General features: G+C 42.3%; 1 protein-coding gene across 3 annotated transcripts; it reads left to right on the forward strand.

The window, feature by feature from the left end:
- The first annotated feature begins 51,157 nt into the window (after positions 1–51,157).
- On the forward strand, positions 51,158–107,179 carry MTDH (metadherin). 3 transcript variants are annotated; one of them, XM_055303320.1, is made up of 13 exons: positions 51,158–51,822; positions 63,358–63,459; positions 78,358–78,442; positions 79,162–79,338; positions 80,728–80,793; positions 82,170–82,400; positions 84,891–84,980; positions 87,156–87,254; positions 92,708–92,832; positions 98,451–98,558; positions 101,884–102,024; positions 104,663–104,819; positions 105,462–107,179. In XM_055303320.1, the coding sequence occupies exons 1-13, from the start codon at positions 51,436–51,438 to the stop codon at positions 105,530–105,532; spliced, it is 1,839 nt and encodes a 612-aa protein (XP_055159295.1). In that variant the 5' UTR covers positions 51,158–51,435; the 3' UTR covers positions 105,533–107,179. The 3 variants fall into 3 exon arrangements, with proteins under 3 accessions (XP_055159295.1, XP_055159297.1, XP_055159296.1); XM_055303321.1 differs by lacking the exon at positions 84,891–84,980 and having other exon boundaries at positions 51,160–51,822; XM_055303322.1 differs by lacking the exons at positions 84,891–84,980; positions 87,156–87,254.
- The last annotated feature ends 35,877 nt before the right edge of the window (positions 107,180–143,056 follow it).

Raw genomic sequence — 143,056 nt, forward strand, 5'->3', positions numbered from 1 at the left:
AATCCTGGCTGTTGGTTGCTTTGGGAACTTGGTGAAAGTGAGACAGACCTTTGAGACGAAGATTGGGCCTTACCAAAGAGCCAGCCACTCCCAGGAGACTGATCTGTGTGTCTCTCAAAGGGTGTGACCTCCTGGGGATTCTGCGAAGGGCAACAGAACCATTGTACCAATAGCCTGGTTCAGCACACACCAAGTACCCCAATTCAAGTCTACTAAGAGAAATTCATAAGTGAAATAACTACAACACGGCGCATCATTGGAATGCATTGTCACTTGCAATATAGAAGCTGCTTAGTAAATATTTAACAAGTCAAAAACTTGCCCCCGATGCAGAGAAATCACTTCTGCAAAAAATAAAACCAAGCTGAACCAATTCCATTGAACATCTTTCAAAGCTATTAAAGTTATTTTCTTTATTTGGGGAAGGATTATGACACACATACTTAGTTCCAAGTCACTGCTAATAACTTGCTAATGGTGTCAATGGAGTTCTTAATTATACAAGAAAGACCATGAATGACCTATTTTTCAAGTGTTCAAAAATGGAAACATACATTAAAAACCCATTGCATTTTTCTGTGTTTCTTTTCTGGGGTCGTCATGAACATTTACGGTTTCTATTTGTGAAAGGATTCCACGAGCACACCATTGGGTAAGGCACCCCGAGGCAGTTTTAAGGGTCCGCGTGATAAAATATCGATAGGTTTCCCGAAATGAGGCACGAATGAGGAACATACTTACTTTTTCAAGCCATTCTTCTGAGTAGTGGGGATACAGCAGTAAACAAAACGCACGATGTGTCTTGCCATTTTGGAGTTCAGGTGCTACTAGGGAAAAACAAGACATGGAAAAATAAAACAGCAATGCACACAGTAAGATAGAGGGTGATGCATGCCGTGGAGAAGGAGCGGGGAAGAGGGAATCCCAGGCGGGGATTGGGAAGGAGCTTGGGATTGCAAATAGGATGGTCGAGGATGGTCTCACCAGGTACAGGCTTTTAAGGACATGAAAGAGTCAATGATAAGGTATCTGGAGAGAGCACATTCTAGGAAAATAGCAAGGACAGCAGGCATCCAGAGGCAGCAGTGCAGCTGGTGTGTGTGAGGAGATAGTAAGAAAGTCCCTGGAGCCAATGGTATGAGTGAGGGAAAAGTTGTGAGGACTGGGATAGAGGGGGCGAGTAGATGGGGTTCAGTTTGGGGTAGAGGGCTGATCTGACCCCTGGGGGTCTTCCCAGGATCAGCTGGCCGCTGGATCAACAGGTTGAGAGGGGTCAGGGCAAAACACGAAGATGAGTTCCATCCCTGTGGCTGGAAACCGCTCTTCCCAACCTCCACCACCGCCAAAGGTCGGGCCACTTGAAAACGCGTCCAACCTGCTTTACTATGTCACCTTGTAGTGACCAGTTTTAATCCCTGCTCTGTGAGAACATCAAAAAGGAGAGATGGGAAAATGAAGCTGGACACGAGGGTTATAGTTTCCCAGGAAACAAGGAAAAAATAAAACTGCAATCTGCATTTTTTGACAGAGAAATCGAGTGGACTCAAGTCTCCTTAGGAAGGAAAAAAGCTAATGTTAGTGAGTTAAAAATAACAATGCAATACAGAGTGTGCTGGAATAATTAGCCTTGGAAAGGGTTTGCCCCAGTGATCTCATTACATTTCCTCAGATGACTTTCCCAAGCTGTGGCAGGTGAGTAATAGGAAGCTGCTGGATGGCCAGGCACAATGGTCTGGTTTTAAAAACCTGTAATTTAATATTGAAATAAACGGCAGAGCCCCAAAACATCAAGACCAATCAGATGATAGTTAAAGAAAGCGACATGCGCCCGTGTCCTGTAAATGGCTCTCCTGGGGTGCAGCATCACGCCAGCCTTCGCTGTGAGTCACGGCTGTGAGCCACAGCATCCGTGGACACCTGCCGGACGCATACGGAGGGAGTTTCCTACACGTTTAAATTGTATGACACTGTTCAGTTGTTTTGTGTTTTTTTTTTTCTCCACCGTTCACTTTAGATGCTGAAGGTTTGTAGAGTTGTTTTCTGAACCGCACTAGGGAAGCCGAGGCCCGCTGCTGGGAAGGTGGACGCTTTGCTGCAGGTCAGCGCTTTTCTCACCCTGCCTGCTGACTTGCATGAACTGAAACAGAAACCAATTACTCTAAGATCAAAATCTTCAGATGCCTCAAGAGCAGTTTTAATTTGGTTTTAGAGTTGTGGGCTGGCTTTCTCCCTCACTTGTTAGCGTCAGATAAGCCAAATTTAAAACATTGCCAAGTAATGGAAAGTTACTTGAATCCTCTCTTATGACTGTTGCCTGTTTATACAACCATTATGGTCATTTTATGGTTGCCCACAAACACGTTTCTTTTTAAATGGAATGTCCCGTGGCTCATTTTTTTTTTTGTCCCGTGGCTCATTTTGAGCTATTTTTCTCATCCCCTTTATAGACCTCTATCCCTTTCTCTCATTCTATTGGAAGCCTGAACCCCAGTTCTGTAAATACATTAAGAATAAAAACCGAAAAAAAAAAGAATAAAAACTGATCCCCTTTGGAATGAGATCATATTATGGAATTTATTCTCAGATTGCAGAGTAAACAATTCTTGTTTACTTTGATTATGATTAGAATTCATGTGTGGCCAAGCTTTAACTTCCTGGCATTCCTAGTGGTCAAGGAGGAGCACTCAAGTTGTACTATTCCTTCTTCATCCCAGCTGATTCGAGCTTTGGTCCTGCCTGTGCCTTAGGATAAACCATCTCTTAACAGGTGGGCTGAACCCACCCATTTAGTGGCCACGAGCAGTCACCAAATAGGATACTCCCCTCTGCCCATAATACCATCTAACTCAACATCTCAACCTCAACTGACACTTCAGTGCTACCCAAGAATCTTTCTAGTGTGTCCTTTCATTAATTCAATTTATTTTACTGAGCACCTACTATGTACAAAGCCTTGGTCCACACATGAGACTCAGTGTCTACCGACAGCTCCACCTTCTGTTCCTCCTACGGCTATTCCTAACCTACACTGTTCCCCTGGAGCCTCCAGCCCCAACACCTCTCTCACTCCTATTGGCAGTGATGTAGACAATTTTAGAGAAGGATTCCTTTAGCTTTCCCTGCCATCCTGACATCTATATGCACATCAGCCCCTTATCTAGCTTTCCTTCCTTCTTCCCACCTCAGTAGAAAAAGTATAACATGGTTCCATCAATTTCTACCTCCTTAGGGGTCTTACTTCATCAACTTTCCCCTCTCTCTTATCTTTATTCTCATCCTTGCTGGTCTCTCTGTAGCCACTTCTAGAAAGAGGAATCTCCACATTCTATTGCTACTTTGTCATCTCATCAGCATTAACATACTTGGTTACCAAATATGACTCTATGCCCTAGGTTCCTCCATATATGAGCAAAGCCCTACTGGATATATCACCAGACGGATGGCCCAAGATACCTTAAACCTCGTATGCCTGGAACTGAACCCATCAACTAGGCCACACTACAAGAGTTTGGGTCTCACTTCCACCACTTCCTGCCCAAGTGACTCTGGGCAAGTTATTGAACCATTTTGTCCTTCAGTTTACTTGAAAACTGTAAAAAGTCTGAGACGTTACCTACTAACTTGCAAATAAGCAAGTTTGTCTGCCATAGTTCCACAGACGTTGGTAGAAGATATGAAACCCTTGGGTCAGAGATGAAGGAGAGCTTGTTACTGACAACAGTCACAGTAGCCAGGGTATCAGCATATATTGCTCCGGTTCCTGGAATCCCATTCCCTACAGGGAGATGCAAAAAGGGCCAGATTATATCTGCACATGCAGTGTCGTTACAGGAAAGCAGCTCTGAGTTTAGGGAAACTGCTTTCTGCTCCGAAGGGAGATGGTGTGTCTCCCAAGGTTGTTTGCTTATATGTTCAATAAAATGGAAAATGTTATAATAGCTGACCCACCAGTTGTCATGGATATTAAATGTGTTTTAAAAATACTAAAGCCAAAAAAAAAAGCCAAAAAAAATCAATAAAAAATAAAAATAAAAATACTAAAGCTCTTAGTATCTAGTATCTCTTAGGCACAGAATAAGCACTAATATTGTATCATGGCCCTATTCTCCAATAGGTAAGTGGTTGAGGGTGTATCATTCACCTCTGTAAGCCCGTACCAAGCACAGTGTGCCTCATGCAGTAGTTTCAGGATGTCTGCTAATATTGGTTGTCAAATATCTGAAGGTCGTGCAATATCACATGTACTATTTTACATTTCAAGATAGACGAAATACTACGATGGTGGAAATCTTAAATACTGACTCATCTTAGGCTTAACAAGTAAATCATGGTGTTAATGCTAATTGTGGAAGCTGTCAAGTTAACCTGAGTTGTGTAGAAAAATATCACCTAATATGCTTCTCTTTAGAACGGATTTAATAATGTCTAAAGGCTTGTTTTATGTTCCATGGAAAGCATTGTTATTCCTTTAAATAAGTATTAGGTTAACAGGGGCAACTTTAGACACACACACACACACACACACACACAAAAGCCTTCGCCCTTATAATTAGTTTGACCTACAGCGCAGTAAATCTCCAATAATCCGAACACCCAAAGTTCAGTGGCTATTGTATTTTAACATGAAGCTTATCTAGTAAATAAGGATTTACTGAGTATATTCCCTGTGCGGCACCCTACCCTGCGTGGTCGGAATAGCATATGCAGAGGAGAGAGCCAACACTCTTCTGATCCTGGAGGACTCACATTCAGGAGGGAAGGAAAGCACCAAAAACTCAAATGCAGAAGTGTTGAAAGAGTTGAGGAGATCCCAATACGTAGCATTCTAAACCAATTAAGAAATAAGATTTAAAAAAATAAAAATAAAAAAATAAAAAATAAAAATAAATAAAATAAATAAAGAAATAAGATAAAAGAGAGGGACCTGGGTGACTCAGTGGCTGAGTATCTGCCTTTGGCTCAGGTCGTGATCCTGGGGTCCCAGGACCGAGTCCCCATCAGGCTCCCCATGGGGAACCTGCTTCTCCCTCTGCCTGTGTCTCTGCCTCTCTGTGTCTCTTATGAATAAATAAATCTTTAAAATAAAAAAAAGGAAAGAAAGATAAAAGAATCTGCATGTGGAGACCAAAATATCACTTTTAGTACAGAACCAGCTGACACAGAGCGCCTGGCATCAGATATAGGAGCCAAGTGAGCTTTCCACGTGCAGTGGCTCTGGAGACGTATCCGTGGAAGACAGGAGCACAAACTCACCACGGCAGCACCCCCCACACCACAGGCCCCACGGTTTCTATGGGACTGAGAATGACTAGGGACCCGCTGCCGTGAGGCAGACATCAACAAGACAGTAGGAGGTCTCTGCTGCCTGCCCAGTTGCTCCTTGGACTCACTCCTCAGCCCACTTCCCATTTGTAGGGTGGAGAAAGGAGTGAAGCCAAAGGCCAAGAGTGTTGGTGATAATGCCCTCCACTGAACATCAGAAGAGCAGAGAAAAATGTTCCCCTTAACAACGAAGCAGATGCTTTCGGGAAAAGTCAAAGTGAGGAGAACATCACATCAGGCATATCAGAAAGGGTAGGAGGGGAAGGACCTTCCCCGTCTGGGATGTTCGATGAAGGCCTCTCCAAGGAGTGGCAGTTGAGTTGAACTCAGCCCACTGGGAGGACAATCTAAGCAAGGCTCTGAGATGGGAATGAATTGGGTGGGATCAGGGACCAAAGGAAGGCCAGGGAGGGGCACCTGGGTGGTTCAGTCCGTTGAGCACCTGACTCTTGTTTTCAGCTCAGGTCATGATCTCAGGGTCCTGGGATTGAGCCCCACATGGAGCTCTGCACACAGCTCAGAGTCAGCTTGAGATTCCCTCTCTCCCCCTCTGTGCCTCCACCTGGTCACATTAGGAAAGAAAAAGGAAAGGGACAGGGAAAGAGAGGGGAGCGGAGGAGAGGAGAGGAGAGGAAGGGAGGGAGGGAGGGAGGGAGGGAGGGAAGGAAGGAAGGAAGGAAGGAAGGAAGGAAGGAAGGAAGGAAGGAAGGAAGGGAAGGGAAGGGAAGGGAAGGGAAGGGAAGGGAAGGGAAGGGAAGGGAAGGGAAGGGAAGGGAAGGGAAGGGAAGGGAAGACCAGGGAGACTAGGGCAGTGAGGTTAGCTCAATAATGAATAATGCCCCCCAACGCAGATGCCCATATCCTAATCCCTGGGACCTGTGAACACATCACCTTAATGAGAAAAGGGACTTTGCAAGTGTGATTAATCGAAGGCTCTTGAAATGGGGAGAGTGTCCTGAACGATCCAGCAGGGCCCACTGTAATCACAGGAGTTCCTATAAGAGGAGGCAGGAGTGTCAGAGAGACAGAGAATGAGATGCTCCACTGCTCACTTTGGAGATGGAATCATGAGCCAAGGAATACAGTGGCCTCTGAGAGCTAGAAGAGACACAGACGCAGATTCTTGGAGCTTCCAGCAAGAACACAGCCCTGCCGACACCTTGACTTCAGGGCCTCTGACCTCCAAAACCGTAGGAGAATAGATGTGGTGTTCAGGCCGCTAAAGCTCGTGGTCAGTTGCTCCAGCAGCGATAGGAAACTAATAGGAAACAAGAGGGGGTGAGGAGGTGAGGCCCAAGAGTGTGGTAAAGGCCCAATTCTGTGGGCCCCTATAGGTCATAGCAGAGCTTGGGTTTTATTCTGGTTGCTATGGGAAGCCATGGGAGTGGTAAATAGAGGAGCGATAATTTCTAGCTTCTGTTCCCGTCACTATGTAGACAAAGAGTGAAAGCCTGGAGACTAGCTGAGAGGCTTTTGCTATAGTCTAGGGGTCTTGAACCAGGGCTGCAACATTGGGGGGCATGAAAGGTGATCAGATTTAGGATCTATTTTTAGAGGCAAAGATGAGAATACTGGTGGGTTGACCGAATTGTGAGGGGAAAAAAAGGCAAATCAAGCTGGTCTGCCTCCCTGCATGTGCATCTGCCTTAACTCATTCAAGCTCTGACGCCCACTTCGGGTCACTGACCCCTCCTCCCACAAGGTCACTGACCTGCTCGACCCCACCTAATGGCTATTGTTCTGCTTCTGAAAATGCTAAATATTGTTTCAAAGCTGTTTTTAAAAATATCCCGTGAAAAGGTAGGTGTCCCTTTTAAGAAGAGCTATTTATAAACGTTGTAGATAAGAGGGGACCACTCTCCAACAACGAGTGGAATGCTCTCCTCTTAAAATTTAGCAACCTGTGAGAAGCTGGAGATGCAAGAATGGCTGAGAACAGAAATGTTTCCCTCTTTTTAGATAAAGTGGAAATTGAGTTCTTGTTGCTCAGGGAAACAAGCTTTTGTGTCCTCCTAGCGAGCATGAGCTTAGGACTGTCTACTGTCTCTTTTTCTGCCTTGAAGAGATGTAGGGGAATCAGGGGCCCAGCAACCTTCAAGGCAATAAGGAAGCTAGAAGGATGAACTGAGGCTTACCTTTCAGAACCTGGGTAATGTCACCTACAGATGAGAGCCCAGGGGACTGGAGGGAGCAGAGGAGCCCCAAACTCGCCTGAATCCCAGAACCTTTCTCAGGAGGCCCTGACTCCAGGATAAGCCTTCAGAGTGAATAATAAAGATAAAGACTGGCTATGTCACCAGGGTTACTTTTGGGGAGGAGGGATGCCCCTCCAAGGGGATATTGCATTTCATTTTATTTATTTTTACGTTTCATTTTATTTAAATTCAATTAATTAACATATAGTATATTATTAGTTTCAGGGTTACTTTAAATCAGAACTCACAGATATTAAAGACTGGATCCAACTATTAGGAAAGTTACCAAATTGTACATAGGCACCTTCTTTTTTATGATAGATATACGATGTGTGAACACGATATCAGTAAACATTTCTGCCTTCAGCCATGATGGACTAGGTTATACTCAACCAACTATCTCGCCAAGAACAACTAGAAAAGTGGGATAGAGTTCACCTTGCATCTGTTTGAAGGCATTCAAAAGCTAGCAAAAGGGTCAGGAATTGAGAGCCACAATCTTTAGTTTATGTTCCTTCCAGAAGCAGCTGCCAAGAGAATCATTTGAGTCTAAGGAAGTGATTAGAGGAAACATTAGTAGGGTAGGGGGGAACTGAGACAAGGAAGTGAAGGCAGCCCCAGAATGAGCAGTTGTCATGCACTGATTATCTAAAGCTTGAGTCCATAAGGGAAATGTGGAATACCTTACGTCTCCGAGCTCCCTCCCAAACAGCGAGACAGCTGGAGTATAGACACTCCAACTATACTTTATTGGACCTTCATGACCCCATAATACCAAAAATCGACAATGATATTACAAGAAAGAAAAATTGTAGACCGATCTCTCTTGTGAACATAGCTACCAAAATCCAAAACAAAATATTATCACCCAAATCTAACTATATATAAGAGGATAATATATCACATCCAAGTTGAGTTTATTCCAAGCAGATAAGACTGGTTTCCATATGAAAATCAATCAGTGTAATTCATCCCACGAACAGAATAAAGGAGAAGATATGACCATTCATTAAAAATGTTATTTAATATTCAGTTTGGATATTAATTAACCATATTTTTATTTTTAAAGGAGCAAAGAGCAAACAATACATGTTAATTTCCACTCAGCTAATTATGTGGCTCATTTTAAATCTTATAATTAGGTGAAGTGACCAGGGTAGAAGAGAGACTTACAGTAATTATAAGATCAAGGTTTAAGAGGCCTTGGGGCATCTGGGGGGCTCAGTGATTGGGCACCTGCCTTTGGCCCAGGGCGTGACCCCGGGTCCGAGGATCAAGTCCCGCGTCGGGCTCCCTGCATGGAGCCTGCTTCTCCTTCTGCCTGTGTCTCTGCCTCTCTCTGTGTCTCTCATGAATAAATAAATAAAATCTTTAAAGGGCCTGGAGGAACCTCTTGAATGGGCATATCTATACCAAAAGTAACAATGACGGTCATAAAAGAAAATGCATTTATCTCATAAACCAGTGAGGCAAAACCAATTCTTCAAAAAATGGCAGGTTGGAAAAGATTGAGAGGAGGCAAGACTCAGGCCAAATGTAGGTATACTTTTGATGTAGGTTAGAGTAGTGCCATGTGTATGTCCAGTCAGGGGCTGGAACCCAAGGGCCAGCATAGAAGCACGAATCAAAGGATAAGCCATCACATCAGCCCAGAGATGGAGAGATGCTACCTTAGCAACAGTCCAAGTGAAGCCTTAGAGGCTAATGTAGGTAGAGGCAGGGGAGTGGAAAGTGAGTTACTGTGCCAGGAGAGCCAACCACATCGGTAGGAATTCAACAGCAATAAAGTGAGGCTAGGAAAACACCAAATCTAGCTGGTAGCCTGCAGGTAGGCCCGTTCAGGCAGCTGAGCCTGCAGGGAGAGGTCCCAGAGGCAGGCCCTGGCGTTGGAAAGATCCAGCACTATTCACACGGTTGATGACTTTTATGGAGCATCTGCCACGGTGCAAGCACATTCCTTTCTCTCAACAAGGGCAGCATCTGGCGGAGAGAGGCAGGCAAAGAAAAACAACAAAGGCGACACACTAAGGTACATGCAAAACTAGAGCAACTCAAAAAAAAAAAAAAAACTAGAGCAACTCAAAATGTATTTCATGAACATGAAGAGGCACCCACGTCTATACAGAGCTGCACTCCCCCATATGTTAGCCATTAACCACATGTGGCTACTTAAATTTAAATTAATTAAAATTAACTAAAATTGAAAATTCAGTTCCTTAGTCACACTAGCCACATTTCAAATGCTCAAAAGCCACATGTGGCCAATGGCTACCATATGAGACAGTGAAAATATAGAATATTGCCACGGTGGCAGAATGCTCTCCTGGACAGCACTAAATCCTAAAGAATTCAGAGAAGGTTTCTTGATGTCTAAGTTAAGTCTTTAAAAATGCATAAAAGTCAGGTAGGCAAAAAAAAATGCACAGAGCAAAAAATAAGAAATCAATCTGTGGCTAAAATTAACAACACCTGTTGGTGAGGATGCTGAGAAAGGAAAATCCTTTTGCACTGCTGGTGGGAACGCAGGCTGGTGCAGCCACTCTGGGAAACAGTGTGGAGGTTCCTCAAAAAGTTCAAAATAGAGCTGCCCCACGACCCAGCAATTGCACTACTGGGGATTTACCCAAAGGATACAAAAATTAAGGATGCAGATTCAAAGGAATGCGTGCAAACAGTAGCCAAACTATGGAGAGAGCCCAAGTGTCCATCACCTGATGAATGGATAAAAAAGATATGGGATAGATGTATATCTACATATATCTATATATCGATAGATGATAGATAGATAGATAGATAGATAGATAGATAGATAGATAGATAGATAGATAGATTCCATGATCTGGGCTATTACTCAGCCATCCTAAAGAATGAAATCTTGCCATTTGTCATGTCATGAATGGAGCTAGAGTGTATTAACACCAGGCAAAATAAGTCTGTTGAAGACAAATACCATATAATCTCGCTTATGTGAAATGTAAGAAAGAACAGATGAGCATATGGGAAGAGGGAAAAGAAAAAAAAAAGGAGAGAGGAAACAAACCATAAGAGATTCCTAAGGATAGGGAACAAACTGAAGGTTGATGAAGGGGGCGGGGGGGGGAGGGCCTAGCTGGGTGATGGATACTGAGGAGGGCACTTGTGCCGAGCACTGGGTGTGGTAGACAAGTGATGAATCACTGAATTCTACTCCATAACTAGTATTGCACTGTATGTTCAGGAACTAAAATGTAAGTTAAAAAAAATTTAAAAAAAGGAAATGAAATGAATCTGTAAATAGGCAGGAGCAGATCGTTTAGCCCCAAATGCCGCATAAATGAGCTTAGATTTTACCCCACGTGTAGGATGGCTCCAAGTCTACCTAGTTCAACTCAGTCAGACATGCAGAGACAATGTGGGCTTTGGAACTACAGCTAAGGCAGCCTCACGAGCAGGTAAGAGGGTGCAGGCACGGGCTCTGGAGGGGGCCCTCGTCCCTCGGGTCACTGCCTGTGCTAAAGGGAAGGGTGTGCTGGAGCCAGCTTGTAGGGGCTGCCAGGAACAGAGCAGACACCCCTTTCGTCACTCTGTGTTCAGTAAGAGCATGTAGATAACTTACAATCAGTCCTAGCAGACGTATTTATAGCTCAGAAATCAGCAAATACTATGAATTGGACTTTTTTTTACCAGCTGGTCACTGCTTCCTATTCCTGCAAGTAGGCTGGTCCCTAGGCTGGCCCCTCCTTCCGTGAGGGCCATGTGAGACTCCTCCCTGGCACCTGAGGTTGGGGGAGGCCCTGGAGAGGGGTGGGCCCCCCCTGGAGAGGGGTGCCCCCCCCCCACCGTCTACCCAGGATCCAGGCCCTGGGGGGCAGAGCTTGGAGGTGAGGGTGTGTTGCTGGGGCCGCCCGGACAGTAGAAGGGGTGGCCGTGAGGGCCTCTGTGCGAATCGTCAAGACCCCGCAGCCGAGGCAGAGACCTTCTTATCTATACACCCAGGACAGGCCGGTTGGTCCGTCCTTTCACCTACCTGGTGTGGTCGGCCTCGTTCCTCGCTCTCGCCCTGCATCCCAGGCGCTGGTCCGACACAGGTGGCCAGCTAACACCTGGAGATGCCCCGACTCTCCGCTGCACCTTCCAAGTGATTTTCCACTGGACTCGGGGGCCCCTTGCCTTTGCAATGGTGGGCGCGGGGCCACCCCCCGGCTCTCAGCTCAGTGCACGATGTGAAGGTGGGGGCCACCGCAGGAGACACGGGGAGGCCTTACACCAGCCCCGTGGCTTCCGGGGCACAGATCTGTCGGTAGTTCTTTCCAGCTTGGCCTGTTTTTCCTTTAGATGTCAGTTTTGTGGTAGTAATTCATGCCTTAAGGGTGTCTAACATTCTCTTTAGCCCAAAACATGTCCTAGTGTCCTTTTAATTGACATACACTTGGGTATATTCCCATGTGAGAGGTTTAAGATTTATGGATTTTTGGATTTATTGAACTTAAAGATTTATAAGGTTCAAAGTGATCCATGATCCCAAGATCCATCTGAGGAATTTTGTCCATGCTAAATCCCACAGAATATAGAGAACTCTGAAGAAAAGGAGGCCACCCCCGGACCACCGAGGACGAGGCCTTGCAAACAGTGGCAAAGGTACGAGTTACAAACTCTCTGAGTCTACTTGGACGCTCCTCGCCCCCCACCCCCACCCCCACCCCTGTGACTGGGGCCATGAGTCTGCTCTGGGGAGGGGGTTCCAGCTGAGGAGAAAGCTCACGTTGGAGCAAGAGGCTGCAACACCGTGTGGCTTTCTCCAACAATTCCCAACCCAACGTCTACAGGAAGAGAGGAGACGAATGAGCTTAGGGTTTGAATTCTATGGGTAAACGATGGAGGGGGTCAGTGGGCAGAGGAATGGGTGGAGCAGTTCAGGTGAAGATGCACAACCTGGCCAATACGGGGGGGGGGGGAGTGGAAAGGGTTGAAAGGCTGAGAGAGGGTGACCAGGGTCAGAAAAGAGCAGAGGACATAGAGAAGGAGGCCAAGCAGGAGGGAGGCCACGGGAAAGAAAAAACAACAGATGTTTGGGGTAAAAGGGTAGAAAATTAAGGCTAAATGTGGGAGCTGTTTCCAGCGACAAACAATGGAAGATGTGACCCAGATGTAAAGAGGCCTGTAAAGCGGACAGCTTTAGAGAACTAGAAGTGAAAGTCCGGGGAAGTTCAGGAGCAAGGCCAAATTTGGGACAGGAAAGCTACAGGACCTCAAACATCCCGGGTTGTGGTGGGCTTCGTCTTTAGCACGATGACTAAGCTGCATTTTGGTTTTTAGCGAGGAAGGCCGGTGGGCTCCCGTACCAGTGGGTCTCTCTGGGGCGGAGGGGGGCGTCCATCTGGATACCTGAGTCTCAAAGGAAAATGTCCTTTTACGTGACAAGAAGGATCTGGCAACCAAGGACCGGCCGAGGGGAGTCGGGAGGAAGCCAGTCGTCCTCCCGCCCCTCCTCCACCAGCGGTCCTTGGGCGGGGGAGGGGGGGGACTGCAGAAGTGGCATCCGTGGGCCTTGAGCCAGTTTCATGAGGACCAGGACTCGGAAAAGCAAGTCTGGAAACATAGGAGATGTTGAGGAATTTGCAGACAAGGCCCGAACACGATGAAGAGTGTGCCGGGAAGGAGGATGGATGCGGACGACCCGGGGCTGAGTAGCTACAGAACAAGGAGGGAGGACAGAGACTGAGAAATCACGAGAGGAGGTGCGCAGCACGGGAGGAGATGGGTTGACTGTTATGGTGATAAAGGACCACCGAGAAGGGAGGCCCGGCTGCAAGGGACGGGCAGGGCTGGGGGCCGTACAGAGCAACCGAGGCACTTGCCTGGAGCACACAATTTTAGGGGGTGCCCAAAAACCCTCATTATCCAAAAATAAAATTGTATTGCAAATTTTCAAAAATCAAAATGAATGTCAAAAATCCACAGGGAGCAAAATAGCAACATTTTTAAATGAAGACAGGCTCAGGATCCCTGGGTGGCGCAGCGGTTTGGCACCTGCCTTTGGCCCAGGGCGTGATCCTGGAGACCCGGGATCGAATCCCACGTCGGGCTCCCGGTGCATGGAGCCTGCTTCTCCCTCTGCCTGTGTCTCTGCCTCTCTCTCTCTCTCTCTGTGTGTGACTATCATAAATAAATAAAAATTAAAAAAAAAAATGAAGACAGGCTCTACGTGGTGCAGTAATGACTGTCATTTCCAGGCAGCCCACTGTTCCCAGGCCCTGCCTGTTGAGCCCACCACTGGGCGGGTTTATGAAGGTTGACAACGGGATGCAGTGGTGGGCGACACTTTTAGTACCGCGGGGCTTTACATAGAGTCAGGGGCACTGGGGCGCTGGGGGCTGACAGGTGCTGTGGGTGGGGAGGGGCCATGGGTTCATTTCATTTATTCAGCATCGAAACCCACGAAACGTGCTACTATGACCTAGATGAGGACAAGAGTTGCGGGGTATCCAGTAACTTAGGGAGATGGTACGGGGAGTCCCCTCCAGGCTCCGGTGGTGTCCGATGGCCGCTGCGTTTCTGCCTTCGCCTGCCCCTCGTCACCCTGTCCCCTGGACTCTAAGCCACTCAAAGGCAGGGGCTGTGTTCCCCTCACTGTTGTCCCTTGAAGTTTAACCCTCACCTGCCATACGCTGGACACCCACCAAATAAGTCCGTCTTTCACGTTGCTCAGGCCAAAACCTTGGAATCATCCTTTGTTCCGCTCATCCCATCTAACATCAGCAAATCCCACCCTTAAACATACGCAGGATCTGACCACTTCATGCCGCATCCGCCATCCCCATCCTGATCTGAGCCACCGTCCATGCTCCTGAATTGTTGCAACAGCCTCTACCGGCCTCTGCACTTTCAGACCTTGTCCTCCCATTGATCTTGTAAAAACGTAAAGCAGATGGTTTGTCAGCTACTGAGAACGCTCCAATAGCTCCCTGCCTTTCTCAGAGTAAAAGCCCACCGCCCTGGAGGAGCCTCCAGGATCCTATAACCAGGGTATCCTCTCCACCGCACACCTCGGCTCCAGCCACAGTGACCTCGGTGTTTCTTAAGTGTGCCGTGTGTGCTCCTGCCTCAGGACCTTTGCACAGGTCCCTTTGCCTGGCATCTCTAGCTTCAAATGTCTTGGTGGGTGAGACGTACCCTCCAGGTAATGGGGTCCACCTGGAGAGCACTGCAGGAGAAGCAGGTCGCCTAAAAAAAAAAAAAGTTGGGTTGGCTTAGAATCATATAATCATGGAATGTTAAAGGAGAAAGACCTTATAAGTGAAGGCATCTTAATCTTTATGTGTCTCAGAGCCCTCGACGAGTCCGATGAAGCATGGAACCTCTCCTGAGACTAATGCTTCCAAACGTATAATCTAAACAAGCACAATCACGGGGAAACCGATTACATCAAATACAGCCATCAAGATGTTTTTAACTCTTGGTGATGCTTGCGCGGCCTCACCCCCTGGGCAAAGGCCGAGGCGCCACAGACCTGTAAAAGACGGGTCCCGGGTGGCTCCGCTGGGACAGTGTTGGGCTCTTTCTATTTCTTTGTAAAGATGTTATTCATTTAGTCACGAGAGACACAGGCAGAGGGAGAAGCAGGCTCCCTGCGGGGACCCGACCTGGGAGCCCCAGGGTCCTGCGAGCCACCAGGCGCCCCAGCCCTGGGCCCTTGATGTCAGCTGGGGTCATGATCTCCGGGGTGGGACTGAGCCTAACATCCAGCTCCCCACTGAGCCGTCTACTGCCCTCCCTCCCTCCCTCACTCATGTGCAAGCTCTCTCTCTCCAAAATAAATAAATCTTTAAAAGAAAAAAAAAAGAACGCCTTTGGATTCTCACGGCTTTTTTGCATCTGGGAAGACACAGGAACACCCAGGTTGGGCAGAGGGGAGCCACTCACCACCGTCACCCAAGGCGCACGCCCGCCGGAGGAGCCCCCCATCCTCTCTTGCTCTGCAGGCCTATGCGTCAGCGCAGGCAAGTGAGACGTGAGCCAGACTTGGAAATCCTCAGGGTGTTAAGGGGAAACTTCAGCTGAATTCACAGAAGAAACAGACAAACCCAACTAAGCCTCAAAAAGTTTCCCAACACTGTAATTACCTGCGAAGGAGGAGAGCAGTAGATCCGGGAAGTGTGTCTACTTCGGGCCCGTGGACTACGTGAAGGAGGCAGAGGGGATCCCCAGGATTCAGGCAGTGGGCTTGGGGCACCCCAGCAGCACTGGCTGGGAGGGAGACGGAGCCCCCCCTTCACACCCCGCTCTTTCTTGCACCTGCAGCACTCCTTTCCCTCACACCTCCCTTCTGTTCTCCACCCCAGGACCACCTAATAATGTGTGGGACGCAGAGCAAAGTGAAGACTGGAGATCTCTTGTTCAGAGGTCACCAAAAATCGTTAAGATGGCCAAGGCAGAACAGCAAGCGGGGCCAGGGCCGCTGCGTGGGTCCGCATCCCTGCAGCAGGCCCTGCCCGCCCGCCTCCCCTGCGCCCCGTTTCCAGGCATCCAAGTCTCTCTTCCAGATGACATCCCCCTGCCCCCCGACCCCCCCCCATGCAGACATTTGGATTCCAGAACCCAGGATGATCAGAGCTACGGAAAACCCTGAGGCCAGCCACTCTGCTCTCCACGCTTGGCCAAGGGAGGACCACGGGGGCACACGGATGGCTCCTTGTCTTCCTGCCCACCGGCCCGCGGCTCCCCCACACGGAATCACCGCCCGTTCCCTCCTCAGTTCCACAACTTTGCTAATTAAACCCATCTGAGGAGGGGTTCCTTCGGTCTCCCACTCCACCTGACTGCAGAAAACACTAAGGGAAAAGAAGACAAAGCCCAGAGATAGAAATAGTCTTAAATAAGCCAATTGCGATATTGAATCTTGTTTCCCCGTAAGGTAGGGCCAGGAGTTGCACAGCCCAGGGGACACCGCCTTGTAGAAATGGAGGAAGAACGGTGGTAAGAAAAAAAACACGCAGATTTTAGCTCTTGCGAAATTTTGCTTGCTAAACCGGTATTTGCCAGACACCGTTGCGGATATTAATGATACAACAGTAAGTAAGGCGAAGTTCCTGATCTTAAGGGCCCCTTGAGGAAGTTAGAGTATAAAGTATAACAAAAAAAGCATTTTTTTTAAAAAAAAAAAGGCAGGCTATTAAATTGGGTATACCTGTAACCTTAATTTTGTCTCTAAAAATAGTGCAATGAAATTTACCTAAGTCAGCCCTAAAAAGTGACTTCGCTGGCTCATGAAATAGCAGGTCATTTTATGTTTCTTATCTTTTAATGTAATTTTCATTCTTTATTACACTTGTAATACATACATACATTTATGAGACCGAAAAATTTTTGTTTTAAACTGTTTATTTTCATCACTAACAAGCTGTGTTTTCTGATTTTTTTGACACACCTTTATTTATTATTTATGTGAGCCACAGACATTATTATTTTCAGGTGTACACCCTGGTGACTCAACCGCTGTACGCATTGCAAAATGATCACCCCAGTGAGTCTCGTTGCAATCCACCCCCATGCAAAGCTAAGGCAGTATTATTGACTCTACATTACCTCCCTGTGACTTATTTTAAAACTGAAAGTTTGTATTTCTTGATTCCCTTCACCATTTTGCCCACCGCCCCCAAAACCTCCCATTTCTGGCAACCACCATTCTATTTCCTGTATTGACGAGCCTGGGTTTCGTTCTATTTGTTTTGTCTTTTTTTTAGGCTCCACATATAAGTGAAATTGTAGGCTAGTGAGACAAAATAATTAGTGTTTATACCTTTTGACAATGTATAGAACTTTTATGAAAATTCCCTATTCCTATTCCCTAAAGAAATGACCTTAACTATGAATAAATTTGAGAATTACAGATTTATCATAGTGAAGAATGGACAGCATTTTGCTCAACATCCTTCCTAGATGCTGCTACTGGGATTTAGAGATCGCACCACCAGGTGGCACTAGGGAATCCCCGACTGGTGAGTCCGGCTCCACGCCGACCCCAGCCCAGGGCTGTGGAACTGGCCACCGAGAATCTTCCTCACGCTCAATTCACCATGTTACCCCTCCCCAGTCACGCCAAAACACATCCCACTTTTAGAAATAAATGATTTTAAAACGTAAATGAACAAAGGTGAATGTACACCGTAGCAAAACCCGTGAGACAACCCCAATGCCCATCGGAAGAGGGTTGAGGCCAAACATTTGGTATTTAAGGTGAGGATCTACATTGACATGGAAAGATGTCCGTTATATGTTACTTTATGTGGAAAGAACGAGCACTGATATGAACGATAATTTGTTATAAAAGCACATCCGGAGTCAGCTGGTCTGGGGTCAAGTCCCTATTAGCTGTGGGATCTTGAGCAAGCGTCTTAACCTCTCTGGGCTTCGTGCATAAGGTGGGGATGACAGTGCGGCCTCACTGAGTTTCTGTCAGGTGTTACGGGGAAAGCCCTGAGAACAGGGCCCGGCATATATTAAGCTCCTAGCAGGTGTCGGCAACCCTTATCACGTACAGTTGACCCCACTGCCTCTACGTGTCCCTTAGTTCCATAGCGGACACTTGCACTTGCCAGAGGCCAAGGATCAGAGTGTTACAAGGCTCTGATATCTGCGAGGTGAGATCACAGCTGGTATTTTCGTTAAAGCGCTTAATAGTTTGAGGAGACAATTCTGTTGGCGGCCCTATAGGCCCCAATGTAGGAGATCTCTAGTGAGAGCCTCCCAAACTGTATTTCTAAGACAAACTGAAAGATTTTTAGAATTTTTTATGAAGGAACAAGTAAATCATTGTTTTAAAATAGATTCTACACTGTAACCCTAATAATTTCCCTGTTCCCTCTTCTCGATTCCATCGCTCCCCTTGCCAGAGCTGCTCCAGGCAGCATGTCTGTGCCCCGTAGGCCAGCGGGTCCCCCGTGGGCCCCGGCCGCCCCAGCCCGGCCCCACTCCTTGCACGGCCCCAAAGCCCTCCCCAAAGTCCTCCCGGCTCTGAAGGCCCCCACGAGGCTCCCCAGCCCAACACCTCTCCCGCTTCCCACCCCACTTCCCTCCGGCTCCTCCTGGACCAAGGAACAGCCTCTTCAAGTGCCTTCCTCTTACTTTTTCATCAGCCTGTGTCCTTGTCACAGGGACCCCCACTCCTCCCCCCACTCCTTACGTCTTCTCTTTGCAACCTTGCTGATTCCTTTGAAACCCACAATGTAAATGTCAAAACCCTGACGTAGAGCAGAGCATTTTGTTTGGAGAATTAGCAGCAAATTGTGCATTTATGACCGCAACCCCGGGACCAAGGCAACTGCACCCCGCCCGCTCTCAACACAAAACCTGACCGGGTTACTGAGCTCCTGGCCCGTAGCTGCAGCCCGCGCCCCAACACTGGGGCCCAGTAAGCGCCCCAGGAGCAGCCTCAGCACTTGGGCCTTGGAGGCAGCGACTCGCAGCTGCAGCAGAAGCCCCACAGCGGGCCCCCTCTGCCCGTGCAAAGGCCCGAGTTCTGCCCTCAGGCTGTGGCACCTGCGGTGGCTTCCTCGTTAGAGCCATTGGAAGCAACTACTGCTACACTTCTTTTCTTTAAAAAAATATTTATTTATTATTTATTCATTCATTCATGAAAGACACAGAGAGAGGCAGAGACCCAGGCAGAGGGAGAAGCAGGCTCCGTGCAGGGAGCCTGACGTGGAACTCGATCCCAGGACCCCGGGGTCACGCCCTGGGCCAGAGGCAGATGCTCCACTGCTGAGCCACCTGGGTGTCCCATAATTTTTTTCTAAGTGAAGTAAGAAGCAGCCACAAAATTTAACTAATAAAAATGTATATTGCAGCTAAGATAATGGAACAATTTCGTAAGGAGAAAATACAATAATAACTTCTGATTGTACTCTAATCAGCCTTAGTGATTAAGGTTGGTTTATAAAATAACTTAAAAATAAGCTTTATTGGGGCACCTGGGTGGCTCAGTGGTTGAGCATCTATCTGCCTTTGGCTCAGGGTGTGACCCCGGGGTCCTGGGATCGAGTCCCACATCGGGCTCCCTGCATGGAGGCTGCTTCTCCCTCTGCCTGTCTCTCTCTCTCTCTCTCTCTCTCTCTCTCTGTCTCTATGAATAAATAAAATAAAATCTTTTTAAAAATCTGAATTCCTGTACCTATCTGCTCATTTCTAAAAATCTATTATAAGCTCCAGAATATATGGTTAAGTGAAGAAAACAAGATCTATGCTACAGCTTACATGAAAACAGAGGACACAAATATATTTGCTTCTATTTAATAAATATGTATGTTTTTTAAACAACAGAAGGACAACCACAAAGTAAGAATAGTAATACCTACCTGGGGAAGTGGGGGAAGAAATAAGGTAGAGAAGAAACAGACAGTAACTAGACTTCCTAAGAAGGGTCTTGTTTGGTAGATTTGACTTCAGGATCATGTGAATGTTTAAATAATTCATAAGGAAAAGCAATAATCAAAATAAAAAAAATGAAAGTAAACAAATGAGTGTAAATGTGTATCCAGTTGGTGGCCAAACCACCAAAGAGAAACCATTCTAAGTGACTTAAAAACAGTAATTTCAGTGGCGTTCTCTGTGAGATACAGCCTACAGATGTGAGAAGCTATTGAAAAAAAAACTAATAAGGAAGTCTTGGAAATTTTGAGTTTATTCTGTTCATATCTGACATTATCACTTGGGATAAAACAAATGAGTAACAATGTGATGTTCCAATTCCCTCATTCCCAATGTTACTGAGAAATGGGATTCTTGGTATGGAAAGAAGGAAGAAAATACAAAATCTGAGATTTGTTTCAAATGAATATGGGGGAGAGGTGTAAGAAATAAGATGAAAACAGAATGACCATAAAGTGATCATCATTGAAGCTGGGAAATGAGTACATGGGGGCAAGGGGGTCATTGTACTTTCCTCTCTACATTTATACATGTTTGAAATTTTCTTTAATAAAAAGTTTTTGAAATCTATATTGCCCACTAATAAACAGCTGCAATGTATTGAACACTTAATATGAATTTTTTTATTTGACCCAGACAACAAATGTGTGGAGTGGGCACTATTACTATCATGTCCATTTTAGAGCTAAAGAAACTGAGGCAGAGAGGTTAATGAAGGTATTGAAGATTCCACAGCTGAGACAAAAAGATTCAAATTCACCATATTAACCACCATCCTGTAAGTGGGTTTTCTGGAGACTTCATAATGGTGCTGAGTTCCGGGTCTAGGTTTTCACCGAAAACAGAAGCTGTCCTTGGGGACAGTTGGTATCTGGGTTTCAGTCATTTAAAAACTGTTAAATCTCCAAAATACATAACAAAAGTCATTAGGGATAAAAGCAGCTAGTCTAAGCCACGTCAAGGAAAAAGTGGATCTCGACTTCTATTCATAATAAAAAGCCATTTAAACCAGCACATTGGGATGCTGGATGGCTCAGCGGTTGAGCGTCTGCCTATGCCTCAGGGCGTGACCCCGGGGTCCTGGGATCGAGTCCCTGCATGGAGCCCGCTTCTCCCTCTGCCTGGGTCTCTGTCTCTCTTGCTGTGTCTCTCATGAATAAATAAAATCTTTAAAGATAAATAAAAATAAAAAAAATAAGTAAACCAACACATTATCCCCCAAAAGTATTTACTGAGCTTCCAAGGAATGAAAAAGCAAACATGATACTTAGACACAGGCAAGAAGACAACTGGTCCTTAGGGGGGTACGAATTCGAATATAAAAATCTGAACAATGGCGAGCAGTCTGCTTCTTAGATCCCCCGACTGTGAGGTCGGGTCCGTTTCCAGGAGTGAGCAGAGCTGCGGCCACCTGTGGGGCCACCTGCGGGGCCACCTGGTGGCTTTGCTGGCCCTTAGGGGACCTGGGCGACCAGGAGGGGAGCTGAAGAGGAGCGGCACCACCTCCAACCATCCACAGCTGCAAAGAGATTAAATGTCTCCGTGAGACCGTAAAGGGGACTTTTCAGCAACAGAATGAGTCAGACTTAGAATGACTTATTACCAAGTTTTTTAAAAATTCGCCTGGAGAGCATCCCGGGTCTAATTTAAGGGCAGTGTTACGTGCCCCCGGACGCAACCATGACAGCCATCCTTACTGCTCCACTGGTATCTGAGAACCCAGACGTGACAGCTCCGACGTGGATATACAGCTTTGAGGGTGAAAACCGTTATCTCCTCTAAACATTCTGTTCTGGGAGGAAATCGCTTTTTATACAGCAAGAGACCAGCCTAATGCTTTCCTCTTTTCTCAGAAACAATGATCCAGTATTTACAAGGATCCTTCAGACACCAGAGATAAAATACGTGATCATAAAAAAAGGAGAGTTTTAAATCTTACTAGATTCATGGGGGAAGTGAGTGTGGAATGGATTTTCAGTAGCCCTTTCCCCATCTTGAAAGATATACAACCAGAGTTGTCTTATCACAATGGTATTTCAAGCCTGTCACATGGTAATAAGAGGTTAAAAGAGAGAGAGAGAGAGTACAGAAAATTCAGAATCAATTGCTGTTTAATGCAAATGCTCTGGTAAAAAATGAAAACCTTAGGGGGGCGAAAAAACCCACATAGATTCTCTTCTAATACCCAAAGGGGTTTTAAAAAGAGAGAACAATAAAATTTGAGAAAATCCATGGTAATATAAATGTAGGTAAATTAGGAAATCTGAAATTATTGTCCTAGATTTTCTGTTTTAATCATTTTCTTCCACTAAAGAGAAGGTGCCAATACCCTGTACGCGGTCTGAGGAACAAGAGCTGTTGAAACGCCCAAAGGAGAAAACCAACCTCACAGAGGCAGAGAAGGGCTTGGAGGTTGTCAGAGTGGGCGGTGGGGATGGGCAAAATGGGTGAAGAAGGTCAAAAGGTACAAATTTCCGGGTATAAAATACGTCAGTCATGGGGATGTGATAATACACAGCGGAGTGACTGCAGTTCATGATACTGGCTGGCAGGTGTGGAAGTTTCTAAGAGACCAAACCTTGAAAGTTCTCGTCACAAGAGAAAGAATTGTAAGGGCGTTGTGTCCGATGTTAACTTACCGTGGTGATCAAAAAAAATAAAAAATAAATAAAATAAATAAAATAAATAAAATAAATAAAAACTTACCGTGGTGATCATGTTGCAACATGCACAAACACAGAATCGCTGTGTTGTCACCTGGGGCTAATACCACGTCACGGCAATTATATCTCATGAAAGAAAAGATGAAAAATGCGTTCAAGTGACACAGCGTTGGGCACAGTCCGCGTGTATAAGCACGTGGGGCATCAATAAACAGGAAGTGACAGAGGGACTTAAAGCCCCAGATCTTTCCTCTCTGGCCACCCAAAGAGAACCCTGGGACACACGAAGGCTACTGAAAAGGGGCAGACAGTCAAACTCCAAGAGCTAAAGTTGGCCCCCCGTACCAACCGACCTGGACAACGGATGCTATTAGGGTGCCTTTCCCCACTGTAGTGGCGCACGTTTACCCCATGGCTTCTGTAACGACAATGATGGTGTGCACCCTGAGACTTTCTTTATTAACTTAATCCATCGTAATAAAAGAGTTTTCCCCTCAGAAGATCCAGGAAGCGCCAAAAGGGTTATTTGCCATAGTTACAGCAAATTGCCGCCTCACTACGAATGTATATGCTCAGATTTTTATTACTTTTTCCCCTCATTCCATTGTTGATTGTGTATGTGTGCTTCACCAACAGAAAGGATTCTATTTTATTTCCGTGTCTCTATGTGACAGAAGTAGCCACACAGAAAAGGGACTTAAGAAAATAATGGGAAAATGTACATTATTTCCTTCTTGTGAGGTCCTCAGACCCTCACTGCAGCTTGACCCCCCTTTCGAGAGCCCCGGGGGTCGGTCCTTCTATTGTGCCTGGCAAACAACGCAAGATGAACGTCCGAGGGTTTTCCCCGCCGTCATTTCCTCAATACCTTTTAATATCTGCCATGCACCTGACCCGTAGCTTTTCTAAGGCGGCTCTCTTCCATCCAGGGGTGTGCCGGTAAATGTTTGACAACCAGTTATCAGGGCAGGAAAGCAGGGAGGGAGACCTGCTGTGTAGCACTTGCCAATTTCTGTGGTGTAAATACTCTCAGTGCAGCTGATTCCAAGCTGCCGATGCAACACCGCTGAGCTCAGGATTGAGGAGAGATGCACATAATCGGCTCTCATGACCAACTCCAGCTCACTTTGGTTTACGTCTCATCAATAGGCCAGTCATCAGCATGATCTTGGAGTTGGACAGAGCTAGAATGTCTCCTAACTCTAGCGCTGGGTGACTTTGGGCAGCATATTTAACCTCTCTAAGCTCCCATTCTTTATCCATAAGCTGGAAGTAATAACAGTAGCTACTTCCTGGTTCTTGAGTGTTGGAAAGAAGATAATGTGTATGAAGCGCTCATCATAGTGACTAGCACATAGGTAGGGCTTGTATATCATAGATAGCATATTAGCCCCTGGGGCTCCTGGGCGGCTCAGTCAGCTACGCATCAGACTCTTGATTTGGGCCTAGGTCATGATCTCACATCGGGCTCTGTGCTGGATGTGGAGCCTGCTTGCCACTCTCCCTCTCTCCCCCTGCCTCTCTGTTGCACACTCACACCCACTCTCTCTTTCTTTCTAAAAAAAGAAAAAGAAAGAAAGAAATATCAGCCACTATCATCATCACCATCATCTTTGTTAATCACTTCAGGGGTCACCATTCAGTGCTTTGGTAGATGATCAGCCACCACCTTTCCCACCTGCACAGCCTGCCACAGGCAACCTTACCTTACCTGGCTTATTGTACGCTTATCTGCCCAAGCATTACATACGACAATCCTGGTATATCTTTGTTATTCAACTTCAGACTAGCGGGAGATAGATTTGGAGTATTTGCCATTGAGAAGGAACAGAACTAATTTTCTTCTGTAACAGGAAAAGAGAAAAGGAACCTGCATTTGTTGAGTATTTACTTTGACTCACGTGGCATATTGTGTTGGGTGTTTTGTCTGTTACCTCTTTTAATCCTCGCAATAACCTGGACACATTAAATATTAGTCTCAGTTCAATGGATAAGAAAACTAAAGCTCAAAGAGATTAAGGAACTTGCCCAAGGCCATATAGCTCACCGTACAAGGCCAGGGTTGTTTGCACTCACCGAGATGTTAACCTCGGCAAGCAGGCCCAGGTGGTAAGATGACCGGCTAAGGCACTGGCTGCCACAACTAACCAGGAATGAATGCATTGGATAACCACGATCAAATTTAGCCTGCTGTAATGGAAACCCAATTACGGTGTCTAACAGAAAGATTCTTTTTTGCTCGTGTATCAAGAAATCCAGAAGGAGAACAATCAGACAGGACACCATACCTGAGGAAGTTCTCAAGGTCTCAGCCTCCTTCAGCCTTCTGCTCCTCAGTCTTCAGCACGTGACTTTCTTCTTGACAGGCATACGAGGGCCACCCCACCTCCAGGTGTTGCATCTGTGTTCCAGAGAGATAGAAGTAAGAAGACGCTTATCTTCTAAGTGTGCTCCTTTCTGATAAGAGAAATAATCATTGTCCCAGAACCATCATCCTGTGGACTTCTGCTTACATTTCATTCTGGATTCTCTGGATCGTTTGCAACTAGGGGTCGCCGGAACTAGGTCATGAGGCCATCCCTCGTTGCAAAGAATCCACAGAATTATGACTTTTCAACTGGGAGCAGTAATGCTCTAACGCCACTGAGTTTCCGCAATGCAGGAGAAAGGAGAGACTGAACATGAAAAAAGCCAGCAGAGGTTCTCCAGGGATCCTCAGAGCGGCCCATAGTTTTCTCAGGATTGCAAGAAGAATACAGAAATAGCACAGAATCGTCAAGTGGAAAGAACTTCGAGATCATTAATCTAGTCTGATTTCCTGCGTAACGAAGGAACCCCTTCTACAGATTCTCTAACAAATGGTCATCCAGCTTCTGTGAAAACAAACAACGTAAGCAGCATCCGGATGCTTAACTGTGACAGGAACAAAAACTAGGCTAAGCACCCTAGCAACAAATTGCCTAGAGAACTGTGGTCAAGAGCCAGAAAAGAAAAATAGAAGAAACAATGTACAGTCCAACTAGACAATGAAGGGGAGTTCTACAGTCCAGGGGAGGCAGTGCAATGTTCAGCGAGTCCCAATCATGCAATATAAAGATTCCCACCCAGTCAAAGTGTGTTCCAGGGACTCCTGGGGGTGTCTCAGACACTTTCAAGGGGCTCCATCAGGTCAACCTATTTTCATAATAATACTAACAAATTATTGGCCTTTTTCCTCTCCCATTCTGTTACTAGTATACTGTAGAATTTGCCAGGAAGAGATTTGCAAAATTGTAAAATAATGGCACTTTATTTTTTTTAATTCCTTTGGCATTAGAAAAAATAGGGTTTTTCTCCCCATAAAATCATATTATTTATGTTAAACTGGAATGGGTTTAATGGAATGGGTTTAAAGGAATCAATGAAAATTTTTTTAGATTTCTCAGATTTAACTTCTATTACAGTAAATATCAGTAGTTATAACCACATAAGCAAAAGCTTTCTGCAGTTCTCCATAATTTCTAGACGTATTAAAGGATTCTGACACCAAAACGTTTGAGAACCACTGCTCTAATTCATAACCCAATTGCAGAGGAGGTGTTGAGGACCAGTAACCCCAGCCCAGCTGAGATGGTAAATCTGCTCATGGGATAAGTGACTCTTGTAATACTTAGAAGTCACTGAAATAAGAACAAGGATGATAAAGGGACCAAATATATTATTAATTCTTTTATGTTAAGTTTGGGAATAAGTTTTATAAACATCGAGAAAATCTCTGTGTGTTTGAATTTAAAGTGAAATGCTTAAGAGGATCTGACATATTACGGAAATTGACACACTAACCCTGTGATTTATTGAAACTCTCCTTTTTTCTCCTGATTTTAGAATATGTAACTGAATTTGATTACATTTATAAATAGTACTGAAACACTTAAGATATACTACTTTTAGAAATCTGTATTGTCTTGGTTCATTCAGCCTGCTAAGACAAAAATACCATACACTGGATAGCTTATAAACAGCAGAAATTTATTTCTCCTAGTTCTAGAGGCTGAGAAGTCCAGAATCGAGTCACTAACAAACTCAGCGTCTATGAGAGCCGGCTTCCTGGTTCACAGAGAGCCATCGTTTGCTGTGTCCTCGCACGGTGGAGGGGGTAGGAGTCTTTCTCTCTAGCCTCTTTTATAAAAGCGCCAATCCCATTCATTCAATCCCATTCGCCTCATCAGCTACCAGAGTCCCACCTGATATCATCACCTTGGGATTGAGGATTTCAACATGGTGAATTATGGGGGAATACGTATAATCATTCCATAGCATGTGTATTAATTTAAATGTATTTAGATTTATAAGAGTTGCTTAAATGCTTAGATTTTGTTTGATTCAAACCTAACAAAGCAAAATGCCCTGCATTTGCATTGCTTGAAATAGTCACATGTATATACAGTAGTTTATCAATGCCAAGATGCACACTTTTTTTTCTCATTTTAACAAACCTACAACCTGAGAGTCTTACAATCAATGTGATAAAATAGCGTTGGCAGTGTTTTCCCTTCCTTGGCAGTACAGAAATTAGTGGTGCCTCTTACAACTGCTGGCATCTTAGATTGGACACTATGACATCACACTTGTAATATTGGTTTAAAATGTTTAAGGAAACACAGTAAACTAGTTTTATTTAGGAGATTTTAATCTGTTGAATTTACAAATCAATGGAACATTGATTTTAAAAGCAAGTGAAACCAATTTTCCTCCATTTTTACAAAAATTCACAAGATATATTAAAAAATAACAAGTTTCCCTCCATTTTTACAAAAATTCACAAGATATATTTAAAAATAACAAGGCTTAAAAAAAACAAATACTTCCAGTTTTTTAAAGATATTTATTCATTTATTTGCTTATTTATTTATTTATTTATTTATTTATTTATTTATTTATTTATTTATTTCAGACACCAAGAGAAAGACCATGAGCAGGAAGAAGGGGCAGCAGAGAAGGAGAAGCAGACTCCTTGCTGAGCAGAGAGCCCGGCTCCGAGCTCCATCCCAGGATCTGAGATCATGACTTGAGCCGAAGGTGGACACTTAACCCACTGAGCCATCCAGGTGCCCCATCCAGTTTATAATCCTAATAAATTAGACATTAATTCGATGCAACAAATCTGGGCAGTCCTTCCCATGCACAGTATAATGTTAGATAATAAAAAATACATATAGTGGCCTCTGCCCCAGTTCCTGGCAAAGGGCTCCTGAACGCCTTGTAAATTCCTAAGCCATAAGAGCACTAGGAGCATCTTTTGTTCTAATGAGGTGACTCTGGGGCTCCTGATAGGGGCTGGTCACCAGACAGACCAAGCCATGATTAGAAGCTTGAAGTGTTCAGGGATCCCTGGGTGGCTCAGTGGTTTGGCGCCTGCCTTTGGCCCAGGGCGTGATCCTGGGGTCCCGGGATCGAGTCCCGCATCGGGCTCCCAGCATGGAGCCTGCTTCTTCCTCTGCCTGTGTCTCTGCCTCTCTCTCTGTATGTGTGTGTGTGTGTATATCATGAATAAATAAATAAATCTTTAAAAAAAAGAAGAAGAAGCTTGAAATGTTCAATTCTACTCCCCTACACACACTTGTCTAGAGGGGAGAAGGGCTGGAAATGGGATTAATGATTGACCATGCTTAAGTGATGAAGTCTCTATAAATCCCCCAAAATATGAGATTCAGTGAGCGTCTAGATTGGTGGACAAATCCATGTACCAGGAGGGTGACACTAACTCCATAAGGACAGAAGCTCCTGTCCTCGGGATCCTCCCAGACTTCACCTGGCGTATCTCTGCATCTGGCTGTTCTTCTCTATCCTTGATCACATTTGTTAATAAACTGGTAAATGGTAAGTGAAGTGTTTCCCTGAACTCTGAAAGCCGCTCTAGCAAATAGCCAAACCCAAGGAGGAGGACTTCATGGAAACCTCAAACTTGTAGCCATATCTGACAGAAGTTATGCGTGACCTAGGGACCTTCTACCTCTGATTGGCATCTGAGGCCCCTAACCTGTGGGAGCTGATGCTATTTCCAGGAAGATAGTGCCAGAATTAGATTCATTTGTGGGACACCTAGCTGATGTCACAGAGAATTGCTTGGTGGGAGAAAGCCTCCACACGTTGGTGACCGGAAGTGTCAGAAGCCAAGAGTTCTGTGTAAGTAGTAAATGGAACACAGAGGAAAAGGAACTGGTTGTTTTTTGTTTTTTGTTTTTTGTTTTTTTTCTAATACAACCACCGCCCGGGACAATCACACTCAACAAAATGCAACCAAACTCAAAGGACATCACAAAAGGCATGCAGAATGAGAATAACAATCTCCATCCAAAGGGTTAAAAATATATATATCGTTGGCTGTATATACCTGAAATATCTTAGTAGTGACCAATTATCGTTCTCAGTGCTGGACTTTGAAGTCAATCAACGGGGGGGGGGGGGGGGGGGGCACCTGGGTGGCTCAGTCGGTTGGGCATCTGCCTTCGGCTCAGGTCATGATCCCAGGGTCCTGGGATCAAGCCCCACGTCAGGCTCCCTGCTTGGTGGGGAGTCTGCTTCTCCCTCCTCCTCCCCTCACTCGTTCTCTTTCTCTCACTCTCTCTCAAATGAATAAATAAAATCCTTGAAAAAAAATGTTTGAAGTCAACCAATAGGTTAATGTGATCAGCTTTATACAAACTCAGGAACTTTTCTCCATAACAAAAATATTCTGTGCAAGGAGTCCATCTGCACTAAGTCGTGGTGCTTTCAGAGGTTACCCCAAGAGCGTTGTCACTGTGAGCACCGCTAAGATGGAGGGACGTCATCTCACTAGAGGCGACGCTCTGACTGTAATGATAGTATCTACCAAAGCAGTAAGGGTGCGAGTGACAGCGCCTTGTGTAAAGTGTGTAAAGGCCTCCACTTGTCCATCGTTCGTGTTACCTGCCATTCGAGTTCTAGAGCCTAACTAACCCCTTCCCTGTTCCCATATCCGATCAGGATCAAACACTGCTCATGCCTTCCTGTGGTCTGACTGTAGGATGCTGGCAATGATGTGGGAGGGGGAGGGTGGGAGCGGCCCTCCCGCCGGCCACCCTCTACTCTCACGGCCACCACCACACAGTCCAGCCTTTGCTCTCTCTATGGCACGTCTTCTAACTGGGGAAATACTTACAAATTCAAACCCTAAGTGCGAGAGGCATCTCTCTCTTGATTATTGCGGGATTTAATTGAAACAAAAGGCTGGTTTGGCCCAAGGTAGGTCCTTTGTTATCATAAATCGTTGAAGGATGATTGCAGTGGGGTATGCGGAAGTGCTAATTAAAGAGTCCTGCAGTTCTCGTTGCAGTGCCCCGTCACTGGGCTCCTGCCGGTGCCCCGGGTGCCCCTCCTGAAGGCAGCAGGGTAGGCCCCGGGGTGGCCCACGCAGTCTTTCTTAGCATGACCAGCTCAGCCTCAAGGCCTGTGTCAGAACCGCCCACAGGGCATTCTTTGGGCTCCGTTTGGGTCCCCACCTGCACTCTAGTTAAGGGGCTGAAGGTTAAAGCTGACCCAGAGAAATAGCAGGTGACAGCAGCTAAGCCCTTGAGGCTTTAAATAGAATAAGACACCAACTGCCCAAGGAGCCGCGGGGAGTGTTCCCATGCGGAGGGAAGGATCTTTCAGGAAAGTCCCTCTGTCACCACTTGGGCTGCACCGGACTCCGGGCCCCATGGCAGGTGGCAGCCGAGTTAAGCCAACGGTGGGCAGCGGGGCCTCCCCCGCCCAGGCCGCGCCCCTGGCATTACAGCAGGAAAATGCCATTCGTTAGGCTGGAGAAAAACACGTCGCTTTATAAAACAGGGAGAGGGATGTCCCCAGTGATGGATTATTACTTCATCTGATGCTAGGGACCCGGAGCTTGGGACACGGGACCCTTCACACAGCAGACCTTAGACCCCAAGGAGCCCTCCGAAGGCCGGCCACGCGCGGGAGGGGGTGACTGCCAAGTTCACCCCCACCTCGAAGCATTCACATTGTAAAAGATCATAAAACCCTGAACTGGCCCTACAAAACCCAAACACAGCTGCAAGCCAATCTGGCACCCACGCTGCCCTCCCCGCCCGCTCTTCAGTTAAGCAGAGATTATAAAGATCATCAAAGCCTTGGAAATCCTGCTGCTGGTTTGTTTGTTTTTTGTTTTTTTTTTCCCTAACTACATAGCTTAATTTTAGGTAGCATGAACTGACTCTCCGCTCCCAAGATGAAGGGACACAATTTTGTTATTCCTCCCACCTACGCTTTGCCCGGTTCCATTTTTCATTGCTCATATTTTCACTTTGCCAGGTTATAAAGCATCACGCTGTGTTCCGTAATTGGGATTCTCAGAGTTATTTAATCTTTGTTCTTTTTAAAAATGGATTCAGTGCTCATTTTTCCCTCACCACTCCTAAATTCTTGATCTTCATTCGTTTCTTTGGCAGAATTTCACTGTTAAATGTGTTTTTGTTTTTTGGGGGGTTTGTTCTTGTTTTTCAGAAAGACTCTCAGGTTTTGTATCTCTTATACACCAGATTCTAAATATGACTTTTCCTGTGTTTTTTTTTTTTTTTCAGGTTTGAAAAACCCTGCCTGCTGACTTTATGACTAAATAATTTCTGACTGGGTCAAAATGACACTTTCTCATCCCCAGAAGTTTGTAAACATTGTGCTATCATGTTCTGGCTTTGAATATTGCTGAGAAATCTAAGGCAACCCTAATTTTCCTCCTTACGGGTAACTTGATTTTTCTTCCTGTACAGCTAAGGATTTTTCTTCTTCTTTAATTTCAATACTTCAACCAAAGTATATCTGCATGTTTATTGTGCTGTATCAATTTTTCTAGGGTACTGAGTGCCCTTGTGGCTAAAGACTTAGTTTCTTAATTTCAGGGAAGTTTCTTTTAACATATCTAACTACTTTGCCTATTCCATTTGTTGTCTATGTTGGCTGGACTCTGTCCTCCGTCCTGACTGCCTTCTACATACTTTAATTTCTTTGTCCCTTTTCTCTGCATTAGCTGATTAGTTCAAGCATTTCCTCCATTCCACTAATTTTATTTTCAACCACTGCCCCTCTTGTTCCCTGCTCTTCCTAAATAATTTACTAGCTCTATGATGGCACCCTTTGGAGTTTCAACGAGTTTTCTTAGCTCTGCCATGGCCTCGTTCATTTTATTCAGTTGTTTTATTTTCTCATTTTAAGGCCTGGGTTTTATAGAATAATAGTATCATAAAGCGATTCTGAACCTTAAAGCTCCCTCGGGGAGTCCTGTTTGTTTGGAGAAGCTATGTTTTTATTATTTTAAAACCCATTCTCCCCCCTTAAAACATCTGCCTTTTTGTACCGTGTTCTTTCTATCATTTTCTTCTCATTTTTCTTTTCCTTCTCCCCTTTCTTCTCCTGGTTCCGAGGGGTTTGCATACTGCCATGCCATTCCTTTAGATGTTTCATCAGATAGCTCCTCCCAGACTTCCAATCTGATCTCATATAATGCTTCCACCTTGTTTAGGGCCAGTCTGTCTACCCCTTTTGGAGCTCCAACGTGTTGGAGTCGCTTTCAAGCCACTGACTTTAGTGGGTAAGATCCACTTGCCCACCGAGGGCACGTGGGAGGCGCGTGAGGGAGGGCCGGCCGTCCTACTGAGGGGGCCTCTGACTTCTTCCTTGAAGTCCCGTGAACACCTTGCACCTGTGCCCGCCCACCAGCCGTGGGGACATCCCTCCGGTCACCCCCCCCCCCGGCCAGGGACCCGGAAGGCCAGGGCCCTGGAAGCCCTGCCTGCCTGGGGCCAGGCCCCGCAGGGAGCAGAGCCAGCGACACCCGAGGGTCTCCTGTACTTTTCCAGGGCTGCCCACGTGCAGGGCTGCCCACGTGCCCTCCGCCTGCTGCTACCCGACTAGTGACACCAGTCCCCGTCCTCAGAGTGCTCAGTGCCGCTCCTGCTGAGCGAGTGCGAAGAAAGAGGCTACAGCAGAACCCCTCGCACCGTCCTTAGCCATCACCTTAGAAGTTTAGGCCCTAAAGTTGTCCTTTGTTCATTCATGCATTGTTGCCTTTTTTTAAGATCATTTAATCTGGCTTTGTTTTGCCATTTGTATTCAGAGGTCACTGTGCCCTTCTGTTTTCAAACCTTATAAACTTATAATAATAGGCATACAGAAAATATCTGGAGAAATATTGCCACTACACAATTTGTTAAAAAGTAAACATTGTTGGGGGCGCCTGGGGGGCTCAGGGGTTGAGCGTCTGCCGTGGGCCCAGGGCATGATCCTGGGTCCCGGGATCGAGTTCCACGTCGGGCTCCCTGCATGGAGCCTGCTTCTCCCTCTGCCTGTGTCTCTGCCTCTCTCTGTGTGTCTCTCATGAATAAGTAAATAAAATCTTAAAAAAATAAAAAGGAAACATTGTTGATTGGACTGTTTATTGCTCTTGGGTTCATTCCTCAAAACCACTACTGCGTGACAGTTAAGAAGCAGTCTTCAGCCTCCAAACCCTGGTGCCGTGTTCAGAATCTCAACTCCACCACTCACCAGTTGTAGGACATTGAGCAAGTTCCCTAACGCCTATAGATCTCAGTTTCTTCATCTTGTAAAAAGGGGATGATAACAATACCTACCTCATGGATTGCGAGGAGTAAATGAAATAATGCACAGTAAGTGTTTATCACTGTGCCTGCCACTGAACTCATCTACTTTCCAAAGGCTTCCCTTCGCCCCGATGCAGACCATGCAATAGGAATTTTCAAAATTAAAAGGAACTTAAAAAGTTGTCTTATCCAAACCTCTAACATTACAAAAGATAAATTAAGATCAAGACCAATTACATCAGAAATATTATACCAATTTCCCAATGCCCTTAATACTTAGACCCTCGGTCATTGGTCATAGACCCTGATATGATTGTTCTGATCATGGGGAAGGTGTATCTCTCATTGTAAGTTAATAACTAGGTATCCAGTTGATTAAAAATACAACAGGTCATTTCAGCAGGACCTGTGACAACAACCTAGGACCTATGGGTGCAGGTGCGGGGCTCTTTCCCTGTTGACAGTCTCTCTTCCATCATTAAAGGAACTATCTTCAGTCCCATAAAGGCTTATAAGAATATTTATACTTAAAGAAATGTAGTTTTTTTTTAAACTTGTTTAACTTAGATAAAGAGACATAATATCATTAAAGATCTGTACTATTGGGCAGCCCAGGGGGCTCAGCAGTTTAGCGCCGCCTTCAGCCCAGGGCGTGATCCTGGAGACCCAGGATTGAGTCCCACATCAGGCTCCCTGCATGGGGCCTGCTTCTCCCTCTGCCTGTGTCTCTGCCTCTCTCTCTCCATCTCTGTGTGTCTGTCATGAATAAATAAATAAAATCTTTAAAGAAAAAAAAAGATCTGTACTATTCATAAGATACAGATCACATAGAGATACATTAAGCTCACTGAAGACTATAGTAAAAAGCTTTAATCCAAATTCGTGATTCACCATAATATATCTATTTAAAGATCACAGTATTAAAATGCAGTGGTATGACTAGCTAAAAAATTATAAATCCTTAGAGGAAAAAATATCCCACTTTATAAACCACAGTGAATTGGACAACCATAATAATGTATGCTGCTCCCAATCCAGACATTCTAAGCCTAGAAGAAGTCCAAGCAGGAACAGCCTTGGAGGATGTCTCCCTGGATGACACTTGTGTGTCACTCCTACTTTTCTGGTCCACAGCCACAAGGTACCACCTCTGTACAAGGCAATTCCCAGGCCCTGCCCTCCTTAGCTTACCCCCGCCAAACAGCTCCTGGCCGGTCAGACTGGATAGTTGCAGACAGACTTGTTTAAACTTCTCTTACTTCCAGTGTGGCAAGCGGTTAACTGGATAAACAGGTCAGTTATACATGACTATGAACTAAAGAAAACTAGAGCTACAACATCCCACTCCTTTGTCCTCCTAGAAAATATAACAGACTGTGGCTTCTAGAGACAGCGTCTTCACTTCTTTTGCTCAACGTGAAGGATTGCTTTCAGTAGTAGAGAATTCATGTCCCTAGAGCCAGAAGGAAGCTTTGGTATCTCACATTTGTTAGCATCCCTAAGGACTGTAGCAGACTACCAAATGAAATATGAAATGGCTGGGGGACACGTGGAAGACCCCTCAAAGGACCCCAAGCAGATAGCTATTTAAACCTGGTCTGGTATATTGAACCCCTGAAGCCATAGTGGCTCTGGAGTCGAACAAGATGGCCATCCCAGTGGCCACTGATTCCTTACCACAAGCTGAGAGGTTCTGAGGCTCTCCAATGGATCAGAGCAGAAGAGCATCATGTGATTCTTCTCCCTACTAAGTTGGCACAATCTCTTCCTGACCTTTCCCATAGTCTTTCTCTTCAGGCCACCAGAACCCAGGCTGGTGCATGGGCCCTCCACACTTCCTGACACTTCACTTGTCCTCATGCTGTGCTCTTCTCCCCTTTCCCAGGCAGGCGAACCTTCCCACACCAGAGCACCTGTCAGGATACTAGAAAACACTGCTTCCCTTTAGAGCAGCTGTGGCTAAGATGGATGCTGATGATGCCCGATAACCAAGTCTTCCTTGTACACAAATTCAAAAGCACTTTCTAAGGTTCAATAGAGAAGCTTCATCTAGAAAGTCTTGACACCCACCACATTACACTCTTTACTGAAAACTTGGATACTCAAAGCATCTAGTTTTTACAGTAACACTAATTCAACCATAAACTTACAAACAAAGGATAAGCCAGAAATTTTCACTCAGATATGTTGTTCATTGTTCTCAAAGGGTGTTACTCTAAATAAAGCCAAAAGCCAATCTTTGAAAGTCAAGCAATAAACTTGCCAGTTATAAGCAGAGCTTCCATTACCGAGGCCCATAAATTTTATAAAATATTTATAGTACATCTTAGAGACTTGGTATTTGACAACATATTTTCAATGTTTTGCTAAGGATGCTTACTTCTGCCTCTGTTTCTTTTTTTTCCCCTCACCATTGAATCCACAACCAACCAGCTTAATCCAATGAGCGTTCATCTGAGACTGAAGAGTCACAACCTTTGGCATGTCATATCTGTCTTCCCATATTCCCTCAGGCGATGGAATCCCAAGTTTTGGCTCCGTATTCCCACCCTCTCTTGTAGCTAAGTGTGGCCATATGACTAATTTCTGACCAATGGAATCTGAGCGGAAGCGACAACTTCTGAGTTGTTCTCCTTAAATGGAAAATATGTCTTTTCATTCTGTCTCCTCTTCTGCCATCCTGGTGCCTGGACATGGCGGCAAGCCGTCTAGAACAAGCAGATGGGGCTAATACTTGAGGGATACTTGTGGTACCGCAGGATGGAAGGAGCCAACACATCAATATTACGTGATTTATTTAATCAGACTATTAAATGAAAATAAAATTCTATATTGTTTAAACCTGTTAAAACAGATCAATGTGTATCTTTAACTGAAACACCCTACAATTTCAATTTCAATTAGATTACATTTAGAATTTTTGCTTTTGGTGACTCATTGCTATTTCATGTTCACTAGTTGTTGAGAGTATTTAAGTTAAGGAGCAACAAAACATTCAAAGAATTATACAAATTTCTGTATGAAGAAAGGTGATAACTTTGCTAAAATTGATGGACATTGATATCATCTAATAATTCAAAAGGATCATTTTATTGGCTGATTATAAAAGTCCACATCCAGTGAACAAATCCTATGCTAAAAGTTATGCACAATACTGTTTATTCATGAAGAAAATGAACATAGGTTATGGGGGGGAATGCACTGAAACATTTTACTTTTGGTGGAATTAGGGTAAAAGCTAAAAGACTGTGTTTCCATTATCTGAGATAATTTCCTGTTGCTAAATCCTCTTAGTAGATGTAAACAAATTACTCTAATTCTATATTTAACAACCTGTTGAGTTTCAGTTGTGAAGTTGGCTAAGAGCAGTTGGTTCAGAAGAGGTAATGAATATGTTCAAAAAGTCTCAGACCTAAACTGAGCTACTGTAACTACCAGCAATTTCAGAAGGTAGGTTGCTTTTCGAAGCAAATTTCCACTCCCCATAACTCAGCTAGAGAGAGAACTAGGTGTGAAAGGACATTATGAGTCATTTCTATTAGAATTATGAAGATAAGAAAGCAGTCAGGAAAAGAGGAATCATCTTAAAGCAAAGAGCACTCAGGACTAGAAATTTTATTCACTGTGATGCCCACTATGACTATAATTTCTATTTTCTATTGTAGCTACCACAAATAAAAGCAGTAAAGGGAGAAGTAGGATTATTTAAAAAGGAGAAGAAATGTGTGTCTCCAGTCTTTCCAATTCACTTTGGGCTACCAAAAATGGGGTGAGAGTGCTAAGTCAGAAAATAAAAGCCATGAATGTTGCTGGAAGAGAAAGGAATCACATGGCCTCCAGGGAAACCTTAGGGGACACCTGGGAGAAGCTACAATAACTTTCAGTTTCACAAACTGTGAGCAAATCCTAAGAGGCATCTCATTTCAAAATGAGGATTCATAGTAATAAAGTCTCTCAATTTCTCTATTTTCACCAATGGGATAGTGATCACCATGTCACTTAATCACTGGATGTCAGTCCTCTATGATTCTTGCCTCCCATCTCCTTAAGTCACACTCATTGTTGCCCTTTCCCTTTATTTCTACCACCACTAAGATCAGGCATTTGGTACTTCATGCAACAGACCATTGAAACAGCGTCCCTTCCACTCTTTTCTCCAATCACTATGTTCATTAATTCATTAATGGAACAAGTATTTATACTAATAGGCACTGCAGTACGTGCTGGGGTATCACAGGACACAAGTCAGACATTCGTTCTGACCCCATCGGGCTTATGTTCCAGCAAGGGGAGAGAGTAAATCAACTTATGGTATCTTGTCCTCCAAGACTCTACAGAACAATCCCAGATCTTTTGTGTTTTGAACTGAATTCACCACACACACCCACACACACCCCTGCCCCACTCCAAATTCATATGTTGAAGCCCTACATTTGGACATAGGGCCTTTAAGGAGGTAACTGAGGTTAAATGAGGTCATAAGGGTGGCCACGATCCTGTAGAACTGATGGCCTTATAAAGAAGGGGGTGCCTAGCTGGCTCAGTGGTAAAGCATGCAACTCTTGATCTCAGGGTCGTGAGTTCAAGACCCACATTGGACATAGTGCTTACATTAAATGAATAAATGAAAGTATAAATAAGTAAATAGAATAGGGAATAAAAAGAGGAAGAGGCGCCAGAGCTGTCTCTCCCTCCACGTACACACAGACAGAAAGGTCATGTGAAGTCATCAGGAGAAGGCAGCCATCTACAAGCCAAGGAGGGAGGCCCCAAGACAAACCAATCCTGCCGCCACCTTGGTCATAGACTTCCAGTCGCCAGAACTATAAGGAAATTAATTTCTGTTGTTTAAGCCACTCATCTGTGGTAATTTTTTATGGCGGCCCAAGCTGACTAAAGACATCCTGTTACTCTTTTCCCCACTGCACAGGCATTGTTCTTAAACGCCAGGTCTCCGCTCCAGTTAAGGAAAAGCCTCCAAAGACACCCCATTTCTCTATTTTAAGCCTTTGTTCATGTAAGTCCTCATCATCACTCTACTCGACTGTTTTAATAAAGAATTTCATCATTTCTTAAGGCGCAGTTGTGGACAAAGTTCGTTAATCTCTCCCTTAGCGCTTCCGGCCAGTGACTGAAGTGTCTTCAGAAGAGGAAGCTGTAACTAAAGCGCTAGTGGGGGTTTTCCCACCCTCGAGGCAGACAGAGCGCACAAAGGCAACTGGAGAACCTCTTAAGGGCAGGAATCCGAAGGTGATTGCCTGCTTGGTAAATTGGCAGATGTCCATCCCTTTCACAAACAGATTCATTCGATGCCAACAGAAGAGCAAGAAGCTGATCATTATTTTGGCCAAACTAGATACAACTATGAAATAGTATTTTAAAGTGATTAGGTATTCCATTTTACAACTTTTTGTTTTTATTTTCCAGGAAAATAATGCCATAAAATATTTATCTGAAAAAGATATGTTATTTATCAAAAAATATTCTTCTTTGGTGAAGACTATAGATTTGTACTGAAGTGGTTGACATTGTCATACATTCACAACATGATGCATCAGGGTGATGAGGATTAAGGGTCACAACATGGACAAAAGGAATTTCTCCAAATAGCAACCATACTTCACATATGCAATTCACTTGCACTATATTCTAATCTTTTTTTTTTTAAGATTTTATTTATTTATTCATGAGAGACACACACACAGAGAGAGAGAGAGAGAGAGAGAGAGAGGCAGAGACACAGGCAGAGGGAGAAGCAGGCTCCCTGCGGGGAGCCCGATGTGGGACTCAATCCCGGGACCCCAGGAATCACCATCTGAGCTGAAGGCAGACGCTCCACTGCTGAGTCCCCCAGGGATCCCCATATTCTAATCTTTAACAAAGCACATGCGTGCTCACACACTCCCCCACACACACGCACACTGACTTCAAATAAGTCATCAACTTTAGGACTTATTAGATGTTAGTAAGGCCACATTGGAGTAGTAAACTTACTAACTGACAAAGTTTTGTTTTGTTTTTTTAGATTACAGTATCGGTTCCTTTGTGAGCTTTTGAGTATTTGAGGTTCCTAATTTACATAAACACTTTGGCCTTTCCCAGCAAGCACACCTGTGTCTTTCCTTTCTGCTCAGCCACCAGAATAGCTACTCATTTTTATGGACATGAGGTCTCAAATATTATATCTTTTTCCTCTCTTCCAGCAGAGGCTACTTATCACCTTCTAAAGAAGTTTTCCTTTAAATAAGAAACGTTTCACAGGTTCAGAAATAAATCTTAAAATTTGACTGGAACTTTATTAGCCACTGGTTATATTAATAAATGACATGGGCTGGCATATCTTCAAATTTAGTACTGGCATTATTCAGCAAAGTGGGCCTCAATGAAACATAATACTTGAATAAATATTCTAGCTTTTATGAAGCATTTCCCAAGAAGGCTTTTTAAATGTAAATTATACTAACTAATATATATTACCCAGAAAAGATTATCCTCTTGGGAAAAATTTTCTAGGGGTTAATGATAAACTTCTTTCCAATTTTTAAAAGGTAAATGAAAACTTCTTTTAGGAAGAAAGAAGAAAAGAATATCTCAGAGGTTGGCCTCTCTGGACAGATTCCTCCTGTGATCCTGCTCATGTGTGAAGCCCAAACATGTGCCATATAAAAGAGTTCCCACTGCTTCAGCCCTATTGGGTAGAGAGACAATGAATGATTTTGTGTGATTCAGAGTTTGTTTCCATTCTTAGTCACTGTTCAGATTTTAAATGTCACCAAAACTCAATGGCTTCTCTGAGCATATTGACACAGCTATGCTATTCTGTTTCTATGATTTTTGACATTATATATCTGATGTAGTGCACAATCATTCTGTAGGTTAAGCTTCAACAAAGAAAAAAAGAACTTATTTTATTCTGATTAAAAGGGTAATATATGTTCATATAAAATGTTCAAACAATTCTGAAGATTATATAGAAAAATGTAGGAAACACCTAAAAACTCTAGTTCCTAAATGTGACTGTTGTAAATTCTTGAAAAGATTTTGGGGACTATCTTTCCAGATGGCTTTCTATTCATGTATACACATATACACATTCTAAAATATTGATGAGCTAATATTAAGCATATTAGTTTGTAACCTGGTTTTTTTCACTTAGCAGTGTGGCCTTCCATGTCAGTGGATAAATGATATGCACAGATATGTTATTTTCTTTAATGGCTGCATAGCATTCCTACCCTCGTATATGTCACAATGTATTCAAATAATCCTTCTTTGGGTTGCTTCTAATTTTTTGAGAGAATAAACTACAAGGTAATGACTATGTGATTTCACTTTTGTGTATCTGTCCAATTATTTCCTTTGGACAATTTCCTAGCAATAAACTTTGCTGGATCAAATATATCCACCCTTCAAGCTTTTGATTTTCCTTAAATCCATATTGCCAAATTGCCTTCAAGAAGTATGCACTCTCAAAAAAAAAAAAAGTTTGCACTCTCACCAACACTTTGTGAGAATGTGTGTTCCCCCACGGTCTTGCAAACACTAAGTTTTGTCCATCTTTTCCAACTCTGGCAATGTAATAAGTCTATTAGTTCTATTTCTGTCTAACAAATTACCATAAACAAAGCAACTTAAAACACATACATTTTAAGTCTGGGGTCTGTGAATTGGGGGTTCAGGCACAGTTTCACTGGGCCTCCTAAGTTCCCTCACAATTTTCGCTGCAATCAAGGCATAAGCCAGGGCTGGGGTCTCGTCTGAAGGTTTAAGTAAGGAAAGGTTTGCTTTTAAGCTCACTTACATGGTTGTTGGCAAGATTCAAATCCTTTTGGGTTGTTGGATTGAGAGCTGCAGTTTGCAGCTATCGGCCAGAGGCTACCCTCAGTTCCTTGCCACATGTGCCTCTCCTACATGGCAACTCACTTCATCAAAACCATCAAGGGAGTAAGTCAACTAGACAGGTGGAATTCAGAATCTTTTGTAATATGATCATAGAAATGACATTCCCTTGGGGCACCTGGGTGGCTCAGTGGCTTAAGCTTCTGACCCTTGATTTTTGGCTCAGGTGATGATCTCAGGGTTGTGAGATCAAGCCCTGAGTGAGGCTACATGCTGGGAGAGGAGACTGCTTGAGATTCCTCTCTCCCTCTCATTCTGCCCCTCTCCCCCTCCTCTCTGGCTCAAAAAAGAGGAGAAAGAAAGAGAAAGAAAAAAGAAAGAAAGAAAGAAAGAAAGAAAGAAAGAAAGAAAGAAAGAAAGAAAGAAAGAAAGAAAGAAAGAAAGAAAGAAAAGAAAAAAGAAAGAAAGAAAGAAAGAAAGAAAAGAAAAAAGAAAGAAAGAAAAAGAAAAAAAAAGAAAGAACATTACCTCAATGTTGAGATCATCTGTTTGTTCTTAGAACCAAGTTATTTAAGAGGATGGAATTATACAAATCCATAAATACCAGAAGGCAGAGATCATTAGGGGCCATCTTGGAAAATGTCTACCATGGTCCACCCTCTGCTCCCCAATGATTCACATCACTTCCACGTGCAAAACACATCATCCTCTCCTAAGGTCCTCACGAGCTTCATCCTATTACAGCATCTGCTCAAAGTCCAGAATCTTTTTATCTAAATTAGGTACAGCTACAGATGAAGGCGTAGTTTTGTTAATTATACCTCCTGGAGCATGACTCTTTTTAATTTGGGGAAACTCTGAAAGAGATGATTTTTCTTCCTCCTCAACACCTATCATACAATAGTGTGACAGGCAAAGGAAAACAGCTCTTGGCATTCCCAGTCAATGTGGGGAAAATGTAGGTATGAGGGCCGCAGTGGTGCAGAGCAATTCAGAAATACATCTCTGTGAATGCTAGATGTTCTCTGATTAGGCTTCAAGGTCTAGGTATAATTCTCTGTGGTTCTTGGCTCCACCCTCTAGACTCTTAGTTCCATATTCTGAATTTCTCTGTTCCTTTTCATGAAAGGTAGTACAAGTTTGCCGTGTACATAATTTTGCAGCCTGCCTCCTGCCAGTAGAGTTTCGGAAGCCCAACACCTTCTCTTCATCTTGTCCATCTTCTCTCTGTCCCATTCGGTCCAAAATGGCAGTGTTTTGGGTGATGTAATTTTCTCAAAAACTGTGTGGGTCAGCTGTGAATTTCTGTGGAGTTGATTCCACTGGACAAAAGTCAATCCAAAATCTCTTCGGGGTAAGACCTTCTCTACTTTGGGCCCCTGTTGATGTTGCTGAAGAAAAAATGCCCATAAACTTCCTAGAGGACCTACGGGTTGAGAGGTTTCTTGAAGCTTACCTTTAATCTCTCCCAAATCTCCTTTATGTGACTGAATTGTCTGATCCCTTGATCTTTCTGAGGGTCTGTTGTTGTTGTTGTTTTGTTTAAGATTTTATTTATTTACTCATGAGAGACACAGAGAGAGGCAGAGACATAGGCAGAGGGAGAAGCAGGCTCCCTGCAGGGAGCCCGATGTGGGACTCGATCCCAGGACCCCCAGGGTCACGCCCTGAGCCGAAGACAGGTGCTCAACCACTGAGCCACCCAGGCATCCCTCTGTTTCCAAATTCATGTGGTTCTTGGCAAGACTTAGTTCTTTCTGGTTCTTAAAACTGAGGGTCTTGTTTTCTTGCTGACTGCTGGTAGAAGGCCACCCTCAGTTTCTTGCCCCGTAGGAAGAACTTTCTCAGGGAAATTCACTTTACCAAACCAGCAAGCAAAGAGAAAAGAGTATCTTCTAGCAAGATGGCAGCTATAGCTTGTGTAATATGATCATCCTTTACCATATTCCATTTGTTAAAAGTAGGTCACGGGTTTCTCCCAAGCTCAAGGGCAGGGGATTACACTTACACAAGGATATGCATACCAGGAGTCAGGATAAGTGGGGGGCATCTTAGAGTCTTTCATCCACCAAATACTTATGCTTTCAAGTAGGGAGACATTTGCATCCTGAATAAATGTCTATTGTGTTTTTATTCACATTAACCTGAGTATTGGGGCACCTGGATGGCTCAGTTGGTTAAGCATCTGACTCTTGATTTGACCTCAGGGCCATGAGATCCAGTCCTCACCAGGCTCCATGCTGTGCATGGAACCTGCTTAAGAGTCTGTCTCTCTTTGTCTCTTCCCGTCTCCCCACCACACCTCCTGCCTGCGCACATGCACATACACATTCTCTCCCTCTCAAAAAATAAATAAATAAAAAAATAAATAAACAAATCCCACAGAAACAAGCAAACAAACAAACAAAACTCCATGAGTATCAACTATTCTTTTAAACATGTCCTGAGGGCCCCTGGGTGATTTAGTTGGTTAAACATCTGATTCCTGATTTCAGCTCAGGTCATGATCCCATGGGTCCTGAGATCAAACTCTGTGTAGGCTCTGCTCTCAGCAGGGAGCTGGCCTGAAGGTTCTCTCCCTCTGCCCCTCTCTTCATTTGTGCTCACTCTCTCTCTCTCTCCCCCCCTCAAATAAATAAATAAATCTTTCTAAATAAATAAATAAGTCCTGACATTTACCATGTGCTAGGCATTATACTAGTTATAAGGTGAAGTTCAATAATGAGCAAAGTTTCCTGTTCTCACGAAAATCATAGTCAGAGGAAGAGAGAAAATAATTCTATGAATAAATGTGAAATTACAATTTTGACAAATGCTATGAGAATTTGTGGTGCTATGAAAATATGTAACATGAGGAAGTGACCCGATCTGGTGGTTGGGCACAGCCTGTAGGAGGATGTTTCAAGATACGAAGAATGAGCAGGAATTAACCAGGGAAAGCCCAATGAAGAGCAGATAAAAGGGGCTTATAAGAGCAGAAAGTATCAAGTGATTAAGCAACGAAAAGCGTGATTAGAGCAAAGAAACCAAGAGTCACCTCCAAATTCTCATCTGTCCTTTGGAATTTACACCTATATATTCACCTGATTATTTGATATCTTCATCTGGATATTTTGCACTCCTCAAAATCAATGCATATAAAACCATGCTACTGATTTTGGCTTGCCAAACTTAGCTCTTTCCCAATATTCTCTAGTTCAGTGAATGACATCACCATGTGTCCTGCTGGAAGTGGGGAACCTAGGAGTCACTCCTGACCATTCCATCTTCCTCAGCCCCTCACCAAAATCAGAAGGACTTTATCACTAAACACAGCAGCACTCACCACAATCCAGATATCCCATATTCTCTTATGTCCCAAGCCTTTACTTTTGCTGGTGTCCATGCTTAGAAATTCATCTCCACCCCCTCCCTTCTCTTCTTAGCAACATCCTACTCGTCCTCCAAGACTTGCCCTAAACATAACTGCCGTGGACGTTCCACCTTCCACCACTTCTGTGCAGAAATAATCTCCCTCTCCTTGGTGATACCAAACACTTTGTGTACCTCATCACCCCTGTTACAAGTTAGGATCTCTGGGAAGCAGACTTTGAGATAGATCAGCATATAAGGAGGTGCTCTTGGGAACAGTGCCTGTGGAAGGGAGAGAAGGAAGTAGGACTGGGCAGAGGAAAAACTGAGCTGTGATGCAGTCAGTGCTAACAATTCTCAGTCGAGCCATGGAGTGCTCTGGGGCTGGGATAGCCTTTAAAATTGTTCCAAGTCAGAGCAAGAAGGCCAGGACTTGATACCCCCCAGGCTGCTGAGTGACTGGATATGGGCCATCCCTGGAAGGAGACATGACCTTGGCTGAGGATCTTTTTCTTTCTTTTCTTTCTTTCTTTCTTTTCTTCCTTCCTTCCTTCCCTTCTTTCTTTATCTTTCTTTCTTTCTTTCTTTTTCTTTCTTTCTTTCAGATTTTATTTTTCTATTCATGAGGGACACAGAAAGAGGCAGAGACACAGGCAGAGGGAGAAGCAGACTCCCCGCGGGGAGCCTAATATGGGACTCGGCCCCAGGACCTCAGGACCACAACCTGGCCCAAAGGTAGATGCTCAACCACTGAGCCACCCAGGCGTCCCCCAGCAGGTTTTCCTTAGTAATCTTCCCAAAAGTCTGACACCTAACAGATGTCTTCTGTTAATGCTCCCAGAGTTGAGGAATAAGTCCCTCATTATTGAAGGGGCATCTGGGAGGGCATCACAACATCCAGTATAATCCCAATGCTCAAATCGACTTACTACAGCAATACTCTCTTGTATTTTTTTAAAGATTTTATTTATGTTTAAATTTACTTCAAATCAATTTGAGATAGAGCCAGAGAGCACAAGTGGGGAGAATGGCAGAGGGAGAGGGGGAAGCAGACTCCCCTTTGAGCAGGGGGTCCAGGACCCCGGGATCACGATCTGAGCTGAAGGCATAGACTTAACCAATGGAGCCACCCAGGTGCCCCAATATTCTCTTGTATTAAGACTATTTAATAAAGGGACCATCATACTCACTAGGTTCTGAGATTTCTGAGGACAATACACATTTAAATCAGAGTTGTGATTTCATGAAAGTACAGTGAAGATACGATTAAAGAAATGACCCAAAAACATGTGAGCCCGATTGATGAAACCAAATGCCAGTTTCTTCCTATACACCAGGAATCTTCAACTTCTTAATTATCATTCCTCCAAATGCCTTTTTAGATATTTTTCCCTAATTACCACCTATGAAATTTTAATGCTATAGATACATTGCATATCTATGCATCTAGTATATTTTATCTCTGTGTTATACATTTTTAAAAGTATTTTTTCCCCTGAGAACCAGTCATTTTCACCCCCATGGGAGCAACATTGGTCCTTTAAGAATGCATGATTTATACCAATAAATGTAACTTAAGAGGATCAGAGAGTATGTACATCAGCTCTTCAATCCATTCTCTGTTATGTAGCAGAGTCTATATGAGAGGCCACACGGGTGTGCTGTGCAGGCACGAAATCAGTGCAAAGGAAGTTAGGTGACCTTAGCAGTTACTTGTGGAGCTAAGATGGTCTGATACCCTGTTCCCTCACTGTAAGATGATAGTGACCCAACAGTTGAGTAGTCAAGGGAGCCCCCATTATTTTGTCAAGCTTCTGTGCAAATTATTGCTTTAGTCATTTAATTTTTGTCACTTATATTTAATTATAAAGTATTTCTGGCAAATAAAAAGTAGGGATAATATAAGGAGACTCTTGTACCCATAACCTAGTTTGAGATAAAACATTATAGATACATTTGGAGTGCCCCCCACACCCTGTATACCTCAATCCAGTCCCATGTCTCTCTCACTCTTCCTAGAAATAACCACTATCCTGAATTTGTTGTTCATTATTCCCATGCATGGTTTTACATTTTTATCTATAAACCTGTTTTTTAAACTTTACATGATACATGTTATCAGAATGTAAATTTCCTTTGCTACGTTTATTGTGGTATGGCATCTCACTGGGTGAACCTCTGACGTTTGTTATCTTGTTCAGTCTTCTCTGCTTCCCTTGGCCACTACATCCATGCCTCAATCAGTTTGTACTTTCATACAGGTTCTTAGCATATCTTCTGATCTTTTAAAGAGACTTTGATATAAACTGGCCCTTTGACCAATGCATTTATAAATCATCTTTCAGCTTAGGACAATTTTTTCCCTTAAGATTTTATTTATTCATTTGACAGAGAGAAAGAGCACAAGCAGGGGGAGTGACAGGAGAGGAAGATGCAGACTCCTTGCTGAGCAGGGGGCCTGATATGGGGCTCGATTCCAGGACCCTGGGATCACAACCAGAGTAGAAGGCAGATGCCCAACTGACTGAGCCATCCAGGCAGCCCCTCAGTTTAGGACACTTCTGCAGATAATTTCACTATTTACTAATTATGACCAATTTATCCTGAGGATAACCCTTTCCTAACTATAGTTCCAAAGTCTTGGCACACTCAACTGTAGTTTCCTGATTTACCATAAAATCACCCTCCTAGGTATATAATCCTGTGGGCCAGGAGTTTATAATGGCAACCGTCTACATTTTGAAGACCCAAGTCTACATCATCCTTTCATCAGCCCTCAAAGATAAGTTACTTGAATGGAAGCTTCATGCCCTGTTATAGACTGAATGTTTGTGTCCCTGCTTCAAATTCATATGTTGAAGCCCTAACCCCCAATGTGACTGTAATTGGAGATAAGGCCTTTTAAGAAATAATTAAGGTTAAATGAAGTTATAGGGTAGGGCTCTGATCTGATAGGATTAGTATCTTTATGAGACACAAGAGAGCTCACCGGCCTTTTATTCACCTCTTGGGACACAGAAGGAAAGTGACCATCCGCAAGCCAGGAAGAGAGTCCTTACCAGAAACTGACCACGACAGAACCTTGATCCTGGATTTCCAGCCTCCAGAACCGTAAGAAGATAAATCTTTTGTTTTATGTCCCTAGTTTATGGACTTCTTTATAGCAGCCTGAGCAGACAAATACACATTCTAATCCCAAGAACCCATCACACAGTATACTGAAAAAGAGGAGAAGCCAAAGGGTCAAAGGCAATGGGAAGACTGGGCTCAAATCTGAGCTTGGCCACTCCAACTCTAGGGTATGACAACCTTTTAAAGCCTCCTTTTTCTTTTTCTATGAAATGAGAGACTTTAAGTAGAACCTCTTCAAGTCCCTTGAAACTTCCTAATTAAAAGGGTTAGATTACATATTGTGGGCTATGACTCAGGCAATTACACTGCCAGGATGCTATGCTTAAGAAGTAATTATGGATAGTCACAAAGATTTACTTATAAGTATGTTCATACCAGAGTTGCCATCAATAGCATAAAACAAAAACATACACTAGACCCTGTAATCTAACTATCCAACAATAAAGTATGTTAAATTACAGTAGAGCCAGATGATAGAATAAGTGAATACTTATTGTGCTTTTGTTTATAAACATCAAGGATGGGGTGCCTGGGTGGCTCTTAATCTCAGCGCAGGTCTTCATCTCAGGGTCTTGAGTTCAAGGCCTGTATTGGGCTCCATGCTCAGTGTGGAGCCTAGTCAACAAAGAAGTATCAAGGATATAGTATTGAGAAAACTTGTTTTTCAGAATTAAATATTGAGGGTGCCTGGGTGGCTCAGTCGGTTAAGTGTCTGCCTTCAGCTCGGGTCATGATCCCAGGGTCCTTAGATTGAGTAGCACATAATGCTCCCTGCTCAGCAGGGAGCCTGCTTCTCCCTCTGCTCCCCCTCGTGCTCCCCACTCAGGGCCCACACTGGTGCTCTCTTGCTATCCCAAATAAATAAATAAAATCTTTAAAATAAAATAATAGATTGGCAAAAATTTAGTTAGAAGTCTTCTCAATAAGAATAGAACATCCCACTGTTATAAGGATCTGAGCCATGCAGGTCACTTTTTATAAAGTTCTTTGAACTGCTTTATTGAGGTACAGCAACATAAACTATAATATTTAAAGTATACAATTTTATAAGTTTTCACATACATCTATAACCGTCAAACCATCACCGACTCCCTGAGGTTTCCTGGTACCCCCTTTGTCATCCTTCCCTCCCACTTCTCGCTCTCACCCCTTCCCCTGAGTAACCCTTGATTTGCTGTCACTACAGTTTGCATTTTCTGGTTTTATATAAATGGAATGATATTATATATACTTTTTTTTTTGCCTGGTATAATTACATTGAGATTCATCTGTGTTGTTGCATGTATTTATAAGTCGTTCCTTTTTATTTCTGAGTGACATTCCATTGTATGAGTCACTTTGACACTTAGAAAAAGCAGTCTTTAATTCCAACCCACGTTTCAGGTAAAAGGTTTCAGAAAAATTCCACATTTATCTTCATTTTCCGAGGAATTAGGATTCTGAATAGATGGGCTTTATCAAGTGACATGAAAGTTCATGACTACAGTAAGTGCAAAACAGTAAATAGTGTATGACCTTATTTCTGTTTTTAAAATATAAATATACGGGCAGCCCGGGTGGCTCAGCGGTTTAGTGCCACCTTCAGCCCAGGGCCTGATCCTGGAGACCCGGGATGGAGTCCCACGTCGGGCTCCCTGCGTGGAGCCTGCTTCTCTCTCTGCCTGTGTCTCTCCCTCTCTCTCTCTCTGTGTCTCTCATGAATAAATAAATAAAATCTTAAAAAAAGAATGATAATAAAATAAAATATAAATACTTGGAGGAATGACTACAAAATCATATGTGAAAAATGTATTACTAAATTTGTATTTAGTAATACATATTTGTATTACTAAATATATTTTTAAATATATTTTTACCTTTTTAAAAAAAGGTATTTTTAGGGACAGTCACAGCAAAAAAGGAAAGGTGACATTATTTTACATTAACCAATACTTGCTAGGCTGTCAAAGGAACAGGCAAGCCCTGCTACTACCATTTGTATAACAGCTTAGTTCACAGATCCACAGGTGTAAACCTAGAATGGGCAGCTGAACTTCTTAGGACAGTCATCATCTTTCCTGTCTCTGGAGACAAACTGTTTATTTTCATACATACAAATGGAATTGGAAACCTTTTAGAGTTAAAGCAGATCCCAATGTCATCTGCTAAGTTTTTGGCCTTGTAATTTACACTGTCTTTAATTATAAGTCTCTATAAAGCTCAGCAAGAGTAGTGGTTCATTTTTATTATTCATCACTTACAAAACTCCCTTCCACCCATTAATCACAACATGCATTACAGCACTGTTGCAAAGTAGGTCAAAATACTCTTTAATACATTTTTTGGCCTTGGGTGCTTATTATATCTTACCCCCTTTTTCTGTTGAGAGAGCCTGTGCAATTGACGCTTGAAGAACATGAGTTTGAAATGCCTGGGATGCCTGGGCCCACTTACACATGGATCGCTATCAGTAAGTACAGTGCTGCAAGTGCATTTTCCTTATGATCTCCTCAATCGTATTTTTTTCTGCAGCATGTAACACAGCATGCGTTAGGTGACGGCTCCTGTTCTTGGGAAGGCCTCCAGGCATCAGCAGCCTATTCCACCCGCTGTCCAGGCGGCGGTGCCCCGACCCTTGAGTTGTTGGAGGGTCATCAGTGTTCAGGCCACTCACGGCCCTTGCTTACACGCTGTTTGTTGCTCAAGCCCGGCCAACCCCGGCCAACCCCGCCTCTGTACCCCGTCGCAGGGGGCACTGGGGAGAGCGCTGGGCTGTGCAGGGTGGGCGCCAACTGACCTCCAATATAAATAAACTCACATACTGCTAAAAAAAAAATGAAAAAAAGAGGCACTTCACTTCTTCCTAAGCACCCGGAGATGGTCAACACCGGTCATAATAACAGGCTTTTGCAAACTCCTCGTGCAGAGCTGCACGAAAGCTCAACCCGACCGGCGGGGAGGCAGCGGCCCGACCCGTGAGCAGCCGCCGCCCCGGGTCCCCCGAGGCTCCGCAGCCGCAGGACGGCGCCGCCCCGGGCTTCCCAGCCTCCGGGTCCCGGCAGAGGCCGGCCAGCGACGCACCGGTGCTGCGACCCCGGGACCCCGGCACCCCGGGACCCAGGGCAGCGGCGGAGCCCGCCCCGCACCGCTCCGCAGGGAGAGCGGAGGGCGCGGCCCCGCCCCCGAGGCCGAGGCCCCGCCCCCGCCTCCGAGGCCGAGGCCCCGCCCCCGCCTCCCGCCTCCCGCCTCCCGCCACGTCTCCCCGCGCCCAGGCCCCAGCGGCCCGCGGAGACTTCCGGCGCGAAGCCCCTCCCAGGCCCCGCCCCTCTCTGCGACCCCCGCGCCCCGGACTCCGCCCCCCGCCGAAGCCCCGCCCCCGCCGAGCGCCAAGTCTCCCGCCTCCAGGCCCCAGCGGCTTCCCGCGCGAAGCCCCTCCCAGGCCCCGCCCCTCTCTGAGATCCCCGCGCCCCGGGCTCCGCCCCCCGCAGGAGCCCCGCCCCCGCCCCCCGCCGAGCGCCGCGTCTCCCGCTTCCAGGCCCCGCCCCGCTCCGCGATCCCCGCGCCCGGACTCCGCCCCCCGCAGGAGCCCCGCCCACGTGACCCGCCCGGGGCCCACGTGACCCGCGCGCCCCGCCCAGGCCGCCCACGTGACCCGCGGCCGTCCCCGCGCGCGGCGTGGATCGCGGCCCGAGCCGCCATTGTTCCGCGAGCGCCGGCAGCGGGGCCCGGCCCTGGCGCCGAGACGCCGCTTAGCGGCCGCCGCTGGAGACACGCCGTCCCGCCGCCCCGTGCCCCCGGCGGCCGAGCGAGGCGGACGCGGCGCGGCTGCGAGCCCCTGTCCCGGCGGCGGCTGCCGACCCCCGGCCCCGGCCCCGGCCCCGGCGCGAGGGGCGGCCGCGATGCGCTGGGCCTGAGGCCCCGGCCCGGCGTCCGCGCGCCCGCGAGCGGGGGAACATGGCTGCGCAGGGCTGGCAGGACGAGCTGGCGCGGCGCGCCGAGGAGGGCTCGGCCCGGCTGCGCGAGGTGCTGTCGCTCGGCCTGGGCTTCCTGCGCAGCGAGCTGGGCCTCGACCTGGGGCTGGAGCCGCGGCGGTACCCGGGCTGGGTGATCCTGGTGGGCACCGCCGCGCTCGGGCTGCTGCTGCCGCTGCTGCTCTGCTACGGCTGGGCCGCGGCGTGCGCCGGCGCCCGCAGGAAGCGGAGGAGCCCGCCCCGCCGGCGGGAGGAGGCGGCCCCGGCCCCCGCCCCGGCTCCGGGCCCCGACGACGCGGGCCTGCCGAGGAGCCTGCGCGGCGACGAGCCGAAGAAGCGGAGCCGCAAGAAAGCGCCCGACAAGCCCAAGGTGAGCCGCGGCGGGGCGGCGCGGGGCCGGCCGGCAGCGGCGTTACGGGCCGCGGGGCGGGGGGCTGCTCGGAGGCACCCGCGGCTCCCCGGGCCGACTCGCGCCCCCGCCCCCGCCCCCGGGGGGCCCGCCCTCGCGATCGCGGCCGGGCCCGGAGGGGGAGGCGGGCGCGGCGGGGATGACGGAGCAGAACGGTGCCGCCCCGGGGTCGGGCGCCGCCGGGCCGCGCCGTCCTGCCGCGCCGTCCTGCCGCGCCCGCCGTCGGCCCGGGGCGTCTCCCGCAGCGGTGCGCTCCAGACCACCGTACCGCTGAGCGGAGTCGGAGGCCGAGCACAGCTGCAAGCCGCCGCGGCCTATTTTTATGCGCGCCGCAGTGAGCTCTCTACCCCGCAGCCCGGTAAAGTAAGCGTGACCCCGGCCGTGCTGCGTGGGACGCGCTGGTGTGTGTCGGCGGTGAGAGGCACGCGCGCAGCAGGTGGAGCCAGCCCCGGAGACCTCGGGAATAACGCTCAGCGCTCGCAGTGCACGGTGCACGGTGCACGGACCGGACCGCGAGGGCTGATGAGGAGGCCTGGATCGCGGCGGACTGATTGCGCTGAAGGGATTGAGGAAAGGCTCTGGGAAAAGTGCGGTTTGAGTTCAAGCTAAAGCAGTGAGTGTGTTGTCCATGCTACGACCAAGGACCAAGACTGGAGTCGGTGCTGAAGAAGGGGCAGGTCACGGTCAGGGCACCGTGAGGCCCGCATAAGTGGTGACGCTCTGCCTGCTGATTACGAGGCTGTAAGATGCTTGCAAAAGCTAGAAGACAGTACAGCTTTACCAGCATGAATTCTACCTTGATTAGGAGAGGAAATGGAACGATGTGGAACATGATATGATTAAATTCATTGAGGTTACCGGAAAGTGACGCTATGGTCGACGAAGAGAACTTGGCTCCAAAGTAAGCAAAGAAGGTGATCTTGGAAAAACTACGTGCATTAGTAAGGCCAGACGCTGCGTGGATGGAGCAGGTTGTGAAAATTTCCAAGCCCTGTTTGGGAGGTCTAGAATTTCAGATAGACTTGAGCGGAGAGACAGGTGCTCCAGGAGCCCAGCCGGAGCGCCTCCTAGCACTCAGACTACCCTCTGCAGAAGGAACAGACGCCTGTGAAAACTTGCACTGTGAACAATACTCGTCAGACTTAGGACTCGCTGCTTCTCTTTTTCACTTTAGTTAAGGAGTGGGGCAGTGAATGAATAAAAAAATCTAAAATCGAGCTTCAGGGAATGGAGAGTGCTGAGTGAGAAAATACTCTGCCTCTCCCATGCTGCAGAGGTGTTGGAGAAGTTTGCCAACACTAACAAAATTCTAGCTTTCAGACTTTTTTGACGGCAACTGAAAGTAAGAAACACGTTTTACACTACAGTACCTGCCCTCCACCCCACATATCAGACCATTCTGTTTTTCTTTAATAATATTTGTGACCCGTCGGATTAGCTTCACATTTCATCACAAGGCGTGACCCACAGAACAGTCCTACCTATGGGACTGAGAAGCGAAAGCAACCATTTGTGTCCTGCCCAGATGCTTTGTACTGCGAGTGCTAAGTATTTACTTGGAGAAAAGCACACTGCTTGAGAACTAAAGGCAGTAAAAAGGAATACAGTATTTGTATGTCTCATTGTGAAGGGGTTACAAAAGTAAAAGCTCATTTGCTCCCCAGGGAGCTTTTTATTCCAGTTGTGGAAAAAGATAACCCTAAAAAACAAAAAGTTGACAGTGCAAACCCAGTGTGGGCCCAGGAGGCTGTGTATGACCTTATCACACAATCTGGCTTTGAGAGTGGGTGGGAGCAAGGTTGTGAAAGAGGCTCAAGTAGCAGAAAAGGAAGTAGAGGAAGACTTAATTCTGTCAGCCTGGCAGGAATGGAGAACCAGAGTTAAGTAAGGCATTTAACCTTGCTCTGGTGGTTAGCTTTATAAATTGGGGATCTTTAATTTTTTTTTTTAATTTATGATAGTCACAGAGAGAGAGAGAGGCAGAGACACAGGCAGAGGGAGAAGCAGGCTCCATGCACCGGAAGCCCGACGTGGGACTCGATCCCGGGTCTCCAGGATCGCGCGCCCTGGGCCAAAGGCAGGCGCCAAACCGCTGCGTCACCCAGGGATCCCCTATAAATTGGGGAGCTTAATTGCGTTAAAATACTGCAGAATTCCTCAAAATGTTACCTCCAACTACTTGGGATAGAGTTACTTTGAATGCTTGTTAAAACTTACAGATTCCTGAGCACCAGAATAGATCTTTAAAATTCAGAAGCTCTGGGACTGAGTCCAGGGAACCTGCATTTTGAATGAACTCCCTTGGTAAATCCTTGCTATTAGTTTAAAAATCATTCACTGGTGTTGGACCATAATATTCTTAGTATAGGAGAGCTTTCTGAGTTGAGTCATGTTTAATCTTAGACTCCATCTCCTCATTACCACATCATTCTGATACACATTTTAGGATCTACCTTACTCTGAGCCAGCTAAACTACTAGTTTTGTGAAAGGATATTACATATTCACGTAAATATTTTATTTTCATCTTTTTATCCCATTATTTTTAGTTCTCTCTTAAGTCATTCCAAATTTTGCAACTCAAGTTTTTAAAATTTGTTTCTAGTGGCTTATTTTTATCTGTAGAGTGGCTGGTATTTAGTTCTTTAAAATCTACCCATACGCACTTTTTTTTATATCATTTTGGTTTTTATCCCCTAAGAGTATCCTGGCATAGGTCTTTTAGGGTATGAATTGCAGGTTGTTTCCCTATTGAAAGTGACGGAGGTGGCACTTTTTGCTGGGCTTATTTCTTGGCATTTTTGGAAATTACTGATAGTTATTTCCAGTGACACCTAGTACAATGTGAATATTAAATGGGCACTCAGTAAGTATTTTTAACTTGACTTAATTTAGGTATATGTAAAATCTCAGATAACTGGTCTTGAACAATTGCTCTGAATTTTAGCTGGAAGCCTTTAACTCAGGATCAACTTTGACGAAAATTCATCTTAGTGAAAAATTTATTTTTATATTAGCATAAGACTTCTCATCAGAATTAGCCATAGTGCAGTTGTCGATAGCTATGAGCTGGCTGAATAGTGTTTTGTCTCGTTTGTTCTGTGTAACCTTGCATCGTAACTGGCATTCAGTAAATAATTACTGAATGCGTAAAGTAGTCAGATGTCCTACCGTTCCCATTCTTCATGCCTGGTAAGTAGCCATATGAGCCACCGTTATATTTTTACGGTGGACGGTGGCTGTCTTTGCCTCTTCTGGCTAAAATCCTGTGAAGTCCAGTCATTCTACAGCCAATAAATCATTTTGATAGTGGGTGGTGTCTTTTGTAGTTATTACTTCTATTCCAGTTTCATTGCTACTGCCCTACTTTTGGACTTTCTTGTCTTTTGTTTAGACTATACTAACAGCATCCTGACTGGTTTTCCTGCTTCTAGTCTCTTTGTTGCCATTCCTTTCTACCGACTCCTGCCAGTTAAATCTTTTAAAGCCCAGTTCTGATCATGACTTTCATGTTCATATCTTGTCAGTAGTTTCCCCATCATATGTTGAGTAAAATCCAGTCTATGATATGGCCATGATGGAACCCCATCTTAGATTTATCTCCTAACCATTATCCCAAATGCATTCTCATTAGCTAGACTACAGTATCTCTTTATTCACACTATTTTGTTCCATTAGAAAGTCTGTCTTTCTGTATTTTTCTACAAGTTCTACTTATCCTTCAAGGCCCAACTATCTCTACCATAAAGCCTTCCCTAGCTAGAGTTAGTCTCCATGTTTTGTATGTTTATTTTATGTTCTGTTACGATATCTAAAACAAGAAGACAGAACATTGTCTAGGAATGTACCTGTAGGACAATTCCACATTTTTTTTTCCCTAGCTCTGTGCATGCCCCTGAGTGATCAGGAAAGCACCTCGAGTATTGATTTTGAGATTAGAAATTAATCTTAGTAGGTGAACTTGCCAATGGGGAATCTCTGAATAATGGGCATCAACTTTGTATTTATCTATAATTGGACCATTCCTTTTATCTCCTCATATGTAGGTGTGTATACTTCTCCACTTGGAAATCTGACATTTGCCTCAAATTTTAATATCTGCAAAACAATTCACGATACAATTCCCTGCTTTCTCTCCTTGTCTTCCTCCTCATTTCTGTAAATGGTAAAAGAGTGCCACCCAGTTATTCAAGCCAGAAATCTAAGAATCATTCTTGATTCTTCCCTTTTCCTCACCTCTTTATATCTTCCCTACCTCATGTCTAATCTATGAGCAAATACCATCCATTTTATTTCCAAGATGTGTATATTCAGTCTGACAACTCTCATTCTTTTGTCTGGCACCTTAGTTCACTTATATAGCAGTAGCTTCTGCAAGGCTGCCTCCAGTCCTAAAGCCAACACTGATCTAAAATCAACACTTCAGTAGCTTTTGCATTTAAAATCTAAACTTCTTTCCTAAGTGGCTCAGCACCTGGTTTTCTAAGTTGATTTTAAGTTAATTTCCTCATTATAACCTCCAGCAATGGTGATCTTTTTTTCAGTTCTGCAGACTCTTTCACAACCCAGTGCCTTTACATGAACTATTATTAACACTTCTGGAATAATTCCCGCCCCCCCCCCACCGCTGTTCTCATCAGCCTATAGATCGCACCTTAAAACTCTCACCATCCTAGGAAATCATTTTCTGATCACCCTATTTGAAATAGGCATCCTCTTTTATTTTGTCTCAACCTTTTATGTGTGGGTTTTTTGGTTTTTGGTTTTTTTGTTTTTTGGTAATTATCACAGTTTGTAAACCGTGTACTTGCCCATTAATTTTTTTGAGGTCTTTTGCTTCCACTAGGGAAAAGCCTTGCTCACCTTGCTATGCAGTTGCAAAACAGTGCCTGGCATGTAAGAGCCTTTGATAACTTTCTGTTGGACTAAATTCTGAATGAAGTACTATAATGATATCTCACAGTTTAATTGGATAATTTATTTCATTAAATAAATTTATTTTTTAAGATATTCCTAAAGAATTCTATCTTTTTTTCTTAGGTAGTAGTTTTGCTATATTATTTCAGGTATTAGTAAAGGTGTAAATTATATCACTTGCCACCTACATACAGGATTTTCTTTTTACCTTTAAATCACTGCCCTCTTAGGTTTTTTTTTTTTTTTATGAGTGGAAATATATTTTTCATGTAGCATGGCTTCTGAAAATATGTGAAGTATCCCCTATGTTTCCCAGCTGAAAAACAGCCACTTACTCCAATGTCAGGACAAGCTGGCTGTTTTGAGTGTGTTGAACTTCCTGAAATAAGTCATAATACACTTTAAAGTGATCAACATTCTTTTTTATGGTGACTTGCAGGATTATTCAAGGGAAAATTTGACAATTATTTTTTTAAATTTAAACACAAGGTTTATTGTAGTTTCATATCTTTATGATTAGGAATTTGACAGTTCCTAATGTTTGGAGTTTGGACTTAGCCCTCTTAGTTTTAAGTAATAAAAGTATAATCATTCAGTTAAAAAATCGTAAGTCATAGTTAAAACAAATATTCCCAATTTTACAGAAAAGGAATCCTGAGATTCATAAAGATTAAGTAACTTACTCAAAGTCACAGAGCAAAGGAGTTTCAAAGGCTAAATAAACAGCATCCTATTTTTTAGTCTACTGACTCGGCTGTTATTTCCACTGTGGTTTCCATAGCATGTTCAAGGATGTTTCATTCATAGAACAAATCCAGTTTTCCCAGTGATTTAAAGCTCTCTGTATTTCTTTTAAAATTTACTTTTAGAATCAGAAATTTGTGCTGAAAATTGTGAAGACTTTTACCAAAGCTCCAGCATTTTGGCTTCTTTGGTTATATGACAGGACTTTTTCATCTTGTCATTTTATCCATATAGTGGCCTAGTAGAGAAGACCTTTAATAGTTCTGCTTATCTTAGATACCGAGAGCAGCAAGCAGTAAGCCCTCTGAACATCTGGGTTTCTCTTAGACTTGGGCATTCCTGATTAATGTACTACTTCTCAAGGTCATGAAAGCTTTGAAAATATTTTTAAATTAATATTATTATTCAGGCAAAATCAAGAGCTCTAAGTGAGGAATTGGGGTTATTTGACCACTTTTAAAGTTTGCTTGCTATTATACCAGAGAGCATCCAACAGGATCCAAGAAAGTACATGGCTGTGTATCTGCTGTATCATGTGTAGCCCTTATCTCAGTACCTATCAGAGGTAAAATCTTGAAAATCAATACTGTTTTGAATTCTTCAGAAATCCCCTTAGCATAATTTGGCCAGGTGACAGATGTGGAGTGTCAGGTCTATCCTGTGAAAGTAGCTCTGAATGTCAGTGATGCAGTCAACAAGTAGATAGTTTGGAATCCCTGAAGAGTTGAGTCTTTGGCTAGATGCTTAGAAGGCAAGAGGGATCTTTACACTAAAGGAAATATCTTAGGGTATACAACCAGGATTTCGCAAATTTGAATTATGGGCCATATTTGTAAGATTGTTCTCAGTTATTCAGAGTTTAAAATTGGAGTTGAATTTAAAAATAATTTGGTAAACTACTGTCACTGAAACTAGTTTATGGTATGTTTAGTTTACGTAATTGATATATTGACATTTGACAGAAAAAGCCAGTTTTATGCTTTCAAATAAATAACAAGGAATTGTTCTATCATGAATTTGTATCAGAACTCTTCAAACCTAAAATAAACGGAGACAAGGTCTCAGTTCATTAGATTAAGTGTTGATCATGTAAAGCATCTGGCAAGGTGCTTGGCACTTGGCAGATACTTGGAAATTGTTATAGACTGATCTATCAGCTATCAGTGATATTCCTTGAATTTCCTTAACATCTTGCCTTTTTTAATCTTTTGTATGAAGGGAGTAATATATATATACGTATGCATCCTATGTGTTCAGTATAACTTTGAGCTAGGAAAGTTGAAACTCCAGTGAAGTAGTAACTTGTCCAGGGTGGCACACATTTGGGAATTCAGCCCTGATTTCAGCTTGCCTTCAGATCCCATACTGTTTTCCTTTAAAGGGGTAAGGTTGGAGGGGTAGGGAGAAGAGGTAAGAGTATACCTTTTGTCTTGTATTTTAATGTTGCCTCCTCCTTTTGCTAGGTTCTAGGCTTTTTGAAGGCAGAGATTGTGCCTCACTAGTCTTTGTTTCAAGATTTTAAGGGTTCTACATATTACTCTATTATGTTCACTTACTATGTCGAGTGAATGAACATAAGTGAATATGATGTAATTTTCAACTATAAGCAGGTTTTTTTTTAAAAAAAGACATGAACATATTTCATTTATATTATAGATAATGAAATCAAAGGTTAAGTCAAGGAAAATGCTTATTATAATCATAGTATAGAAGGTTTTTTTTTAAGATTTTATTTATTCATGAGAGGCACACAGAGAAGCAGAGACACCGGTATAGGGGGAAGCAGGCTCCATGCAGGGGAGCCTGATGTGGGACTCGATCCCAGGACCCTGGGATTATGACCTGAGTGAAAGGCAGACACTCAACCACTGAGCCACCCAGGCACCCCTAGAAGTCAAGTCTTATTTATTTATATTAGAAGTTAAGTCTTAATGCCAGCTTTGTGCAATTCCAATCCCATGGTCTTTTCATACTCATTTTTTCCTTTTTTTTTTTTTGGTAGTTGGTAGACTGCCCCTCTAGTTTCTAAACTTAAGATGTTTCCAAGTAATTTGATGTTAGGGTTTTTATATATTTTATATATAGAAATAAAATTTATATAGATAAATGAAAATAGTGTTCTAATTGGTTTCATTTTAGAAGTCAAATGTTAAACTATATATGTTTATCTTAGGTGTAGATTTTTTTGCAGTTTATAATCAGTTTAACAAACATGTATAGGCTGCTCAAATGGAGTAGGTGTTTGTTATTAAGCACATCATCTTATTCTGAACCTCAAAACTCCTGCTGGAAGAGGGGGCATCTGGGTGGCTCAGTGGTTGAGCGTATGCCTTTGGCTGGGGTCGTGATCCTCGGGTCCTGGGATCGAGTCCCACATTGGGCTCCCCACAGGGACCCTGCTTCTCCCTCTGCCTTTGTCTCTGCCTCTCTCTGTGTCTCTTGTGAATAAATAAAATCTTTAAAAAAAAAAAAACTCCTGGAGGGTAAAATCTTTTCATTTATCCTTGTTACTGGGGTCCCTAGCCCAGTGCCTGGTATTGGAGTGCTTAATAAATGTTTATGGAATTGTATAGAATTAATAATTTGAAGGTTGACTAACATGAAGAATTTTAATATCTTTAAATCAAGCATTATTAAATAAGAGCCCCTACTCCACTGCTATGTGTCCCCCTCCTGCATTTTATTTTCTTGATTGTCAGCTAGGTATTTTCATTCTGATACATCACCACCCCTCCAAACACACACAGTGTTCTTTCATGAATGAGATTTTAAAAGAACGTGGCGTCGGAGTTGGGAAATGTATAATAATAAGGCAGATAGAGCATTGCCTACAAGGAGTTTATCCATATAAGAAATGATTATATTACTTTTCTGTTACTGGTTGATTTTCATCAGAGTTGGAGGATGTTCTTGTCTAATTTAAAATACAGATTGTATGCCATATATGAAATTAACTTTGGTTAGTCCTGGAAGGGACCCTCGGAGTTTTCTAGAAAATTTTATACTAGGGTACAATTAGAGGCCCGTGTAATGGTTAATCTGTAGAAACACACCATATATATTAAGGCTTCATGATGAGAGAAGATAATACCTTTGTGTAAAACCCAGATTGGCAGTCAGGTTGTATTTAAAGTGTTGGTTTGCAGTTAGTTTTCATGTGAGCAGATCTACATAATATGCTTCCATTTCTGGATTTGCTGATTTAAGCATGGTTAACGATTTTCCGGGACCGGGCCTTCTTGACCAGCTAGTGGCAGAGTAAGAGGACAGATTGGTGTTGCTGGGTAGAAGAGGGCACAGCCACCATAATGTGTCCTTTTCTCCTGCTGCCAAGAGCTCTGTTGACTTTATTCTTGGGATAGGATGCTTATTGTTTCATGTTATCAGGCATTTTGGGGGAGTTGTTGCTGACTTACGGACTCCCACTAGTAGTAAGAGCTATAGAAAGCCCAAGAGTTAGCGGAACAGTGGGAAATCTGCACGGACCAAAGGAACAGCTGCAGTTACAGCAATTGCTTGTTTTTGTTGCCAAGAAGGAAGTAAAATGGTCACAGGTTGGTGTGGGACCACCTCTGGCTTGGTGGTCACTTCAGAGTCTATGAAATGGAAACGGGGTCACTGATTAGAGGACTCCAGATTTCCTATTTGTTCAAGAGGAAAGATTATTTCATCTTTCATCTGGGAGGCTATATCAACAGTGTTTGCAGTTGGTCTCAAAGGAATTGCACTGAACTTTTTATGCACTTTTAACCACTTAATTTCTCACCTTTTAGCACTTAATAAATAAATTAAAATGACTCAGTGTAGTCATTTACGTGAATAGAATGGAAGTGCTGTATAAGTGACTATGATGGAAAGTTTCCTGAAGGGTTTAAGTTAAATTTTACAAAGGTAAGCCTGTGAGCTGCCAGTTCGGGATGGGAAACTGGAATTAGAGCTGCAGGATTACTCAGGTGGCATAAGGCTTGTATAGAAAGGTAAAGTCAACCATAGGAAATCGGGACAAGTTTGGCTAAAGAGGACAGTATGAACTAAGAACTAGCATATGAGAATTGACAGGTAAGATGGTGATGTTAGAAAGTAGAATTAAGCAGTTTTATATTCCTGCTGTGGTTATGGCTCTAAGTCCAGATTCCGATAAGGGTTTTCTTACCTTTTTCTGTGTAGTAACCCCTGCCACACAGGCATATACCTATACAGGAAGGTCAGCTAGAGGAAGCAGCATGAAAGTGACAGAACAGCACAGGAGAGAGAAAACCAGATGAAGAGTAAGGAGACCTGCGTTTGGCATCTGACTTCCACAAGTTGGTTAAGAGCCGGCAGATTGCATTGGGATTAAGTACGCAATCCATCAGCTAGAAGACTGCTTTTGTTTTGGTTTTTCTGCCATTAATCTGAGGAAGCCTACCAATTGGGATTTAGAATATTAATAGTCTCTCTAATTGTATATACCTGATAATTTTGAACAAACAAGTTACATTATAGAAACTTGAACATTCATATTGTTCTCTTGAGTATGGCTCTACTATAACGAGTAATCTGGTGGAAGTCTATCCTGCAAGAACTGGAAGATAAGGCAACTGAAACTCGTATATTGATTTACTGACTCACTGTGTTGGAATATGAGCATAGGCAAGTGAGCAGAAGTAGGATCCAGGGACGTCTGGGTGGCTCAGTCAGTTAAGTGGCTGCCTTCGGCTCTGGTCATGATCCCAGGGTCCTGGGATCCAGCCTCTGTCTGGCTCCCTGCTCAGTTGGGGGTCTGTTTTTCTCTCTCCCTCTGCCCTCTCCCATGTGTGTGTGTACGCATGTGTGCGCACACATGCACTCGTTCTCTCAAATAAATAAAAATCTTAAAAAAAAAAAAAAAAGTAGTAGTAGTAGGATCCAGAAAGAAGAGGTGAGAATACAGATACCTGGACCTCATTCTTCAAACTCCTAATTCGCAATACATTTCTGGTGATAGGGCTCAGAAATGTTACTGGGGAGGGGGGGAGGTTAACCCCCAAAACTTAGTGATTCTGATTGAAAGTCAGATTTAGAAGAATTCACAGACTTAATTTATTCATGAGCACCTCTAAGAGCTATAATTTTATTTTAGAAGTATTAAAGCTGAGGTGGATTTTTTAAGTTGTAGCAGCAGATTGGTAAATTCCTTAATCCCACAACAGTAGAGATTTAGGCAATAGAATTACAAGAGACATTAAAGATAATATAACAAACTGTGGTAAGTACATGGACCACATCTGGCCCCCTACCACTGTTTTATAAATAAAGCTTTATTGGAACACAGCCACACTCATTAATTTAGATCTATGGCTGCCTTGTACTACTATAGCAGAGTTTTGTAGTGCAACAGAGATGATGTGGCCTACAGAGTGTAAATATTTCCTGTCCCTTTACTGACAAAGTATGCCAACTTTTGAGTAGATCAGACCTATCATTTTATCTATATGGAAATAAGATTCAAAGATAATGAGTGAAACGTTCTGAGATTATACAACTAATTGGTGGTTAGAGCGCAAATACAGTTTGGTTCCCTCTTTTCCTGCTTTCGTTCCATTATTTTTTGTTGGAGGAACTGATATACGGGTAAGATCGGAAAATATATTTGTGGTACAGTATTTTATTTATAGGTTCATTATTAATTATATTATGAAACACAGTTACCATGAACAGTAGTCCAGGTGTTAGATAACATGGCTATACAGAAACCTTTTTAATTTGGGTCGGGCGGTGGAATTTGGTTGTAGTATATTCTGTTTCCTGAGTATAAATCTTTTGTTTGATCTATCAAGCAGTTTGATAACAAGATTCTTATATATTGCTCATGCAGCCAAATGGACGGACTGTTGAAGTGGCTGATGAGGAACTTGTCCAAACTCCTCGAAGTATTACAGCAAAGCAGCCCTTAGAGACAGATAAGAAAAATGAAAAGGTAAGTTTGGGAACATATGAAATTATATGCAAGGCTCTTAATAAGAGAGTAACATATAAAAATGATGCTTTTCTGTTTCACAAAAGTGTACCTATAGAGCCCATTTAAGGATAACTGAAAATCTGGATTTTTCATAGCATATAGGTGGTGAAGGTTTAAGTAAGTTGTTTTGTCTTTTAACTTTTAAAAGGAAGGATATCACTAAGTATTTTAAGTATCATGTGACATTACTATTCATTTTGCCAAAAGTTTGTTCATGACTTGAACATCTTTTGTATGAGTAAGGTTCCAGGTATGTGACATGCCTCTTATTTGAAAACAGAATTGTGTTATCTTTGTTAATAGTGCACTTCTGACATAAAAAGCTTACCACAATTGTTCCGTAATATTCAGTATTGAAACAGATTGCTGTTCTCATGGAGACATAATTGTCTATTTACTGTAGACAGTTTGACTTTGTTTGACAAAAGGGAATATTCTATACTCAGGTCATTATTAAAATGTTTGGATGTGCACTCTTAAGTTTTCAAATAAGACAATCTATCATACCTCATAAATGATACATTCCTGGGATTTTATTCAGTTTTCAGTGTTAGAATTGACCTTTTTTTTTTTTCTTACTCAGTTTAGTTTGTAAGTAGGCAAAATGTAAAAAACTGTTAACAGTGGGTTGTCCTGCTATAGGAGAAAGGCTTTTCATTTAAGTGTTTTTGGTACATTAAATACTTGTGCCCCCCCCCGTCCCCTTTTTAAAACCCTACTCATGCATAACTCCTTTTCAAGAAAGACAGACAAAATAAAAGATAACCAGAGATAGGTAAGTGTTTTCCAGTAACTGGAATACAACAGTTGCAGTCCTACAGAATACTAGTAAGAAATGGTTGCTGCAGTTTCTTAATGCTTGCAATTTCATTTTTTTTAAAGATTGTATTTATTTATTTATGAGAGACAGAGAGAGAGACAGAGGGAGAAGCAGGCTCCTTGTGGGGAACCTGATATGGGACCTGATCCTGGGACTCCAGGATCATGCCCTGGGTCAAAGGCAGACACTAAACCACTGAGCCACCCAGGCGTCCCATGCTTACAATTTCAAAATGTCTTTGAAGAATTGGCAAGATAATTCTCCCTCTGTAGCCCAGTAAAATTGGTCTAGGGCCAAGACAGCTCCAGGTAGGGTGGCTTAAAATGAAGGGTAATTATAGAAAAGAGTTAAATTTATGCCTTTATTTTGCCTTTAGCAGAAAAATAAAATAATAAATGATTTGTATCAGCAAATAAGCATATGATTTCAGGATTGCGAATTTACAGAATGCATATCTTATATGTCTAATATGGATTTATACTTCTTCCATCTAAAGTTTCCTTGTTTCTGGGCTTTCTGTGTAGTAGTGAGCATTTTATGTTTATTCTTGCTTCCACTTGCTGAATTGTCTTGAAGAATTCATAGCTGAATAACCAATGAACTACCATTCATCTCTGATTGATGAATCATATGTAGATTGGGTATATTAGGCTATAAAACCACAGTTGAGTTTATAATCATTATGAAATTTTTGATAGGAAATAATGATGATAATTGACATTTGTTAAGTATCTGTAACATGGCAGGCACTTTGCAAGGTGAGGTATGTGTATATGTATGAATATATTTATGTATGTCTAGTAGAGACAAGTTATTGGGTACTTACTGGGTGTACTTTTAAGACTTCACAGAATATCTATACGTTACTCTATGTATGCTCTACCAGAGCACTGAGGAGGTGGTATTATACCTATCTTACAAATAAGAAATCTGGGGCAGCCATGGTGGCTCAGCGGTTTAGCACCGCCTTCAGCCCAGGGCATGATCCTGGAGACCCGGGATGGAGTCCCACGTCGGGCTCCCAGCATGGAGCCTGCTTCTCCCTCTGCCTGTGTCTCTGCCTCTCTCTCTCTCTCTCTCTCTCTCTCTCTCTCTCTCTCTCTTTCTCTTTCTCTCTCTCTCTGTGTCTCTAATAAATAGAAATAAAAAGTCTTAAAAAAAAAAAAAGAAATCTGAGGCAAAAGTTAATCAAACCTATTGAAAGTAGTCACTTGTAACCGAGACCCATCTGACTTCAAAGTCTGTGTTTTTTACTACTCTGAATGATCTCTGATCCTTTTATAAACTCTACCAGACAGACAGACAGTAAGAGCCCCATTGTACAGATAAGGGCTCTGAGACATAGAGGGATTTTGTGATTTCATTCGTTTCATAGTTTCTGAGGTAGGATTTGAATCCAGCTCATTCTGATGCCAAAGCCCATGTACTTGTTACCTTGATGGTGCCTCCTCCTTTCAGTTGCTGTTGCTTTTTCAGGGCGGAGCTTCTGCCTTTGGTTTGCTGCCTATTTGATTTGACTTTTGGCAAAATAGTAAATGCTGCAACTCACAGCTAGTGTTTCTTTTTGCCATCTGCATCTTGGATTTATGCTTTTTTAACTCGGTTCCATCCAAGAGACCTCATTTCAGTTAATTTTTTATGCTCTTGCACTGTGTGTGTTTTTGTGTGTTTTAAATATGTGTTTTTAAAGACTTTTTAGTGCTTTTTTTATAAAGATGCTTACCATAGATCTTCTTAAGAACTTTCATATACATTATTGTACATTTGTTTTCCTCTCAGAGCTATATCTTGGGCACTTTGAGAAGTACACTTTGCCTATGGAATAATTACACTCTAAGCTGTAATGTTGAATCCTTTCTCTGTCACTTGAATAAACCTTATGAAGACAAACATTGTCTAAGAACCATATATGACAGGAATTATAGATCTTGGGCCTGTAAAGCAAGTTAAACTTACCATAGTTTCTAGGTCTTTATTTGGCTCTGAAGGTCAGTGCTTCATTGGTACTGGTCTCTGGTGGAGTATACATAGGACCATTAGCTAGGCTTAATGCATTGTGCTAGTAGATGCAGAGGAGAATGGAAGATGTACCTAACCCTCAGAGAGGTTGCAGTCTAGTTAAGGAAATGCAAGCACAAGAGAAGATAACTGGTGTAACAATTGAGTGCCAATTATTCAGAGAAGTAAGATTGTCCTGTTTGGGTGGTCACAAAAGATTGACTTAATTGGACTTCTAAGGATGAGGATGGTATTTCAGTAACTAGAAGTGAGGAGGCCAGTTCTGGCAGGTGAAAGAAACAAATGAACACAATCAGACATTATTCAGCTAAAACAAAAGAACGTATTCAGACATACTCAATGGAAAGCCAGCCCTAAATGAGTTTGACCCATCAGGGTTGGGTGGGGGGAATGATAAAAATAGATACAGCTAGCAACAACACTTATGAAAACAAATCAGGCTTGTATCAGTGATTTATGAGAGTCTGAATTTAGATGAAGTGCAAAGGTTGTAAGTAAGAGAAACAACAGAAACAAAAATATATGAAATTTGGTCACCATCAGGTTTTCAGGATGCAGTGGTGTCCCGCTGAAATACTAATAATACCACTCATTTTAAGTATTAATACGCTCCTACATTTTTTTGATGCTATATAATACAAATATTTTCACATCTCTTAACACTGATAATAACTCTTGGTTGGGGAGGAAGGGGAATATTATCATTTTTTTTAAACCAATCTCATTAAAAAGAGTTTAGTGGATTGCCCAAGATCACATAGCTAGTAAATAATGATCCCTCAATTTTGCTGGGGCAGCATTTCTCTTAAAGTGTGGTTTGTGGACCCCTGAGAAGGAGTCCAGGGAACCTTTTGTTGAGTCCTGGAAGACAAAACTGTTTTCATAAAATTGAGACATTATTTGCCTTTTTCACTGTGTTGATATATGCGTGAATGGTACAAGAGCAATAGCAGGTAAAACTGACTTCTAGCACAAATCATGAGAGTTTACTATAGTAACTACTACAAATTACTAGTAGCTGTAATCTTTATTGCAATCCACTCGCAGTTAAAAAAGAAAAAAAAAGCCAATTTCACTTAAGAGTGTCGTTAATAAGGTTGCAAAAATGATCATTATTGGTTTAATTAAATCTTGACCTTTAAACACATGCTTTTTAATTATTTCGTATGATGAAATGGGAAGTATACATACAGCATGCTGTGTACTGAAGAAGAGTGGTTGTCTTGAGGAAAAACACCTGTACAATTGAGTTACAGTCTGGACTAGCCATTTATTTCATGTTGCTCCATCTTAACTTGAAAGAAGAGCTGAAGGCTGTGGTTATTTAGACTTAGGGTATTTGTATTCTCAAAAACAAGATGATCCTGTCACTTCAAGGAGAATAACAGTATTTGTTGTGAATGATACAATGATATATTTCCAAGTGAACATTAGAAATTTGGAAAATTTGTATCTGCCACCATGAGTTTGACAGCATCCCAGTGCTTAAAGAATTTCTGATGAGATCAGTTAGGATATTAAAAACATGATTTTTATTTTTTTAAAAGGTTTTATTTATTTATTCATGAGAGACACACACACACAGAGAGAGAGAGAGAGAGAGAGGCAGAGACACAGGCAGAGGGAGAAGCAGGCTCCATGCAGGGAGCCCGACCTGGGACTCGATCCCGGGTCTCCAGGGTCACGCCCTGGGCCGAAAGGAGTGCCAATCAAACATGATTTTTAAAAATACTTTATACAGTGGAATATTTTAACATTGTAGAAGATGTGTGTAACTCACTGAACCAGTATTTTCCAAATGAGCAATGCTTGCATGTTACAAAATCAGGTAAGTGTAAAAGATTCATTCAAGGTGCAAGATAGACCAATAGAGTATGGGAAACTTCACCAATACAGATTCCACATTGCAACAGTTTTTAAGAAACTCCCACTTGACAAATTTTGGCGTAATATTTTTTTCCTTCTTCTCTTAAAACCCTTCAAGACTTCCCATTGCTCTTACTCCACAATCTGTGTGTGTGTGTGTGTGTGTGTGTTTTAAGATTTTATTTATTTATTTATTTATTTATTTATTTATTTATTTATTTATTTGAGAAAGAGCACAAGTAGGAGGGAGGAGCAGAGAGAGAAGCATACTCGCTGCTGAGCAGGGAACCTAACACGAGCCTGGAACCCAAGACCCTTGATCCCAGGACTCTGGGATAATGACCTGAGCTGAAGGCAGACACTTAACTACCAGAGCCACTCAGGTGCCCCTCTTCTTCCACAATCTTAACCATAACCTAAAGGCCCTGCCTGTGAATCAGGTCTCTTTTCCTACCCCTGCCCTCCCTAAGAACCCACACATTGGTTTTCTGTCTTTTGCTAAACAGCTTTATTTTAAGATATACTATAAAATTTTACTTGTTGAAGTGTATGATTTTAGTGTACCTGCAGAGTTGTACGGCTCTTACCACAGTGTGTTTGAACATTTCCTCTTTCCAAAAAGAAATCTTGTGCCCATTACCAGTAATGCTCCATATTCCCCTCTTTTCCTCTAGCCCCAGTCCCTGTTAATCACTAATCTTTGGTGTAATATTAAAGAATGATGCAGTTATCTGGAAAATTATTAAGACAATCCTCCTTTTTCCTGTTACGTATGTATGTGTATGTAGCCAGATTTCCTTCATATGCTTCAAATAATGTATCACGCAATAAAATGAAATGCAAAAGCAGGTATGCAAACTCAGCTGTCTTTTATGAAGCCAGACAATAAAGGTATTTGCAAAACGTAAAGCATACCACTGTTCTCACCAAAGTGTTTTTTTGTTGTTGTTGTGGAAAATATTTATATAGGTGTAATTTTTTTAATGTAGGTGCAATTATATAATATGTAATTAGTCTTATTATTTTGAAAGAAGTTAATATATATCTAAAGAATATCTTTGTTTAAATTTATAATATGGTGGATATCAGTAGGTATAACCCATGTAAACAAAGGCTCTTTGACATCCTCAGTCTGTTTTAAGAGTATCCTATAAATCAAGCAGTTTTAGAACCACTACTCTAGGAATAATCAGTGTTTAGAAGACCAAACACAAACTTATTCCAAGACCTCATAGGTTTTAAGCAAGTGTAAGGTATAGCAGCTCTTAGGAAAACAGAGAATACCTGCACGCCTAGTGAGCTTACATACATTTATGGTTTACCTTCTAAAATATATCTTAGAAACTAATTTAAAACCAGGGATTGGCAAACCATGACCCTTTTTATACCATGTCTAGCTCTCTGCCTATTTTTGAAAATGTATTGTAATGCAGCCACACTTATTTACTTACTTACTGTCTTTGGCTGCTTTTGTACCAAAACAGCAAAGTTGAATGGTTGCAACAGAGGCTTAAAATATTTACTGCCTGACTTATTTTTTGCTGAAACCCTGTTTTAAACTCCTAATGTAGTGTTTTTGGATTCCTTCAAGTGTTTCGTTATCTGGAATGCTTTGAGTCTAATTGTGTAGGTCTTGGACTCTTGACCTTTTGGGCTCCTTACGCCCCAAAATCTGTAGCTTCATGATTCTTGGATTCATGATTCCTATCTAAGGAATTAGTTTCAATTAGTCAACTAATTCCTATCTAAGGAATTAGTTTTCAATTTCTTTAAGGTAAATACAGTATTTTCTATAAAGAAGGGAGTATCTTACCAGAGAAACCTCATTTCTGTGCCTAGAATTTTCTGTCTAAACTCCTGACAACCAGCAGGAGTGAGACCAGAACCAAGACTTCTACACTAGCCCATCATTTTTCCATGATGCTGTAGTTGTATGAGGGAAGAGGGGATGGGAATACAGTTAAATAATGAATTTGGTTTTAAAACACTAAGATTGAGGTAAAAATGGGGTCTCCAAGTGGAATTAATTTATTAGGCTATTGGAAATACGAGAACCATATCTGGGAAAAGAGTTTAGGACTAGATTTAGAAGTTCTTAAGAAAGGTTTCTTGTAAATTTTTAAGATTCTGGGTTGATAGTCATGCTACTTACATGGTGTACCATAATTCACGTGCTCACGCGAAACATATTTAAATACTTTAAATATGGATGGTTTGGATGATGGATTGAGTATACAAATATAATAGCCCAGGGGTTTTATTTTGGGGACAGTGAGAGTTGGACAGACAAGGCCATGTGTAATGTAGTCTACTTTTAGGCTCTTTCATTGATTAACCAACTATTAATTGAGTATCTTCTGTCTGCAGGGTGCACTATTCTAGGCACTAGGAATATAGTAGATAAAATGGGGGCGGGTGGACAACTAAAAACAAGCAAATATACTCTCTCATGTCAGGTTGTGCTAAGAGCTATGAACAAAAATATACCTCAACAGGGTAAGGAGAAAGAGGTCAAGTGCAAGTCGTGGGCACTTTCCTGCACCTGCAATCCTGCTCCTTCCTTGCATTCAGGAAAATGCATCAGAATGGTAGTGAATTGACTAGTCTTGGCTCTAGTTTAAATTACATGAACACTAGCCATCACCACCACCACCACCCGCCCCAGAAAAGGGGGAACATCAATTGTAACTTTCCTTTTAAACAGATTTGTGACACTTTTTATAATTAAATCTCATCCTTACACTGTGTCACCAAGTTACTAAGGTTAGGAACTGCTGGTACAGATAAATGTAAGTAATATGCTCTTTGGACCATGTATCCTTTGCCATTTAACCACACCGAGCTTGTTTACATGTTTGAGACAGGTGAGAAAAATAAATAGTACTAAATGTGCAGCAGTATAGGGACTTGCCGTATTTGTTTAGGCACAAAGTGGATGAAATTGATCCTAATGCAGTAGTTTTAGATTTTTCAAGTCACGGTTGTTTCAAGTTTTCAAAACAAATTTGACTAACAGCTTTTAATTTTGTTAGGTACATACGTTTTTAAAACCACCACTGTCATCATTACCAAAAAAAAAAAGAAAAAAAGGAATTTTGACACAATGGAAAGAGAAAGAACAAAAATCTCAGAAAACAAGAGTTTTTGCCATGAGTTAGTGGAAAATCTTACATACTAGCCACTTGTCTGCACACAAAAGCATCACAGTATCTGCTTCTAACCTTTAGGAAATACTCAGCATTCCTCTTTTCCAGGCTTTATTTCCTTTACCAATCCTGACATTACCAACAGTGGCTTTAGATAATTATAGGGCTTTAAATATTAGATATGTCAGTTTGCCAAAATTATAAGGACCAGTATTTCCCAGAATAGAGAATTAAGAAATTGAGTAAGGATTACACTTAGAATCTGAATGCTTACCTTGGTATAAATAACTAATTGCAAAATAAAGTATTCTTTCCCTTAAAATTTGTACAGTGTCTCTCTTAATGTTAGTTTATGACTGTATACAAATATTAAGTTATACTCCCTAAGTTGATCTTTTCAGCATGAATTTAGCTATGCTCTGCTTATATATATATATATGTGTGTGTGTGTGTGTGTGTGTGTGTGTGTGTATACACTTTGCAATTCCTTAAAATAGCAAAATCTGCCAAAAAAGCAGTTAGCCATTTCAGTAGATCTACTTTTGCTGCTACTATATACCTTTGTTGCTCTAATAAGTGATATCACTTATTTCTGGGTGTTGTCTAATATTAGAAATATTCATTCATGTTAAGAAGTCAAAGGTAGGGCAGCCTGGGTGGCTCAGCGGTTTAGCACCGCCTTCAGCCCAGGGTGTGATCCTGGAGACCCCGGATCGAGTCCCATGTCGGGCTCCCTGCATGGAGCCTGCTTCTCCCTCTGCTTGTGTCTCTTCCTCTCTCTGTGTGTGTCTCTCATGAATAAATAAATAAAATCTTAAAAAAAAAAGTCAAAGGTAAAAGATGAGCTAATCTGTGGAAGTCATTTTTGTGTCTTTTTTTAATAACCAGTTTATAATTTTTTGATATTTTAAGTTCTGTGAATTTGAATGCATGTTACTTGTAGTCTAGAACTACTTCAGCATGTGCTTTTTTAAGACTGTTGTCTCCACACTGGAGTACAGAAGAAGATCCATTGGGATGTGAAGGAGGAAAATATTAGGCTTTGTATTTATACTTCATTTTTTATTAAAACAAATTAAGCTTTATCCATATTAGTGTATGGCTAGTCATTGGCATCCTCATTTGGAATATTAGAGGGTAGTAAAACACTACATGGGCCAGATCCTGAGAAGAATGGGAAGTGGTAATGAAAAGTCTATTCTCATTTGTTCTTTTCTCTTAACATATTTTGACAGATTGCATTTGATGTGTGCTCAACTCCGTGGGTTACTTGATTGTGTTACCCAGTTTAAACTAGACTAACCTTTAGTGAACAGGCTGCTAAGAAGCTGCAAATTGTGGATGATAAGAATGCAAACAAACAATTAGAAAAATTGAGTGGGCATTGCTATGCCTACCAAGACCTTTGTCAACCATATCATAAGGTTAAGATCATTTAATCATACCTGGTGAGAAGTTGGTCACAAAAAATTCCAATCATCAAGGAAGATTTTTGAAATAGAAATATATTTCTACTTCTGGTAGGAAACCTTGCCCATTTATACTGTGCCTTGAGATTTTAGCTAATGATATTCTGAAACTGTCTAAATCAGCAGGATATCTAAGCATTCAGAATGTGAAGATTGGCCTCTGCATTTTTAAAGATGATTATTTATGCAGTACCCAATAAGACAGAATTTAACTAAATATAATTATGAATGCTTAGAAGGCATTCTTTAGGTTTGTTACTTACAGGAGGAAAAACATATGTGGGGGAAAAACACTTTTTCTTTTCTGCCATGAATAAAATTCGCAAAAAACAATATGACAATCAACCAGAATACATTCTTTATCAGTGTTTACTGTTGGGTACAGCATAAAAACATTGCTGATGAATTGAGTAAATCAGTAGCAGAGCAAATTTCAAATTGGAAAAATGTACAGATGATTCTGACATTGGAGAACTTGGTATATTCTATTTCAGTAATGAAACGCATAAAGAACTATTTTTGTGAACTACTAAAGATTAAAAAAATACCTACAAAGGTAGATTCTCAAGAATAGATCACTTAATTTAAATTTTTTAGTGTGGAAAAAGTAAATAAAAACCACTGATGAAGGGCCTGTGTGAACTGGAATGAAATTTAAAAAAAAAATAAAATTTGGGGAGTAGGGAAATACAATTATAGAGATAGTACCATGCATGAAATTCATTCACTACATTATTTCTATAAATCAATGGTGGCAAAAAAGTTATAAAGCCAGACTACAAATTGGAAAACAAGGCCTTTAAGTTATAGTAAGGGCAAAGTGGAAGTCATCATCTTTTATTGTACAAAGAAGAGATTCATTGACTATATTTCTCAAAATACTTTTATAGAGCTGACCAACTTAAAAAATGAACCACACATTTTTCTTTTACTAAAATTCAAGCATTTTAAATGTTTTGATCTTTTTTACAATAACAAGTGATTGTCTACTTAGATCTTTTTGGGAAAAATTTGTGCTTACTAATCTGTCCCTTCGGTGTTAAGGAAACTTTAACAATGTGTCACAAGGTGGCTTTTTTTTTTTTTTTTTTTTTTAAGAAACTCATGCAATCAAGAGTATATTCTGAGAAAAAAAAGTATATTCTGAGAAGTTTACATCATTGTGTGTTTTGTTATTAAAAATTGTTATTTGTGAAAATTCTCATATCTGCATAATTTAATAGCTTGGGAGTAGTTTTCTAACAGAAAGGTTCTGGAGCATGCTTATCAAATCCCAGCTCTGGCATGTAATAATTATGTGATCTTGGGGTTGGTTAGTTGATCACTCAGTGCCTCCCCTTTCTCATCTGTAAGGTGGAAATAATGGCATCTGCCTCATAGAGTTATTTTGAGACTTGACTGGGTTAATAGTGAAAGGGAATATAAGGGAAGGGAGAAGAAATGTGTGGGAAATATCAGAAAGGGACACAGAACATAAAGACTCCTAACTCTGGGAAACGAACTAAGGGTGGTGGAGGGGGAGGAGGGCGGGGGGTGGGGGTAATGGGTGGCGGGCACTGAGGGGGACACTTGACGGGATGAGCACTGGGTGTTATTCTGTATGTTGGTAAATTGAACACCAATAAAAATTAATTTATTAAAAAAAAAAGAAAGATTCATATAAGTGATAGCAATACAGCCAGTTTTTTATCTTTTTAATGGAGGAGATTTTTAAGATTTTATTTATTTGAGAGAGAGAGAGAGAGAGAGCGCACAAGCAGGGTGAGTGGCAGAAGGAGAAGCAGACCCCTCACTGAGCAGGAAGCCAGTCTCAATCCCAGGACTCTAGGATCGTGACCTGAGCCAATGGCACTTGCTTAACCAGACTGAGCCACTCAGGCGCCCCAATACAACCAGTTTTAAAAATATATATTTTAAGTCTTTTTAGTGAATCCATTTGTTAAAAATGCCAAAATAAAGTAAAACCATCAGATTCAATTGCAGGAAATATTGGTGTCGAGTACATATCCACTGATGTATGTACTCCATACACAACAACTGTATGTTGACTGCATATCCACAAAAACCTTTGCATACTTGGAATTAGAAGGTAAGGTGGAAAAATTACTGTCATGTTTTAGTAAACATGGCCTTAATTTAAATGGATCTCCGTATCTTTGTCAGGTATGATAGTTTTTAATATTAAAAATATTAAAGTATTAAAATGCATGAATTTAGAAGATTATTAAAAAGTAATGAAGCATATTCAATTATACTGCTTCCACTAAAAATAGTTAGGTTTGGGGCACTTGGGTAGCTAAGTGGTTGTGCATCTGCCTTCAGCTCAGGGCATGATCCTGGAGTCGGAGATCAAGTCCTGCATCAGACCCTTTGTGTGAAGCCTGCTTCTCCCTCTGCCTTTGTCTCTCATGAGTAAATAAATAAAATCTTTAAAAAAAAATAGGTTTTATACATATATACATTATTGTAGTAGGATATGTGTAATAGCCTTCCAAAATATACAAATAAACATTTTGGAGTGTATGTCTTTGCATATTGTAGATATTTAATAAATTTTTCTTGCATGCTGCCCAATCAAGAAAGGCTAAGGCCAGCTCCATGGTAGTCTGACAAAAAATGGGGGTAAAGAACTGTGGTTAACAAAGGAGCCAGAACTTTGTATTTGCAGTTTCCTTCAAAAGTGTTAACTGTAGTAAGGTGTTTTATCTCAGTAGGATGGCTTGGGCAAATAGTAGCATGTATGCATATTTATTTTAACGCTTTTTATAATACGTTCTTAAGTCTCATCTGAGTAAGCGTGATTTTTTGATTAGTGACTTTTAAAGGTAAAGAGTGACTTTTAAAGGTAAAAATCAAACAATACCTAGCCTAAAACCAAGATAGTTGTCTTTATTTTTCTGCAGATTTCACTTTAGTGACAAATGACAGTATTTCAGTGTGAATATAATTTCTATCCTTTTATCATAGTTGCTCTCTCCTTGAAAAAGTCTTATTTATGTATATTGCTTCATAGTTAGCAGTCTGCTTTCATATCTTATTTAATCCTTAAAAGAACCTTATGTGAGGTTAGGAATTTTTGTCGCATAAGGCAGTTGGGAAAGAGGGTTTAGAACTACTTGGCCCAAAATCTCACATAGCTAATACATGATTAAGTTTGTATTTAGAGTTCAATATAGAGAGACAGCATAGCAGAGTATTTGTGAAGGCAGGATCTAGAGTCAGAACTGAATTTTAGTTCCAGTTTTACCACTTAATAACCTTAATCAGGCAATTTATATAATCTTTTTATGGTCTCAATTCTCTTATCTGTAAAAAGGGGGTACTTTAGTTAGTTTCTATAGGTCTGTACTATCCAATGTAGCAGCTACTTGCATGGCTACTTAGCACTCTTTCTCATACTTTCTCCTTAATAGTTTTTTATATTAATTACATTTTGAGATCGTATTTTGGACTTGTTGGTTTTACATATATTATTAAAATTAATGTTACTTATTCCTTTTAACTTTCTAACCTGTGTGCTAGGAAGTTTTAAGTTACAAACATGGCTTGTATTATATTTCTGTTTTGGACAGTGCTGCTCTAGACCAGGGGTTGGCAAACTCTGGCTCCGGAAATCCAGCCAGGTGCCTGTTTTTGTAAATAAAATTTTGTGGGTACACAAGTCATACCCATTCAATTATATATTGCGCATAGCTACTTCTATAGCAGCAGAGTTGTACAATTAATTGCTACGTGTAGAACTATATATGCTTTGCATAGCCTAAAATATTTACTATTTGGTCCTTTATTGAAAAAGTTTGCTGACCCCCTACGCTAGGCTGTAATTGAAAAGTGCTCAGTGTATTATCTTTACTTGAGAGTAGATATGAGAGACAGACATACAGAAAGTAGATTGGTGGTGGACGCCACTGGGAGAAAGGTGGTGAGGAATGACTGATAATAGGAACCATGTTTCTCTTTGGTGATGATGAAAGCATTCTGGAATTAGATAATGGTGATAGTTGTACAACTATTGAATAACCTTGAATACAAAAACCACTGAATTTAAAGAGGGTAAACTATGGTATGTAGATGATATCTCAATTTTTGTAAAGTGAATGTGAGCCTGGCTTGGTAGATGTAATAAAGCAGTACATGAAACATGGTATGTGTTGATGAGAACATGCAAAGAAACAAGTACAAGTCAACTGTGGGGAATATTAAAAAAAATTGTTTTTGAATTGTTTCTTACATACTCCTGTTGTCAAAGAATTTTTAATCACTCTTCAGAGCTGTCGTTTATTGCTTATTCAAACTAGCATTTACTGCTTTACTCATAAAAAAAGACTTAATTATCAAGATACAATTTTTTTTTTGGTGGTAAACTTAGAGATAGTGTACAAGAATACATATGTAGCCAATCTCAATAAATAGTTGAATGAATACATAAATAAATAAATAAAATCACTATTTCTTGAATGTTAATACTCTTCAGGAAGCACTAATCTAAGTATAGAAATCATGGCTTTATAAAGTTTTTTTTAAAGGATTTATTTATTTATTTATTTATTTATTTATTTATTTATTTATTTATTTATTTATTTATTTATGATAGTCACAGAGAGAGAGAGAGAGAGAGGCAGAGACATAGGCAGAGGGAGAAGCAGGCTCCATGCACTGGGAGCCCAACGTGGGATTCGATCCCGGGTCTCCAGGATCGCGCCCTGGGCCAAAGGCAGGCGCCAAACCGCTGCGCCACCCAGGGATCCCCTATAAAGTTTTAATGAACTTTTGAAAGGAGAAAATATTAGCAGAAGGGAATTGGAAGGCTATTTCAGAATATCCATATCTTGCGTGCGTGTAGGTATTTTTTTCTTTAATGAATTACTAAACATCTATCATATGCAAATCCTAGGTATTTTGACATTGCTCTGAAACTGACAAAATATTACCTGCTTTGTATAGTTGACTCGCTAATTTGTTATACATAGGCATTCCAACAAGTGTTTTATAAAATCCAAACACCAATAATCAGTGCATTTTATTTTTGAACTTTAGCAGTAGATTTTTATTTTATTGTTCTGAACCCATTATATTATAGTACCTTGTTTATGATATGTTAGGGTAGCATGTTTCTAAGGGCACAGACTTTGGAGCCAGATAGACCTATTTCCTAATTTGACTCTACCATTTACTAACTCTTAATGTGACCCCGGACAGCCTGTTTAATATTTAACAGCTCTAAGTCTCCGTTTCCTCATTTCTAAAATGGGAATAATACCTTCTCTAGTGAGGTGTTTTTTGTTGTTGTTGTTTTGTTTTTGTTTTTGTTTTTTTTTAGGGAATAAAGAAGAAAATGAGTGTAAAGTACTTAGCACAGAGTAACCCACTCAATACATGGTGACCTCATATTATTATTGCCATTTAATGTTAAGGTTTTTAATCAAACATTAAATTTTTCGGTTGTCAGCATCATACATTTCATTATGTATTTTACTGACTCCTACCTTTTCAAAAACATAATGAAATATTAAGTAACATTCTATTTTACTTTCAGTCAAAGAAAAATAAGAAGAAATCAAAATCAGATGCTAAAGCAGTGCAAAACAGTTCACGCCATGATGGAAAGGAAGTTGATGAAGGTACTTGAGCAAGTGAAAGGACTATAGAGAAATTTTAAATCCTTTTTTACCATGGTGCATTATATAAAAGCTGCATTTGTGTCGCTTGATCTTGTATCTAGGTTTTATTTTAATAATTACAGATTTTACTGTGTAGATCTGTGACCTTGTTAGAAAACACTTTTTTAAAAAATCTAAATTATTTAAGGATTTCATAGTGTTTTTCCTGAAGGGAACCACCTTGAAATTTAAGGTCTAGCTCAGTATCTTGAGCAATTGTTTTGTCTTTGTTTCTCAGAAATATGGTTTGGACTTTATCCCTCTTGTTTATAAATATACTATCCCTAGAAGGCTATGTACAAAATTCTTGAGGAAGCCCCTTAATGTCATCACCAAGTAAACCCATTTATTAGTAACTATTTATAACACTTTCAATTCTCTCCAGCAGGATAAAAAGATATACAAGATGATCTACCTATTATTTTTCCTAATTCATAGATGACAGAGTTGATAAAATGACCAGAATAAATAAAAATGGCAGTTAGCTGCCTAAAACTACATACTGGGATTAGAATAAATTCTTAGGATAAATTAATATAATCAGTAGTCTTGGCTTTTAGTTTACTCTCTAAATTTATCATGATATTTTATGTGCCCTGCCCCATTTCCCTCCTCAAAACTACAGCTTTTTTTGTATTCCCCTTTACTGAATAACACTTTTTTTTCTGGGGCTATGTCAGGAGCCTGGGAAACTAAAATTAGTCACAGAGAGAAACGACAGCAGCGTAAACGTGATAAGGTGCAGACTGATTCTGGTTCATTGGATTCAACTATCCCTGGGATAGAAAATACCATCACAGTTACCACCGAGCAACTTACAACTGCATCATTTCCTGTTGGTTCCAAGAAGAATAAAGGTATATTAGTGGAACATAAGAGTCATACATCAAATCCAGCTTCTTTTAATCAGATGTACAAAATATCATTACGTCAAAATTTGGCTATTTTGAACTGCTTACATGATTGTGCTGATATACCCTTCTTCGTGAGAGCACTGTGGACCACGTATTGGTTTACCTGAAAACCAGCAATGTTACTTGTTACTACTGCCTAATGAATGGCCTAAGTTAAAATTGCCTTTCTGCCTTGAGTCACATGAGAAAATGATGTTGCCTTTTTTTCTTGTGTGCATTGCTTTGCCCCAACTCTCTTACATCTCCATTTCTTATAGTGGATGAGACATTTACTAAATGAAATTATTTGTCACCGTTCTGCATGTTGAGTGCTTTCATTCCAAGATGAAACAAGCATGTTCTGGATAGTGCAGGCTCTATCTGGACTTCTTATCACCCTGACTTTTTGAGAATGCCATAGGTGTTTGATAAACTAGACTGGAACTTCAGAGGTTGTTGAGCTAATGTTCTTCCCATGTATTTAAAGTGCTCACACTATCCAACACTGATGGCTTCTGTAGCTCTACATTGCCATCACTTTTACCCTGGAGACATCAGTCAGGGTACTGTTCAACTTGCACATTGACTTTTCTTCCTCCTTTTTATTAATTGCCTACTCTGAATTTGTCTCCAGACCACTTTCTTAGCCTTGTTATCTTTTACTTTTTTTGCTTGATGACTTGCCAGAATTTATTGCTTTGGTATAGCAGTGGCTTCTATTTATGCATTTTCACCGTTACATATTAGCTATGCTTTAGTGCTTCTTTCTGTTGGTGGCCCTTTTTCACTGTCTTGGTGCATGCCTTCCTTGCTAGCACAATCCTTTGTCATGCTGGTTTTTTGATACATTGTAATCATTATGCTTTTTAGTGTCAGAGAAATGGTATCTTTGTTGTAACATCGTACCTCTTGCTGTATTTCCTAAGTCCTGGTCCCAAATACTGGCAGTGTTCTTAAGTTGGATGTGTTTGCTTCCAGGATTATTGAAAAGGCAGCTGGTATTGTTGAGAGGTGGCAAAGTTGAATCCAATTACAGAGCCCCAGTTCTCCAGTTCCTACTTAAAAGAATCTTGATAAGCCTTACAGAACAGCAGACTCTACGTATACTTGAACAATTTTCCAGGTCCTATGTTGCCATTTTAGTTGACTAAGAATAGGGTAACTATAGAACTCAATTCCTTAAGGACATGTTAGATATGTTGTAAAACTCTTTTCCAGTATATGAATTTAGTACTTGAAGAAGCAAGTTATTAAAATTAACAAGTAAAAATTAATTTGTTTGTTAACTCCTAATTTAATGTGCATAGTGTGGCCTATTTAGTATTAAATAAATTTTATTTCTATTTCAACCAGGTGATTCTCATCTAAATGTTCAAGTTAGCAACTTTAAGTCTGGAAAAGGAGATTCTACACTTCAGGGTGAGAGAAATTACATGTAACTTAAATTGAAGGCCCATCAAAATAGAAACTTACATACATGTCTCTTTCCTCACATGAATGATACAGAAGGAAAAAAAAGACTTAGAAATGAGTTTTAATTTCTAAAGTAACATAATCACAATCCAGAGATTTTGGAAAATGGATAAAAAGAAAAATCATTCCCACTTCTAACAGTCTTTGGTATGTTCTAGTTGTTTCTCCCTCTCCCCATATGTAAAAACATTTTTTTAGTAATAGTTTATACGCAATTTTTATTCTAGCTTGCATTGTGTAAGCCAATACAGAAAAGAAAGATTTGGGGTTGGGGAGGACTTGGTTTTAATATAGGCATATATGGGATAAAAGACTTTACCCCTGTTTATTAGGGGAAAAAGCCTTAATACCTATAATTATTTAAATTGATTCCTTAGCAAAATCAAATATTTTACAATAAATGGACTACAATCTAAAGTTGTACTGTGCTTCACAATTAGAAAAATATACTTTATTTGCTCATTTATGGTAAGATTGAATTAAGTAGAGTGGTATGCCTTACCTAGAAACTAAAAGTGTTGTAAAATATAAATCGAGAAATGAAAAAGCACTTTCTTGTTTCAGGCTTGTTTTCACCTTGTCAGCTTCCTTCATTCCCATGTTTCTTAATCCTGGCTACACTTTACAGTTGTCTAGGAAGCTTAGAAAAACAACATACACACATATGTACATATACCTGCATACAAATATTCTGATTTGATTTGATTTTTATTTTCTTAAGTAATCGCTATGCCCAATGTGGGTCTTGAACTCACAACCCCAAGATTTAAGAGTCACATGATCTACTGACAAGCCAGTGAGGCATTCCTAGAGATTCTGATTCTAATTAGTCTGGGCTGAGGCTCCAGTGTCTATTTTCAAGAAATTTTTCAGTTGATTTTAATGTGCAGCCAGGTTTTAGAATCACTGCCTTATTATACATTGTGTGTGTGCGTGTGTGTGTGTAAAAAAGAACATATAACTAAAGAAAAGTGTTCATATTTTTAGTGGGTGAGTATTCTGAGTATAGCAGAATATGTGTTGTTTTCCTGTTTGCTCTGTTGTACTTTCTTTGAGCAAATCATTCTGCTGTTGAAAACATCATTAACATATAAAGTTCAAGCCTACCCTTAGTTTTTAAATTAAAAGTCATCCATGATGGTCATGTCACTTTGAAGAGTTTTCATTTTTATCTTTAATGCTCAGACTGTTTAGAGGACAGGACAGTAGGGGGGAAAATGAGTGATAAGTATAAACCAAGCAGTCATAGAAATTTGAAAATATCCAAGTTTTAGAATAAGGAGTCATGTATCAGTTTTTAATCTTCTTTTCTTTTCTTTAAGTTCCTTCAGGATTGAACGAAAACCTCACTGTAAATGGAGGAGGCTGGAATGAAAAGTCTGTCAAACTCTCCTCACAGATCATTGCAGGTGAGGAGAAGTGGAACTCTGTGTCCCCTGCTTCCGCAGGCAAGAGGAAAAGTGAGCCATCTGCCTGGGGTCAAGACACTGGAGATGCAAATGGAAAAGACTGGGGAAGGAGTTGGAGTGACCGTTCGATATTTTCTGGCATTGGTAAGAAGTGTTAGAAAATTTTAAGTTCACTTACAGTTGTTTATTTCTGGTACGTTTTGAATTTTCAAGGAATGCAAAAAAAAAAAAGAAAAATGAGTGAAGCTATACGGAAATAATAGTAATAATTAATTCATCTTCAACCTTCACGTAGAGCAAAGGGGAAACTAAAAACGTCAGTAATAGCATGTAATACTTCCTCTTAGTGCTCTCACATTTATCACTTCTGATTATCAGTGTAGTTAAGGGGTATAATTGTGTATTTTTAGTGATGTTATAAATGTAACATGTGAGTAGATTTTTTGATTAATTTCAACAGTTCTGTTGAGTTTAATTAAAAATAATGAAAGTGGTTTACAGCATCTACTTTGATGCTGTTTTGCACTCCGCAAAATGACTATCTATAATTAATTTTCCCCCTCAATTTTAAAAATACAGACCAGTAGTTGAGAAAGCTTATTCTTGTTGAAAGCAATCAAATTAAAGGCAACTTAATTCCGGGGTGTGTGTGTGTGTGTGTGTGTGTGTGTGTGTGTGTGTGATGGAAAAGAAATCCATGTTTAATATGGAAAACTACAAAAAGAGAAGGATAAAGCCACTGTTACCACATCACCCAATGACAACCACTGGTTTTTTTTTCCACTGTTTTTTATAAATCTTTAATGACCTTTTATTTTTTCCTGTGTACAGTTGTTTTTTGTTTTTGTTTTTGTCTTGTTTATTTACATAATACAATTTGGATATGCAGTTTTATGTCCCCACTTGTAACATAAACATTTTCCTCTTTGTAAGTATTTTTATTTGAAGACCCTATGATATATTGTATAAACATAGCATATAAATTATTCAACTATTCCTATATTATAAAGATAATTTTTTAAAAAAACATTGTAAATGACATTGCATTGAATATATTTGTTTTTGGCTTATTTGGAGTGAGGTTATTGGGTTAAAGGGAGTATAAACATACAGTGCTCTGTGACACATTGTCAAGATATTTTCTAAGAGAGTAGTTCTAATTTATACAATCAGCATCAGTATGAGGGCCAATTATCATGTGCTGACCAAGATTAGTATTTATACATCTTTTCTAACTTGATAAACAAAAAAATACATAAAGTGTTCTGGTTAACTTTTTAAATCACTAATGAGGTTGAGTATTTTTCACGACTTTCTTCATCATTGCTATGTTATGAATTGTCTATGTTCTTTGCCCATTTGTCTAATGGCCTCTTATTGTTTGTTTTTTTTTATTAAATCAAGTTGTAACTCCTTACATTAAACATACACTTTTTTCTGTTGTGCTTGTTGCAGATACTTTTGTTTTATTTCTTTTATTTGAAAGAGCAGTAGACACTACAGAGTGTTTAGTGTTTAAGTAGAAAAAAACTTTCTTCCAATGTTATTTGCTTTTCTCATCATTTTTAAGCCTAGAAACTCCTGTTGACTATTGTCCCCAAGAATGCAGTTAGTAGCATTTACTGATAATTATTTTTAAGCTCATTCTTCCATACAATGTCCAGAAATTGTGTAGAAATATCAAAATTGGCTTGGAAGAAGAAGACAGTCCCTAAATGCCCAGCCTCATTTTCAATAATGAAGAAAGCATAAATGCTGTAAAGCATCTTTTCATATTTAACAAAAGATAGTCAAATTTTATGGAGTAATGTTAAAAACTATGGCCTTTTCAGATATTTGCAATTTACTTATAAAAGCTATGTAGCATTTTTATAGTTAGGACATAAATTAGATGGTACTTGCTTAATGTTTGCTGCGGATAAAAGCAGCAGGTTACAGTTCCTGTCTAGGTGGATTAGGACCTTTGTTGAAATTGAAAGAACTATATTAAACTGGATTTGTAGTAAATCACTAAGAAGAGACTGGTGTGACTGGTCTCATGGATGTATATGTTCTTTAAAATACTCATTTACAAGTAAAAAATATCTTGAAAATGTTGAGGAAATAATAAGTATAGTAGAATGAGTGTGGACTAGTTGAAACAGACCTATTTGGCATGAGTCCCTATTTTCCCACATACTAACTTCTGTGGAAATCAGGCTAGTTCTTTAACCTGTGTGAATTTCCTAGTTTCAGTAGTTATGAGGATTGGCTGTAATGAAGGTCAAGAACCAAGTTCAGTGCCTGTCCCAAAGTAGTAGCATAATGATGGTAAATAATAAGGGAGCTTGTTAAAGTGGAGAAAGGCTTTGAAGATAAACTTAAGTTCCAGTCAAGGCCCAGCTGTTTTCTGGCTGTCAGCAAGTCACTTAAGTACTCTGAAATTGAGCCTTAGCAGGGTTACCCTACGGATTAGAGGCACTGGTATGAAAAGTTTGGCCTATAATAGACATTCAATAAATAGTAGCTATTGCTGTATTGTCCTAATTTCTAAGGTTATCTTTAAATATTATTATCATAGTTTAAGCCTGTACATATCTTTCAACTTTTCTTTTGCAAATTGAAGGTTCCAAGTGACGTTCTTTATTTTAACAGCTGCTTGGTCTAGTGTGGATAGGGGAATGAATACCTCTGAACAGAATTCTGCTTCTTTTGCATCTCTCACACTTAACTCTGCTGTTTCTGGTATGTGAAAACAGTCTTTCATTTAGTTAACAAAAGAATTTCTGTTTCAATTCTTTTTAGCTCTCGCTATTTGAAAAATAATCGAGTCAAGTACTGCTATCGACATAAATAATAGATATATAAAGTAGCAGAGGCATTAATAAAAGGGGAGAAAGGAAGACCTAAATTCTTATCTGTCAGTAGCTTGGTTCCTTTCTGTAGTGAAGATAAAAGATTCTGTGACCTAACATAACTGAAAGTTCCTTGGCAGGCAGACAAATGCAAATAGAAGGCCTTCCCTTCAGGCTCATGATACTTTTCTGTTACTCACATATTTCTACCATACTTCTACTTGCAGTTTGCTCTTTCCTTTCTATTTGCCCCCATTATCATGAGTTTACAACTAATCCTTTTCGGTTATGTAGACCGTCACATAATAACTTAAGAGTATCTGTTGATTTAGAAAATACAGTATTACTAATAAACTATTATGTATTCAGCATTAAAAATGGATATGCCTTTTATTAATCACATAGAAGTCATATCTACTTAACAAATATTACATAAACGTTGGAGGTGTTGTTGGCAACATTTTTTTCACGTTGGAATTCATGGACCCACTGTACTAATTATGTAGCTCCACAGTGTCTGGAGTCCCTAGAATTATAGGTCAGCAGACTTTTTCTGTAAAGGGCACAATAATAAATATTTTAGGCTTTGTGGGTCATACTGTCTTTGTGGAACTATGTAATTCTGACATTGTAGCCAGAAGGCAACCAGAGAGGATACATAGATAACTGTATCTGGTTTTGATATCCTATTCTTTGGATTTTTTTAATCATTTGTAAATATAAAAAGTGATCTTGAGTCATAGGTCATACAAAAAAAGAGAGTGTTTGCATTTGGCCTATGGGTCATAGTTTGCCAACCCCTGCTCTCATAGACTACATTTCAGTTCCAGAGATAGAAATTAATTGCCTCTTTTATTTGGTGACTTGGTACAACACAGATACTGTTCTCTTATATTCAGAGAAAGAGAAAGCAACATGGGCTGCTAAAGAAATAGCAGTAGTGTTGTTGTGGTGCTTATAAGCAGCTAATATGCTGATTATATGTGAATTTATAGGGTTATTCTGCTTGTTAAAATTTATATTAAAAATACATAACTATTTTGAGTGTGTATCAAGCCATTATATTAGTGGATGGCTGTTAAGATCATCTACAACCAGGTGAAAATGTGTAAGCTAGGAAGGACTTTTATAAGAGGACTTGATTGCATATAAGTGTTTTACACTAACAGATTTTTTTAACCATTTCTTTATATCAGTGGCCCTGAGTCCAGAGTGAGTATCAGAGTCTCCCAAGGATTCCAGTACATGTGGAAATTCTGATTCAGAAGGTCTGGGGTGTATGTATCCCTCATGGAGAATCCCTGCTTTATGTTCACATTCTAAAATGAATTAATAGCTAAAGAACAGAGGTTTTAGACCTGGCACCCATGAATTTCTGTGCCACCAAAATTATATGCAAAATTTTTGTAAGTTCTAGATGATATAGTCCATCACAGTTTTCATCAGATTCTAAAGACTATGTGACCCCATTCTCACCCCCCGCCTCCTCCCCAAAAATGAAAACCGAAGAAACTTAGAAGAATAATAGTCTCTTCTCTCTAAGTGCACCTGAACTTAACTTGGCCTCTAAACCACCAGCTTCCCTCTGTCTCACCTCTCTAGATAATCATGTTTTTTTAACTTTTTCTTAGGCAGAAGGTTCCAGAAAACTCAGACATTTTCTAGCTCTCTTTCAAGGTTCTCAGGTTATAGGCATATCCTGAAACCTTCAGGATTTCTTTTGTGCTTTACTATTTTTCATTAAGAACAAAAATAAAACGACTTTTTTCCAACTTCTTGAAATTTGTAGATAATCAGTTTCAAATCTGTATTATAAATGACAAACACTAATGGATTGGTACTAAGGACAAAATATAGTTCTGATCAGTGAATTCAGTCAAGTGATTATCACGCTTAATCTGAAATTACCCTCAACTCTACTTTTCCTTAACTCTTCTAATGTCTGCATTTTTCCTTTTAGGGGAAATAAATAATTTAGACTCCGTGTGCAAAGTATAGAACTATTGTTATGAAACATCATTAGAAAATTCCATTTTTAATTTTATTGCATTCGTTTTCATTTAAGGGTCTACTGCTGAGCCAGTTTCTCATTCTACCACTTCTGATTATCAGTGGGATGTTAGCCGTAATCAACCCTATATCGATGATGAATGGTCTGGGTTAAGTATGTCCTTTTAAAAATTATGCTTTTTTTTTTTTTTTTTTTTTTTCAGAATTTTCTTTCTAACACCCTAAATTCATGATTTATGTTTTAATTTTAACCCTAATTTTCACCTCTTAGGCCATAATATAATTTAATACCAAATGTGTAGTACTTGTAAACTGATTATTAAGTAACTGTAGAATTTAACTAAATTTACACTTTTCATGACTCAGGCATTATTTAAACATGATGTTTTCTTACAGTTGCTCTATAGTTTTTTATTTTTAAATTTTTTTTGTTTTACATGAATGTTCTGTTTTTCTTCTTGTTTTAGTATAATAGAATGAATATAATAGACAGAAATGGCTTTCAGTTTATGAGGTATGCCAGTTTTGTATTATAAAACCATTTTCTTAGCCTGATTCCCAGTAGAATCTGCTTGGGAAAATTAAAGACAAGAGTTATTTAAGGAGGCAAAAAAAAAGAGGAAGGGAAAAAGAATTCAGTTTTTATGTTCAGAAAACTTATACTTCACTTGGAAAAAAAAAAAATCCAAAAACCTGAGTTTTTTGGTTTTTTTTCCCACCACAACCTCAAACCTCTATACTACTTTCTCAGAATTTTTATAGGAAATCCTTTTCTAATATTTATTTAGCAATTATATGTTACCTTGTGGACTTCTCTACCATTTGGCCAGTTCAAAAAAATAAAATAAAATTCTTTTGTTTCTTCAAGTAGAGTTGAAATGAAACCCTCTAAAAATAGGAACTCTCAATAACTCTTACATCCTGGGTACCTAGTGTAGTGCTTTGTACACTACACTACTATATATAGGTGTTCAATAGGAATAGTGATAAGAAAAGCGAACAGTTGGCTATGTGCCAGGCTCTAGTCTAAGTCTTGTGCATTTTATTAACTTATTTTAATGCCTATAACAATTCTAAAAGGTAGGTGATTTTTTTTCCCCACACTTCCCAGATGAAGAAACTGAGGCAAAGAAAGTTATCTCACTCAGATCACACAGCTAGTTAAATTGAGGTGGTGTTATCAAACTATGGTAGTCTGGCTCCAGAGTTCATGCTCTTCTCCACCACGTGGTCCTACCCTAGTGATGATTGTAATCATGAAGGTAAACTTGCAGTGCAATACAAACAGTCTGTCGACTACTTAGTCTCTGTAGATTAGCTGAAGCACAGTTCTTACAGATTAAGGGAAGTGAGATGAAAAGGTAGATTAGGCTATAAGAAGTCTTGAATTGCTGGCTAAAGATTAGGGTGGTGGGGTTGGTGTACTACTTGAAAAGGTATTTCCTACTTCTAGCCATCACTTTAAAACGTACCTCGTATGGCTTGGACTTCAGCACTTATCTTGGAATCTAGATTAATTGAGCTATAAGATGGAGCAAATAATCTCTCATATCTACTTCTCTAGATTGTTGTGAGGTTTTAATGCGATAATGAACATGAAAGCTTTTTGCAAATTATAAAGCATCCTGTAAATCCAAGGTATTACAAGATGTGAAAATAACAATGCTGGAAAATATAGTCTCGGTACTTTGGGAAGAATGATCAGCTCTGCGAATAGAATTGAAGGATGGTTGTAGGAATGACAGTAAGAGAAGAGCAGTGAGGCAGCGGTGGGCTGAAGTGGAAGACACCTGAGCCATCAGGGCTCTAGGCTTTCCTGCTTGCATAGAATAACTCCACTTTTGTCTATTTTAGAATTCTTATAACATGGAAAACATGATTGGCTGCTAAAATAAAAGACTAAAGGAAAAGGATGTATCCACAGGACTCTACTGAAAGCTAAAGTATCAGAAACACCATCATTCATTGGTTAGGCTGTTGATAGTCTTGTTAAATCCAGTTTCTCTTTAACCTCTTTTTTCTGTGATTTTTTATTTTTTGTGTTACCATCTTTAATGTGGCTTATTTTAGTACTCCATGAACTTAATCATTCCTTCTACATTTACAAAATGAATGATTTAGTATTTGAAATTACTAATCCACAGAGTATGTATATATGTGTGTATGTATGTATACGTAGATACGTACATGCACACTAGCTTTACATTTAATAGTGTGATATGATTAATATATCGACCCTCTGGTTTGAGGCATAAACATCATTATCTGACAAAAAGTCCTTGGATTTAGCCAAACACTTGAATATAAAGTTAAGATGCTAAAGTACAGAAGGTAACGTTTTTTAAGACAGATGTTACTCTTATCGATTGTCTTGATCATAAAAGAACATCATCATAACCCCTGTAAAAGTCAGATTTTGAATAGAACTCTGTTCTTGTTGGCACACCAGAGTGAGTGAATTTGCATAGTTAAAGGGGTTGAGAGCATGAGCTTTGCAGACAGACTACTTGGGTTTGAATCTTAGCCTTAGCCCTTGGACAGGTGCGTGGTTTGCTTCAGTTTCATCATCTGTAAAAATAATAGTTCTTCTTCCACAGTTGTTGAGAATTAAATGATAAAGTCCATATAGAACACTTAGAACACTAAGAACATATTCAGTAAATGCCCAGTACGTGCAGTGGAGCTGTTGATATTCTTCTGGGGCGACATTCACCTTCTCAGTGGAGTTCATTAGTATTGTCTGTTTTTGAACACTGGAGATTCTTTCTGACATAAGTGTTTTGTTGTATTAAAGTAAGTTCTGACCAGAAACATCTGAGCAAATTTTTTACTGATGTAAAACAAGAGATTAGCTGTGAGATGCTTAAACCTAAAATATTATTTAAGCAAATTAAATAAAGAAATTCCTTACCATTTTGAAAAGACACTAATAGGGCTCTTTGAAAAGATATTGGCAAAGTAATGGGAGAATTTTGAGAAATGAGAAGTTACTCCGTTTATAAATGGAGAAAATGATATAATGAATGACATTATACTGCATAGTTTCTTAAAGGAAAGTGGTTTGTTAGCATATTAGGCCCACGAATCTTAAGAATTATTGTTGAGAAGTCTCCTAGTGACAACTTTTATGTTTAGGTGATCTGCTGTTTTATAAAGTGGTTCTGTTTGATCTCAGTTAACACAAAACAAACCTCCAACCAATAAACCTGGAAAAATCACCATAAAGCTTTATAGAGCCAGTAGAGATTTGTGCTTCTGTTAATGTTCTTACAGAAGTTAAACCATAGGCTGTAGTCATACCTCAGACTTTCTGGTTATCTAAGCCTTTAAAAAAGTAATGTTACTAAAATACTAGATTTTTACCCATTATTCCTCCACACCACCATATTTATTAAGAAAATAGTTTATATGTCAGTATATTGCTAACCCACTTGTCTAACCTTTTTTATTCTAATAAGAAAAGACCTTGCAGACCTGGCATATGGAGAGCAGTTTTCCAAATCTGCATTCAGATCTCCCAACAGTGTTGTTAATGAAAGCTTAATATAAGATGAGCAGTTGGTTCTCAGTGTATCTTATTGAGAGATTTATCAGGTTTGTAAGAAACAAATTCTTAACTATATATGCCTGATAGCTTAGAAACGGGCTTTCTATTGTTAGTATCATCAGTGATACATAAACACAATCCCTGCCACTCATTGAATACTTACTGCATTGCTGTGCACTGCTTTATATGTATCTAATATAATCTTCTCAGCAGTCCTGTGAAGTTAGTGTATAACCCATTAAGATTATGAAATTTGACCCATATCATGTAGTTATGAGGTGATCAGTATTCAGATGTAGATCTGTTTTGACTCTAAGGTCCATGCTCTTAACCCCTGTGTTAAGTTAATACTGCCTCTGGATGCTTGCTCACGGTAGTAAATTTAGGAGTGGACTTCCTTTATTGTAACAGACTTCACACTTGTGATCACTTGTTCCATGTTTTTCTCCCACTAGACCATAAATTCTTATGTTTTCAGTCTCTCCGTCCTCTACTGTTTTAGCCCCTCTTCTCCCTTTACATACCCCTGTGACAGATTGTCTCACTCTGTACTTGTCTCTTGTACTTACCTGTCTTCATCTCTGAATAGATAAGACCAGGAGCTCCACGTTGGCGGGGGGAGTACATTATACTCAGTTTTGTATGTCTAGCATCTACCCCACTCCAGTTCTGGTATATAGTAAGTGCTTAATAAGGTGAAATTCCTGTAATTCCACTCTTAAGATATATCTCGTTACTGTATTATTTTCTCCAACCTCTTCCTCATATAAATTTGGGATCATATTTTACAGACAATTTTGTCTCTTTTTTTTTTTTCTGTGAGCCTTTTCCCAGATTATTATTTTCTTCCAAAACATGGGTTTTAGAGCCTTTATGAGGTATATAATAATACCCTGCCTTTAAACAAAAATAGAGTTCACAAGAAAAGAACAGCAAAGAAAATAAGAATGCAGGCAGATTCATCATTCTAGTTACTAAAATGAGTTACAGTTATATATGGCACCATCCCAGGAATGTATCTGTGAAATAGGATAGAGATTCTAGAAGTAGGCTGAAGTGTATGTGAAAGAAGTTACTAGTTAATAAAAGTAGCATTTGACATTAATGGGAAAAGATTGCATTTTTCAACAAAGCAGTGTAGAATGACTTGTTAACCACTTAGAAATAGAGCTTAACCCTTCTCATCTTAAACCACTGGAAATGAAACCTGGCTGTAAGTAGTTGCTGCAGAAGTAGATGTGGAAGCATTTATGAAATCCAGGGAGAGGAGAGAATTGACTTTGAGAGCTACTTAACCAGGATAAAGCCAAAGATTGTTTCTTCCTTTTTAGAATGAGCAAAGGAGGTAAAGTTCAGGGCCTTCTAGAGTGAAAGAAAGGAATCTTAGATTCTCAAGAATAGAGGATAGAAACCCTGAAAGTGACTTGACTATTTTCGAATTATAAAAGTAGCATTGAATAATCTGGAGAATGTAAGAAAGTACAGGTTAAGTATTAAAGAGGAAGTTACAGCCATTAAATGTCTTAAAGTAATTATTTAAAAAAAAATAGGAGGAAAGAAAACATTAAATATTCTGTCACGACTTGGATTGGAAGACCCTAACCCTGAGGAGCTCCTAAGGAGGGTAAAGGGACAGGCGGGGGGAGTATAATAAGCCCGACTAATTCTAGGAACTAAAGTCAAGTACAAAAATGGAATGACCAAGGGAAAAGAGCAGGTCCCTGACCAAGTTAGACATATAAACAGTACAAAGAGCTGAGTCAGGAGGTTGGTCACCAAGGAATTAGGGAGAGTGGAATTAAATGGGTAATTCTTAAGTTTCCGGGAGTTTTAGAAATTCCATTTACTCAGCCATATGAGGTGCCTAGCAGAAGTGGAGCAGCAGGTTTTTTTACCATCATGTTTTTGGGTTTTCTTCTAGCTCTTAAAATGTGCTTGGGAAAAAGAAGGAAGAGCAATAGTTTAAAATTGCAGCTTAGTTCAACAGAAGGAATTGTAGTTTTTGCATCTTAGCTTTTGGCAGAAATGATAGATACCTAATTCACACTGTTAAATTTTAGATGGTCTGTCTTCTGCTGATCCCAGCTCTGATTGGAATGCACCAGCAGAAGAGTGGGGAAATTGGGTAGATGAAGAAAGAGCTTCACTGCTAAAGTCCCAGGAACCAATTCCTGATGATCAAAAAGTGAGTAAAGGCATTGGCGGGTATGTCTGTTTTGTGCACCCAACTACATTAGAATTATTAGGGGTTACGTTCTCTATTTTAAATGCATCCCGTGGTAGAATTGCTTCTGAGCCTCTCTGACCCTGTTTGCTTCAGTCCTTATGCCTGCATGCCTTCTCTATATCACTGTTTATTCTTTCCAAAAGTTATTGAGGTTTCAGATATGTCGAAAGCATTATTAGGCACTGATCAGGAAATACAGTTCCTTTCCTCTTAAGAGAATTATTATAATAGTTGTGATATATCAACTCTTAGTGTGTTTAGCAAAGAATAGATCAGTTGCCAATGATAGATTAAGGAAGGCTTCTTCATAGCAACAGACAAGACTGAGAACACCATGAAAAAGACATCGATGCAGGAAAATAGGTAATGTTTAGTGGAGAGGTAAATAGTACACATGTGTGGAGTCCGTTGATGATAGGATCTTACCCTATTAGGCTGTATTCCTTAAAGAAAGGGACTGTGAAGTGTTTATGTCTGTAGCTCTAACAGCATGTTTGGCATGCAGTAAATAAAGGAATGATGCTTACCTTGCCACATTTTCATGAAATTCTGTAAGTGATAACCTGATGACAGCTTTTAAACAAAGGATAACCTAATCCTCATAGGATTAGGAACATTTGGGCTGGATACAGTGGAAAAACAAGAAGCTTCGGAAGCTATTTTGGGATAAGTGGTAAAGAGGCAATTACATGAATCAGGTAGGAGATAATGAACTAAATTGATAGCTTCGAAAAATAAATGGAAGTGGTGTTTACCAGAGACCTAAAGCTACTGATCAAAACTTGACTAGTTGTAGGAATAAGGGTGAAAAGCCAAAGAGGCTCTGAAGGTAATAGAGCCGTTGGTATTCGACAAATACTAATTGAACATCTGCCATGAATCAGGTATTAGTGGAAAAGATAAATAAGACACAGTTACTGCCTTCAAGGAGCCTACAGTCTGGTTAGGAGAGGAAGGGGACCAGCATGTCCACAGATAAAAGTAAGGTTACAGTATGTATTAGGTATTAGGGAAGCACTTAGGAGTTTTAGCAAAGGCATCCTAGAGATAGAGGCGGCACGTAGAGCAAAGAGCAGTTAGAAATTAAACTAGAGAAGGAGGCAAAGATCAGATGCTAGCGGTTCTTGAATGACGTATTTAAAACCTGGATTTTATCCAATAAGTAATGGAAGGATTTTAAGCTAAAGTGTTTTTTTCTACGTGGGCTACACCAGCAGCCCACGTAGGTAGGAAAAGGAGCAGAGGCACATGTGAATAGAGGCGGGAAGACCAGTTTAGAGGTTGCTTAGTAGTCCAGGACAGTCGCTACTAAGAATGGTAGGTGGAATACTGAATAGACTTGAAAAATACGTTGAAATAAAATCAACAGAGCATGTGGTTAGAGTTGAATGGAGGAAGAGTCATCAAAATGACTTCCAGGATTTTTGCTTGGGTTACTGGGGAAGATGGAAGTGGTGCTCCCAACAGAGAAAATATAGGACCAAAGGCTAGTTAATTGGGGGAAGGATGATTGGCTCCATCTGGAATATGTTAAATGCCTGAGAGAAGTTGGTTTTGTGCCAGGTTAAAGCTTAGGGAGAAAGATGTGTTTGGAAGTTCCTAGTATACAGTGGTTCAGCACCTTGAGAGTAGGTGAAATATGTAGGAAAAATCTAGAGTTGAAAAGAGCAGTGGAATGAACATGGAATCTGGGAAACTACCAGCTTTGAAGGAGGAAACGAAAGCCCACGAAAGACTGAAGGAAGAGAGCGCTGGGTGACAGAAGCGAGCCGCTTGCGCTCTGCTGATTAAGAGCAAGAGCAGCTTTGTTAGAGATCCTGGACTCAAAACCATGTTGCTGTAGGTTGAGAAGTTTTGTTTTTTTCTTTTAACTAAGTTTGGATGGAAATGAAGGTGAGGTGGTAGTATCAGGAAGGGTTTTGTTGAGGGGGTTTTGAGTTTTGCTATAGAGACTTTAGTCGAGGGTAAACTTTAAAGTTCGATAAGTAGTGCAAAATCAACCATCAGCAGTAAGGAAGTGAACCTTCTTTACAAAAACTGGCACCAGAGCAGGTTTGGAGTTCGTCAACCCGTGATTTAATGTATCTGTAGACACAGAGAAAAGGGATCTAGAATCAAGTAAAAGTTAGACATAAATGAGAGATTTGGCTCATAGAGTAAGATCCTGACAGCAGAGGTGGGGGAGCCTTAGGCGTGAGTGGATTGTCGGCTGGCCTTTGATCCAGTTAGGATGGTATTACCTCCGATCTACAGAGACCAGAGAAAGGAAGAGGTGGCCATGGGACTTATACTAAAGGTGTAAATAAATGTAGAGGGGGACAGTTTATAGGTGATACAAAGGTTGAGGGGTTAGGAAGAGAGAGGGATAAATGGGCAGAGCGTAGGGCGTTTTAGAGCATATAGACACCGTAGCATGGTGAATGGATGTCATTATGCATTTTGTTCTAAAGCTGTAGAATGTACGACCCTAAGGTAAACTGTAGGGGCTTTGGGTGATACTCCTGTGCCCGTGTAGGCTCATCAGTTGTAACACCTGTACCACTCTGGGGAGGGAGCATGGCGGGGTTGGGGAGCACATGGACATCTCTGCCTCCTGCTCAGCTTTGCAGTGAACCTAAAATTGCTCTAAAAATAAAGCCTATTAGGATAGAAAAGCTTCCTGGTACAGTCCCGTAACACACAGTAATCATTCTGGTATTTGTTGAATGTTTAATGAATGTGCAACCAAAAATCTGTTTCTCTACCTGAAACTTCCTGGTGCTTGATGATCAGAATTAAACAGTAGAACCACTGAATGGAGTAAAGACTGTCACGTATAGCAGTTCGTGTTCTGAGTATACTCCAAGATTGTCTTTCATTTTTCTTAGCAAAAATGGGACACCTTGGAGGAATGGAGAAATAAAATGTGATGGGTTTGTACAATCACATGTTAGAAGTTAGAAATTTATGAAATAAGTTACATTGATATCAACATGATAGACTCAGAAACACGCTGAATGATGGACAGGTTTGCAGAAAGATACAGTATGATACCATTTATGTAAATTTTATATGCGTGGACACACCAGAATTTATTTAAAAAACTTAGTTGGATAGACAAAAAAGTTCTTGGTAATTAGTGGTTTACCCCTAGGGAAGGTGGTGTGGACTGGGAAGGGGGGATGTAAAGGAATTTTATGAGTAATATCTTTTACATTTAATGATCTAAAATAAATTTGGCAAAATGTCAGTTTCATATGAGTTAAAAGATGGTATGGAGTTGATTTCAGCCTTTTCCCCATGAACAAAAAATAGTGTTTTGCCATGAGGAAATTTCTCTTATGATTGGATTATAAGTGGCTGAGAAGCAGAATGACCAGAGTCCTTGTGACCTGAATATTTCCCATAGGATGCATTTTTTTTTTCACATATTTCAGTCATTATGAGCCCATGGTGAAAACTTCAGTGGAGGGGCACCTGACTGACTCAGTGGTTGAGCATCTGCCTTCAGCTCAGCTTATTGACCCCGGGGTCCTGGGATCGAGTCCCACATCGGGCTCCCTGCATGGAGCCTGCTTCTCTCTCTGCCCTATGCCTCTCTGTGTCTCTCATGAATAAAGAAATGAAATCTTTAAAAATCTTTAAATATTTTTAAAAAAACTTCTGTGTGGAAGTTTCTCCACAACTGGCATCCAATTTGTACCGGACATCTCTTAGCTAAGTTTGTGTAGGATTTTGTTTTTTCCATCTACTAGTAATTTCTGTGAACTAGTTGGTGGTTCGTGAGACCTCCAAAATCATCCTAATGACTGTTCTGCTGAGCAGAGAAGTAGTAGTTACCCCATCATCTCTTCCTATAAGGGTAGAGTAGGAATCTTGCCTGTCATGGAGAAACAAAAAGCACTTTTTCATAGAAAAGTCAACTGTATGCTTTGTGTGAAGGGATACTATGAATATTAATTTGTCCTAAGTCACTATTTTTGTCATATGGGATGTTATTTTCAGTGACATTCCGTCTCACTCTGTTTTTTAAATTAAGCCTTTTATCTTGAGATAACTGTAGAGTGAAAAGCATTTGTGAGAAATGATACAGAGAGATCCCTGGACTCTTCACCCAGTGTCCCCCAGTGGTAACATCTTGAAAAACTGCAGTACAGTATCACAACTAGGGAGTTGCCATTACTGCATCAAGATATAGACGACATTCCCGTCCTGCAAGAATCCCTCATGTTGCCCTTTGTTATGGCCACTCTTCCTCCTGTCACCACCCCCATGGTAATGCCTGGCAACCAGTAGTCTGTTTCCATCTCTATAATTCTGTCATTTCAAGAATTTTCTATGAATCGAATAATACAGCATGTAACCTTTTCATACTGTTTTTTTTTTTTTCCACTCAGCATAATTCTCTAGAGACTCATCCAGGTCGTTGTATGCATTCATTAGTTGGCTCTTTTTTACTTTTGAGTAGTCACAGTGTGGATCTGCTTCAGATTGTTAAACCATTCTCCTGGTGAAGGACATCAGGATTGTTTTTAGCTTGGGGCTGCCGTGAATAAAGCTGCCATATACATTTATGTACAAGTTTTTGTGCGAACATAAGTATTTTTGTGGGATAAATGCCTGGGAGTATAATCCTTGGGTTGTAAATAGTTACATATTTAGCATATTAAGAAACTGTCAAACTTTTTCAGAGTGGCTGTATCACTTCCCATTCCCACTTACAATAAATGAATGATTGTATTTCTCTGAATCCTTGCCAGCTCTTGCTTGTCACTATTTTTTATTTTAGCTGCGGATAAGTGTCTAGTGAACTCATTGTGATTTTAATTTGCATTTCCCTAACGATGAATGATATTGAACATCTATCTCTGCATGTGCTTTGCCATCTGTCTGTCCTCTTTCGTGAAATGTCTGTTCATATCTTTTGCACATTTTCTAATTGGATTGTTTACTATTGAATTTTGAGTGTTCTTTATATAGTCTTAGATATATAAGTCCTTTGTTGAATATATGGTTTGCAAATATTTTCTCCCACTCAGTAGCTTGTCATTCTCTTAACAGAGTAGGATTCCGTTTTACTGCAAATAGTTCTGCATTTAAACTATGAAATAAAACAGAATGACCTAACCAGTGAGTTTTTAAAAACCAAGGTTTGCACAGCTCTAGTAATTTATCGTGGAGGGGATGAAAGATGTAAAAAAAAGAGATGCCTGGGTAGCTCAGTGGTTAGGCGTCTGCCTTGGGCTCGGGGCGTGATCCCAGAGTCCCGGGATTGAGTCCCGCGTTGCGCTCCCTGCGTGGAGCCTGCTTCTGCCTCTGCCTTTGCCTCTCTCTCTATGTCTCTCATGAGTAAATAAATAAAATCTTTAAAAAAAAAAAAAGAAGAAGAAGGTCTGTCATAGACATAGGAGAAGGAAGTTCCATGTACTTGTTCTTTTTTGATGTGTAATTTTAGGTACATTTCATTACTCATTACTAATTCTTAGCATTTAGGAGATAAAGACCGAGCCTAATGAATGAAATTATTCCATACATAATTTCTGAATAATGAAAACTTAACCAATTGGTTCACTTTAATATTTTGCTTTTAACATCAGGTTTCAGATGATGATAAAGAAAAGGGAGAGGGAGCTCTTCCAACTGGAAAATCTAAAAAGAAAAAAAAGAAAAAGAAGAAGCAAAGTGAAGATAACTCTCCTGCACAGGTAGGGTATCAGAACAACAGACGTCATTCATTAAGCACCTACTGCTGAAATGTGAAAGGCTAATATGCAGATACTAAGAATATGTAGAAATAAAAGACATAATAGGAGATAGCAGGTTTACTTGCAAAGCACTGGAAAAGTCACAGAATGTTTTAAAGATCTTCTATATCCTACTGTAATAAAAACTGTGGCTCTAAAAAAATCATAACCAAAGATGTAAAACCAAAAGTTACTAAAAATAAAATAAGATACATTTTGGTTTATATTAAGGTGAAATGGAAAAGGATATAACAGTGTTTCGCACAGAATGTCTTTTGAATAACTGGAATTTATTAGCAAGTTAGAAGTTTAGTTCAATTAGAACAACCGTGTGCATCACGAGTGAAGTATCATCCACTCTGAGTTTGCTCTGTTTCGCTTAGTATCTTCTGCTTGTTTGGCTTCTGACAGGAGCTTTGTTGATGTCACTCCTACATTTTCCTTCTTTTTTCATGGTCTCTCCTATTAGGAAAATTTTTTATAATATGGGTGAAAGCAAAGCTATTTTAATTTCAAACATACTAGATTACTAGAAGTATGCATGGGTTTCTCTTTGAAACACTATCACCATTACATTACAAATTACGGAAATCTTACTCCTTACTTACAACATGCAGCTAGTTGTTTTTATTCCTCTAAATGTAGGAGATAGGGGCACCTGGGTGTCTCAATCCTTTGAGTGTCTGCCTTCAGCTCAGGTCATGATTTCACGGTTCTGCAATCGGCCCATGTGCTTCTGCCATCGGCCCATGTGCGGCTCCTTGCTCAGCAGGGAGCCTGCATCTCCCTCTCCCTCTACCTGCTGCTCCCCCCGCCCCCTCCCTGCTTGTGCTCTCCCCTCTCTGTCAAATAAATAAAATCTTTTAAAAAATAAGTTAGTAAATAAATGTAGGACATAGCCAGAGTTTCTATAGAGGATAGCCCACATAATAATTTTCCTGTTTATTGTTTTCTTTGGGAAAAGTTGCTGCATAAGGCTTTTTTAAAGGAAATATGCGGGGGATCCCTGGGTGGCGCAGCAGTTTGGCGCCTGCCTTTAGCCCAGGGCGCGATCCTGGAGACCCGGGATCAAATCCCACATCGGGCTCCCGGTGCATGGATGCATGGAGCCTGCTTCTCCCTCTGCCTGTGTCTCTGCCTCTCTCTCTCTCTCTCTCTCTCTCTCTCTCTCTGTCTCTCTCTGTGACTATCATAAATTAAAATTAAAAAAAAAACATAAAAAAAAAAGAACCAGCTTTCTAAAAAAAATAAAAAGTAAAGGAAATATGCGTTGCATTCATTTTTGTTAAGGGAAGCACAGCCCATCATAAATGACACCAATCCATTTTCAGTATTAGTTTTTTCTCACAAGTAGTGGTTGGGTATTAAGGTTAACACAACTGAGATCAATGGATATGAAAAACTAAAACTATGTAATAGAGGTGCTTCTCTTGTTAGCTAAGTGAGCTAATGAAAAATGTTATTGACAGCTTGATAATACTGTCTGAACTCTTTTAAGCCAGACTTTCCTGGACTTTTGTGATTTTTGGTTTGTGAATTAGATGAGTTCCTTTTAGAAGAAATTTTGTGCAATAGATGTAATCTGTAAAGTTCAACTTACTGGCAAAGGTCATTAACTTGTGAAAGTTCTTTTGGTATTCTGATACTCCTTTGATCTGTTTTTAAAAATAATAGTGAGTATGGGACACCTAGGTGTCACAGTCGGTTAAGTGTCTGATTCATGGTTTCAACTTGAGTCATGACCTCAGGGTTGTGAGATGGAGCCCCACATGGGGTTCCGCACTGAGCCTGCTTGAGACTGTCTCCCTCTTCCCCTCCCTCCCTCCCCCCTCCAAAGTCAATAAATCTTTTAAATAAATAACAAGGAGTAAGTATACAGGATTTGGAGTCAGATCTGTATTCAAATTTCAGTTTTGCCATTTAGTAAACTAGTAGTTTTTGTTTTATTTTGCAAAAGTGACTTAACTGCATAGGTTGCTTTGTAAATTAAATGAGACATCATGAAATTCTGTGCCAAGTATATAGAACATAGTAATCTACCCATAATACATTTGGGAATTTGTTTATTTTACTTGTGTGTACGTGGTTGGTGGGCGTCTTTACTGTTAGAGTACAGCTTAGAGGGGCACCTGCGTGGCCCAGTTGGTTAAACGTCTGCCTTCAGCTCAGGTCATGATCCCAGGGTCCTGGGATCGAGCCCCATGTCGGGCTCCTTGCCCTGCGGGGAGCCTGCTACTCCCTGTCCTTCTGCCTGCTGCTTCCCCTGCTCGCGCTCTCTCAATTGTCAAAATAAAATCTTTTTTTAAAAAGAAAAGAGTATAGCTTAGGGTAGAACTAACTGATGTGTTCACATTAATTTTATACAGATTGCAAATCTTACATACATACTTCCAAACCTATTCATTTAACTTAAAATCACAACAAAATTTGTTTTGCTGTCTAAACCCACTACCATCCTGAACAAGTTTTATAAATTACCAGTATTGGCAGAAAACTTTCAAGATAATCGTAGCCAGTTGTTTGTATGTATGTGTTCGCTAAAAAACAATACAATTAACAGTGATAGTCCTGTTTGATATATTCTCGTTCATAATTTATTTCACACACCCAAGCATGTAATGTGCTTTAGAATTACTTTGTTGGAACTCCTTTTTAAAGTCTGCAGGCCTAAGAATGGAAATGTTACAGCTTGGATAGGACCTTAGAAATTATCTAGGCACATTGTATTTTATAGTTGAGAAAACTGAGGTTCAGAGAATGAAATGATTTGTCCTTGACCTTATGCAGCTAGACTGCAGGAGGCCAAAACCGCAATGTCCTTTCTGCTATGTCAGCCTCAGTTATCTACAGAATGCGCATATGTACAAATATTTTGTTCCTTGAAGAATTCATTAAGTGAAATGTTATTTCTAAAGTCTTGGTTTGAGTATCACCTAATTCACTGTGTACTTTGTTTAAAAGAAAAAAAAAAGTTTATTTTGTTTGAGTTGGTTTAGTAAATTAGAATGGTTTGCATTTGGGGATGGGAGTGTATTGGTTTTTAATTCCCAATTGATTGAAGTCCCTGGGGATAGCAGGAGTGATCACTGTTGTTCCAGATGAACCTGTGTATTTTCAATCTTTGAATGCTTGTTTTTATATGCTCTGCTAAGCTATTTGGACAGTTATTGAAGTTAAATTACTTTCTTGGACTATCTTTTGGATATTAATATAACAAGCCAAATAGATTTTTAATTAGTAAAAAAAGAGTGATTTGTATCATCTAATAGACTACTTTTCTCTGTAGGACACAGAAGAATTAGAAAAAGAGATTAGAGAAGAGCTTCCAGTGAATACCTCTAAAGTCCGTCCAAAGCAGGAAAAAGCTTTTTCTTTGAAGACCATAAGCACTAGTGATCCAGCTGAAGCACTCATCAAAAATAGCCAGGTAATTTTTTGATATTTAAGGAATAAAATTTTGATGACTTAAGAATTGTGCCATAACTCGTATTTTATTGAAGCACTAAGTGCTAAGCATCGCTAATCACTAAAGGGCTGAGCATTTTAAATACACTAAATAATTTAGCCCTCATCACAGCCCCACAAGAGAGGTAAGATCTATTATGTAAATGAAGTTGGGGAAGTTGAATACCTTGTCCCAAGCTGCATAACTATCTCTGGTGAAACCAGGATCACAAGAATGTATTTTCTTCTATTAAATATCTAAACATACAGAGGGTAGATTGCTTAGAGGAAATGTAACTGGTTGCATCTTGCTAAAAGCAGGCACATAGTACATAATAGGACTCTGGTCCAACTTCTCAAAATGTAACAACATTTGTTTAAAATTTGGTGACCGGTTCGTTTTTTGGTTTTTTTTTTTTGTTTGTTTGTTTTGTTTTCTTTTAAACAATTTATTTATTTGAGAAAGAGCACAAGCATGGGGAACAGCAGGCAGAGGAAAAAGCAGGCTCCTCACTGAGCAGGGAGCCCAATGTGTGGAGCTTGATCCCAGCACCCAGGATCATGACCCGAGCCAGAGCCCAGCCACTGAGCCGAGCCGCCCAGGCCCCCTTGTGACAGGTTCTTGAAATATGTGCCATTCAGTAGAAAATTTTAATATGTCAGAAGGGACCATTTTAAAAGTCTAGGCCAGCGACACAAGAAGTCATAGTTTTTAAAAATCTGATTTCTAGAAAGGCAAATTATATAGAAATATATGAAATCCTACTAGACTTGCATGGCTCATTTATGTGCTCATTCAAAAAAATGTATTGAGAACCTACTACACGCCACCCACTATTTGAGGTTCTAAGAATATATCCAAGAGCAAAGCAGATAAAAAACATCTCTGCCTTTGTGGAGCATACATATTTAATGAAACAGCTTCAGATAGGAACCTGAGTTACTGGGCACCTGGCTGGCCCAATCAGTGAAGCATATGCTCTTGATCTTGGGGTTGTGACTTCAAGTCCTGTACTGGAGTTAGAGCTCACTTAAAAATAAAGTTTTAAAATAAAAAAAAGAAAAGAAAAGAAAAGAATCTGAGTTACCACTAAAAGAAGTAATTGGTAATGGTCTTGTGCTAAAATAAAATCTTAACCATACTTCCTATTGGGATTTGATGCTTTTAATTCCCTAAGAGAAAAATTCCCTTTTGAGATGAAAGGATGTGATCTCAGTACAAGCATAGATTTAATAGTAGGGCTGCAAAGGGTCATTTGGCATTTTGATGTTTTACTTATTAGGAAGTCATTTTCAGAAGCCATCTGGTAAACTATTTCAGTTCTGGGATTTAACAGATTAAGTGAGACAATAGAGAAGAGAATACTGGAAATAAATACTAAAACTTTTGAGTATGAAGTAAATCTAGAGAACATTAAGAAAGCTGAACTGAGCAAGACAAATGCATAAGTGAAATAGGGAATCCAAGTAATTACCTGCATGTACAAAGCTTCCTCCGGTTTCCTTTTCCTTTGAGCTTGTTTTAAATTTTAATTAATTAATTATTTGAGTGAGTGAGTGAGAGGGAAAGAGAATCTGAAGCAGACTGTGCACTGAGCACAGAGCCTAATGTGGGGCTCAATTCCACAATCACAAATCCATGACCTGAGCTGAAGCCAAGAGTCGGATGCTTAACCAACTCCATAGCCCAGGTGCCCCTCCCAGGCGCCCCTCAGTTGAGCTTTCTTAACATCCACAGAGCCTGGAAGAACTAGGGGCAGGAGAAATGTCACCTGCCCTGTTCCCGTATTCACATCATGTTGATAAGTAACACCAAAGGATGAATGGATCTCCTCCTCCTCTGTTACAGCCTCAAGGCACTCCAAATACTGGAGCTTCCATCCTTCCCTCTCCTAACCACCCATTTACAGTTAGGCTTCACTTAGGCAAATCAGTTGACTTGCCCCCTTTCTGCTCCCAGGTTGGAGAGGAGAGGCAAGGACTGAGTCTAGGCCCTCAGCCTTACGATTTCACTACCAGACTGGATAGAACTGGAAAATTTGGATCATTGCTTCCTTTAATGGGTAGGACTAGTAGCTACAGTCTGCTTTTGTCTGATGCCATCTTTTTCCGTGGGTAGGAAACGGAAGTGATTGCTGCCCTGTTTGAGTTACCTCTCAAGAAACAGAGGAGGGAATGTCACCCACTGGAAGTTCAGAAATTAGCCATTTTTTCTTGTCTTTCATATGAAAAAGTTTTGAGGAATTGAGAGATGGTGAAAAGTGGACAGAACATTGAATCACTAGAACATATAAAATATATTTGTAATGCAAAAGAAGGACATAAAAGCTCATGGAAATGGAATTATTCCCTCTTATTTGAGATTCAGTAAACATCTTGTAATTTTAATACTTTTCATCCATTTTTTTTCTTGCCCTTTATTGATGGATATTGTAGGTAAAGATTTACTTGGTTATGCTGCTAGAGGGCAGGCATGAGTTGTGGTGTTTCTGCCGGTAATTATTTGGAAACCGTCTTGGTGTATTTACTTATTCCTAAACAGCCTCTTGGTATTACCGTGATACTTAATTTTATCTGAAACTTTGTATAAAAGAACCTAAAATAATTTTATTCCAAAATAGCCTATCAAGACTCTTCCACCTGCTATTTCTACCGAGCCATCCGTTATTTTATCAAAAAGTGATTCTGACAAGAGCTCTTCCCAAGTGCCACCGATATTACAAGAGACAGATAAATCCAAGTCCAATACTAAGCAAAATAGTGTGCCTCCTTCACAGAGTAAGTAATCCTCATTTTTTATTTTTTTCTATGTTCTCATACACAAGTGTTAATATCTTAGAAGTCTGAAATAGTAGACTTCTGATCTTAGAAGTCTGATGGATTAGTAGGGCAACCCTCCCTTCCTTTGCAAAGGCTTGGAACCTTGTGGACCTCAGCTCTGAGGGCCAGTGGGCTGACACCACTCCAAGCAAGAGGGGTGGCCGGCGACAGACAGCGGAGGACTCGATGCTTGCCTCTCCATCTGTCTGGTCCCGCTTGTTTTCCGTGCACATGTTCTTGGGACTATGAATTGTTCTTTGCCCCCTTTTCCCTCCTTTTGTCCCTTCAGCTACCTTCGGGGTCAATTTTGCCCATTATCACTTTTATTACTTAGATTGAGCCATATTAAATGATGGGTTTTCTAGATCAGAATCAGTGAAATATCGTCCATGTGATTAAACTAAGTAATACATTGGGATTCAAAGGAAAAGAGGAAGGCAGCCATAGAATAATCTAAAAACTTGTCACTGAAACTTGAAAACTTAAAGGTTGAAGCATTATTAGTGGATTTCAAAACATGTTTTCATTAATGCTTTTGTATTTTTGAGACATTGGAGTATTTACTCCTGTTTTTTCTTTTTCTTTTTTTCTTCCCTTTAGCCAAGTCTGAAACTAACTGGGAATCTCCCAAACAAATAAAAAAGAAGAAAAAAGCCAGACGGGAAACGTGAATATATTTTTCCTGAATTGGACATGTGTTTGCAAACACTGTCTGGAAGATTATGCTGTTTATGCAATAATTTGTGAACATGTACAGAGTTTTATATAAATTTAAACCAATTTTTAAAACAAAACTGTGAACACAACCACCGTAAAAATGGAATCAAAGGAAAGTTAATTTATGAAATTAAGAGGTCAGCAGAATATACTCCAGTGCTGGAAGACACGTGGGGAGAGTCTTTTCAACTGAACAAGAATGATCTTAATTTAAGAATATATCCTGGTTTTATAGCAGTGCCCTGTTTACAACAGCTTGTCCCTGTCGCCTCTGCAGCTGAGGAATCCAGGGTTCTGAGGAGAGGGGGCTGTCTGCAAGTGGGCGGTCTTCTGCACGGAGCTTAGACCATCTGAGGCTGTTTATGCTTAAATCCAAGTGCTTTGATCAAATGCATAATCTGCCGTCTCCTACATCTATGTTGGTAGCCGTTTGTATTAAAGGAATCACAAGTGCAAATAAAGGTCACTTATCATTTGTTAACTAAACTCCTGGTTTAGTTTACAGTTTTTAAAAAGTTCTTAATTAAAACATTGAACATGCAGTTGATGGCTTGTATGGCTTACGAAGTTATTTTTGATAGTCTTACATTACTTGAATTGTTCAAAGTTCAGTATATTTTAAATTAAGAAAGGTAAACTATATGTATTTGTTTTATACTTGTAAGGTTCAGACTCACAAATAATGCTCTTGTTTAGAATTTGAAAACTTTCAGGCAAAATCCACGTTAACATTTTTCCTTTTCCCTAGCAGTTTTCTTTTTTCCAGCATCAACTCTTCTGCATTGCTAATACTTCAACTTTAAAAATGAAATCTCACAAATTAGTTATACAGACAGAACTTTGAGTATGTGATGGAGAATGAAAAACTAGAGTCAGACAGCTTTAATTGACATTGTCAAGACCTCCAGTTATCAGGAATACATTTTTTTACTGCCTTAACCTATAGTGCGTAGAATATGCATCAATTTCTTGAGGGGGATTCGTGTTTTTATAAGAATTTTCATGTAATTATTGCAATCGTGGTCAAATAAGGAACGTTTTCTGCTTGAGACTATTGATTTAAATGACGTGTGAGATGTTTCACCATTTTCAGGCACTGTGTAATTCTATTGTTAATAAACTGGCAGGTATCTTTGTAACTATAAATAGTGCATGCTCAGCCATGTACACTGTAAATAGCCTTTACCAAACGTGTTTGACAAGGACCATAATTAACATCACTTAGTGAATTGTGATAAAAAAAAAAAAGCCATGATTTATTTGATGTGATTGGCTTGTTTTTACGTGGCGCCAAGAATGAAACTGTTTAACAGCTGTAACCAATGGTACTGACCTGTCCATCCAATCTTGTCCTTTATTATATCTGATTGTGGTTTGATAGTATTGCATTGTCACACCAGGAAAGCTGAAGAAGCAAAATGGTTTTAGTAACTGCTGAAGACCGGCCTTACTAACGGACAGCTTTCCTGCCGAGGATTATTAGCTTTTATCAGGTGTTAACATCTGTTTCAGGAATACAGCAGTGTGTTTACATGTCAGAAGTCTCGTTTCATTCTATGATATTTCTAAATTGATTTCTTTAAATAAATTCAGCAAATGGATAGCATTGTTTTTATTTGCTTCAATATTAGGGTAAGATAAGCTCAACTGCCAGGAATTCATTTCTTCAGATGACTTTCTTCTGTTAGCTTTGCATAGATGTTTCTTAAATAGATCCGAGGGTTCCTAAGTTGCCAGCACTTTGTAAAGGTGTCCCAGAGGAGGATTTGAGGAGTCTGAATAAGTCTTTAGAATGTGCCAAAAGATCTATGCTCAGAAAATTGAACTCTCTCAACTCTACCTCACCATTTCTTTAGCTTAGGATTTTGTTGGCGGTGTCAGGTGTTGGACTTTATTTCTCCAGTTTAGCGTCTCCCATACAGCCACCGACAGCGGACATGAGAGACACTGTCTTTCGAGGAGAGATCTAGTGTGGAGATGAAGAAGTGCATTGCTAAGCGGGTGGACCTGGAGTGGAGATGCCTCTGTCTCCTCCAGCTGAAGAGCCAGGACGTGGATTTTATGTTTTTGAGAGATGGCAGCTATGAGTGATAAAAAGTATTATTTTCTTTCATATGCATGAGATGAAAACTCTTGCACAATTAAAGTATCATTGTTTGTTGCTCTTTACCTGTTCCAGAAGATTTTTGTACGGCACTGCCAGTTTCTGGAATGTGAACACAGGAACTGTTCTCCATCATCAACCTCAGAAGGAACTAAAATGAAGGTAGTGATTCAGGGAGGAGGAGAAAGAGAGGAGCCTGTTGTCCTTTGGAGGCTTGGATTGGATGCTTCCCAGACTGTTAGGAGGGTGGTAGCTGATCCCTTTAGGTGTCCTGAGACCTGAAGGGAAACCTTGTTCTGATTAGCAAACGACGCCTCCTATGTAGAGATCCCTCTGACCCTGACCCGTCCTTCCCTATTCTGTAGAGGGGCTTGGGATGTCCCCAGACTGGAATCCTACCTATCCGTACCCCAGATTGAGCAAAACAATAGTTGAGAGAGTAAAAAAAAAAAAAAAAAAATGTTGAAATAAAATGTCGTTAATGTAATTTGCCATGTTTACTTTGTGCATGCATGGGATGGGGCGGGGGGGGGGGGGAATGGAAATAATTTATCCAGATCTAATGGAATTATTTCACAGGCTAATCCAGTTTGTATTTGGGTTAAAGATAATGGAAGGGCAACATTTAACTACAGAGTTTAGTTTTTCTGAATTTAAAAACAGTCCTCTATTAACAGAGTGTGAAATATCTTTCAAAATTGAGAATTAATTAGGTTTAAGATGTCTAAGAGATGTCTTAAGACTTTCTTCTGTGAACTCATTGCACAAACTGGAATTACTTTCCAAAAGGCTTAGGGAATGCAAATACGATATTTGTAAAAATGCATTGAGTTTTGTAAATAAACCATTTTTTGTTTAATTGCTCGTTACAGTTCTCTTATGGGAAGGGATTTCAGTCATTTTGCATCCAAAGCAGCTAGCCTAAGGGCAATTACTTTTTGATGTTCTTGATGTTTCTTTTGAAAAGCCTGGGTGCACGTTGAGGCTTTACTAGTGGGAAGTCAAATGTTTGGAGTTAAGCACCCTGTAAAATAGCCGTTGGGACACATGATGTTCTCTGTGGGAAACTGCTTCCATCTGATGTCGTCTTAGCAGTAGCTGTAACTGCCACCAGGTTCAGTATATGACTTCCATCGGGTTTTTAAGTTAAGGAACTGAGACTCAAATTTGGCACTATTTATTACTTTTGGCTATGTCCCCAAACAATAGTGACTTAAACAAGATAGAACTTTGTTTCTTGTGCGTGTAAAAGTCCGGAAGGCAGTCCACGGCTGCTGTAGCGCTGCGGGGTCGGGAACCCAGGTTCCCTCGACATTGGCCCCCCCGTTAGTATGTAGCTTCCACATCAAAGTTGCAGGCAGCTGCACAGCTAGAAACCTGTCAGCATTTCTGCCCTCTTCCTTTAGGAACACTTCTTACGGGGAACCCTGGGTGGCGCAGCGGTTTGGCGCCTGCCTTTGGCCCAGGGCGCGATCCTGGAGACCCGGGATCGAATCCCACGTCGGATTCCCGGTGCATGGAGCCTGCTTCTCCCTCTGCCTGTGTCTCTGCCTCTCTCTCTCTCTCTATGACTATCGTAAAAAAAAAAAAAAAAAAAAAAAAAAAAAAACACTTCTTATAAGTTAGCACCACATAGGCTCATCAACTCAAACTTGATCCTACTAGCTACAAAGAGAACAGGAAATAATCGTCTTTATTCCGGCTGTCACAGGCCAATTAACATTTCAGGATTCATGACTGAGGAAGCACAGCTAGCAGTCGCCGTCACGGGGCTGGACATGCACTGCGTTTGTCCTGCACCCAAGCATCACTTTTAAGGTTGGGTTTTAGTTTTTCCAACTAAAATTTTGAACTCTCTTGGGTACCACTCAAGAGTAGCAGCTAGTAACGTTCAAACTTCTATGTAATAGCTTTCTGTAAGAAATTCCTGCCACTCGACTGCTTTAAATTGCAGAGACAGGCTGAGAGAGACTGAGCAGCCTGCTATCATGCCTATGTTGCAACTATAACAAGTGTCAATAGAAAAATTACCCTGGTGTATAATAAAGTAATTAAAAATAAAATACATCACTGTTTTTTCTAAATGCTTTAACGGAAGAATGATTTCTAACTCTAGCATCAAGATGGGGTGCATTGTGACATGCTTGCTAACTCATAATAGTTACATTACTGAGATTGGTGACAAGGCTAATGGGAGAAAAATTTCAGCAGATTCAAAATCTTCCCCATGAGAATGATATTCTTATTTGTATATGTGTGCTTTCCTTTATTGTATCAAAGCATTCAGAATGAATATATGTAACATGTACATAAACTATAAAGCATAATAAAATGAACGCCTCTGAAACCACCATTCTGCTTAAGAAATAGAACATTATCAGCCGAGGGGATGTTGGGGGTGAGCCTGACTTCCGCTGTTGTTCACTAACAGGATCAAGGGGGAAAGGCGTGGATGAAGACTGCTGCTTTCAGGCGTCCCAGGCTTGCACGGGTCTTTTTCCCTGCCCCAAACTAGCTGCAGGTCCCAGGTAACTTAGCCAGTCTCGGAAGGGAGTCCCGGCCTTCCTGGCGCCCCTTCCTCGGGCCAGTCCACTGCCATCCGCTGGGAAATTGTAATAAATTTACGTAGGCACAACGGCTGAGAGTGAATGGTGCCCCCAGAGCTGTGTAGTGCACAGGACAGCCTTCCCGTGAGGAAGGAGGGTAGTGATGCCCTATGGGAACCCCCACCCCAGGATTCAGAAGAGCAGCAAGTGGCCTGCTGAGGGCGAGGATTCCTTGTCAAGTTTGTTGAGGGGTTGCAGACTCGGACAAACACAAGGGCGTTTATGACCAAACAGCAGGAGCTGTGAGTAACTTTTAAAGAGAGTGTAATTATGAATTATTTCTTTCTCTTTGAAGCTATATAATAATTTTAAAATATGGGATCACCTGGAGAAATTGACAGCTATTCCCATTTCTCATCAAAATCAAAATGATCATAATAATGCGCGATGGAAGAAAACCTGCCTTAGTACCGGAAGTGGAAAGGGGGACACCCAAATGCCAAAAGCCTGGGGGCATTTCTGAGATTAGCCAACAAAACCTGGTAATTTATCAACAGTAAAACAAAGATACAAGTGTGGGCCGATACCTATTAACCTATGTCAGCACAAACTTTAAGCAGAAGAGGCCTATGATCATGACCTTGCTGAAGAAACATTTTATAAAATCCAATAGCCATTCCCAATTTAGATTTAAACAAAAAAATTTAAAATAGGGGAAATGCTGAAGTCCTCTCAATTGAAATCAGAGCAAAGCAGAGTTACCTGCTAGCCTAGATTGCTTTGGAGTGATATTAACAGATGATAAAATTTTAAAATTGGCTTAACGTCATAAGAGAACTTATTTTTTCCTGATTGTACACCTACAGAGCTCAAGAGATTTTTTTTAAAAGATTTTATTTATTCACAAGAGACACAGGCAGAGGGAGAAGCAGGCTCCGTGCAGGGACCCCAATGTGGGACTCGATCCCAGGACCCCAAGGGTCACGCCCTGAGCTGAGAGTAGACCCTCAACCGCTGAGCCACCCAGGCGTCCCAAGCTCAAGAGATTTTTAATAAAAAGCTATGATCTCTAGGAAGAGAATATACTCAAGCAACAGACATACAAAAACTAATAGTTTTCTGAACTAGAATCAGAATCTAGAAAAAAAATGGGGAAAAATCCAATTATATCACAACTAGAAGCATCATATGAAGAAATAAATATTTCAAGAAAGATACAAGACTAAATGAAAACTAAAGTCTTTAAGGACAGAAAATAACCTGAGAAATGAAAAGGATAACACTAAACACACCTGAAGGAGAAAAGAAGGTGAGACCAGCAAGGCTCAAATCTGCCAGCAGGGATTTATTTGTTGTAGACGCAGCACTGAGTAGACACGGTGTCTGTGTAGCTCACTTTGGCCCCTAGAACTACAAGCCTCAATTAACTGCTCAAAAAACATATTTTCGATGAGCAGATAAATCAACGGACCCTTGCCAAATGTGTCACCCATTTTATAAAGAAGTTGTGCTTAACCGCCTGGTGTCGACACAGGTCGCCTGTATTCCTAGGTTAGTCGTCAACAAGCAGTGCTTTTTTTTTTTTTTTTTTTTTTTTTTTTTTTTTTTTATTTATGATAGTCACAGAGAGAGAGAGGCAGAGACACAGGCAGAGGGAGAAGCAGGCTCCATGCACCGGGAGCCCGACGTGGGATTCGATCCCGGGTCTCCAGGATCGCGCCCTGGGCCAAAGGCAGGCGCCAAACCGCTGCGCCACCCAGGGATCCCCAACAAGCAGCGCTTTCCTCCCCGGGTCTGAGCACCTCCAAGGTTCAAGGCTCCGCGTAGGGGGCAGGGATGCAAATCACCAAGCACCACGACAAATCAGCTCCTCCTCTTCCCAACCTTGAGGACAACTAGTAAGCGGGTAATTGTCAACAAGAGGAGAAGCCTGGAGTGCTGGGAGAGCAGCAGCGAGTCCGTCTACGCGTGGTTGTCACGTGCACTTCCCTGATGGCTCATAGCATTGAACGTCTCTTCACTTGCTCATTTGCCATCCATGCATCTTCTTTGGTGAAATGTCTGTTGATGTTTTGCTCATTTTCTGGTTCAGTGGTGTGTTTTGACTACCGAATTTTGAGAGTCCTTCTTCATATTTTCCAGAAGAAAAATCCTTTGCCGGGTGCATGATTTGCAAATATTTTTTTTGCAATCTATTGCTTGTCATTTCATTTTCGTAATAGGGCTGTTTACAGAAGAGTGGGCATTTTAAATTTTGATGTAGTCCAATTTATTGACTTTCTTTCATGGGCCATGTCTCTGGGGTCATGTCTAAGAACTCTCCCTAGCTCTAGCTACCGAAGACTCCTGTTTTCTTCCAAAATTTTTAGTTATATTTTACATTCAAATCTGTAATTCACTCTGAGTAATCATTGTAGAATATGTGAAATTTTTTTAATCCCAGTGTAGTTAACCTATAGTGTTATATTAGTTTCAAGTGTACAATATAGTGATTCAACAATTCCATATATATTCATTTGTGCCTTTAATTTTATTATTTTATTTGCCTATGGATTTCCAGTTGCTCCAGCAGTAATTGTTGAAAAGACTATCCTTCCACTGAATTGCTTTTGTACCTTTATCAAAGCTCAATGGCTGTACCTATGTGGCTAACCATGTACAAATTTGAAAATTTTGTATGGTAAAAGATAGCATATACAAAGTGACTAGTCATATGGAGTTTAAAAATGTGCAGTAAAATTTACAGATTCTGAACTCATACCTATAAAACATAAAAACAATTGACAAAGGAGGAAAAAAAGAAAACAGCAAAGGGGAAGAATAAGTATATAATTCACGAGTAAGCAAATACAAAATTATAATCAAACGTATTCAAAAATGCATGCCAGGAAAATTTAAAGCAAGAATGACTGTCTCACTTTGTAACTATTGGACTGGCAAGAATTAAAAAGAGCCAATTGCTAATGGGGATACAGAGAAGATAGTGTTTTCATTTACTGCAACTAGCAGCATAAATTACTAGAGCCCTTTAGGAGAGCAATCAGGTGCCATTTTTAAAATTAAAAATTATAGGTGATCCTAACAAGCTGGACAAGTTGATACTGAAGTTCATGCAAAAATAAATATTTTGCATGAAAAAATATTTTGCATGAAAAAAAAAGAATAAGAAAACACTGAAAAAGAAGAGTAGGAAGAGAAACTAGCCCTCCCAGGTACTGTAACAGACGCCAAGACGTCTGTATTTGTGGTACCGACATACAAATAGACAAACCAAACCCCAGGGACAGAATAAACCCCAGTGGACCAGTAACCCAAACATAAGAAACCAAACTATTCAAGTACTAAAGAAAACATGGACCGATTCCTATATAATGTGGATGCAGGTAAAGGCTTTTCAACATCTTTTAAAAGAAATTACAGATAGCGTCACATGAGCAAATCCATCAACTCAAAGTATTGATAAGTATTGATTTTGGGGATACGAAGCATCATAAGTGTTCTGAGAGCTGCAGAATGAGACCAAGACAGTGTCTTCTCATCTTGTTAGAAGGGGGGTGTCTTATGGGTCCTTTGAGACAGGAAGTAAAGGGAAATGGAACCGAGGATGCTGCAGGAAAGAAAAGCCAAAGACGCGCTTTGGCTGAGACTCTAAGCTCCAATATGGGCCATGCTGCTCCCTTGGCTGGGCCTTAACGCAGACTGGAGCAACCGGCGGTAAGGCCGGAAGTGGCAGTTGGGCTGTCACATTCAACGTGACAGCTAAAGAAGACAATGGGGCTGGCAGGTACCGAGGGCATCCTTGACTCCAAGCAGTTTTGCCAGCAAGTGCTCCTGACTGACCTCCGGTCCTCCGGCCCCGGCTGCCTGCCGCTGCCCACTTTGGGGCAGGTTTAAAGACTTCCAGGAGGAGGGGCCTCTGGGTGGCTCAGTTAAGCATCTGCCTTTGGTCATGGTCCCAGGTCCTGGGATGGAGCCCCTGCATCCAGCCCGGCATCGAGCTCTCTACTTGATGTGGGGGTCGGTCCTCCCTCTCCCTTTGCCCCTCCTCCTGCTTGTGCTCACGTGCACGCACATGCTCTCTTGCTCTCTCTCAAATAAATAGTCCTTAAAAAAAAGAAAAGAAAAAAGTAAAAAAGAATGGGATCCCTGGGTGGTGCAGCGGTTTGGCGCCTGCCTTTGGCCCGGGGCACGATCTTGGAGACCCGGGATCGAATCCCACATTGGGCTCCTGGTGCATGGAGCCTGCTTCTCCCTCTGCCTGTGTCTCTGCCTCTCTCTCTGTGACTATCATAAATAAATAAAAATTTAAAAAAAAGAAAAGGAAAGGAATAGAGGGGGAAAAAGAAAGAAAAGAAAAGAAAAGAAAAGAAAAGAAAAGAAAAGAAAAGAAAAGAAAAGAAAAGAAAAGAAAAAAGAAAAGGAAAGGAAAGGAAAGGAAAGGAAAGGAAAGGAAAGGAAAGGAAAGGAAAGGAAAGGAAAGGAAAGGAAAGGAAAAAAAGAAAAGAGAAAGAAAAGAGACGAGACAACCTTCAGGAGGAATCTGAAGCCACCACAAGGTGGTGACTTGAACACAGAGCACTGTCACCCCCAGCCCATCCGACAGGCTGCTATTTTCGAAGGGAGGAGGAGCTGGAGGAGGTGACAGGTTGGCCCCCAGGAGGCCGCCACCAGAAGCACTGGGTTCCAGAGGACGATGCCAAAAGCGCCAAGTGTGTCGCCCATTCCTAATGCATTTGCTTGTACTGGTGAGACTGGGGAACGGCCCAGGGCCCGGGACGCCCCGGGGCGGAGCCCGCTGGCAGCTGGAAGGAAGGCGAAGGAAACCCCTGCCCACCGATCTCCCGGGGTCACCAGGGACTATTTGTTCAACCACGAAAAGAAAGGTGCTGCGGTCCGACCCCTGAACCCCCAGACTCTCCCAAGTTCCCTTCCCCGCGGTGTCGCCCACGGCTGGGCTGTCCTCAGGCCCTCCCGGCGGTCCTTGCTGCCTCCTCCCCAACTGGCCTTCCCCATCCCCACGGAGCCGCCTTCCGGGCCAGCACAGCCCTACACAACCTTCTCGGTGACAGAAATGTCCTATATCTGTGTGGCCACTAGCACACGGGGTTAGGGGGGACCTAGCATGTGGCCATTGCAAGTGAGGAACTAAATTTCTAATTCAGTTCTATCGTATTGTCTTATATCATGTTATGTGTCGTGTTGTGTTGAGTTGTGTCGTGTCATGGTATATTGTGTCATATCGTGTCGTGTTGTGTTGTGCTCTGTTGTATTTAAAGAGCCAGAGGAAATCACTTCAAGATCAGTTCAAATACCATCTCCTGTAATCTTTCCCTTATCTCCTTAGTCTTCATCGCTAACACGCGCACGCAGAGCGGCCTCTTCACGGCCCTGGCCTGTTCACAGGGTACTACTCCATTCCAGAACAGGTTCACAGGCAGTCGTAAGAAATAACACAGAACCCTTTATCCAGTTTCCCTCAAAGACAGCATCCTGCAAAACTGTGATAACAATATTGCAAGCAGCAAACAGATGTTGATACGATCCACCACACTATTCAGATTCCCTTGGAGTCAGGTGCCCTCCTCTGTGTGTGGTTATTACTGTGCAACTTTATCACATGTAGGTTCATGCAGCGAGCAGCAGTGAAGGCGCGCAACAGCCCCTCACCACAGGGCTCCCTGCGCTGCCCTGTATAACCACACATGCCCTCCTGGCCCCAGCCCTGCCCCCACCCATGGCAACATGTGCTCTGTTCTTTATAATGTTGTCATTCCAAAAAATATTATATAGGGACATCTGGGGGACTCAGTGCTAGAGCATCTGCCTTCAGCTCAAGTCATGATCCTGGGGTCCCGGGATCTAGTCCCACGTCGGGCTCCCTGCATGGAGCCTGCTTCTCCCTCTGCCTGTGTCTCTGCCTCTCTGTGTGTGTGTGTCTCTCAGGAATAAATAAATAAAATCTTTTTTAAAAATGTTATATATATTGGGATCCCTGGGTGGCACAGCGGTTTGGCGCCTGCCTTTGGCCCAGGGCGCGATCCTGGAGACCCGGGGTTGAATCCCACGTCGGGCTCCCGGTGCATGGAGCCTGCTTCTCCCTCTGCCTGTGTCTCTGCCTCTCTCTCTCTCTGTGTGTGTGACTATCATAAATAAAAGAAAAAAAATAAAAATGTTATATAAATGGAATCACATGGTATGTACCTTCGAGGCATGGCCTTCTCCACCGAGCATAATCCCCTTGAGATCAATCAAATTCTTTTTTTTTAATTTTTATTTATTTATAATAGTCACAAAGAGAGGGAGAGAGGCAGAGACACAGGCAGAGGGAGAAGCAGGCCCCATGCACCGGGAGCCCGACGTGGGATTCGATCCCGGGTCTCCAGGATCGCGCCCTGGGCCAAAGGCAGGCACCAAACCACTGCACCACCCAGGGATCCCTAGATCAATCAAATTCCTGTATCAAAAGGAGTTCATTCCTTTTCCTGCCACTGTTGTTGCTGCCTAGCATCCTGGCACGTACCAAGGCCGCTGAACTGTTCATCCGCCGAGGGGCAGTGGGCTTGCTCTCCAGGTTCCGGCTCCTGTGAGTGAGCATTTGTGTCCACCTTTCTGTGTGGACGCATGTTTCCGTCCCTCTATGACAACGGCTGGAAGGAAATCACTACATTGTATGCTCACGACTTACTTAGTTATACTAAGAAACTGCTAAACTCTTTTTCCATAGTGGATGTACCATTTTACATTTCCAAAAAGCAAAGCTTTCAAGATAAAGACCTCTTCGAAAACAAGTTCAAGTTCTGAAAATCATGTGTCTTTTTAAGGTAAATTAGGTCAAGGTAAGGCTTTAGACCCAGGTAAGCTCTGATTTGCATATGAGATACTGCTGATGCCTAACAGACCATAAATGCCCTCGGGGACGGTTGGTTGGGTTTATCACCTGAGCTCAATCGAGTCAGAATAACTGAAGTGAATGTTAGGTCCTGAGCGTCCTCTCCAACGCACCCACGGGGAGCTGTGGCGAGGCCAGTGCGTCCGGGTGAAGCGTGCACAGGAGATGCGCTCAGCAACGCAGGTGCCTCTCGGGGTAAGTGCATGCGCTGTTGGCTTCAGTGCTGCCCCCAGAGAAGCCCGAATGCGGCCTGAACCCACCTGCAGGAACTCATAGAAACAAGGGCCGGATGGTGGTTGCCCCGGGCTGGGGGAAAGAAGTTGCTGTTGGAGGACCAAGTTTTAGTGAGGCAAGGTCTGCTGTGCAGCCTTGCGCCCATGCTCCACAGCACTGCGCTGTGTACTTAAAAATTCATTCAAGGGTCCAGGGGTGCCGGGCTGGCTCAGCCTGTGGAGCAGCAGCTTTTGACCTTGGGGTCATGAGTTCGAGCCTCACACTGGGCATAGAGATTACTTAAAAATAAACGCTTAAAAACTTCTGTCCAGAGGGTTAGATCCCATATTGTGTTCTTACCACAGTAATAACTAAATACATCCTTAAGACAGCCGTGATGAAAATCAAGAGGGTGAGATCCTGACAACAACGTCCTTGAGAAATGATTGAGAATCTTTGAACTGTTATGTTAGACTCTGGGGTGGAAAGAATTGCCCCAGCCCCAGATGAGGATGAGAGGCTGGAGGACATTACGAGTCACATGGCTTGAAGACATCAACAATATAAACAGTAGTCAGTTTGGAGTAAGAGTACTGGGAAAGGGTTAGGGTTAGGGTTAGGGTTAGGGTTAGGGTTAGGGTTAGGGTTAGGGTTAGGGTTAGGTTAGGGTTAGGGTTAGGGTTAGGGTTAGGGTACGGGTTAGGGTTAAGGTTAGGGTACGGGTTAGGGTTAGGGTACGGGTTAGGGTACGGGTTAGGGTTAGGGTACGGGTACGGGTTAGGGTACGGGTATGGGTTAGGGTTAGGGTACGGGTACGGGTTAGGGTTAGGGTACGGGTACGGGTTAGGGTACGGGTACGGGTTAGGGTACGGGTACGGGTACGGGTTAGGGTACGGGTTAGGGTTAGGGTTAGGGTATGGGTACGGGTTAGGGTTAGGGTTAGGGGTTAGGGTTTAGGGTTAGGGTTAGGGGTTAGGGTTAGGGTCAGGGTCAGGGTCAGGGTCAGGGGTTAGGGTTAGGGGTTAGGGGTTAGGGTATGGGTTAGGTTTAGGGTTTGGGTTAGGGTACGGGACAGTGTTAGGGTTAGGATACGGGTTAGGGTTTGGATTAGGGTTAGGGTATGGGTTAGGTTTAGGGTTGGGTTAGTGTTAAGGTTAGGGTTAGTGTTAGGTTTAGGGATAGGGTATGGGTTAGGGTTACGGTTAGGTTATGGTTTAGGGTTAGGGTGAGCGTTAGGGTCAGGATTAGGGTTAGGGTACGGGTTCGGTTTAGGTTTAAGATACGGGTTAAGCTTAGGTTTAGGGTTAGGATTAGGGTTAGGGTTAGGGTATGGGTTAGGGTTAGGCTTAGGTTTAGGGTTAGGGTACTGTTTAGGGTTAGGTTTAGGTTTAGGAATGGGGTTAGGGTTAGGGTTCCGGTTAGGGTACGGGTTAGGGTTAGGTTTAGGGTACGGGTTAGGGTTAGGGTACGGGTTAGGTTTAGGGATAGGGTTAGGGTACGGGTTAGGGTTAGGCTTTCAGTACTGGTTAGTGTTAGGGTTAGGGTATGAGTTAGGGTACGGGTTAGGGTTAGGGTAGGGTTAAGGGTTAGGGTTAGGTTTAAGGATAGTGTACAGGTTAGGGTTAGGGTTAGGGTACATGTTCAGGTTAGGGTTAGGTTTAGCGTAGTGGTGAGGTTTAGGGTAGAGATTAGGGTTAGGGTTAGGGTTAGTATTAGGTATAGCATTCGGGAAAGGGTTAGGATTTGTGTACGGGTTAGGGTATGGTTTAGGGTTAGTGTTACCATTAGGGTTAGGGTTAGGGTATTGGTTAGGGTTGCGGTTAGGTTTCGGGTACGGGTTAGGATTAGGGTTAGCATACGGGTTAGGTTTAGGGAACGGATTAGAGTTAGGATTAGTGTTAGGGTACGGGTTAAGGTTAGGGTTAAGGTTACGGTTAGGGCACGGGTTAGGGTTATGGTATGGGTTAGGGTTAGTGTGAGGGTTTGGGTTACGGTACGGGTTAGGGTACGTGTTAGGGTTAGGGTTAGCGTTAGGGTTAGGGTTAAGTTTAGGTTTAGGGTATGGATGAGGGTTAAGTTTAAGGTACAGGTAAAGGTTAGGGTTAGGTTTAGGGTACGGGTTAGGGTACCGGTTAGGGTACGGGTTAGGTTATGGATTAGGGTACGGGTTAGGGATAGGGTTAGGGTACGGGTACGGGTTAGGATTATGGTTAGCGTACAGTTAGGTTATGGTTTAGGGTTAGGGTGAGCGTTAGGGTCAGGATTAGGGTTAGGGTACGGGTTCGGTTTAGGGTTAGGATACGGGTTAAGTTTAGGTTTAGGGTTAGGATACGGGTTAGGGTTAAGCTTAGGTTTAGGGTTAGGGTACGGTTTAGGTTTAGGTTTAGGAATGGGGTTAGGGTTAGGGTTCCGGTTAGGGTACGGGTAGGGTTAAGTTTAGGGTACGGGTTAGGGTTAGGGTTAGGGTTAGGGTTAGGGTACAGGTAAAGTTTAGGGTTAGGGTGATGGTTAGGGTTAGGGCACGGGTTAGGTTTAGGGATAGGGTTAGGGTACGGGTTAGGGTTAGGCTTTCAGTACTGGTTAGTGTTAGGGTTAGGGTACGAGTTAGGGTACGGGTTACGGTTAGGGTAGGGTTAAGGGTTAGGGTTAGGGATAGTGTACAGGTTAGGGTACGTGTTCAGGTTAGGGTTAGGTAGCGTAGTGGTGAGGTTTAGGGTATAGATTAGGGTTAGGGTTAGGGTTAGCATACGGGTTAGGTTTAGAGTTAGGGTATGGGTTACGGTACTGGTTAGGGATAGTGTTAGCTTCTGGGTTACGGTTAGTTTTAGGATTCAGGTTAGGTTTAGGTTTAGGGTTAGGGTACGAGTTAGGGTTAGGGTTAGGTTACGGTTTAGGGTTAGGGTGAGGGAATGGGTTAGGGTTAGGGTTAGGGTACGGGTTAGGGTTAGGGTTATTGTTAGGGTACGGGTAAGGGTTAGGGTAAGGGTTAGGGATACGGTACGGGTGAGGGTAATGGTTACGGTCAGGGTATGGGTTAGGGTACGGGTTAGGGTATTGCTTAGGGTAAGTGTTAGGGTACGGGTTAGGGTTAGGGTTAGGATACGGGTTAAAGTTTGGGTTAGAATTAGGGCACGGGTTAGGGTTAGGGTATGGTTTAGGGTTAGGGTTAGTGTTAGGGTTAGGGATAGGGTATGAGTTACGATTAGGTTAAGGGTTAGGGTACGGGTTAGATTAGGGTTAGCATACGGTTTAGGGTTAGGGTACGGATAGAGTTAGGGTTAGTGTTAGGATTAGCGTACATGGGGATCCCTGGGTGGCGCAGCGGTTTAGCGCCTGCCTTTGGCCCAGGGCGCGATCCTGGAGACCCGGAATTGAGTCCCACATCGGGCTTCCGGTGCATGGAGCCTGCTTATCCCTCTGCCTGTGTCTCCGCCTCTCTCTCTCTCTCTCTCATTATCATAAATAAATAAAAATTAAAAAAAAGGATTAGTGTACGTGTTAGGGTTAGGGTTCAGGTTAGGGTACGGGTTAGGGTTAGTGTTATCTTTTGGGTTAGGATTAGGGTTAGGTTACAGGTTAGGGTTAGGGTACGGGTTAGGGTTAAGGTTAGGTTAAGTGTTAGCGTTAGGGTTAGGGTACGGGTTAGGGTTAGGGTACGGGTTAGGGTACAGGTTAGGTTTCTGGTTAGGGTTAGGGGTAGGGTTAGCATTAGGGTTAGGGTTAAGGTTAGGGTTAGGGTACATGTTAATGTTAGAGATAGGTTATGGTTAGGTTTAGGGTTAGGGTATGTGTCAGGGTTAGGGTTAGGGTGTGGGTTAGGGTTAGGTTTAGGGTACGGGTTAGGGTTAGGGCTATGGTATCGGTTAGGGTTAGGGTACGGGTTAGGGTTACGGTACGGGTTAGTGTATAGGTTAGGGTTAGGGTTAGGGTACGGGTAAGGGTTAGGGTTAGCATTAGGGTTAGTGTTAGGTTTAGGGTACGGGTTAGGGTTAGGGTACACGTTAGGATACAGGTTAGGGTTACAGTTAGGCTTAGGGTACGGGTTACGGTTAGGGTTAGGTTTAGGGTTAGGTTACGGATTAGGGTTAGGGTACGGGTTAGGGTTAGTGTTATTGTTAGGGTAGGGTACGGGTCAGGGTTAGGGTCAGGGTACGGGTTAGGGTATAGGTTAGGGATAGGGATATCCTTCGGGTTAGGGTTAGGGTACGGGTTAGGGTTAGGGTTAGGGTACAGTTTAGGACTAGGGTTAGCGTACGTGTTCGCTTTAGGGTACGGATTAGGGTTAGGGTTAGGTTTAGGTTTAGGGTTACGGTTAGCGTACGGGTTAGGGTTAGATTAAGGGTACAGGTTAGGGTACGGGATAGGGTTAGGGTTAGGATTAGGGTACATGTTAGGGTTCGGGATAGGTTATGGTTAGGTTTAGGGTTTGGGTATGTGTCAGGGTTAGGGTTAGGGTACGGGTTAGGGTTAGGGTACGGTTTAGGATTAGGGTTAGCGTACGTGTTCGCTTTAGGGTATGGATTAGGGTTAGGGTTAGGGTTAGGTTTAGGGTTAGGGTTAGCGTACGGGTTAGGGTTAGATTAAGTGTACAGGTTAGGGTACGGGATAGGGTTAGGGTTAAGATTAGGGTACATGTTAGGGTTCGGGATAGGTTATGGTTAGGTTTAGGGTTTGGGTATGTGTCAGGGTTAGGGTTAGGGTACGGGTTAGGGTTAGGGTTAAGGTACGGGTTAGGGTTAGGGTACGGGTTAGGGTTAGGGTACGGGTTAAGATTAGGGAACGGGTAAGGGTTAGTGTTAGTGTTAGGTTAGGGTACGGGTTTGGGTTAGCGTTAGGGTACGGGTTAAGTTTAGATTTAGGGTTAGGGTAGGGTACATGTTAGGGTACGGGTTAGGGTTAGAGTTAGGGTTATGTTACGGGTTAGGGTTAGTGTTAGTGTTAGGGTTAGGGTTAAGGTTAGTGTTATCGTTAGGTTTAGGCTACGGGTCAGGTTTAGGGTCAGGATACGGGTTAGGTTTAGTGTTAGGGTACAGGGTAGAATTAGGGTTAGCGTACGTGTTAGTGTTAGTGTACGGTTAGGGTTAGGGTTAGGGTTAGCGTTAGTGTACGGGTTAGGATTAGGGTACAGATTAGGGCACGGGATAGGGTTAGGGTTAAGGTATGTGTTAGGGTTAGGTTTAGGGTACGGGGTAAGTTACGGGTTAGGGTTAATTTAGCGTTAGGTTAGGGTTAGGGATACGGTTATTGTATGGGTTAGGGTTACGGATACGTTTTGGGTTACTTGAGGGTTAGGGTATGTGTAAGGGTTAGGGTTAGGGTACGGGTAGGGTTAGGTTTAGGGTAGGGGTTAGGGTTAGCATTAGGGTACGGGTTAGTTTTAGGGTATGGATTAGGGTTAGGGTTAGTGTACGGGTTAGTGTACAGGTTAGGCTTAGGGTATGGTAGGGTAGGGTACGGGTTAGGGTTAGGGAACAGGTTACAGTTAGGTTTATGGTACAGGTTAGGGTACTCGTTAGGGTCAGGGTTAAGGTTAGGGTACGGGTTAGGTTTAGGGTTAGGTTACCGTTTAGGGTTAGGGATAGGTTACGGGAATGGGTAGTTTTAGGGTTAGCCTACGGTTTAGGGTTACGGTACGGATTAGGTTTAGGGTTAGGGTTAGTGTTAGGTTTAGGGATAGTGTATGGGTTATGGCTACGGTTAGGGTATGGTTTACGGTTAGGTTGACCGTTAGGGTTAGGGTTAGGGAACGGGTTAGGGTTAGGGTTAGGGTACTGGTTAAGGTTAGGTTTAGGGTTAGGGTTAGGGGACGGGTTAGGGTTCGTGTTAGGGTTAGGATTAGCGTTAGGGTTAGGATTAGGGTTAGGGGTAGGGTTAGGGTTAGGGTTAAGGTTAGGGTTAGTGTTAGTGTTAGGGTATGGGTTAGGGTTAGGGTTCGTGTATGGGTTAGGTTTAGCATCAGCTTAGGGTTAGAGTTAGGGTTAGGGACGGGTTAGGGTTAGGGTTACGGTATGGGTTAAGTTTAGGATTAGGGTTAGGGTTAGGTTTAGGGTTAGGGTACGGTTTAGGGTTAGTGTTAGCATTAGGGTTAGGGTATGGGTGAGGTTTAGGTTTAGGGTACTGGTTAGGGTATGGTTTAGGGTTAGGTTTAGGGTACAGTTTAGGGTTAGGGTTAGGGTACGGGTTAGGGTTCGGTTTAGGGTACAGGATAGGGTTAGGGTACAGGTCAGGGACAGGGTTAGGGTTAGGGTTAGAGTATAGGTTAGGGTACGGGTTAGGGTTAGGTTACCTGTTAGTGTTAGGGATAGGGTAAGGGTTAGTTTTAGGGTTAGGGTATGTGTTAGGTTGAGGGTTAGGGTACGGGTACGGGTTAGGGTTAGGTTACCTGTTAGTGTTAGGGATAGGGTAAGGGTTAGTTTTAGGGTTAGGGTATGTGTTAGGTTGAGGGTTAGGGTACGGGTACGGGTTAGGGTTAGGGTATGGATTAGGGTTAGGGTTAGGGTTAGGGTTAGGATTAGCTTTAGGGTTAGGATGTGTGTTAAGGTTAGGGTTGGGTACGGGTTAGGGTTAGGGTTAAGGTTCGGGTTCGGGTTAGGGTTAGGGTTAGGGAAAGGTACTGGTTAGGGTATGGTGAGGGTACAGGCTAGGTTACGGGTTAGGGTTAGAGTTAGGTTGAGGGTACGGATCAGGGATAGGGTTAGGGTTAGGGTTAGGGATAGGGTACCGGTTAGGGTATGGTGAGGGTACAGGCTAGGGTACGGGTTAGGGTTAGGGTTAGGGGGTGGTTTAGGTTTCGGGTTACGGTTAGTGTACGGGTTAGGGTTAAGGTTAGGATATGGGTTAGGTTAGGGTTAGGTTTAGGGTAAGGGTTATGGTTAGGGTCAGGGCACGAGTTAAGGTTAGGCTTTGGGTTACGGTAGGGGTTAGGGTACGGGTTAGGTTTAATTTTAGGGTTATTGTTAGGGTACGGATTAGGGTTAGGGTACGGGTTAGTTTTAGGGTTAGGGTTGCGGTTAGCGTCTGGGTTAGGGTTTGGGGTTAGCGTTAGGGTTAGTGTATGGGATAGGTTTCGGGTTAGGTTTAGGGTACGGGTCAGGATTTGCCTTAGGGTTAGGTTTAAGGTATGGGTTAGGGTTAAGTTTAGGTTTAGTCTTTGGGTTAGGGATAGGGTATGGGTTAGGTTTAGGGTTAGGGTATTCGTTAGGGTTAGGGTGTGTGTTAGGTTTAGGGTACGGTGTAGGGTACAGGTTAGGGTACGGGTTAGGGTATTGGTTAGGGTTAGGATTAGGGTACGTGTTAGGGTTTGGGTTAGGGTACGGTTTAGGGTTAGGGATAGGTTACGGGTACGGGTTACTGTTAGGGTTAGCCTATGGGTTACAGTTATGGTGGATTAGGTTGAAGGTTAGGGTTAGTGTTAGGGTTAAGGTTCGGTTTAGGTTTAGGTTTAGGGTACGGGATAGGGTTAAGGTTAGAGTTAGTGTTAGCGTAAGGGTTAGGATAGGGGTTAGGGTTAGGATTAGGGTGCGGGTTATGGTACAAGTTAGTGTTAGGTTTAGGGTACGAGTTAGGTTTAAGGTTAGGGTACGGGTTAGGGTTAGGGTACGGGACAGGGTTGGGGTTAGGGTTAGGGTACGGGTTAGTGTTAGGGTTAGGGTACGGGTTAGGATTTGGGTTAGTGTACGGGTTAGCGTTAGAGTACGGATTAGGGTTAGGGTTAGGGTTAGTGTATGGGTTAGGTTTCGGGTTAGGGTACGGGATAGGGTTAGGGTTCATATTAGGGTTAGGGATACGGTAAGGGTTAGTTTTAGGGTTAGGGTATGTGTTAGGGTTAGGGTTAGGTTACGTGTTAGGGTTAGGGTTAGGGTTGGGGTTAGGGTTAGGGTACGGATTAGTGTTAGGGTACGGGTTAGGGTTAGTGTACGGATTATTGTCAGAGTTAGGGTGAGGATTAGGTTTAGGGTTAGGCTATGTGTAGGGTTAGTGTTAGGGCAAGGGTTCGGGTTAGGGTACGGGTTCGGGTATAGGGTAGGGTACGAGATAGGTTTAATCTAGCACTAGCTTAGGGTTAGGGATAGGGTTAGGGTATGGGTTAGGGTTAGGGTTAGGATATGGGTTAAAATTTGGGTTAGAGTTAGGGCACATATTAGGCTTAGGGAAGGTTTTAGGGTTAGGGTTAGGGTTAGGGATAATGTATGGGTTAGGGTTAGGGTTAGGGTTAAGGTGCGGGTTAGGTTTAGGGTTAGGGTATGGGTTAGGGTTAAGGTTAGGGTATGGGTTAGGGTTTTGGTTAGGGTTAGGGTCCGGGTTAGGGATAGGGTATGGGGTAGGATTAAGGTTAGGGTTAGTGTTAGGGTTATGTATATGGTATGGGTTAGTGTTAGGGTTAGGGTATGGGATAGGGTTAGGGTTAGCATTAGGGTTAGGGTTAGGGTTAGAGTTGAAGTTAGTTTACGGGTTAGGATTAGGTTTAGCGTCGGGTTACGGTTAGGGTTAGTGTTAGCGTTAGGGTTAGGGTACGGGTAAGGGTATGGGGTAGGGTACGTGTTATGGCTAATTTAGCGTTAGGTTACGGTTACGGATATGGTTAGAGTATGCGTTAGGGTTATGGATAGCTTTTGGGTTACTTTAGGGTTAGGGTATGTGTTAGGGTTAGGGTTAGGGTTAGGGATAGGGTACGGGTTAGTGTACGGGTTAGTGTTAGGGTACATTTTAGGGTTAGGGTACGGGTTAGGGTTAGGGAAAGGGTTAGGGTTAGGGTACGGGTTAGGGTTAGGGTTAGAGTTAGGGTATGGGTTAGGGTACGTGTTTGGATACGGGTTAGGTATGGCTTAGGGTTAGGTTAGGGTAGGGGTAGGGTTATGGTTAGTGTTAGGGTATGGGTTAGTGTTAGGGTACGGTTTAGGGTTAGGGTTAGGATACGCGTTAAATTTTGGGTTAGAGTTAGTGCATGGATTAGGGTTAGGGTACAGTTTAGGGTTAGGGTTAGTGTTAGGGTTAGGGATAAGGTATGGGTTAGGATTAGGGTTAGGATACGGGTTAGGGTATGGGTTAAGATACGGATTAGCGTTAGGGTTAGGGTACAGGTTAGGGTTAGGTTTAGGGTGTGGTTTAGGGTAATAGTTAAGGTTAGGTTTAGGGTACGAGTTAGGTTTAGGGTTAGGGTACGGGCTATGGTACTTGTTTGGCTACGTGTTAGGTTTATGGTTAGGGTACGGGTTAGTGTTAGGGTACGGATTAGGGTTAGGGTTAGGTATAGGGTTAGATTATGGGTTAGGGTTAGGGTACGGGTTAGGGAACATGTTAGGGTTTTGGTTCATATTAGGGTTAGGGATAGGGTAAGGGTTAGATTTAGGGTTAGGGTATGTGTTAGGGTTAGGGTTAGGGTTGGCGTTAGGGTTAGGGTTAGGGTACGGGTTAGGGTAAGACTTAGGTTTAGTGTTAGGGAACGGGGTAGGGTTAGGTTTAGTGTTAGGGGACGGGTTAGTGTTAGGGAATGGGTTAGGGTTAAGGTTAGGATAAGGATTAAAGTTTGGGTTAGGGTTAGGGTACGGGTTAGGGTTAGGGTACGGGTTAGGGTTAGGGTTAGTGTTAGGGTAAGTGATAGGGTACGGGTAGGGTACGGTGAGGGTACGGGTTAGGGTTAAGTTTAGGGTTAGAGTAAGGGGACGGGTTCGGTTTGGGGTTAGGGTTAGGTTACGGGTTAGGGTTAGGATACGGGTTAGGGTTTGGGTACAGGTTAGGGTTAGGGTATGGGTTAGGGTTAAGGTTAGTGTTAGGTTTAGGATTAGGGTTAGGGTACGGGTTAGGTTTAGGGTTAGGGTATGGGTTATGGTTAGGGTTAGGGTTAGGGTAGGGTTAAGGTTAGGGTACGGGTTACAATTAGGGTTAGTGTTAAGGTTAGGGATAGGGTACCGGGTAGGGTACGGTGAGGATACGGGTTACGGTTAAGGTTAGTGATAGGGTTAGGATTAGGGTTAGGGTACGGGTTACGGTTAGGGTTAGGGTATGGGTTAAGGTTAGGGTTAGGGTAGGGTTAGGGTTAGGGTACGGGTTAGGGTTAGGGTTAGGAATAGGGTACCGGGTAGGGTATGGTAAGTGTACGGGTTAGGGTTAAGGACTGTTAGGGTTAGGATAAGGGTTAGGGTACGCGTTAGGGTTAGTGTTAGGATAAGGGTTAAAGTTTGGGTTAGGGTTAGGGTACGGGTTAGGGTTAGGGTATGGGTTAGAGTTAGGGTTAGTGTTAGGGTACGGGTTAGGGTTAGCGTTACGGTTAGGGTTAGGTTTAGGGTACGGGGTAGGGTTAGGGTTATGATACGGGTTAAGTTTAGGGTTAGGGTTAAGGATAGGGTACGGGTTTGGGTACGGGTTGCGTTAGGGTTAGGGTTAGGTTATGGGTTAGGGTTAAGATTAGGGTTAGGGTACAGGTACAGGTTAGGGTTACGGAACTGGATAGGGTTAGTGTTAGGGTCCTGGTTAAGGTTAGGTTAGGGTTAGGGTTAGGGTTACTGTGAGGGTTAGTGTACGGGTTAAGTTTATTGTTAGAGTAAGGGTACGGGGTAGGTTTAGGTTTAGGGTTAGTGTTAGTGTATGGGTTAAGGGACGGTTTAGGTTTAGAGTTAGGGTACGGGGTAGGGTACAGGTTAGGGTACGGGTTAGGATTAGGTTTAGGCTATGGGTTAGGGTTAGGGTTAGTGTTAGGGTACGGATTAGGGTTAGGGTATGGGTTAGGGTTAGGGTTAGGATACGGGTTAGGGTTTCGCTTAGGGTTAGGGTACAGGTTAGTGTTAGGGTATGGGTTAGGGTTAGGGTTAGTGTTAGGGTTATGGATAGGGTATGGTTTAGGGTTAGGTTTATGGTACGGGTTAGGGTACGGGTGTGGGTACGGGTTAGCGTTAGTTTTAGTGTAAGGGTTAGGGTTAGGGTTAGGGTATGGGTTAAGTTTAGGGTTAGGGTTAGGATTAGGGTTCGGGTACGGGTTAGGGTTAGGGTACGGATTAGGGTTAGGGTACGGGTTAGGGTTAGGGTTAGGATACGGGTTAGGGTTTCGGTTAGGGTTAGGGTACAGGTTAGTGTTAGGGTATGGGTTAGGGTTAGGGTTAGTGTTAGGGATAGGGTATGGTTTAGGGTTAGGTTTATGGTACTGGTTAGGGTACGGGTGTGGGTACGGGTTAGCGTTAGTGTTAGTGTAAGGGTTAGGGTGTGGGTTAGGGTATGGGTTAAGTTTAGGGTTAGGGTTAGGATTAGGATTAGGGTACGGGTTAGGGTTAGGGTATGGGTTAGGGTTAGGTTTAGTGTTAGGGTTAGGGATAGGGTATGGTTTAGGTTTAGGTTTATGGTACGGGTGAGGGTACGGGTTTGGGTATGGGTTAGCGTTAGGGTTAGTGTTAGGGTACAGGTTAAGTTTAGGGTTAGTGTTAGGATTAGGGTTAGGGTACGGGTTAGGGTACGGGTTAGGTTTAGCGTTAGGTTTAGGGAACGGGTTAGGGTTAGGGTTAGGGTTAGGGTTTGGGTACGGGTTAGCGTTAGGGTTACAGTTTAGGGTTAGGGTTAGGGTACGGGTTAACGTATGGGATAGGGTTAGAGTTAGGGTTAGGGTCAGGGTCAGGGTCAGGGATAGGTTTAGAGCTAGTGTTAGGCTACGGGTTAGGGTTAGGGTTATGTTTAGTTTTAGGGTACGGGTTAGGGGTAGGTTTAGGATTAGTGTTAGCGTTAGTGTTAGAGTACTGGTCAGGGTTAGTGTTAGGGTACGGGTTAGGGTATGGGTTACGGTTGGGGTTAGGGTTAGGGTTAGGGTCCGAGATAGGGTTAGGGTTAGCATTAAGGTTAGGGTTAGGTTTAGCATTAGCGTTAGGGTTAGGGTTAGGATTAGGGTACAGGTTAGGGTTAGGGTACGGGTTAGGGTTAGGGTACAGGCAAAATTTAGGGTTAGGGTTAGGGTTAGATTACGGGTTAGGGTCGGGTTAGGGTTAGGAATAGGTTTAGGGTACGGGTTAGGGTTAGGGATAGGGTTAGGGTACGGGTTAGGGTTAGGGTAACAGTACGGGTTATGGTTAATGTTAGGGTTCGAGTTAGGTAACGGGTTATGGTTAGGCTTAGGGTTCATGTAGGGTTTATGTTTAGGGTTAGGGTTAGGCTAGGTGTATGGGGTAGGTATAGGGTTAGGGTACTTGTTAGGTTTAGGGTTAGCATACGGGTATGGGGTAGGGTTAGGGTTAGCGTACTGGTGAGGTTTAAGGTACAGATTAGACTTAGGGTTAGGGTTAGTTTAAGGGTTAGCATACGGCATAGGGTTACGTTTAGCGTACGGGTTAGGGTACGGTTTAGGGTTAGTGTTAGCGTTAAGGTTAGGGTTAGGGTTAGGATACGGGTTAGGGTTACGGTACTGGTTAGGGTTAGGGTACGGGTTAGTGTTAATGTTAGCGTATGGGTTTGGGTTAAGTTTAGAATTAGTGTTAGCTACGGTTTAGGGTTAGGGTTCGGATTAGGGTTAGGGTTAGGGTTAGTGTTAGGGTTAGTGTACGGGTTAGGTTTAGGGTTAGGGTACAGTATAGGGTACGGGTAAGGGTTAGTGTTAGCGTTTGGGTTAGGGTATGGGTCAGGGATAGGGTTAGGGTATGGGTTAAGGTTAGGGTATGGGTTAGGGTAGGGTGAGGGTTAGGGTTAGGGATAGGGTACCGGGTAGGGAACGGTGAGGGTACGGGTTAGGGTTAAGGTTAGTGTTACTTTTAGGATTAGGGTTAGGGTACGGGTTAGGGTTAGGGTATGGGTTAAGGTTAGGGTTAGGGTTAGGGTAGGGTTAGGGTTAGTGTACGGGTTAGGGTTAGGGTTAGGGATAGGGTACCGGGTAGGGTACGGTAAGTGTACGGGTTAGGGTTAAGGACTGTTAGGGTTATGATAAGGGTTAAAGTTTGGGTTAGGGTTACGGTACGGGTTAGCGTTAGGGTACGGGTTAGGTTTAGGGTTAGTGTTAGGGTTAGGGATAGGGTACCGGGTAGGGTACGGTGAGGGCACGTGTTAGGGTTAAGTTTAGCGTTAAAGTTTGGGTACAGGTTCGGGTTCAGTTTAGGGTTAGGTTACGGGTTAGGGTTAGGGTTAGGATACGGGTTAGTGTTTGGGTATGGGTTAGGGTTAGGGTACGGGTTAGGGTTAGGCTTAGTGTTAGGTTTAGGATTAGGGTTAGGGTACGGGTTAGGCTTAGGGTATGGGTTAAGGTTAGGGTTAGGGTAGGGTTAGGGTATGGGTTATCGTACAGCTTAAGGGTAGGGTTCGGGTACGGGTTAGGGTTAGGTTTCGGGTTAGGGTTAGGTTTAGGTTTAGTGTTAGGGTTTGGGTTAGATTTAGTGTTAGGGTACGGGTTAGGGTAGGGTTAGGTTACGGGTACGGGTGAGGGTTAGGGTTAGCGTACGGGTTAGGTTAGGGAACGGATTAGTGTTAGGGTATGGGTTAGGGTTAGGGTTATGGTTATGGTTAGGGTACAGTTTAGGGTTAGTGTTAGGGTACGAGTTAGGGTTAGGGTTAGGTTACGGGTACGAGTTAGGGTTAGTGTACAGGTTAGGGTTAAGGTACTGATAAGGGTTAGGGTTGGGGTTAGGATTAGGGTTTGGGTACGGATTAGGGTTAGGGTTAGGGTTAGAATACGGGTTAGGGTTTGTGTTAGAGTTAGGGTATGGGTTAGTTTTACTGTACGGGTTAGGATTAAGGTTAGGGTTCGTGTTAGGGTTAGGGATAGGGTATGGGTGAGGGTTAGGGTTAGGGTTCGCGTACGGGTTAGGGTATGGGTTAGGTTTAGGGTTAGGTTACGGGTTAGGTTTAGGGTTAGGGTTAGTGTTAGGGTACGGGTTACGGTTAGGGTACAGTTTAGGGTACGGGTTAGGGTTAGGTTTAGGGTTAGGGTACGTGTTAGGGTTATGGTTAGGTTAGGGTTAGGATATGGGTTAGGGATACGGTTAGGGTAGTGTTAGCGTTAGAGTTAGGGTACGGGTCAGGGTTAGGGTACGGGTTAGGGTTAGGGTTAGCATTATTGTTAAGGTTAGTGTTACCGTACGAGTTAGGGTACGAGTTAGGGTACGGGTTAGGTTTAGTGTTAGCATAATGGTTAGGGTTAGGGTTAGGGTACGGATTAGGATTAGGGTTAAGATTAGAGTTAGGTTACGGGTTAGGGTTAGGGTACGGGTTAGGGTTAGGGTTAGCATTATTGTTAAGGTTAGTGTTACCGTACGAGTTAGGGTACGAGTTAGGGTACGGGTTAGGTTTAGTGTTAGCATAATGGTTAGGGTTAGGGTTAGGGTACGGATTAGGATTAGGGTTAAGATTAGAGTTAGGTTACGGGTTAGGGTTAGGATTAGGGTTAGCGTATGTGTTAGGGTTAGGGTTAGGGTACGGGTTAGGTTACGGGTTAGGGTTAGGTTTAGGGTTACGGTTAGGGTACGGTTTAGGGTTAGGTTTAGGTTACAGGTACGGGTTAAGGTTAGGATTAGTGTATGGGTTAGGGTTTGGGTAGGGATTAGGGTTAGGGTTACAGTACAGGTTAGTGTTAGGGTTAGGGTACGGGTTAGGGTTAGGGTTAGGGTACGAGTTAGGTAACGGGTTAGGGTTAGGCTTAGGTTTTGGGTAGGGTTTAGGTTTAGGGTTAGGCTGAGGGTTAGTGTACAGGTTAGGTTAGGGTTAAGGTTAGCGTACTGGTGAGGTTTAAGGTACAGGTTAGGGTTAGGGTTAGTTTTAGGGTTAGCGTCCGGCATAGGGTTCCGTTTAGCATATGGGTTAGGGTATGGTTTAGGGTTAGTGTTAGCATTAATGTTAGAGTTAGGGTTCGGGTACGGGTTAGGGTTGGGGTACAGGATAGGGTTAGGTTATGTGTTAGGGTTAGTGTTAGGGTACGGGTTTGGGTTAAGTTTAGGGTTAGTGTTAGCGTTAGGGTTAAGGTACGCGTTAGGGTTAGGGTTAGGATATGGGATAGGGTTAGGTTTAGGTTATGGGTACGGGTTAGGTTTAGGGTTAGCATACGGGTTAGGGTTAGTGTACAGATTAGGGTTAGGGTAAGGGTTAGGTTTAGGGTACGGTCTAGGCTTAGGGTTAGGGTTACGTTACGAGTTAGTGTTAGGGTTAGGGTACGGTTTAGCATTAGGTTTAGGTTACAGTTATGGGTTAGGGTTAGGGTTAGCGTACGGTTAGGGTTAGGACAGAGATTAGTGCAAGGGTTAGGGATAGGGTTAGCGTACGGGTTAGTGTTAGGATTAGGGTACAGGTTAGGGTACGGGTTAGGGTTAGTTTTAGGGTTAGGGTATGGGTTAGGGTTAGGGTATGGGTTAGGGTACGGGTTAGGGTTAGGGTACGGGTTAGGGTTAGGGTACGGGTATGGTTAGGGTACGGGTAAGGTTTAGGGTTAGCATTAGGGTTAGGGTTAGGGTCAGGATACAGGTTAGGATATGGGCTAGGGTCAAGGTTAGCATTAGGGTTAGGGTTAGGGTATGTGTTAGGGTTAGGGATTGGGTTAGGATTAGGTTTAGGCTTAGTTTATGTGTTAGGGTTACGGTTAGGGTACGGGTTACGTTTAGGGTTAGGGTATGGGTTAGATTTAGGGTTAGGCTACAGGTTAGGGTTAGGGTACGGTTTAGGGTTAGGATTAGGGTACAGGTTAGGTTACGGATTAGTGTTAGGGTACAGGTTAGCGTTAGTGTACATGTTAGGGTTAGGGTAAGGGTTAGAGTTAGGTACGGGTTCGGGTTAGGTTTAGGGTTAGGGTTAGGGTGCAGGTTAGGGTACGGGTGAGGGTACGAGTTAGGTTTTGGGTTAGGATTAGGGTTAGGTTGAGGGTACAGGTCATGATTTGGGTTAGGGTTAGGGTTAGGGTACCGTTTAGGGTACGGGTGAGGTTACAGGTTAGGGTTAGGGTTAGGGTATGGGTTAGGGTACGGGTTAGGGCAAGGGTACGGGTTAGCGTTAGGGTTAGGATACTTGTTAGGGTTTGGTTTAGGGTTAGGGTACGGATTAGGGTTAGGGTACGGGTTAGTTTTAGGTTTAGGGTGAGGGATACGGTATGGGTTAGTGTTAGGTTTAGGGTACGGGTTAGGGTTAGGGTACCAGTTAAGGTTAGTGTTAGGGTAAGGGTTAGTGTACGGTTTAGGGTACGGGTTAGGGTTAGGGTACTGGTTAGGTTTAGGTTTAGGTTATGGGTTAGGGTTGAGTTTAGGGTACGGGTCTGGGTTAGGGATAGGGTTAGGGTACGGGTTAGGTAACAGTTAGGGTTAGGCTTAGGGTTCGGGTAGGGTTTAGGTTTAGGGTTATGGTTAGGGTTAGTGTACGGGTTAGGTTTAGGGTTAGGGTTAGCATATTGGTCAGGTTTAAGGTACGGTTAGGATTAGGTTAGGGTTAGTTTTAGGGTTATTGTACGGCATAGGGTTCCGTTTAGCGTACGGGTTAGGGTTCAGTTTAGGGTTAGTGTTAGCGTTAAGGTTACGGTTAGTGTAAGGGTACTGGTTAGTGTTGGAGTACGGGTTAGGGTTAGGGTACGGGTTAGGGTTAGTGTTATGGTACTGGTTTGGGTTAAGTTTAGGGTTTGTGTTAGCATTAGGTTTAAGGTACGGGTTAGGGTAAGGTTATGGGTACGGGTTAGGTTTAGGGTAACAGTACGGGTTAGGGTTAGTGTACGGATTAGGGTTAGGGTTAAGGTTAGGGATAGGGTACGGGTTAGGGTTGGGCTAGGGTTAGGGTATGGGTAGGGTTAGGGTTAGAGGACAGGTTAGGGTACGGGGTAGGGTTAGCGTTAGCGTTAGGGTGAGGGTTAGGATTAGGATACTGGTTAGGGGGATCCCAGGGTGGCTCAGCAGTTTGGTGCCTGCCTTTGGCCCAGGGCGCGATCCTGGAGACCCGGGATCGAATCCCATGTCGGGCTCCCGGTGCATGGAGCCTGCTTCTCCCTCTGCCTGTGTCTCTGCCTCTCTCTCTGTGTGTGTGTGTGTGACTATCATAAATAAAAATAAAAAATAAAAAAATAGGATACTGGTTAGGTTTCGGTTTAGTGTTAGGGTACGGGTTAGGTTTAGGGTTAGGGTTAGGGTACATGTTACGGTTAAGGTTAGGTTTAGTGTTAGAGTACGGGTTAGGGTTATGGTTATGGTTAGGGTTAGGGTTAGGGTTAGGTTTAGCCTTAGGGTTAGGGTTAGCCTTAGGGTACGGGTTAGGGTTAGGGTGCGGGTTAGGGTTAGGAATAGAGTTAGGATTAGGTTTAGGGTTAGGGGGATACCTGGGTGGCGCAGCGGTTTAGCGCCTGCCTTTGGCCCAGGGCGCGATCCTAGAGACCTGGGATTGAATCCTACGTTAGGCTCCCGGTACATGGAGCCTGCTTCTCCCTCTGCCTATGTCTATGCCTCTCTCTGTGTGTGTGTGACTATCATAAATAAATAAAATTTTAAAAAAATAGGGTTAGGGTATGTGTTAGGGTTGCGGTTAGGGTACGGGTTAGGGTTAGGGTATGGGTTATAGTTAGGGTTAGGGTACAGGTTAGGGTCAGGGTACGGGTTAGAGTTAGGATTAGGGTACGGGTTAGGGTACGGGTTAGTGTTAGGGTACGGGTTAAGGTTAGTGTACAGGTTACGGTTAGGGTAAGGGTTAGGGTTAGGCACAGGTTCGGGTTAGTGTACGGGTTAGGGTACAGGTTAGGGTACGGGTTTGTGTTAGGGCACGGGTTAGGGTTAGGGTACGGGTTAGGTTTAGGTTTAGGGTTACGGTTAGGGTTAGTGTACGCGTTAGGGTTAGGGTAGGGTACAAGTTAGGGTACGGGTTAGGGTTAGTGTTAGCATTAGGGTTAGGGTTAGGATTAGGTAGGGTTAGGGTTAGGATAATCGTTAGGGTTCGGTTTAGGGTTAGGGTACGGGTTAGGGTTAGGGTACAGGTTAGGGTATGGGTTAGGGTTAGGATACGGTTTAGGGTTAGGGTTAGGGTATGGTTTGGGTTAGGGTTAGGGTTAGGGTATAGGTTAGATTTAGGGTTAGGGTTAGGGTACGGTTTGGGTTAGGTTTAGGGTTAGGGTACGGGTTAGGTTTAGGGTTCGGTTTAAATTACGGGTTAGGTTTAGGGTTAGGGTACGGGTTAGGGTTAAGTTTAGTGTTGGAGTTAGCATTAGGGTTAGCGTTAGGGTTAGGGTTAGGGTACATGTTAGGTTAGGGATATGCTTAGGGTTAGGGTTAGGGGTAGGGTTTGGGTAGGGTTAGGGTTTAGGGTTAGGGTTAGGTGTAGGGTACGGGTTAGGTTTTGAGTTAGGATACGGGTTAAATTTTGGGTTAGGGTTAGGGTATGGGTTAGCGTTAGGTTTAGTGTTAGGGTTAAGGATAGGGAATGAGTTAGGGTTAGGTTTAGGGTACGGGTTAGGGTACGGGTTAGGATACAGGTTATGTTGAGGGTACGGGTCAGGGTTAGGGTTAGAGTTGGGATAGGGTACCAATTAGGGTACGGTGAGTTTACGGGTTAGGGTTAGGGTTAGGGGAAAGGTTAGGGTTCGGGTAGGGTTAGGGTACGGGTTAGGGTTTGGGTTAGGATTCGGGTTAGGGTTTGGGTAAGGGTTAGGGTACGAGTTACGGTTAGGGTTAGGGTTAGGGTACAGGTTAGGGTTATGGTTAGGGTACTGGTTAAGGTTAGGGTTAGTTTTAGCATACGGGTTAGTGTTATGGTTAGGGTACGGGTTAGTGTTATGGTTAGGATTAGGGTATGGGTACGGGTTAAGGTTAGAGTATGGGTACGGGTTAGGGTTAGGTTTAGGTTATGGGTACGGGTTAGGGTTAGGGTACGGGTTAGGGTTAGTGTACGGATTAAGGTTAGGTTTAGGGTTAGTGTTAGTGTTAGGGTTAGGGTTAGCGTACGGGTTAGGGTTAGGGTTAAGGTATGGGTTAGGGTACGGGTTAGGGATAGTGTTAGCGTTAGGGTTACAGTTAGCTTTAGGATACGGGTTAGTGTTAGGGTTAGGGTTAGTGTACGGGTTAGGTTTAGGGTTAGGGTACAGGTTAGGGTTAGGGTTATGGTTATGTTATGGTTTATGATTAGGGTTAGGGTACGGATTAGGGTTAGGATTAGTGTACCGTTTAGGGTTAGGGTTAGGGTTAGGTTACGGGTTAGGTTTAGGGTTAGGATTAGGGTTAAGGTTAGGGTTACCGTTAGCACTAGGGTTAGCGTACGGGTTAGTGTTAGGGTTTGCGTACGGGTTAGGGTTAATTTAGCCTTAGGTTAGGGTTAGGGATAGGGTTAGTTTACGGGTTAGGGTTCCGGATAATTTTTAGGGTTAGGTTTAGGGTTAGGGTATGTCTAGGGTTAGGGTTAGGGTACTGGTTAGGGTTAGGGTTAGGGTACGGGTTAGGGTCAGCGTTAGGGTATGGGTTAGTGTTAGGTTACGGATTAGGGTTAGGGTTAGGGTACGGGTTAGAGTCAGAGTACGGGTTAGGGTGAGGGTACGGATTAGGTTAGGGTAAGGTTTAGGGTTAGGGTACTTGTTAGGGTTAGGGTTACGGTAAGGGTACGGGTTAGGGTATGGGTTAGGGTATGGGTTAGGGTACGGGTTAGGGTATATTTTAGGGTTAGGTTTAGGGTATTGGTTAGGGTTAGGGTTAGTGTTAGGGTACGGGTTAGGTTTAGGTTTAGTATACAGGTTAAAGTTTGGGTTGGGGTTAGGGTATGGCTTAGGTTAGTGTACGGGTTAGGTTTAGGGTTAGTGTTAGGGTTAGCGATAGGGTATGGGTTAGGGTTAGTGTTAGTGTACGGGTTAGGGTACGGGTTAGGGTACGGGATTAGGTTGAGGGTACAATTCAGGGTTAGGGTTAGGGTGGGTTAGGGTACCGGTTACGGTAGAGTGAGGTTACAGGTTAGGGTTAGGATTAGGGTTAGGAGATGGGTTAGGGTTCGGGTTAGGGTTGGGGTATGCGTTTTGGTTTGGGTTAGGATACGGATTAGGGTTTGGGATAGGGTTAGGGTACGGGTTAGGTTTAGTGTTAGTGTTAGGGTTAGGGATAGGGTATGTGTTAGAGTTAGGGTTAGGGTAAGGGTTAGGGTTAGGGTACGGGTTAAAGTTAGCGTTAGGGTTAGGGTACGGGTTTGGGTATGGGTTATGGCATGGGTTAGGTTTAGGGTTAGGTTTAGGGTTAGGGTAGGGTTAGGGTTCGGGTTAGGCTTAGGGTTCGTGTTAGGTTTAGGGTTAGGGTACGGGTTAGGGTTGTGGTTTGGGTACGGTTTAGGGCTTGGGTTAGGTTTAGGGTACAGGTTAGGGTTACGGTACGGCTTAGGGTTAGGTTCAGGGTTAGGGTGAGGTTTAGGGTATGGGTTAGGTTTAGAGTTAGGGTACTGGTTAAGGTTAGGATTAGTGTTTTTGTACGGGTTAGTGTTAGGGTGAGGGTACGGTTTAGGGTAGTGTTATTGTTAGGGTTAGGAATACAGTATGCGGGGATCCCTGGGTGGCGCAGCGGTTTGGCGCCTGCCTTTGGCCTAGGGCGCGATCCTGGAGACCCGGGATCCAATCCCATATTGGGCTCCCGGTGCATGGAGCCTGCTTCTCCCTCTGCCTGTGTCTCTGCCTCTCTCTCTCTCTGTGTGACTATCATAAAATAAAAATAAAAATAAAAATAAAAATAAAAATAAAAATAAAAATAAAAATAAAAATAAAAAAAGGAATACAGTATGCGTTAGGGTTAGGGTTAGGGTAAAGGTTAGGGTTAGGGTTAGGGTACGGGTTAAAGTTAGCGTTAGGGTTAGGGTACGGGTTAGGGTACGTGTTATGGTACGTGTTAGGTTTAGGGTTAGGTTTAGGGTTAGTGTTCGTTTTAGGTTTAGGGTTAAGGTACGGGTTAGGGTTGCGGTTAGGGTACCGGTTAGGGCTTGGGTTAGGGTTAGGGTACGGGTTAGGGTTAGGGTACGGGTTAGGGTTAGGTTCATGGATAGGGTATGGGGTAGAGTTAGGGTACGGGTTAGGGTTAGGATAAGCGTTAGGGTTCGGGTTAGGTTACGGGTTAGGGTTAGGGTTAGTGTTAGAGTTAGGTTTAGGGTTAGGGTGACGGTTAGGGTACGGGTTAGTTTTAGGGTTAGGGTACTGGTTAAGGTTAGGATTAGTGTTAGCATATGGGTTAGGGTTAGGGTACAGGTCTGATTTAGGGTTAGGTTACGACTACGGGTTAGGATTAGGGTTAGGGTTAGGTTACGGGATAGGGTTAGGGTTAGGGTACGGGAACGAGTTAGGTTTAGAGTTAGGGTATGGGTTAGGCTTAGGGTTAGGGTACGGGTACGGGTTAGGGTTAGCATAAGGGTTAGGGTTAGAGTACGGATTAGGGTTAGTGTTAGGGTTAGGGTTAGGGTTAGTGTACGGGAGAGGGTTAGGGTTAAGGTATGGGTTAGGGTATGGTTTAGGGATAGTGTTAGCGTTAGGGTTACGGTTAGGGTTAGGATACAGATTAGTGTTAGGTTTAGGGTTAGGGTTAGGCTTAGGGTTAGGGTTAGGGTACTGGTTAGTGTTAGGTTTGGATATGGGTTAGGGTACGGGTTAGGGTTAATTTAGCATTAAGTTGGGGTTACGGATACGGTTAATGTACGGGTTAGGGTTACGGATAGGTTTTGGGTTAGGTTTAGTGTTAGGTTATGTGATTGGGTTAGGGTTAGCGTACAGGTTAGGGTACGGGTTATGGTATGGGTTAGGGTTAGCGTTAGGGTACGGGTTAGTGTTAGGGTATGGATTAGAATTAGGGTTATGGTACGGGTTAGGTTTCGGGTTAGATTTAGGGTACGGGTTAGGGTTAGGGTCCGGCTTAAGGTTACGGTAAGGGTTAGGGTTAGGGTACGGGTTAGGGTATGTGTTAGGGTTAGGGTACAGGTTAGGGTACGGCTTAGGGTAAGGGTTAGGGTACGTGTTAGGGTTAGGGATAGGGGTAGGGTACAGGTTAGTGTTAAGGTATGGGTTAGCGTTAGGGTTAGGATAAGAGTTAAAGTTAGGGTTAGGGTTAGGGTACGGGTTAGGTTTAGGGTACAGGTTAGGGTTAGGGTTACTGTTAGGTTTAGGGATAGGGTATGATTTAGGGTTATGGTTAGGCTACGGGACAGGTTCCAGGATAGGGTTAGGGTTAGGTTAAGGGTACGGTTTCCGGTAGGGTTAGGGTACGGGTTAGGTTTAGGGTTAGGATATGGGTTAGGGTTTGAGTTAGGGTTACGGTACGGGTTAGGTTTAGGGTACGGGTTAGATTTAGGGTTAGTGTTTGGGTTAGGGATAGGGTATGGGTTAGGGTTAGGGTAAGGATTAGGGTTAGGGTTAGGGTACGGGTTAAGGTTAGGGTTAGGGTTAGAGTTAGGATACGGGTTAGGGTATGGATTATGGTACGGGTTAGGTTTAGGTTTAGGTTTAGGGTACATGTTAGGGTTAGGGTCGGGTTAGGTTTAGGTTTAGGGTACGGGTTAGGTTTGCGGTTAGGGTACGGGTTAGGGTTTGGGTTAGGGTTAGGGTACGGGTTAGTGTTAGGGTATGAGTTAGGGTTAAGGTTAGGGTTAGTGTTAGGGTTATGGATAGGGTATGTGTTAGCGTTAGGGTTAGGGTACGGGTTAGGGTTAGGGTTAGGATTAGGGTACGGGTTAGGGTTAAGTTTAGGGTTAGTGTTAGCGTTAGTTTTAGGTTACGGTTTAGGTTTAGGGTTATGGTTAGGGTTAGGGTTAGGGAGTGGGTTAGAGTACAGGTAAAGCTTAGGGTTAGGGTTAGGGTTAGAGTACGAATTAGTGTATGGGTTACTGTTAGGGTTAGGGTGAGGGTACGGGTTAGGTTTAGGGATAGGGATAGGGTTAGGGTACGGGTTAGTTAGTGTTACGGTACTTGTTAGGGTCAGGCTTAGGTTTAGGGTAGGGTTTAGGGTTAGGGTTAGGGTTAGGGTTCGTGTACGGGTTAGGGTTAGGTTTAGGGTTAGGGTAACGGTTAGGATTAGTGTTAGGGTAAGGGTTAGGGTTATGGTTAGGGTACGGGTAAGGGTTAGGTTAGGGTACGGGTTCGGGTTCCGGTTAGGGTACGGGTTAGGGTAAGATTTAGGGTACGGGTTAGGGTATGTGTTAGGGTACGGGCTAGGGTATATTTTAGGGTTAGGGTTAGCATTAGGGTTAGGGTTAGGTTAAGGGTACGTGTTAGGGTTAGGGTACAGGTTAGGGTTTGTGTTAGTGTTAGAATTAGGGTAGGGTTAGGGTTAGAGTTAGGGTATGGGATAGGGTTTGGATTAGAGTTAGGGTTAGGGTAGGATTAGGGTTAGGGTACGGGTTAGGGTACGTGTTAGGTTAGAGTTAGGGTTGGGTTAGGTTACGGGTTAGGGTTAGGGTTCGGGTTAGGGTACGCGTTAGGGTAAGGGTTAGGGTATGCGTTAGGGTAGAGGTCAGCGTACAGGTTAGGGTTAGGGTTAGGGTTAGCGGTTTAGGGTTAGAGTTAGGGTTCGTGTTAGGGTTACCTTGTTTGGGTTAGGGTTAGGGTTCGAGATAGGGTTAGGGTTAGGGGTTGGGATTTGGGTAGGGTTAGGGTTTAGGGTTAGGGTTAGGGTTAGGGTTAGGGTTACAGTACAGGTTAGAGTTAGGGATATGGTTTGGGTTAGGGTAAGGGTTAGGGTTAGGGACGGGTTAGGGTTAGAGTTAGGGTTAGGGTAGGGTTAGTGTACGGGTTAGATTTTTGGGTTCGGGTTAGGGTTAGGGTTAGAGGTTCGGGTTAGGGTTAGGGTTATGGGTTAGGGTTAGGTTTAGTGTTAGCGAGTTAGGGTTAGGGTTAGGGTTAGTGTTAGGGTTAGGGTTAGGGGTTAGGGTTAGAGTTCGGATTAGGGGTTTAGTGTTACTATTAGGGATGGGGTTAGGGATAGGGTTAGGGTTAGTGTTAGGCTTAGGGTTAGGAGGTTAGGGTTAGGGTGAGTGGGTTAGGGTTAGTTTTAGGGTCGGGATAGGGTTAGGGTTAGGGTTGGGGTTAGGATTAGGGTTAGGGTTTGGGTACAGGATATGGTTTGGGTTAGAGTTATGGTTAGGGTAGGGTGAGGTTTAGGTTTAGGGATAGGGTTAGGGTTAGGGTACGGGTTATGGTTAGGTTTAGGGTAGGGTTAGGGTACGGGATAGGGTTTGGGATAGAGATAGGGTGTGGGTAGGGTTAGTGTTAGGGTTAGTGTACGGGTTACGGTATGTCTTAGGGTAGGGTTAGGGTTAGGGTTAGATTACGGGTTAGGGTTCGGGTTAGAGTGTGGGTTAGGGTTAGGGTATGCGATAAGGTAGGGGTCAGTGTACGGGTTAGGGTTAAGGGTTTGGATTAGGGTTAGGGTTAGGGGTTTAGAGTTAGGGTTAGTGTAATGGTTAGGGTTAGGGTTACACTACGGGTTAGAGTTAGGGATAGGGTTTGGGTTAGGGTTAGGGTTAGGGTTAGGGTACTGGAAAGCTTAGGGTTAGGTTTAGGGTGAGGGTTAGGGTTAGCGGTTTAGTGTTAGGGTTAGGGTTGGGTTTAGTGTTAGGGTTAGGGTTTAGGGTTAGGGTTAGTGTTAGGGTTAGGGAGAGGGTTGCGGTTAGCGGTGAGGGTTAGGTTTACGGTTAGGTTTAGGGTTAGGGTTTGTGTTTAAGTTTAGGGTTAGGCTTAGGGTTAGAGTTAAGGTTAGGATAGGGTATGTTTAGGGTAAGGGTACGGGTTAGGTTTAGGGTTTGGGTTAGAGTACAGGTTAGCGATAGGTTTAGGGTTTGGGTTAGATTTAGGGTTAGTGTTAGGGTTAGGGTTAGAAGGTTAGGTTAGGATTAGGGTTAGGGTTAGGGTTATGGTAGGGTTAGTGAACGGGTTAGAGTACGGGTTAGGGTACGGGTTAGGTTTAGGGTTAGTGTTAGGGTTAGGGTTAGGGTTAGAGGGTTAGGTTGAGGGATAGGGTTAGAGGTTAGGGTTAGGTTTAGTGTTAGGGTTAGGGTGAGGGTTAGGGTTAGGGTTAGGGGTTAGGGTTAGGTTTAGTTTAGGGTTAGGGTTAGGGTTATGTTTAGGGTTATGTTTAGGGTTAGGGTTAGAGGGTTAGGGTTAGCGTTAGGGTTAGTGATCGGATTAGGGTTAGGGTTTGGGTTAGGATTAGGGTTAGGGTTAGTGTTAGGTTTAGGGTTGGGGTTATGGTTGAGGTTACGGTTAGGGTTAGGGTTAGTGTTAGAGTTGGGTTCGGGTACGCGTTAGTGTTAGGATAGGGCTTAGGGTTAGGGTACGGGTTATGGTTAGGGTTAGTTAGGTTTAGGGTAGGGTTAGGGTTAGGGTACGGGTTTGGGTTGTGATAAGGTTACAGGTTAGGGTTAGGTTTAGGGTTAGGATTAGGTTTAGGGTTAAGGTTATGGGTTAGAGTTAGGGTTAGCCGGTGAGGTTTAGTGTTACGTTTAGGATTAGGGTTAGGGGTTTGGGTTAGGTTTAGGGTTCTGGTTAGGGTTAGGCTTGGATTTGGGGTTAGTGTTGTGGTTAGGGTTAGGGTTAGGTGTAGAGTCAGGGTTTGGGGTTAGGGTTAGGGGTAGGGTTAGTGTTAGGTTTAGGGATTAGGGTTAGGGTTAGGGTTAGTGTTAGGGGTTAGTGTTAGGCTTAGAGTTAGGGTTAAGGTTAGGTGTAGGGGTTTGGGTTAGGGTTAGGGTTAGGGTTAGTGTTAGGGTTACAGTTAAGGGTTAGGGTTAAGGTTTGGGGTTAGGTGTTAGTGTTAGGGATAGGGTTAGGGATAGGGGTTAGAGTTAGGGTTAGGGTTAGGGTACAGGTTAGGGTACGGTT

Source organism: Nyctereutes procyonoides, unplaced genomic scaffold, assembly GCF_905146905.1.
Source record: "Nyctereutes procyonoides isolate TBG_1078 unplaced genomic scaffold, NYPRO_anot_genome, whole genome shotgun sequence".
Lineage (NCBI taxonomy): Eukaryota > Metazoa > Chordata > Mammalia > Carnivora > Canidae > Nyctereutes > Nyctereutes procyonoides.

What these genes read in the sequence shown, in the direction of transcription:
- MTDH (XM_055303320.1), top strand. Translation starts at nt 51,436, where the DNA reads ATGGCTGCGCAGGGCTGGCAGGACGAGCTGGCGCGGCGCGCCGAGGAG. An exon ending in CAGATAAGAAAAATGAAAAG is followed by an intron (nt 63,460 to 78,357) that starts GTAAGTTTGGGA and finishes TTTTACTTTCAG; the next exon opens with TCAAAGAAAAATAAGAAGAA. An exon ending in TGGTTCCAAGAAGAATAAAG is followed by an intron (nt 79,339 to 80,727) that starts GTATATTAGTGG and finishes TATTTCAACCAG; the next exon opens with GTGATTCTCATCTAAATGTT.